General features: G+C 36.4%; 10 protein-coding genes across 17 annotated transcripts; 7 read left to right on the top strand and 3 right to left on the bottom strand.

Annotated features, from left to right (window-relative positions):
- Positions 1-5,279: 5,279 nt before the first annotated feature.
- Positions 5,280-11,736, bottom strand: LOC133861692 (WAT1-related protein At5g07050-like). Its single transcript, XM_062297487.1, has 7 exons — positions 11,352-11,736; positions 9,651-9,713; positions 9,434-9,550; positions 8,319-8,559; positions 5,877-6,035; positions 5,633-5,784; positions 5,280-5,540 (listed from the first exon to the last, which is right to left on the bottom strand). Exons 1-7 carry the CDS (start codon positions 11,591-11,593, stop codon positions 5,417-5,419), a joined length of 1,098 nt encoding a protein of 365 aa, XP_062153471.1. The 5' UTR covers positions 11,594-11,736; the 3' UTR covers positions 5,280-5,416.
- A 14,902-nt stretch (positions 11,737-26,638) lies between these two features.
- On the bottom strand, positions 26,639-30,227 carry LOC133861691 (WAT1-related protein At5g07050-like). 2 transcript variants are annotated; one of them, XM_062297484.1, is made up of 4 exons: positions 29,907-30,227; positions 28,353-28,415; positions 28,136-28,252; positions 26,639-26,998 (listed from the first exon to the last, which is right to left on the bottom strand). In XM_062297484.1, the coding sequence occupies exons 1-4, from the start codon at positions 30,146-30,148 to the stop codon at positions 26,749-26,751; spliced, it is 672 nt and encodes a 223-aa protein (XP_062153468.1). In that variant the 5' UTR covers positions 30,149-30,227; the 3' UTR covers positions 26,639-26,748. The 2 variants fall into 2 exon arrangements, with proteins under 2 accessions (XP_062153468.1, XP_062153469.1); XM_062297485.1 differs by lacking the exon at positions 28,353-28,415.
- A 7,624-nt stretch (positions 30,228-37,851) lies between these two features.
- On the top strand, positions 37,852-38,835 carry LOC133860361 (uncharacterized). The gene has a single exon (XM_062295985.1). It carries the CDS (start codon positions 37,852-37,854, stop codon positions 38,833-38,835), a length of 984 nt encoding a protein of 327 aa, XP_062151969.1.
- A 2,005-nt stretch (positions 38,836-40,840) lies between these two features.
- LOC133860164 (uncharacterized) lies at positions 40,841-41,840 on the top strand. The gene is made up of 2 exons (XM_062295825.1): positions 40,841-41,448; positions 41,604-41,840. Exons 1-2 carry the CDS (start codon positions 40,868-40,870, stop codon positions 41,611-41,613), a joined length of 591 nt encoding a protein of 196 aa, XP_062151809.1. The 5' UTR covers positions 40,841-40,867; the 3' UTR covers positions 41,614-41,840.
- Positions 41,841-60,903: 19,063 nt separating this feature from the next.
- On the top strand, positions 60,904-64,353 carry LOC133859210 (putative disease resistance RPP13-like protein 1). Of its 6 annotated transcripts, none has more exons than XM_062294537.1 (4): positions 60,904-63,154; positions 63,421-63,547; positions 63,672-63,797; positions 63,957-64,353. In XM_062294537.1, exon 1 carries the CDS (start codon positions 60,969-60,971, stop codon positions 63,033-63,035), a length of 2,067 nt encoding a protein of 688 aa, XP_062150521.1. In that variant the 5' UTR covers positions 60,904-60,968; the 3' UTR covers positions 63,036-63,154; positions 63,421-63,547; positions 63,672-63,797; positions 63,957-64,353. The 6 variants fall into 6 exon arrangements, with proteins under 6 accessions (XP_062150521.1, XP_062150520.1, XP_062150518.1 ...); XM_062294536.1 differs by having other exon boundaries at positions 63,946-64,353; XM_062294534.1 differs by having other exon boundaries at positions 63,672-63,819.
- Positions 64,354-85,566: 21,213 nt separating this feature from the next.
- On the top strand, positions 85,567-95,202 carry LOC133862050 (RCC1 domain-containing protein RUG3, mitochondrial). The gene is made up of 6 exons (XM_062297899.1): positions 85,567-86,217; positions 87,502-87,641; positions 88,737-88,931; positions 91,194-91,322; positions 91,422-91,577; positions 94,872-95,202. Exons 1-6 carry the CDS (start codon positions 85,682-85,684, stop codon positions 95,063-95,065), a joined length of 1,350 nt encoding a protein of 449 aa, XP_062153883.1. The 5' UTR covers positions 85,567-85,681; the 3' UTR covers positions 95,066-95,202.
- A 3,371-nt stretch (positions 95,203-98,573) lies between these two features.
- On the bottom strand, positions 98,574-100,044 carry LOC133861269 (probable inactive leucine-rich repeat receptor kinase XIAO). The gene has a single exon (XM_062297015.1). It carries the CDS (start codon positions 99,942-99,944, stop codon positions 98,700-98,702), a length of 1,245 nt encoding a protein of 414 aa, XP_062152999.1. The 5' UTR covers positions 99,945-100,044; the 3' UTR covers positions 98,574-98,699.
- A 14,173-nt stretch (positions 100,045-114,217) lies between these two features.
- LOC133861561 (extensin-like) lies at positions 114,218-117,326 on the top strand. 2 transcript variants are annotated; one of them, XM_062297346.1, is made up of 4 exons: positions 114,218-114,480; positions 114,884-115,222; positions 115,262-115,672; positions 117,089-117,321. In XM_062297346.1, the coding sequence occupies exons 1-4, from the start codon at positions 114,279-114,281 to the stop codon at positions 117,118-117,120; spliced, it is 984 nt and encodes a 327-aa protein (XP_062153330.1). In that variant the 5' UTR covers positions 114,218-114,278; the 3' UTR covers positions 117,121-117,321. The 2 variants fall into 2 exon arrangements, with proteins under 2 accessions (XP_062153330.1, XP_062153329.1); XM_062297345.1 differs by having other exon boundaries at positions 114,884-115,672; positions 117,089-117,326.
- Positions 117,327-129,856: 12,530 nt separating this feature from the next.
- On the top strand, positions 129,857-131,116 carry LOC133860778 (36.4 kDa proline-rich protein-like). The gene has a single exon (XM_062296393.1). The coding sequence runs from the start codon at positions 129,923-129,925 to the stop codon at positions 130,910-130,912; it is 990 nt and encodes a 329-aa protein (XP_062152377.1). The 5' UTR covers positions 129,857-129,922; the 3' UTR covers positions 130,913-131,116.
- Positions 131,117-135,200: 4,084 nt separating this feature from the next.
- Positions 135,201-136,474, top strand: LOC133861687 (36.4 kDa proline-rich protein-like). Its single transcript, XM_062297480.1, has one exon. The coding sequence runs from the start codon at positions 135,248-135,250 to the stop codon at positions 136,202-136,204; it is 957 nt and encodes a 318-aa protein (XP_062153464.1). The 5' UTR covers positions 135,201-135,247; the 3' UTR covers positions 136,205-136,474.
- The last annotated feature ends 7,705 nt before the right edge of the window (positions 136,475-144,179 follow it).

The following is a 144,179-nucleotide window of genomic DNA, read 5'->3' as shown; positions in this document are numbered from 1 at the left end:
TTTGGGAGAAATCAACGAGAAAAACACAACATGTCATGATAAATCAATAAAAATGCAAAGATGTGTGTATGGCAAAGAAAGAGACGCAAGTCTTAAACCTGTAGAGATCCCGTCCGGACATGTCACTTAACCATCTGAACGGCTATTGCTAAGACAGCGTACAGCAAGACTGCACTCGTCCGGACGTAAGAATAGGTCCGTCCGAACACTTCACACTAAAAATCTGAAACCGGAGAAAAATTTGCAGAAAAATATTTTTCTCTAAAGTTAGCTTCAGAACACGCATGTATAATCAACTGATAACACAGTCAAATAGCATTGCAAAAATATGCAAAGATATAAATGAGAGTTAAGTATTCAATAAGCACAAATTTTCCTACAGATAGAAATTTTAAATTGATTACTCAACTCATGCAATGCGTGTGTGTGTGAAGACTTTTCCCAAAATGTATGAATTTAACTGATATGACAAAAAGCAACTAGATTTTCTAGACAAGAGAGAAAAGCAATGAAAGATCAGTAAAAAATCAAACCTCATTAATTATTAGGGCCTAGCCAACCTAATCTAATACACTTCCCCTAAGATGCAGCACTTAATTGTTTTACTTGTACCATGAAGGACAATGTAAAATTTTATTTGCACCATGAAGGACAAGCCTTATTTCAACACAGAAGTAGTGAATATAAGCATATAGCACAGAAAACTAAAGAGTTACTGCTTGATTCTAGTTGGTGCTGCAACCTAGAGAGAATGCTAAAAATTTTAGGCTCTAGGTTCAACTAGCATGTGGTCAATTTGACCATCTTAATCAAAAACATCTCTCTCATTAGAATTTCTAAAAGCAAGAAGTTAGAGACGAAAATGATGTATCTTATGGGAGTCTTGGATAGTGCACATTTTCATCGCATGAGGAAATTAACTTTCTATCATTAAGATGCAACATGAAAACTTAGCAGATATCATGCATAAACTCTCAATTATATATAAGCATATTTAATCAATGCACAATGAACTGAGATATCAGGCAAAAACACATGCAATATCTGAAAAACTATCAAAATAAAATTCCGCATCTTCTCCCTCAATTTTTTTTTTTTTGTTGAAAAATGAGACAGAAAAACAACAAAGACATGCTTATGGAAAAGGAAATAACATCTATTCCCAGCATGTAAGTTAAAGCCAAACCTGTCCTCATGGAGAGAGGTTTAGAAATACCAAAACAGAAAAGCAACTGTCCGACGTGCTTTAACTGTCATCCCCAAAAAATATTTGCAGATGTTTCTCAAGATAACAAGAGAAACTATGGGGGATAAAATAAATGGTTCCTCAAACAGAATGCAAAGCATGAATAAGATATGACATGAAAAACAATGCAGTGCAAACATACCTGACATGCACTAGGATTTAGGAACCAAAATCCTAGGCATAGTGAGACTTCACCTTTACTAGGTGAGTCCACTCCCCTTCAAGGGGTGAATGGTCTCATCATTCTTGACCCATACCTGTTTGACCTGTGGCGGTAGCTTGTAGGTCTTGTCTATGTTGTTCATTCTCCTTAGCATACCTTGCATCAGAATCAGAAACCTTTCTTAGTCATGGTAGCTAATAGGCTTCTGTGGCTTTCTCTTGTAGCACCTTGATTTGTTCTTCTTTGGTTTGCCACTGGAGCCTGATGTGCTGTCGGAGGTAGAATGCCTAATGTAGCTCTTGCTGGAAGCTCCCTTTGAACCTTCGACTTTTGAGCCTGGAGATGTGGACATTTGGATCGGATGTGACCGGTGATCCCGCAGTGATGACAGGTGGGCAAGCTTTTTTAGTGTTTGAATGCTTCTTGACATTCTCTGCAGAATTATAGTTAGCATTCTTACAAATAATATTGTCTTTACCTTTTATATGTCTCCTATGCGGAGGGACATATTTTGATGAGGAATAATCTTCAACTTCACTTTTCCTTAGAGCATCCTGCTTAATCCAAGGCCTGTGGGATTTCAACAAATAACAATTTGGTCTAATATAACCAATTTTCCCACAATTATGACAAGTAGGAACAAACTTACCTCGTGTTCTTGATTCCTTGGATTTTGGCATCACATGATTATTTAAGCAAGAATTTTCTAAACAAGCTGTATCTACTACCACATGCATAATATCTAATTCAGAATCAGAAGCATGTGAAGTAGAAGTACTCATATCATCAACAATTAAAGCAGGCTTGTTAGAAATATCTGAATGAATACAGAGCATGCTTTTCAAATTATCACTTGAGAATGTTTTCAAGAGATCTTCAGATTCTTTTAATTTATTCTCAAGTGTATCAATAATGTCAAATAGCATGGTATTCTCAGATTTCAAAGAGTCAATCAAAGCATGTGATTCAGATAATTGAACAATCAAAGACTCTTTTTCTTGCTTCACATTTTTAAGCTCTTTATGAGAAACTTTAAAATGTTGAGCATTCTTCAATTTATTAAAAACCTTAAAGAGCTTAATATCAGAATCCTCATTAGATAACTAAGAAGAATTTATGATAAAATGTGTAATAAAAAAATAGAAGTTACAAAGAGATAAGGATCACACTCAGGAAATAAATCCTTAACAGAGTGTACCTGCTCTGATACCAATTGAAAATTATTGGACTTCTAATTTTAACAAGTGTGTGTGAACAGTGTGCAACAAAATATTAAATGCGGAAATTAAAGGAGACAAATATTTTGTTAACGAAGTGGAAACTCAATTAAGAAAAAAATCACTCCGAGGCAGCCAAACCCAGGATATACACTATTCAGAAGATAAAGCTGGTTACAAAGTAGTAGCACTCACATACCCCTGATGTAGTGGTCGTACCTTGAACTCTAACGTGTAACCCAACACGAACGCCTCTCAACCAGGTCTCCTACCTGAAGGAGTCTTCAATGGAATCCTTTACCTTAGGGCCAACCCCTAAGATAGACTTCACAGCTGATCAAATCACACACTACAAAAGCTAGAGAGCTAACAGATCTTCAATATCTCCCTACACACCCTCCTCTAAGCTATAAGGAATTCACCACCGAATTCTGTGTCAAATGCATGCCTAGAACCCCTTATTTATAGGCTTTAGAAGCCCTAATTCGAGTAAAAAATGGAGTCTCTGGCACGCACATCCGGACAGTAGCCTTGGGCATCTGGACGGGCAACTATTTCGTGTCCGAAAAGCAATTCTGAAAAATTCTTGAATTTTGACAGGGTCGTCCGGACGGGGCCTGTCAAGACGATTCTATTTTCCGTATGGACCATCAAATTGCAGCATTTTTCGTTAGCTTTTTTCCAATGACGCTGATTTCCTCCAAATCCGATATTTGACCAAAAAGTTATGATCAAAATACTCGAGGGTGTCCGAACGGCTTGACCAAGCGTCCAGATGGTCAACTGCAACCGCCTTTTCAAAATAGCACTGAAAGCTTTCATAAAAAGGCCGCGTCCGGACGGTGTTGCCCTAACGTCCGGACGGTTGCATTTCAGTTGCATGTAATTACCATAATAAGGCTTTGAGCGTCTGGACCCTGAAGGCTGATGTCCGGACGGTTGAACTGGTGCATACAATTTCCTTATATGATGCTTGATTGTCCGCACCAAGAAGACTAACGTCCGGACGGTTGAACTTTGTATGCACGACTTGCCTTATGGAGGACATCGTCCGAACGGGATCACACGTTGTCCGAACGGTTGCAGCCGTCTTCCCATAACTGTGTCGTGAAGCAGAAACCCTAATGCTTATCAAACAATGAATGGCATCCGGACAGTATAGCCACGTCATTCGGACAAATTCACTGGAACACTAGGATCTTCTCGAACTCTGAAGAGCATTTGGACGATTTGCCATTACATCCGGACAGATGTAAACTTGAACTGTTCAAAGCTTTTAGACATTGATAGGCGTCAGGACGGAAAGTTCTCGTCGTCCGGACGGATGTTGCTGACTGATGAGCGTCCTAAAGGAATACCACGTCATCTAGACGAATGCAAGGGAACTGAACTAACTGATTTGAATTCTGCACAGAGTCTTCTTGAAGCTCATAACTGAAGTGTAGACTCTGAATAAAATAACATCTCTGTGAAAGCAGCAATATTACATAGAAGTGATTTTGTCCAACAGAATGCAGTCAACACAAAAACTAACAATCTAAAGAAGAGAATGTCTCAAAACAGAGCACACCTAAGAAGCCCACATCAAACAATTTAAGGGACATGGGTAATGCAAATACAGAGAGAGAGAGAGAGAGAGAGAGAGAGAGAGAGAGAGAGAAGGGGGGGATACCGAAGCAAGTGACCATAGCTTGCATTGTATGGTAAGTTTATGACCCTTAGGTTATATTAGGTTTTTTTTTTTTTTTTTTTTTCAATATAATTTCAAAATCATACCTCACTATATGAGACAATGACTCTCTGTGGGTAATCTAAATCCCAATTACTTTATGAGACAATGAACCTCTGTGGGTAATAATCGAGAATTGAGTAACAAGTGAAATCTTAATTATTTAAGCTTGCATATAGTAATAACCGTATTATTTGCGTATATATATATATATAGTAATCCAAAACCCTCATTACCTCATATGCGGATAGCAAATAATAATCGCAATAACCAAGCGAATGTGAATAGTAATAGCATGATGCAAATGCGGATGCGGATATTGCTAATAACCACATTCGCATTTTCACCACTAAGTAAGGGGCCATGGTAGCTGAAGCTTAGATTAATGGTAACCATAAATTATTTTCTTTAAATTTTCAAACTAATACTCACTAAAATAAAAGAGAAAAAGCCCAGTTTCACACTTTTGTATGTCTTTGTATCACTCGCATGATTCTGTTTGTAGATAAGAGATTTAAAAATAGTATTATAGCCTTATAGGGATAAATTATGATGAGACACTGCTCCATTAAGATTGATGGAGCCTCGCTCATTTCCGTATGTAATAGTAAAATTATTCAAAATCAAAAACATTCAAATAAATTTTAAAAAATATACATGGGCATCTTTTAAATTTGGTTGAATTATAGAGGGAAATGATTTAATTTTTTTTACTTGACTTTGGATAGTGGATAACAATGCATAAATGAAAAGAATTATAGTACCAGAAAAAAGAACTTAAAAATTATTACTTTCGCATGGTTCTTTCTCGAATAAGAAATCTATATATATTGAATACTTCAAATTGTTAGATAGTTTCACTAATATAGTTGAAAATGGTTTAGCCCCATTAATATTCAAAGGAAACCATTAATTCTATCATAATTTCTCTCTTGGACAAACAAATCTTTAATTAATGCATCGTTTTGTCCACAGATTCTAATGATATTTTGCTCTTAGGCAAATTAATTAAAATTAAGTAATTGCATTGCCTTGAACATATACAAAATTACTTAATTTTCTTATTTGATTTCAATACTTTCCTCTACACATACGGTTTGCTCCGACAGCTTATCCTGCTTCTCTTTTTCCTTTCCCCATAGAGTTGCGTACAAACCAAGAATTATCAATGTAGCCCCGATAACACTGGAAGAAAAGCAGGAAAAATATAAGAAATATTAATTCCAAATTTGTACATTTCTCATTTTTTTTTCTAGACAAAAGTAATCCACATTTACCTTCCCAAGTATAAAGCATCTCCTAAAATGAATAGGCCCATAATGGCTACATTTATAGTGGCCAATGGTCTAAACGCTGTAATGAAAACTGGTCCTTTTTTTATTATTGCCAACATTTGAAGATAAATTGTAATTCCATATATCACAACTCCCTGTACGAAATCATAAAATTAGGTTTTCATGGATGGCTGATCAGTATAAAAAGGAAAAGAAAAGAAAGAAGGGATGGGATTCATAAGCTCACACTATAGATTGGTGCAAGAAGGGTGATGTTCCATGACAATCTCCATGATGAAGCTTCATGATCCAAAATTGCTGCCATAATAGCGGAGAGAAAGGTGCCCGATAAGCACGTCAATGATGTGAGAGTTATTGGTGCTGGATACATCTTGATTGTAGCCGTCTGCAATAGTCATCAATTTTGTTCCTTTTTGAGTGGACAAGACCAAAATATTTAGTTCTGATACTTCAACTCATACATCTATATAATTATCTTATTCTATTTAATTTACACGAGTTTATTTTATTCTATCTCTTCATTTCAACCAAAATTTATGTTTTAACGAGTATATATGGTTTGATAGCTATTCTTAAAGTCTTTTAAACTTTAAAAAATAGTTTCATAAAGTAAGCAATATTGACCGTTTGATTGTAATTAAAAATAATACTTTAATAGAAACAAGATTATATTGTAAGATTTTGAAAGAAAATTAACATACTAACAAAAAAAGAATCATAAAACACTTCCGGGCATTATTGCTCAAGTGCTTTAATTGAAGAACCAAAGTTCAACGTATGTGAATTTGTTGAATTTTACAACCCAATAATATGTTTGTATGGAATGTGATGGATGGATTTTTTTAGCTTATCTTAACATTAAAGTACGTTGTGAATGGTTGAGAGTTACGTTGCAGGCTTATTTATAGACACTACAAGAGTCGTTGATGATGATATACCATCAGTGTTGACTATATAATGGTAAATTATTAGTGATGATAGTCCAAAGTCAACATTGATAACATTATTATTATTATTTTTTTTTAATTTTTTAGGCATTAGCGTCAACCTAATTCGACACTGATGATATACCATCAACGGTGACTTTCGGGCCGATGCTGATGATACACCACTAGTAGTGATAATTGGTTTTTGTTGAAACCCTTTAGCGTTGACCCAAAAATATTAATGTCGCTGCTATTGGGTTATCATCGGCTGATGATAATTATTAGCATCGACATGTCGACGCTATTGATCAACAGTGTCAACCCAAAAATATTATTAGCAGTCGCCACGATTGTGTCATCATCAGTTGATGATATATAATTAGCATCGACTATGGGAAATTTAGCGGCGACAAAATGTGGCCGCTAATGAGCAAGTTTTTTGTAGTGGTCGAGAAGGCCAAGACCCATATCCACAATACCAACATTACTTCCTTCTATCAAGGGAGACAACGTTTAATGAAATTCAATAGAGACAACCTTTCATCTTTAGTAGTTATCTATATTTTTAATTACCCAACTTTTTAATCTAATAAAATATCTTTTAAAATAATATACAATATAATATATAACATATGTGACATGTTGGCCACTTCAAGTCTCCTTATTGGAGGTGTGTTCTAATATTCTCTCATTTCTCTGAGTTGTCTCCCATGACACATCTTTAAAATTATTTGGGTAACTAAAATAAAACATGGTCATAATTTTTTTTTTTTTTTTTTAAAAAAAAAAAAAACTACTCAAGCTTTAGTTTCATGTAAAGAGAGATACAATACATCAATCATAGCGGTTATGTTTTCATATCAACATTTCCTTCCATGAAATAACAATGTATTAATCTATCTTAACAATATGGGTGATGCATTAGCTAGGTGTACGTCATGCATTATGAGTTTCTTCAAAACCCTTTCAATAGTGGCTTTATGAGACAAATCTAGTATATTTTCAAACCTGTCTCATTGAATCTCTATGCCTAGGACATAAGAGGCTTCACCTAAGTCATTCATTTCAAAGTTTCGAAAAATAAATTGTTGAGTCATGTAGTAGACCCAAATCATTAGTTGCAAGTAAAACATCATCAACTATAAAACTAGGAAAATATAAACTCACTCCCACTATTTTTGGTATATTCAATTATGCACAATGTTCTCCATAAAATTAAGTAATAACATTATGAAATTTTAAATAACATTGATGAAATGATTGTTTTAGTCCATATATAGATTTAGTTAACTTGCAAACTAGATAGTCACCTTTATCAAAATAAAACCCGTCAGGTTATTTCATGTACATCTCTTCTTCAAGAGTCTCATTTAGAAAAGCTTTTTTCACATCCATCCGATGTTTTAAATTAATCAAAATAAGCTACTAATGCTACGATTATTTTAACGTGCTTTCCTTAACATTATTTTATTCAGAAAAATGCTTTATTTTTTTTTTTTATTTCCTCTCTCATTTCTCATATACCATTTAAATATTCTTTCAAATAAATGTTATGAGAAAGAGAGAGGAAAGAGAAGCTTTGGCTAGTGCTCTTACGAGCGATAACTCAAACGTATACTAGCATTCTTCAACCAATTGAGAGGATTCATGCAACCTTGGGATTCAATGGTTCTTAATTTCTATTTGTTGATTGTATATAGATAAGCAGTCTAGCTATTTTTTGAATATCAAATCTAAATCACCTGTAATATGTAGAATGCTGACAGTGAAAGGTATGAAGCGCCAAGCATGACGGAGCCCTTTATTGAATCCCTATCTAAGAATAGTTTTGAGGAGGAGACATGTTGATGCGAGCTTCGAGTATGTAGAGAAATCACGGCAATCCCCCTGTATAGGGTCATGAGTGTTGCACCAGCAAAGGCAACAACGGTTCCCAATATCTTGGCTTGAGAACCACGCCTAGAAATCTCTAGTTTCTCCATCCTGAATATGCCAAGTCAAATTAGTTGCCTCAAGAATCATTTGAATGCATAAACAAGACAAGACATGTTATCTGGATAGGGTTGAAGGGCCTCAAGATGGTCATGCCCCATTTTGCCCTTTGCTGGCTGGTCTATAGTTTGTTCCGTTTTCGGAACTTTGCCAACTTTAACCGGACCTCTTTCTCTGGCGGTCTCTGTTCGTTTCATGGGCCGGGAGATTTATTTAACTAATTCCCAGGAGATTTTTATTTTCTTGAAATTTTCTTATTTTTGCCCTTCCCGATATTGAATAGAATAAAAAGAAAAGAAATCAACAAGACATGTCATCATTAAAGGGTAAAAGTATGATTTCAAATTTTTCATATATGGATGTGAAAATTACAAAATGAAAAAGGAAAAGAGAAATGCAACATTGTCTTCCAAATGCACACTCTCTAACGTGGCAATGAAATCACATTTGGATTTTGAATGGATCATTATTGAATTTTGAATCTAATGATAATTTTTATTGTCACATAAAAAGTGTGTACTTGAGAGTGCATATAGCATTTCTCACCGGTGTTTAACAAAAGATAAAGCAAAGAAACTTTTGGATTTATAGATCAATCTTTCATTAACAAGTTGTATCTCTAATATTGTACGTGTGTATTGTTTTATTATCTTTTTAAAGGAGGCAGTTTGTCTTGATGTGAGTATAATTGACCTTTACCTTTTGAAAAGGAAGGTAAACATTTCTTTCCTTCTTTTACTCTCAACATGACATCTATATATGTTTTGTGTTTTTCTTTTAATTGTTTATGATCGAATTATATCCCTTTTTCAAGAAAGAAAGGCTCGGGCCTCCAATAAAAAACGAAGGAAAAGAATCCTCATACCTGCATAATAATGCTAAGATAAAGGTCATTGTTGGAGTCAAGTTGCCTAATGCAGATGCAATAGCTGGGGTAGTCTTTTCCAGTCCAGCGTAGAGCAGTGTCCTCCCTAGCACAGCTCTATATTCGAAGGTGAGAAAAAGTAGGAATTAACCACAAGTGATTATATTACAAAGCGCACAGCAGCCATGACATTGTCATTTGCAGACAGTTTACTCACCCCAACAGACCCAAAAAGAAGACGTCTCTTAAGATTGGTACGCTAATTTTGCTGTCATTCTTCCTGCAAGGGAATATTAATGATTGATTAATTATCACTAAGAACTCACACCCAGATTTATTTATTTGTTTCTTTATCGATACTCACACTGTATTGGCAAACGGAGAAGTCAATTTACAATAATAAAGTATTGTAAATTACTCTTTTGAGGCGTAAATAACGTGAACAAATGTCATTTTGGCAAGAAAAAAAAAAAAAAAAAAAAAAAAAGAAGAAGAAGAAGAAGAAGAGGAAGAGAGTAAATTTACAATAATAAAGCATAAGAAATAGTGGGTATTAATTGGTTCAACTAGTAATATTTTTTATTGTTGAATCCCCGAAAAGGATATTAAAGGAAGGAAGAAGGCTATATCGATCGTTTAAATACAATCAGGTCATTATTTAAAATTTTTAAATGATATGACTACAAGTTTATCAATTGACAATATATATTATTAAATTTGTAAAACTTTATTTAGACCATAAAATTGTTCATCTCTATTTCAAATAAAATAAAGAGGATCTTGGTCCATCTTAGTTGAGTAATTAATAGGTTCAATGGACGCCTTCCAATAAACCAAAAAAAAAAAAAAAAGAGTATTACTTACTAAGAATTACAAAACGTTAAAATGGAATGATCGGCCACCAATTCCAACAAATGTTTGGCCGGCCAACCAAACAGAACAACTGGGAGTTGCTGAACACCCCAAGCGATGGTCGGCCACCACCGGAATAAACATTTTTGTTTTTTTGGTTTAATTTGCAACCATAAAAGAATAGTTATTTCATTGTTAGGTCTAACTCCACATGCAGCAAGGCAGGCGCTAGCCTGCTAGCCATTAAGGCATGCGCGCTTGTTCTTTTAGTTTTTTGAATTCTATATATGCATGCTCGAGTCCAACTCCTCATCTGGACATTCTGATTCAATTATCCAATTTCTTTTTTCTCATTCCCCTTCTGGTAAGAGCGGTGTTAAAGCATTTTCAAAATTAATACGTACGTATATATATTTATTTTGTGTCTTGGGAATGTTTTAAAATGAATGTGTTAAAGTGCATTAAATAAAGATAGTTCCACATAAGAAAAAGAGAAATTGTAGTTGGCATTTATAAGGCCCAACACACTTTAAGCATTTAAAGTAATGCTTGGATGTATAACTATCACTTAAGCAGTTATGGACGCAGGGTTGGATTAGCAGTTATCAACATAATACAGAAGTAACTGCTGTCCAAGTTATCAATAAAATACAAAAGTAACTATTATCCTGCTATTAATAAAAAAGATGACAAAATTTCTTTTCTTTTCTTTTTTCTTGAATGTTTTTTCTGATATCTTTTGTATTTAAAATTATAAGTTTATGTCTGTCTCTTGATATAATAGAAAAATCTGAAAATGTTCTGATTTAATTTTCGTTTGTGCAAAACGCAATTAAACAAACAGAGGATTCTGGGCTCCATTGTATCCTGAAAAAATATTTATTGTAACCCTTTGCATACCTTTTTGGTGAGGACAAATAATTTCTTAAGGAAAGATAACACGCCTTAGGAACATTTCGGTTTTCTACTTTCGTTTACACTTTCTAACAAGCACGCAGAAGAAGTTACAATTGAATCGTCTAAAAGAATACCAAAACAGAAGAGGGAAAGAGAAGGGTTTATTCACCTTTCAAACAGAAACGCGAGAAGAGCAGTAGCCAAAGTTCCAAAAGCATGTCCATAGACAACAAGCACATAACGACTCATGCCTTTTTCTAGAGCGATCTTGGAGATTATACTGTATCCTGCAAAGCAAAAATTAGAGAATATGCAATAAATATATGGTTTCAGCTCTTCATACACCTTTTCTCTCTTAACCCTTCCTGTTTCTCCTCTCACACTCTCTTCCTGCTCTTCCATTTGCATCATTTCACACCAAAATGGCTTTACACTCTCTTCCTGCTCTTCCTGCTATATCATTTCCTGCTTATGAGCTCATCTACTTCATGTTAATGCCGTTTCCACTTTAAAATGACAAGTGCCTCGTGACTAGATTCAGAGAACCTTGTTTCTGTCTTGGCCAATTATTGAATGAAAGATAAGCTAGCTCCACCTTTTAGTCAAGCTCGATATTGGTAGTGGTTCTATTACTATATATTTAATATCACTTCCAATTAATTAATAGTGTTTAATATGACATTATATTCTATCACGCCACTATGTTGATGATGCTTATATATTTATGTTTTTCTTTAGTGAAAAGGACAATCACTATATATCGTATAACCTGGCCTTAGATGACAATAATAATCCAAAAAATAATGTTGTTTCCAACAAAAAGGCTTCACTGCATCTTGATCGAACATATTCAAGTTTAATGGGGCATAATATGTTGTCCACTTAGTGCTCATCCAATCAACCTATTGCTTACTACTTTGTTGTAATACCCCAAATTTTAAGACAGGATGCTAAAATATAATTTAAAACCCGTAGTGATCAATTCACACTTTTAATTGCTCGATCGACCACTTTTGCCAATCGATCGACTTATTGCTCTACCATCGCTCGATCGACCTGTCGATTGATAATCGCTTGAACGACATTATTCTGATAATTGCATATTTATGCGCCACCTGTTCTTATTTGATAATAGACAAACCTAAATATTTGATAAATTAGTTGGGATAATAATCTCCAATATTTATTATATGAGAATATTTGATAGAATAATATTATTGATATATAATATTATTGAGAAATATTTATTGTACATAATATTATTTTGTATAAGAATATTATCAGTGTAATAATGTTATTTAAAAATTAACATTAATTATGAAAAGAACTGTGTTCAAAACGGGTTTAAAATTATGAATAATGATTCAATGCCACCCAAATATACAATTTTTTACCACCTTGCCTATGTGGCAAGGTGGTCCCCCACTATTTTTTGAGTTTTTTTATTTTTTAAAAATAAATTAAGATGGGGGACCACCTTGCAACATAGATAAGTTGGTGAAAAGTTGTATATTTAGGTGGTAGTGAATCATTACTCTAAAATTATACCCTAGTAAGTTATTAAATGAGAAAGACCTTATATAAAAATACTCATAATTAATAATAATTAGTTTTATTAAAAAGTAATTCTAGTTAATTTAATTAGATGAAAGTTAACTATGAATTAATCAGATATTTTTAAATATTAACCCAGATTAATCTAACTAAGGTAAAATTTAATCATGATTTAATCCGATATTTTACTTTTAACTCAAATTAATTAACTGACATAAAAACTAACCATAGTTTATTACACTTTTCATAAATTAAACGCACTTCTTCTTCGAATTCGCCCCTCTCTCAGTTAGATTTACTGAGTTTTCCTTCTTTTTCATTTCTCTCTTCTTCTTCTTTTCTTTTTCGTTTCTCTTTTCTTCTTGTTCCTTCTTTCCCTGTTTCCGTCCGTGTCTCCGAAAGGGGACGATCATGGGAGAAAGGGGAAGTTGTGGTGAGAGATTAGAGATGAGTTTGAGAGAGAAGAGTGAAGTTAAGAGAGAAAATCTGAAGAGGAGAGAGACCCGGTTCCCTTTTCTTCTTCCTTTCTTCTTTCTTCTCTTCTTTTCTGAGACAGAGAGCCCGAGAGAGAGAGAATCAGAGAGAGACATAGAGAGAGACAGAAGAGGCGCCGATCGTGAGAGAGAGAGAGACCGGAGCTGAGAGTGAAGCCGGGAGAAGACCACCGGAGGTCCGATTTCCGGTGGTCGTTGCTCGAGAAACCGACGGAGAGAGGAGAGGACCCGACGAACCCAGACCCGCTTTCCGGCGAGCAGAGGCGCGACTTCCTGTGGATCGTTGGCCAGTTGAGCTGGGGGTGATTTCCGGCGATTCTGGCCGGAAATACGGCGATTTCCAGGGGCAATTTTCCAGTGAAATTTCCGGTGAAGCCCAGAGATGTTTTCCGATGAATTCCTCCAACCTTAAACAGAAATTCCTGATGATTTCTTGTGCTTTTCTATTGGGTCATTGTTAAGATGATTGTGTATTTTAGATTGTTAATTTTGGAGTATCCTTGTGTTGTTGTTCGGTTGTTCTTCACTGATTTTGAATGGGTTTGTTAAAGCTTTGTAACAGATTTATTATCTGTTACTGTTCTACTGCAGAATTATGGAAATGGAAATGGATTTAGGAAGAGAGATGAATGGACGAATGAAGAGAAAAGTGTATTGATAAGGCAGAATTCGAGATCGCCACTCTCCAATGTTCAAAGAACAACCAAATACTCAACAAACTACCTCAACGTTCTCTAAGCTGGCCTTATATAATGGCCTACACCGACTTATACTACAACGCATAAAACAAGCATAAAACGCAAATGATAAAGAGGCCTCTAAAACGACATTGTCTAAGCACCGTTTGAAATCACCCAGTACTGCCCAGCTTCTAAGCAACACCTCTCTATACCACCAATAGCTGCCACGTATAAAGGAAATGGTGCTGCCACGTGTATAGGAGATGGCCCACTTGTCTTGTAAGAATCCACCTGTTACAAGACCCCCCTCTTTAGAACACCTTGCCCACAAGGTGTGCAATTGGATGAAGGATGCCCCTTTACAAGGGAAGACAAGACTATTGAAACACAAAAGCAGCCTTTTCATCTGATAAGCTAGCTGAATGCGTGCATCAAAATCAGCCAAGTCAAGCCTCTGATGTGAAGATTTGTCAGCTATTTCCTCAAGACTCGTCCTTCTGCAACACTCGCAACAAGATACCTTGAAGGTTAAACCCCACATACTGTCCAATCTATAAAGCAAAGTCTCTTTCACAACTAACTTCCCATCTCTTTCCACTTGCTTTTCTTTCCCATTTCCTCTTCCTCTTTCTCGTAGCCCTCTTTCTCCTCCTGGATCAAAAACCCAGCAGCCGCACCCAAGGGAGAAAACACCTTTAACCATGGCTCTAGATTCTGGAAAATGCAATTCCACCTTACCTGATTGTGACATTTCATCAAACCAAAATTCAATCACTGCCTGGTGTAATGGCGGCAACTGCCATCTTGTCCTAATGACCCCCCAATAAGATTCCCAAACCATATCACTCCTTAATTCCAACCCTTGTTCCAGCAATCCAGCAAACACCTTCTCATCATCTTGATAAGGCCAAACACTATCTTGGAAATTCTTCAAAGATGTGATGGGCATACCTTCTTGCAACTTTAATTTTTCAGCCTTTTGGGTAACTGTCACGGGTTCTTCATCTTGATAAAGCTCATCCTTGCCTTGAAATTTCTGCACCATGACATATTTGGGAACGATCCACCCCAATCTCTTTGTTTGAGGCATTTCGTCGAACAGTTGGCGGGTAACTTCAATTTCTTGTTGTTGCTTCCATTTTTTAAAAAATCTTGGTTGATCCGGATCTGCACCATTAAATTGAGGAACAAGGAACACTTCAATGACTTGATTCAGTGGCAGAGCTTGAGCGTGTAGCAGCTTGTGTCTAAATTTCCACCACCGGTACCTTAAGCTACACAAGAGTCGATGGGTAGCTTTCCATACCACGGTTTCAGCCCCTGCTAAATTTAGCTTCCCATGATTAAAATGTCTGAAAATGAGCCAACCCACTATGATCTCTACTTCCAACCCATATAGCATTTGCTGGATTGATTCAACATCAAACCCAATTGATTCCACATCAGGAAGCCACCAACCCTTCCACCCCATGTAGCAATATCTCATTGTTCCTCGTGCAACAACAGGCACCAAGAAAGATGCATAGCCCCCATTCGGTGTAGAATCTCCATTGAAGATGGTTACCAGACTGGACACAGCAAACTCTCTAATCTCTTGAGCCAGTTGTTGAATATGAGCCGCAAGAACTGCAGTGTCATACTTGTAAGGCGGCACCTCAGCTTCATTTGTACCCTTCAGCAATTCTTGAAGCTGTGCTATGATATCTGACAGTTGCCCGCTCCTCAAAACAACCGAGCCCGTCAAACCCAGAAACTGGCACTTGTCTCTGAAACCCGTACACCCAACCTTCAACATAATGCCTCTTTCCCAACCCTTAAGATATCTCCAACGCCATCTATGTTTAATGAAAATAACATGTACATCATCCTCATAATTTAAACAACTACTCTCTCGTAGAGATGATTCAGCTCCTTCTATATTTCCAGTATCTAACTTCTTTTCAAACTCACTAGCTTCAGAAAAAATCGCAATTTTTGAGTAATCCTTGGTTGCAAGTGACTCTGATGAAGGAACTATTTCATCCACTGCTCCTTGCCCACAACTGGTATCAAAAGGGTCCAGTCCAGTTTCATTATCCAGCAACATGTGCTCAGCCCAGCATAATGGTCCATTTGTAAAAGTTTCTTTAAGATGCATTATTTCTGCAACTGCCACGTAGTAGCCTATCTTCACACATGGCAGCTTCCAGGTTCTTCCATTCTCAATATTCGGATGCCACTTGTCTTTATCTTTATCTTTATCTTCTAGCTCAATATCGGGATTCCTCTTTCTTTTGTTTTCTTCTTGCTCCTGTTTTCCTTCTAGCTCATTCTCATTCCGCCTTTTGTAATGAAGCTTCTCCGCACATCTTTCACAAGTTACCAATTTCCCAAGGTCTTGTTTGTTTTCTCCAGCTTCAGAATAAGAAAAATTTACCTCATAACTTGTTAAGCCATCTTTGAAGAAGTCTTTGTCTAGCTCAAAACGGTACCGTGCATCTTCTTCTTCTTCCCCATGCTTCCACCTCCATCTATGCTTCTGGACCACCAATTCCAACTCTCCCAGCCTTTCATCAAACACGTGCTGCTCATTGATATCACCCTCTACCAGAATTGGAAATGGCTTCCCTAAGAGAGATTCTGATTCTTTCGGTTGAGGAATTTCATCGAGCAGGTGATAAGCATCTCCAACCGCATTTATGGCTTCTCCACCTTTCTTCTCCTCTTCTCCTTTCTCGTGGTAGGTAGTTGCAACCGGATCTGTTTCAGATTCGGGAATTGTTGTGTGTGTTGTGCCTTCAATTGGATCTGATTCTTGAATCAACGTGTGGTGTTCTTCGTCTAACTTGTCGATTGCATCACCTTTTTGTTCATCTGATTCTTGTTCAGCTTCAGGTACACGAATGATTCCATGATCTCCAAATCGAATGTGAATGAGTCGCACAAATTTCTCCCAATCAGCATCCATCGTAAAAACTCCACTTCTCTCCATTGTTTCCAACCAAGTTAAAGCCTCACCCTCCATGTGATATGAGGCCATCATATATTTGTGAAGATCGTTGGGAGTATTATAGTAGATGAAATTTTGCTGAAGCTGGAACATCCAAACCGAAAGGTTTTTTCCATCAAAATGGTGAAGATCCATGGATCCAAGGCTTCAAACAAGATCAAAACAATTTCCTCGTAGATCTAGGGCTCTGATACCAATTGTAACAGATTTATTATCTGTTACTGTTCTACTGCAGAATTATGGAAATGGAAATGGATTTAGGAAGAGAGATGAATGGACGAATGAAGAGAAAAGTGTATTGATAAGGCAGAATTCGAGATCGCCACTCTCCAATGTTCAAAGAACAACCAAATACTCAACAAACTACCTCAACGTTCTCTAAGCTGGCCTTATATAATGGCCTACACCGACTTATACTACAACGCATAAAACAAGCATAAAACGCAAATGATAAAGAGGCCTCTAAAACGACATTGTCTAAGCACCGTTTGAAATCACCCAGTACTGCCCAGCTTCTAAGCAACACCTCTCTATACCACCAATAGCTGCCACGTATAAAGGAAATGGTGCTGCCACGTGTATAGGAGATGGCCCACTTGTCTTGTAAGAATCCACCTGTTACAAGCTTGATCTCTAACCCCTGTTTTGGCCGATTATAGTTGTAAGTGTGAGTGTATATTGATTTTGATTTACTGTAGTTCTCATCTTTTCCAGCTGAATTAGTATGTCCCCTGTTTTGGCTATGTGTTGGTATTTTGGGGTGTTGACAGTTTTACGGTGCTCTAGCCGAATGGGTGGCTGTTCTTGAAATCTTGATGTGTGTATGCCTCTGCTGTTGACCGGATTGATTTTGGGTGATATTTTGAGGTTTAGGGGTATCTCTCTGTTTCGATGATGGTTTGGCCAGATCAGTTTTGGAGGTTTTCTATTTTCAGTTGAAATTGGTTTATCAGCATGAGTATTGTTTAATGTAGGCTTCTTTAGTGTTTAATTTTCCAGATTCTGAGACGTGGCCAAGCAATAGCATGGTTGATGATTTTTAGCTAAATCTAGGGGTTTATGATGGTTAAACATGCTAAGTTTTTAATATAATGAGTTTTAATGGTTAGACATGCTTCTTTGGGACTGTGTATAACTAATACTTGTGGATAAATAGTATTTTCAAAGGTTGGATCTTAAAAAGAATTGCAATATGGTTTTCAAAATAATCAATTAAGATTGTTATATAGTTGAAAGGTAGATTTGTATTTTAGAGTATTGTTCTATTAGTAGATAAGGAAATAATTAGGAGTTATTAGAAGATTTTGGTAAAATATTTGTAAAAATGATAAATCACCCTATAATGATGTGAAATTGACTTATTTAATGTGTAGAAGAGAGAACTGATAAAGATATCTTTTATATATATATATATATATTGCAGATGATGAGTTATGAGAACTGCACTAAAGGACTGTAAGTATTTCTATACTTACTGAGGACGAAGCTGGTAGAATGTTTCCATAATATTGTGTCTACTGTTTTATTTACTTGTTTGCGCATGTGACTTTGCATATTTTATTATTTTAATAATCTGTTTAATAACAAGCTGTAGATCTAGATCCACAGTGGTACATGACGATTCACTGATTGCCTAGGTGCAGTGAATATGGAAGTACCGAAAAAGTCTAGGTCACCAGGGAAGACCTAGGTTTCCGGGAGCCTAGGCTCCCAAAGAATATAATTAAAAGTTAAAGTGAGGAAACCCAGGCTTCAAATAAGACTCTAACCGTGCCTAGGCCAACAGACGAGTGGAAAAAGGGTAATACCTAAAACTTTGCATTTAAAACTGTCATATTATTATTTTATGGTTACGTTTATATTCGATATATGACTATGATTAGCTACCATTAATCACATATTGCGTATATATATGATTATAAAGTCATATCTGCATTATGTTGCATTTATTAAATAAATCAATATTCATTATATTATTAAAAACAGCACTCACTTAGGTTATTTTGTGTTTTTGTTTCTATATATATATTCGCGGAGGTTTAATAGATGAAGATTAGAACTCAAGAGGTTTAAAAGCTAAAGATACATATATTGTATTTTGTTTGTAGTCTTCTGTGTTTACAACATTTTGTGTTGATAAGATTGCTAAAATTTTCATGTATTCTTTTGTGTCACTATTGACACATGTTTCTTTGTATTTGTTCTAAGTATCTTCTTCATGATTGTCTAGGAGTATTTCAGTTAAAAGCTCTGTCGTGTTATTTAATCCAAGTCTGTTGGATATATTATATTCCGCTGTCAAATTTTAACTCTGATGATATCATAATGTCACGTGAAAATTTAAAATTTTCACTTACGCCTTTTTGTAAAAGGCGGGGCGTCACATTTGTTTTCCAATAAGTTGTGTTTCACCAATTCACCGATGATTGGGTGAGACCGCTTGCGGAGCGCTCCGATAGCATGCAATCGATAATGAAGACAGATATATAGAAAGTGTACAGTGAGGGATCTGTATAAGTATGTAGTCAGTCTTTGCCTAACCCCAAAACTCCAATTAACCATACCTTCATACACTTAGCTTCTGAAAAATAAATAATGACTTCTAAATTAATAATTGTATGTTCGTGTAAAACAAAATATTTTAATTGTAGAAAATAAAAAATACAAGATATTTGTTGATGAAATGTGGCAGCCAAACTCAGGATATCCATTATACCGAAGACAAAGTTAGTTACAAGACACTTATACTCACATATCTCTAATACAGTAGTCATACCTTTAACTTTGACATGAAGCCCATTGTAAACGTTTTCCAACCAAGTCTCCTACTTGAAGGGGTCTTCAATAGAATCATTTATCTTAAGGCCAACCCCTAAGATAAGCTTTACTTGAAACAAAGAGCACACACCGGCAACGATTAGAGAGCTAGCAGATCTTCAATTCTCTCTAAACACTCTTTTTAAGCACTATGGAATTCTATACTGAATTCTTACAAATTACAAGCCTAGAGCCATCTATTTATAGACTTTAGAAAACCTAATCCTAGACAAATTCGGACTCTGACTATGGAGCGTCCAGACGGTAACTTACCCACGTCTAGACGGTTTTCTGCAACAGCCTTTTCAAAATAGCGTAATTCTTCTCAAAACAGAACCATGTCCGGATGGCTTAGCCGAGCGTCCAGACGGTCTTCACTGTCACTCATTTCCGCGTCCGTAAAGGAAACCTGAAATATTCTGGAATGTTAGATAGAATCCGGACGTGTTACCACGTTGTCCGGACGTCTGGCAGAAACTTTTCAAATAATGTCGACTAAAATCTAACTCCATGTCGAACTCGGAGTAGCATGACCTAGTGTTCATATGTTGTTGCTTGGTCATCCGGACGGCTGCAACGCTGAAGCTTCTAGATACTGAGGGATGTCCGAACACTTTCAAAGGCCCGTCCGGATGGTTGCACAGGAATCGGTTGTTCTAATTTGAAAACTGCATGGAATCTTTATGGACATCTTCTAGAACCTTGTGACCAACACATGGCATGAAATGAGACACTGTCCATATAACATGAAGACTCTGAATAAAATTGATAATCCTGTTAAAAAGCAACCATTACATACAGTGTTTTTGTCAACTAGAATGTTACTAGTATAAATACTAACAAACTCCCACTGTAGCCATTCTGGGACAAAAAATACTTGACCAGTTTGAAAATATATTCCTAGTCCAAAAACAAAAAATACTTCCCATTTTTATCTCAAAAGAACAAAGGGTAAACAGAGTATAAGAGAAAAACCATAACCAAAAACCAAAATAAAACAAGAGAATAGAACAAGGTTAGGTCTTCAACAAGAAATCAGCACACACATGTATCTAAACCTGTGAAAACAGTCATATAGCTGGTAAAAAATACGCATACATATAGAAAAGAGTTAAGTAATCAATGACCATAAATTTTTCGCAGGTAGAGATATTTCAATAGTCAACTTAACTCATGCAATGCATGTGTGTGTGAAGGCTTTCTCAATAAGGTATAATCTTCGTTGATATGATTTAAAGCAACTGAATTTTCTAAAAAGAGAATTTTCATAGTTAGATCAGTCAAAAGTCAAACCTTGTCTTATTAGGGCCTATCCACCTTCATCTGATACTCTCCCTCTAAGAAGCAGCAATATGTTGAATTTTTAATTGCACCATGAATGACAAGATATATAGCTGAATCAGCACAGAAGCAATGAATTTATTCATATAATCATTAAACTCAGAAGTATAACTGTTTGTTTCTTGTTGATACTGCAACCTAGAGAGGAAGCCAGAATTTTTTGGGCTAGGTTCAACTAATGAGTAGGTCAATTTGACAATCTTAACACGTAAAAAAAATCTCTCTAAAAGAATTTCCAAAACCAGAAAATCAGAGATAAAAAAAATTAAAAAAAAAAAAAAAAAAAAAGATGTACCTTAGGGGAGCCTTAGATAGTGTACATTTTCATCGCATGAGAAAAGCAACTATCTAGTAATGATGCAGCAGGAAAACTTAGCACATATCATACTTAGAACTTAATCATTTGAATGCATATTCTATCAAAGCACAGAGAACTATTAAAACAGATAAATATACATGAAATAGCTGAAACCTTTAAAAGAAACCTTGCATCAAATCTCTTTTTTTCTTTTTTTTCTTTTTTTTTTAATAAAAAAAAAAAAAAAATCATGCATCTTACAGAAAAGACTAAATGAACAGAAGAGTTTGATCCGAGTATGAATTAGGGACATGCCTAGGACATGTCACAAACACAAATGGTTTTTTTGAGAGATTCAAAACTGCTTCCATCAATAGGTTTTGTGAGGATGTCAACCAATTGATTTTCTGTAAGAATAAAAACAAGAGCTACTTCCCTGGATTCCACAAGATCTCGAATGAAATGATGCCGGATGTCGATGTGATTGGCACGAGAGTGCTAAACCGGATTCTTAGAAATATTTATAACATTGGTATTGTCACAGTAGATGACCATAGTGTCTTGAGTGAAGCCATAATCACTAAGCAGTTTCTTCATCCGAAGTAACTGGGTACAACAACTTCCAGCAGCAATGTACTCAGCCTCACCAGTTGAGAGGGAAATCGAAGATTGTTTCCGACTCATCCAAGCCACCAGATTAGTACCAATATAAAAACATCATCTAAAGGTGCTTTTCCTATTGTTAGCATTTTCAGCCTAATCTGCATCAGAGTAACCTGCAAGTACAAGATTTGTTTCTCTAGAAAAACAAATACGATAGTTAACTGTATCATTTACATACATGATGATGTGCTTGACTACGGTGAGATGAGATTCCTTAGGATTAGCTTAGTATCGAGCACAAACTCCGACATTGAAAATGAAAGAACTTCCCAGCTTCAGCCAATACAAAACCCAATTTTCAAACCAACATCTAGAGAAGAGAATGTCTCAAAACAGAGCACATCTAGGAAGCCCACATCAAACAATTTAAGAGACATGAGTAATGCAAATAGAGAGAGAGAGAGAGAGAGAGAGAAAGAGGGGGGATGCCAAAGCAAGTGACCATAGCTTGCATTGTATGGTAAGTTTAGGACCCTTAGATTATATAAGGTTTTTTTTTTTTTTTTTTTTTTTTTTTTTTTTTTTTTTTTTTCAATATAATTTCAAAGTCATACCTCACTACATGAGACAATGACCCTTTATGGGTAATTCAAATTTCGATTACTTTATCAGACAATGAACCTCTGTGGCTGATAATCCTGAATTGAGTAACAAGTAAAATCTTAATTTATTTAAGCTTGCATATAGTAATAACCATATTATTTGCACATATATATTTATATAGTAATTCTGACGCCGGAACAGAATAGCGATTATTCTGTAGGCTAATCAACAGGCAATTTGTAAGGAAGAAAACAGGAAATTCACCCCAAAACTGAGAGAAAACTCTGAATTTTGATAAATTATCGATAACAATAAGCTGCTGAAAAACGCCCACAAGCCGGGCTTAAATAGCTGAAAATTAGGTCTTTAGAAGAATTTTGCCAAAAATAGCAAAATCCTGAAAAGCCTAATAAATCTCCTAAGACTTGAAATAAATACAAATAAGCATATTATGGAAATACTTTGTACCAAAGAATATCTCCAAATTAATGGAAAATACTTGGTGCCAAAGAATGACCATATTTTAGGGAAAAATAATAATAACTATAATACATCTTGACGACAACGTAAAAATAAATATGAGAATTCTTTAAAAGATGAATCAAGAGATTTGTCGATAGTCTCCTCTTTCCTTCTTGGTATTTCTTTTGATGGATGTTGACAACTTGGTAAAGAATATCTTCTAAATCACAATTTGCCAAAGGTCTCTTCTTTCTTTCTTGAGTAGTTGACCCTTCCCTTTTTTGCTTAAATCAAACCAATCACATCGCCACATCATAGATTAATTAATTCTATAGTTGCGTCCGATTTCCTCCTGCATCAAATCCAAAACTCTCATTACCTCATATGCAGATAGCAGATAATAATCGCAATAACCAAGCGGATACGGATTGTAATAGCATGATGCGAATGCAAATATTGCTAATAACCACGTCTGCATTTTCACCACTAAGTAAGGGGCCATGGTAGTTGAAGCTTAGATTAACGGTAACCATAAATTATTTTATTTAAATTTTCACACTCATACTCATACCCTTTTGTATGTCTTTGTATCACTCGCATGATTCTGTTAGTAGATAAGAGATTTAAAAATAGTATTATAGCCTTATAGGGATAAATTATGACGAGACACAGCTCCATTAATATTGATGGAGCCTCGCTCATTTCCTTATGTAATTGTAATATAAGTGAAAATGGTTTAGCCCCCATTAATATTTAAAGGAAATCATTCTATAATAATTTCTCTCTTGGACAAATAAATCTCTAATGCATTGTTTTGTTCACAGATTCTAATGATATATTGCTCTTAGCTAGGCAAATTAATTAAAATGAAGTAATTGCACTGCCCTGAACATATACAAATTTAATTTTCTTGTCTTATTTCAATACTTTCCTCTACACGTACAGTTTCCTCCGAGAGCTTATCCTGCTTCTCTTTTTCCTTACCCCATAGAGTTGCATATATACAAACCAAGAATTATCAATATAGCCCCGATAACACTAGAAGAAAAGCAGGAAAAATATAAGAAATATTAACTCCAAATTTGTACATTTCTCATTTTTTTTTTCTAGACAAAAGTAATCCACATTCACCTTCCCAAGTATAAAGCATCTCCTAAAATGAATAGGCCCATAATGGCTACATTTACAGTGGCCAATGGTCTAAACGCTGTCATGAAAACTGGTCCTTTTTTTTCTTATTGCCAACGTTTGAAGATAAACTGTAATTCCAAATATCACAACTCCCTGTACGAAATCATAAAATTAGGTTTTCATGGATGGCTGATCAGTATAAAAAGGAAAAGAAAAGAAAGAAGGGATGGGATTCATAAGCTCACACTATAGATTGGTGCAACAAGGGTGATTTACGTTCCATGACAATCTCCATGATGAAGCTTTATGATCCAAAATTGCTGTCATAATAGTGGAGAGAAAGGTGCCCGATAAGCACGTCAATGATATGTGAGATTTATTGGTGCGGGATACATCTTGATTGTAGCCGTCTGCAATAGCCATCAATTTTGTTCCTTTTTGAGTGGACAAGATTGACCAAAATCTTTAGATCCGATACCTAATTAAACTCATACATCTATATATCTACCTTATTCTATTTTGCACTAATTAATTTTATTCTATCTCTTCATTCAACCAAAATTTATGTTTTAACGAGTATATATGGTTTTATAGCTATTTTTAAAGTGTTTTAAACTTTACAAAAATAGTTTCATAAAGTAAGCAATACTTACCATTTGATTGTAATTAAAAATAATACTTTAATAGAAACAAGGATATATTGTAAGATTTTGGAAAGAGCAAAAATTAATTACATATGAACATAAAAAGAATCATAAAACACTTGCTTCTGACCATTATTGCTCTAAGTGCTTTTATTGAAGAACCAAAGTTCAACGTATGTAAATTTGTTCAATCTTACAACCATTAACATTAAAGTTGTGAATGGTTGAGAGTCGCGGGCTTATTTATAGACACTACAAGAGTCGCCGCCGATGATTTATCTAAAGTATCAAAGATGACAAGCCAGAGTTGACGCTAATAACATTATTATTTTTTATTATTATTTTTTAGGCATTAGCGTCAACCTAAGTCGACACTAATGTTACACCAGTAGCAGGGACAATTGGTTTTCTAAAGCCTTTAGCATTGACCCAAAAATATTATTAATGTCCCCGCTGTTGTGTTATCATCAGCTAATGATAATTAGCGTCGACATGTCGACTCTGTTGATCAACAGTGACAACTCAAAAATATTATTAGTAGTCGCCACTATTGAGTCATCATCAGCTGATGATAATTAGGTCAGCTATGGAAATTTTAGCGGCGACAAAATGTCACCTCTAATGAGCAATTTTTTTGTAGTGAGAAGGTCAAGACCCATATCCACAATTATAACGTTACTTCCTTCCATCAAGGGAGACAACGTTTAATGAAATTCAAGGGAAACAACCTTTGATCTTTAGTAGTAATCTATATTTTTAATTTCCCAACCTTTTAATTTAATAAAATATCTTTTAGAATAATATACTATATAATACATAACATATGTGACATGGTGGCCACTTCAAGTCTCCTCATTGGAGATGTGTTCTAATATTCTCTCACTTGTCTGAGTTGTCTCCCATGACACATCGATCTTTAGAACTATTTGGGTAGCTAAAACTAAACATGGTCATAATTTTTTTTTTCTTTGAATAAAAAAAAAAAAACACTACTCAAGCTTTAGTTTCATGTAGAGAGATACAATGCATGAATCATGGCGGTTATGTTTTCAGATCAACATTTCCTTCCATGTAATATACAATGTATTAATCTATCTTAACAATATAGATGATGCATTAGGTGTACATTCATGCATTTTTAGTTTCTCCAAAACCCTTTTAATATAGGCCTTATGAGACAAATCTAGAATATTTTCAAACCTGTCTCTGTGAATCTCTATGCCTAGGACATAAGAGGCTTCACCTAAGTCATTCATTTCAAAGTTATGGAAAATAAATTGTTTAGTATCATGTAGTAGACCCAAATTATTAGTTGCAAGTAAAACATCATCAACTATAAGACTAAGAAAACAAACTCACTCCCACTATTTTTGCTATATATATATATATATATGCAATTATGCACAATGTACTCTATAAAATGAAGTAATAACATTATGAAATTTTAAATACCATTGATGAAATGATTGTTTTAGTCCATATATATATAGGTTTATTTAACTTGCAAACAAGATAGTCACCTTGATCAAAATAAAACCCGTCGGGTTATTTCGTGACATCTCTTCTTCAAGAGTCTCATTCAGAAAAACTTTTTTCACATTCATCTTATGCTCTAAAGCAAAATAATTAGCTACCAATGTTGTGATTATTAATTTAAAGGTGCTTCACTTAACATAATTATTTTATTCAAAAAAATGCTTTATTTTTTCTTTCTTTCTTCTCTCCTTTCTCCTCTAACATTTAAAAATTCTTTCAAATATATGTTAAGAAAAAGAGATCGAGAGGAAAGAGAAGCTGCTGCTAGTACTCTTATGAGCAATAACTGAAACACTAGCATTCTTTCACTGATTGAGAGGATTCATGCAACCTTGGGAGTCGATGGTTCTTAATTTCTGTTCGTTGATTGTATATATAAACATAAGCAGTCTAGCTATTTTTTGAATATCTAGTCTAAATCACCTGTAATATGTAGAATGCTGACAGTGAAAGGAATGCAACGCCAAGCATGAGGGAGCCCTTTATTGAATCCCTATCTAGGAATAGTTTTGAGGAGGTGACATGTTGATGCGAGCTTCTAGTATGTAGAGAAATCACGGCAATCCCCCTGTATAGGGTCATGAGTATTGCACCACCAAAGGCAACTACAGTTCCTAATATCTTGGCTTGAGAACCACGCCTAGAAATCTCTAGTTTCTCCATCCTGCATATGCCAAGTCAAATTTAGTTGCCTCAAGAATCATTTGAATGTATAAACAAGACAAGACATGTCATCCGGATAAGGTTGAAGGGCCTCAAGATGGTCATGCCCCTTCCCTCCCTTTGCTGGCCGTTCCGTAGTTTGTTCCATTCTCGGAACTTTGTCTACTTTAACCTCTTTCTTTGGTGGTCTCTGTTCGTTTGATGGGCCAAGTGATTTATTTAACTAATTCCCAAGTACTGTTTTAATGATGGCTGTGTTGCCTTTGTTTTTTATTTTCTTGTAATTTTCTTCTTTTCGCCCTTGCCGACATTCAATAGAATAAAAAAGAAAAGAAAAGAAAAGAAAACGACAAGACATGTCATCATTTTTGAAGGGTAAAAGTATGGTTTCAAATTTTTCGTATATGGACAGGAAAATTACAAAATGAAAAAGGAAAAAAAGAACTGCTACATTGTCTTCCAAATGCACACTCTCTAACGTGGCATTGACATCACAATTGAATTTTGGATGAATTACTATTAAGTTTTGAACCCAATGATAATTTTCATTGTCACGTAGAGAATGTGTACTTGGGAGTGCATATAGCATTTCTCACCTGTGCTTATCAAAAGATAAAGCAAAGAAACTTTTGGATTTATAAATCAATCTTTCATCAACAAGTTGTATCTCTAATATTGCATGTACGTGTGTATTGTTTTATTATCTTTTTAAAGGAGGCAGTTTGTCTTGATGTGAGTATAATTGACCTTTCCTTTTGAAAAGGAAGGTAAACATTTCTTTCCTTCTTCTACTCTCAACATTACATCTATAAATGTTTTGTGTTTTTCTTTTGAGAAATATTAGAGTTCCTTATACTATTCTTTTGGGTTCTTTTTATGTTGACATGACATCCTGTTTTATTATTATTATTTTTTTAATAAAGACATGAGAAAGAGAGAAAAAAAAATCAAGCTGTAGTTTTTTTTTTTTCCTAATTAAAAACAGGATGTCATGTCAGCATAGAATTGAAGGACCCAAAAAGAACACTAGAATAAGCTCTAACATTTCTCTTTTTTTTTTAATTATTTGTGATCGAACTATATCCCTTTTTCAAGAAAGAAAGGCTCGGGCCTCCAATAAAAAACGAAGGACTCATACCTGCATAATAATGCTAAGATAAAGGTCATTGTTGGAGTCAAGTTGCCTAATGCAGATGCAATAGCTGGTGTAGTCTTTTCCAGTCCAGCGTAGAGCAGTGTCCTCCCTAGCACAGCTCTATATTCGAAGGTGAGAAAAAGTAGGATTTAACCACAAGGGATTATATTACAAAGCGCGCAGCAGCCATGACATTGTCATTTGCAGACAGTTTACTCACCCCAACACACCCAAAAAGAAGACATTTCTTAAGATTGGTACGCTAATTTTGCTGTCATTTTTCCTGCAAGCGAATATTAATGGTTGATTAATTATCACTAAGAACTCACACCCAGATTTATTTATTTGTTTCTTTATCGATACTTACTGTATTGACAAACGGAGAAGTAAATTTACAGTAATAAAGTATTGTAAATTACTCTTTTGGGGAGTAAATAACGTGAACAAATGTCATTTTGGCCACAAAAAAAAACTACAACAACAAGAGGAAGAGAGTAAGTTTCCAATAATAAAGCATAAGAAAATAGTGGGTATTAATATATTGGCTCAACTAGTAATATCTTTTATTGTTGAATCCCCGAAAAGGATATTAAAGGTATGAAGAAAGCTATATGGATCGTTTAAATATAATCAGGCCATTTAAAATTTTAAATGATATGACAACATGTTTATCAATTGCCAATATATATTATTAAATTTGTAAAACATTATTTATACCATAAAATGGTTCATCTCCATTTCAAATAAAATAAGGAGGATCTTGGCCCATCTTCTTAGTTGGGTAATGACCAATGGGTCCAAGGGACAGCCTCCAATAAACCTAAACAAAAATGAATATTACTTGCTATGAATACAAAAAGTTAAAATGGAATGATCGGCCACCGATTCTAAAAAATGTTCAGCCGGCCAACTATAAACAACAACCGGGAGTTGCTGAACACCCCAAGCGATCGTCAGCTGCCATCGGAATAAACCTTTTTTTTTTTTTGGTTAATTTGCAACCAGAAAAGAATAGTTATTTCATTGTTAGGTCTACTCCACATGCAGTAAGGTAGGCGCTAGCCTACTAGCCTTTAAGGCATGCGCGCTTGTTCTTTTAGTTTTTTGATTCTATATATGCTCGACCCAACTTCTAAACTGGACATTGTGATTCAATTACACAATGAGAAAAGTCTTTCTCTTTTCTGCTTTCCTTTCTGGTAAGAGCGCGCAGAAGAAGTTGTTATAAATATTTATAGATCGTTTTTTCTATGATGTGGCTAGCTAAATGGACCAAGTGACATAGTTTCTTTCATTTGAGTTTTAGGTGAGAGGTTCGAAACTCCTCCTTTTCAAAGTGAAAGTTTTATTCAGTTGCTATTATCTATATATGTAACTGTTTGCAACTGAGAATTTGAAAAGATATAACTTTTTAATAAGTGTCATTCAAAATCTATAAATGGATATATTTTCGCACGAATTTTATATAATTATTTTTCTCACTCTCTCAAGTCAAATACACAACTTTGTAAAGAAATTCTAAATAACAAGCTTCAAAATTTGTTATCTGCAGTTGGTGACTTTGTTGTATCCTGGAGGTGAATTGCTTGTAACCCGATAACAAACTCTTTCGAATGGGAGCAATTATTACCTTAAAGATAGTGTTCATACACGTCTCAAAGTCGCATTGATTTTTCTGATTATTGTTTCCGCTTAATTTTTCTCAACAGAAGTTACAATTGAATCGTCTAAAAGAATGCCAAAACAGAAGAGGGAAAGAGAAGGGTTTATTCACCTTTCAAACATAAACGCGAGAAGAGCAGTAGCCAAAGTTCCAAAAGCATGTCCATAGACAACAAGCACATAACGACTCATGCCTTTGTCTAGAGCGACCTTGGAGATTATATTGTATCCTGCAAAGCAAAAATTAGAGAATATGCAATAAATATATGGTTTCAGCTCTCCATACACCTCTTCTCTCTTAACCCTTCCTCTTTCTCCTCTCACACTCTCTTCCTGCTCTTCCATTTTCATCATTTCACACCAAAATGGCTTTACACTCTCTCCCTGCTCTTCCTGCTATATCATTCCCTGCTTATAAGCTCCATCTATTTCATGTAAATGCCGTTTCCAGAAAAGGTGATTCACATAACCTAGCTACCTCAATTAACTTTAAAATGACAAGTACTGCCTTGTGACTAGATTCAGTGGGAGAACCATGTTTCTGTCTTGGCCAATTATTGAATGAAAGCATAAGCTCCACCTTTTAGTCAAGCTCTTAGTATTGGTTCCATTACTATATATTTAATATCACTTCCAATTAATTAATAGTGTTTAATATGACATTATATTCGATCTATCATGAGAATATGTTGATGAAGCTTCTATATTTATGTTTTTCTTTAGTAAAAAGAACAATCACTATATATCGTATAACCTGGTTTTAGACGACAATAATAATCTAAAAAATAATGTTGTTTCCAACAAAAAGACTTTATATACCACATCTGGCATATATCCATTTCCACTGGGCGAGTGGCTTATATCTAGAACATATTCAAGTTTAATGGGGCATAATATGTTGCCCACTTAGGGCTTACGTACTATTAGAGTATGAGTTAAAGTCTAGACCAAAATCATCCAATCAACCTATTGCTAACTGCTTTGTCTTCCAATAAGTTGTGTTTCACCAATTCACCGATGATTGGGTGAGACCGCATGCAGAACGCTCCGATTAGCATGTAATTGATAATGAAAACAGATATATAGAAAGTGTGCAGTAAGGGATCTTTAGAAGTACGTAGTCAGTCTTTGCCTAACCCCAAGACTCCAATTAACCATGTGACTTGATTGTGTACAACTTGTACACAACCTGTTGTGCAAGGATCAGCTCCCTACCTTCATACACTTAGCCTCATTTAATTTGCGCGTGAAATTAAAATATTAGGGAAACCTTACTCCAAAAATGTACGCAAACCAACTTTATTAAAAGCTTACTTAAATAGTTAAATGTTTGGGGAAAATAGATTTTACCCCCCCTGAGTTTCAACCATTGGTAGAAGAGACCATTGGTCAAATTTTTTTTTCGTCTTTTGACGGAAAGCCAGTTGATCACTTGCGTCATTCAGACCTGAACTCTCCAAAATGTCTTTGAAAATTTTTAATATTTAATTTTTTTTTTTTTTAAAAAAAAGGAAAAACAAAAAATATGGTTTTGGGAGGGGGGGGTCAATTGAGCCACCCCTATGGGCATTTGAGGGTGGTTTAGCACCCCCATTGACCACAACCACCCCCATTTGGCCACATGGGATGGCATGCTGGCTGAATGGGGGTGGCTTGGCCAAATGGTGGTAGCTCTTTGAGGATGGTTTCAGCAACCCTAGTCTTTTTTCTTCTGTATTTTTACACATACACTTTACCCCTTGAGGACATTTTGGAGACTTCATCCCCAAAAGACCTACGTGCGTCACTTGTGTGTCATTTTTGTCAGGGAAGACAAAAAACGCTAACAGATGGGAAAACTTGTAAAGAGTATTTTCCCCATAAAGAAAATTATGAAGTTTACAATACGAAAATTTGCACAAGACAAGCCCAGTTCAATTTGGGATTATACATTTGAAACTCACGATTGAGCGGGGATAGTATGCATGCTCAACTTGCCAAATCAGAAGGGGTTAATCTGCAGTGTACTAGTTGAGCAGGGTGGTTTGGCTGACCCTTTTGGTTGAATGGGAGAAGACATTTTCAATAAAGCTCAATCCATTTGGGGTTAATTTGCGGAGCTATAGTTGAGCGGAGTGGTTTTCTCGCTCTTTCTGGTTGAATGAATTAAGAAGGATATTCAACACCTTTAAGTTGAACAAGGTAGGAAGTTCGACACAGGCTAAGGGAAAAACTAGTTTAGTAATTGTATTTATGTTTATATGTTTCATGTTCATGGAACATTGAAATCATAAAAGTCTATCTCATTTTTATTCATTCAGTAAAGAGGGATTTTCTTGCATTAACAAAAAGAGGAAAAATTTAAAGGACTCCCATACACATACAGCATAATTAATTGCATTTGCTTAATGAACGTGAACTCACAAGTTCCATCTGTAGATTGTTAAAATTTATAACTGTAGAGGATACAGACCCAAGAGAACCTGACAGTTTGGACTACTATCCTTAGAAATTGAAGATGACATAGTATTTTGAAACCCAAACGAAGTTTGATAGAGGTTTGATCAAGTTTGAATTGTAATAATATCTTTTGTATATGTTTAATTTAAAAAGTATGAAACAATGTAATAGTAGAATGTAAGCATAAATAAAGTTGTAAAGTTTTGTGAATAAATGTAAAAGAAGTTTTTAGTTATAGCTCTCGTATGGTTCTTATAGTTATAATTCCACCGTTATTCTTAAAGTTAAGTCATAGTACTAATACCTAATAAAAATAAAATAAATAAATAAATTTTTTTTAAAAAAAAAAAAGAAAAAAAAGAAGAAGAAGTTAAAAAAAATTGGGTGTAACACCTCTGCCTTCCCCTTTGGTGTCTATCCTTGTAGAATGGAGAATGGAAATTGTTAGAACAGTTTTCGGTACGGTATGAACGACATGTTCTTTGATATTTTTCACGCTCTTCAAGAATACTGAAAAACAACTAAAACTAAGAAACTCTTTAGAGGGTCTTACTCCGATGCCTAAATTAGCTTCTGAGAGAAAAGTATGCTCAATACATAAAATAATCAGTCTGTAGTTTATACTTGGGGTATGGGCCTATTTGTAGGCAAAAATGTGGAGTCAAACCTGAATTATGTTTTCTACTCCCACTTAACCTTGGAGTTTAATTTGGTCTCGGACTTTTATCCCAATTCAACTTGGAGTTGGACTATTAACCAAATTCTCCAAGGACTAATCCTTATTGGACCCGGACCGGAACTACTACTACCTCAATTCAACTTAGAGTATGATTATTTTCAATGACAGAAACCAACCCCTCAAGACTCGGCGAGAGGTTTGACACAATTTCAACGAAGATAATTAAGTATTTATGGAATCTTCATCTAACATCTTTAATGGTTAAAATATTTAATTATTATATAATTAAGCTCAAAATCTAAATAGTTTAGCATTTTCTGAAAGAAAAAAAAAAAAGAAAAAAAAGAAGAATTATCAAGGATAATGGTAGTAATTGAATTAGAACAATCAAAATCATGAAGTTAAAATAGTGAAATAATGGGAATGTTAGAAATTAATCTATTTCATCATTTTTAATCAATTTCTGGAGATAATGCACGGAAGTTAAGAGTGGCTACCTATGAAGTAGTAATCAAGTATATAATAAAGTGAATATTAATATATAAACCGAAAGATTAAAATCAACTTTTTGTTCTTCATATTTTATTGAAACTTCAAAATTCTTATTTATTATTTAGAATGATAAATTATGTATCGATGTTGTTTAATCATGAACAGATATTTATTAATAGAATTTGTTGATGCATGTGATCTCTTTTGAGTAGGCATCTTGAAAGTGACTTGTATTTTATGAATATAATATTTATGTAGTATCATGTATGGAAATTAATGGAATATATATATATGCATAAAGGTAAGATTTTATCCCCAAATTCTAAATTACACTCAAAATCTCCAAAGTCATATCAACAAAAAAGTCACGCCACCATGACTTTCTAATTCCACGTAGACTTCCGTTAACTACATTTGCTGAAGCATGTATAATAAAATAACAAGACACAAACAATCAATTATGAAAGATTTTACTATAATTTTTAAATTTCAGTGATCAAAACAGAATTTGGGTATTTTTCAGAAGCAAAAGCAATGAGGAGGTACGTTCCTTAAAAACAATATATGCCTAAAGTTCACAAATCATCAAGTTCAAAACTAGTGAATCAAATAATCTAGTAGATCTTGGCAAAAACTTTTGTGTATAACCTTAAACGATGATAATAATCTAAAAAAGAATGTTCTTTCCAACAAACAGACTTCACTACATCTTGCATATGAGTAATGATTCATTGCCACCCTTATGTGAGAGGGTGTTGTGCCAATGTTGTGTGGGTGTTGTGCAACAATCAAATCCCATATATATATATGAGAAATGATCCCTACACTCATTTCTCACAACAGCCCCATAACAAGCTGACGTGGCTGGTGTAAAAAAATAATAAAATATTACCAGCCACGTCAGCTTGTTGTGGGACTGTTGTGAGAAATAAGTGTAGGGATCATTTCTCTATATATATATATATAGAGAGAGAGAGAGAGAGAGTGCAATGAGGGATCTAAATAGGTAGTTAGTCTCTACTTAACTCGGTCCAAGGAAATTGTTGTCTCAGTAAAAAAAATGAGCACCGACTTAGAAGATTGGCATTGGTCGAACACCGATAGGCAAACTAGTACTGGCCGGCGATTCAAAAGGCGAAATTTGATAATCTATACTAGAAACTGATTCGAGCCGAAATGATTGTCATTAATTGGTCAAATTCAATTCTGTAAAGGAAATTAAATGCGCAGAAATCGCTGGCTCCGGCGTAAGTTTACGCTCTGACGTACACCAAGAGAGGCTGAGACGGGCCCAGAGATTGTGACATGTAATATTCCTATCCTTGGATATAAAGCTACATCATTATTTGATTCTGGGGCTACTTATTCCTTTATTTTGAGTGCTTATGCACGATCGTGTCAAGTGTTAGTAGTTCCCCTAGATATCGGGTCGGTAGTGGTCACACCACTAAGAAAAACTGTAGTCTGTATGTGAATTGTATGAGTTACCCAAGTGCAGAAGTGCCCTACATGTACCTACTTGTTAGTACCCAAATGGAAATGAAAGAAGATAGCCATGGATCGAGTTCGTAGTGGAATTATAGGGTGCACCATCCGAAGATCGAAGATGTTTGCAGCCTGAATAATCGAATGATGCTGTGAAGGCAATTAGCTAGTTCCTATATAAATGACCTTCCTAAGCCACCAAGAAATAAAACTTATTGTCTTTCCCACCTAGGCGTTCAACTGCTTAAAGAAACAGTCCATGAAGCTCAGGCATCCATCGCAAATGTGGAAGTTCAAATTTGTTTTACTGCCTTCTGTTTTTGTTTTTATATTTTTATATATTTTTTTTTTTTGTCTTGTTTTTTTTTTTTTTTTTTTTTTTTTTTAATCTTTTTTATTCTAAAAGACATGTATTAAAATATTATTGGTGCTCAGCTCACATGACATATTAACGGATTCCATCCAATTTGCTAATGGAAAACGCATCCATGGCCACTACAAAAAACAGTGCATTTAGTGGCGTGTCTACAGTAAGCTACTGTTTGACACTTCACTAATTAGTGGCGTGTTAAATTTTAACACCTCACTAAAATAATTAGTGGTGTGTTAAAAATAAACGCCACTAAATTAGTGGCATGTTGGCTTTAGCATGCCACAATATTGTGGCGTGCCAGTCAGACACGCCACAATATTGTGGAGTGTCAGTCAGACACGCCGCAAAATTGTGGCGTGTCTGAATAACACGCCACTAATTTTCATAGAACCGCGCAAAAACGCGCGGTTCTCCCTGTTTCTGCACGAAACCTCTCTTCCTCTCACTCTACTCTCTCTCTCTCTCTCTCTCTCTCTGTCTCCCTCTCGTCTGAGCTATCGCCGGCCGCCGCATCCCACCGCCGATCAGGTATGCATCTCCTCTGTCCCTCTCTCCCTCTCAATATCTCTCTTTAGCTCTCTCTCTCTCACTCTCTCTCTCTCTCTCTCATTTCTAGCTCTCCGCCCAGCCAGACGCCGGCCACCACCGACGCCGCCCATTCCCGGCCGCCGCATCCCACCGCCGACCAGGTATGCATCTCCTCTGTCTCTCTCTCCCTCTCAATATCTCTCTTTAGCTCTCTCTCTCTTTAGCTCTCTCTCTCTCACTCTCTCTCTCTCTCTCATTTCTAGCTCTCTGCCCAGCCAGACGCTGGCCACCACCGACGCCGCCCATTCCCGGCCGCCCAAGATCACCCCTGCCCAAGGTTAGTATTTTTCGTTTTGGTGATTATGTGTTTAATGTTGCGTAATTGATTTTTTTTTTTGAATGTTTTGTTTTCCCTTCAATTATTATTTAGTCGTTTTGTTATTTTTCATAGACTAACGAATATTGAATCATTAGCATCGGAGTTCATATTCATTTTATATGATGTCTCTTTCACTGTTATTTCTAAAGACATATAAAATTTGTTACAAATTATACATAGATAAGATTAATCATATGTTCACATATACAAAAACATATTATAAACACTTTAAATTATTTACTTCAAAATTAAATGACTCGATCTTCATAAGTTTCAAAGTATATATAAATACTCTAAGCCAAATTATAAACATCAAAAACATATTTCAAGGGTGGACTTATAATCTTCACATTGTATGTTAAAAAAAAAAAAAAGAAAAAAAAAAAAAAAAAAGAAAAAAAAAAAAAAAAAAAGAAAAAGAAAAAAAGAAAGCTCACTTCCATAATGTTTTATATGGTGGCTTGGGACTATAAAACAGCTAAAATGTTGTTGCAAGTGCATGATGCTATAAAACAGCTATGACATTGTAGCTAAGGAAAGAGTAGAGAAAGAGTGGTATAGACTACAGACCAATGAAACATTTTAAAACAGAACAAGACTTTTCTTGAGAAACAATAAAACATTAGAGTTCACCATTCCATAAGAGATATTGTCGTTTATGAAGCCCAAACTCTGACCATGCCAACCATTTATGTCCTTTCCGGACACCAAATTTGAAGAAATGGTTGAAATATATATATATGGTTTAGTAATTTTAGAAGTCTTTTATGTGTAATTTTTGTGTCCCTTAAAAAATGATATGATTTTTAAAAAATATTGTTTGATCAAGAATAACAACCGTTATTCCTCCATTTTTTCAAGGATTAAGATTTTCTACAACTTATTGTACTCAAGTTTTTCAAATCTTGACTTGGAATTCGTTGGTTGAAATTTTGTGATATTAGGTTATAACCAACTATCTGTTTTAACAACTCAGCAGTTATAATATGCTAAAATTTTAACATTTAAAGAAACCTAGTTAATTAATAGAGAATAGAATATTACTAACTTTAAAAATTAACATCTTAGCTCCCATAGTTGATAGTACCACCACTTGTGAAATTAGAAACTTCATCAGTATTTGTCATCAATATAGATGGAAAAAATGTCATGTGCTCCACACGCGACTTCTTTTGCATATTTTTTCTAAAGTGCCCCTTCTTTTTAATAAGAAAAGAAATTAAAAAAATAAAAAAATAAATACAAAATTGTTGTTGGAAAGTATATGTGCTTTCACACCACGTTAGGTGAAACTACACTCAAAATGATGGTCGTCCCTTCAATTATTTCCCCCCGATCATGCCAATAAAACTCGTAAGACACTGTCTTCATCTTTATTTTTCCATTGTATGAAGCTTTAGCCTTAAAATAAAATAATATATCCAATAGAATAATCACTGCTCTAAATTATTAGAAGAAAACATCTTAGTGTTCTTAAAACCTTACAACATTCTCAAGTCTATCTTTATATTATCACAAACGAACTGTTCCCTATCCTTTTTTTTATCTTCCATCATAATTTAAAATCTAAAAGCTGTCTGCAGTTGATCATGTTTAATATTAATGATGAAAAAAATAATGACCTTCCTAATATGTTACTTGCTTTATTTTGTTACTATTTTGTATTGTACGTAGAGAAGAAAATGGACAAGACTTGGATGACAAAGTCTAGGGGTACAAGGGAATATAAAGATGGGTCTAGATCGTTTGTTGACTTCACAGTTAGTAACTGTAGAATCCCCAATGGAAATATACATTGCCCTTGTAAGTCGTGTCGAAATAACCAGCGTCATCCGCCCTGCGTCGTACTTGCCCACTTGACAGGGGGTAAGGGAATGCTGACTACATACACTACATGGTTTTGGCACGGTGAGAAGCATGTTCGGGGTCCTATTGCAGGTTCTTACTCGAATCGCCCGGCCGTAGATGCGACTAGTGGAAGCACAGAACATAGTGGTGACATGCACTCAATGTTGCGTGATGCATTCGGCATGCACGAAGTTAGAGAAGACAATTGTGAGCCTGAGGTCGTGGTTCAGGGAGGTGAAGAAATTGGGGGGAATGAAGAATCAGCTGAAGGGAACACTCAGAAGTATTACGACAAGCTTAAAAAGTCGGAGAAGCCACTTCATGGGGGTACTAAACATAGCAAGCTGAGTGTTATTGTACATTTGTACAACTTGAAGTATGTTGGCGGAATTAGCAACAAGATTTTCTCGGATTTACTTGATTTCATCATCCAGTTGCTGCCTGCATGTGATGACACTTTGCCAGCTAATACATATGAGGCGAAAAAGTTTCTTAGTGACATGGGGCTTGGTTATGAGAAGATTCCTGCATGTCGTAATAATTGTATGTTATTCTGGAAGGACAATCAAGAATTAGAATCATGCATCATCTGTGGAGAATCTAAGTGGAAGGATGAAATTCATTTGGATGAGGATGGTCAACCCATATCGTCGAGAAAGAAACGTCCGGTGAAAGTATTGCGGTGGTTTCCACTCATCCCTCGGCTACAGAGGCTTTTTATGTCGGAACATACAGCGCCCCACATGAGATGGCATGTAGAAGGCCGCACTAAAGACGGGGTGCTGAGGCATCCGGCTGACGGTGAAGCATGGAAATAATTCGATCTCTTACATCCAGAATTTTCGGCCGACAATAGGAACGTTAGGCTTGGTCTAACCTCAGATGGATTTAATCCATTTGGGAACATGAGTACTTCCTATAGCACTTGGCCAGTAATGCTTGTTCCATACAACTTGCCTCCTTGGATGTACATGAAACAAACATCATTCATATTATCCCTGATTATCCCGGGCCCAAGTTCACCTGGAATGGATATAGATGTCTACCTTCAACCATTGATTGAGGAGTTACAAGAACTATGGAATGTTGGGATACGCACATTTGATGCCTCGAAGAAAAATAATTTTGTGATGCGAGCGCAATTGATGTGGACAATAAATGACTTCCCGGCATACGCAGATTTGTCTGGATGGCCTAACAAAGGTGAATATGCATGTCCTTGCTGTATGCATTCAACACGGTCTAAATGGTTAAAACACGGTAAAAAATAATGTTTTATGGGGCACAGACGATACTTGCCCAAGGATCATCCGTGGAGGCGAAACAAAAAAATATTTGATGGAACCCGAGAATTAGAATGTGCCCCTCAGGTGCAAAGTGGAGATGAAATTCTGGGAACGTTAGAGGGTATGGTATTTGGGGATGAGAACGCGGGCATGGCAAACAAGGATAGAAAGAAAAAAAGGAAGAAGCGGAAGAAGGGAGAAACATCGACTGCAAATGTAGTTTGGAAGAAGAAAAGTATTTTTTTTAGGTTGCCGTACTGGAAAGATAATTTATTGCGGCACAACCTTGATGTTATGCACATAGAGAAAAATGTAATGGACAACATACTTGGCACAATTCTTGACATCTCAGGGAAGACAAAGGACGACATTGCAGCCCGCAGAGACTTGATGGAAATGGGTTTGAGACATAAACTTCATCCGTTCACGGCCGATAATGGTATAACCTATATGCCTGCAGCATGCCACACAATGTCTAAGGATGATAAAACACATTTTTTGAAAGTGATTCGAAATGTGAGGATGCCCGACAGATATGCCTCTAACGTTTCTCGTTGTGTAAGACTTAAAGAATGTACAATATCGGGCTTAAAGAGTCATGACAGCCATGTACTGAAGCAACAACTTCTCCCTATTGCATTGCGCGGATCACTGCAAAATAACGTGGTTAGACCAGATGTCTGTATTCTTCAGGGGCTTATGCTCTACAAACTTAACACAAGAGGATATGGACCGACTAGAGCGTGACGTTTGTGTCACTTTGTGCAAGATGGAACAGATATTCCCCCCTGGTTTTTTTACTAGCATGGTTCACGTAGTCGTGCATCTTGTCTGTGAATGCCGACTCGGGGGACCCGTACAATATAGGTGGATGTATCCGGCAGAGAGGTAAAATTTGTGCATGATTAATAATTATTTTAATTTTTACTATATTAGGATACAAAAACTTGTCCACACTTCTTCAATGATGTTCCTACGTAGGAGCCTTGGGGGGTTCAAATATAATGTACGCAATAAAGCAGCTCCTGAGGGCTGCATTGTGGAAGGCTACATAGCGACCGAGTTGATGACATTTTGCTTGAGGTATCTAGATAATGCACCAACATTTCACAACAAAATCCAAAGAAATCCTGATGGTTCAAAGGGGGCGGGAACACGGGTCATCCTCGACCGTATCACATTGACACAGATTCACCGATATATTACGAAGAACTCTGACGAGTTCCTTCAGCTCCGGGCGTAAGTTGTGTTACATAAATATGTATGTTCAATTATGTTACAGCCTTGGGGTGAATAATAATGCGACTAATTGACAATTGTAGGATGCACATGGATACGCTTAGGCGATCACATAATAGGGGGCGAACTACGGATGATCAGTTAGAAGCCCAACATCATGAACAATTTTGCGATTGGTACCGTGAATATGTACGAATTATCATCATGTTTAACTATTAAATGTTGAACTTGTACATCATATAATTAACCAAACTAACTTTGTGCGTTTACATTGTATGTAATATACTTATAGGTCGATCGAGTGAACGATCGAGGTAGGAAGGAAATGGGTGACAAATTAGTGATGCATTGTAGAGGGCCGAAAGAGACAGCAATAAGATATAACAGATATGTTGTAAATGGCAAACTGTTTCGCACTCGAGCACATGATGCAGGAAAGAGGACTCAGAATAGCGGTGTGTGTGTGCCGACCGTTGATGGCGAAATGTACTACGGGAAGTTAACAGAAATAATTGAGGTCGAGTACTACGACAGGACCAAGTACGTCTTGTTCAAATGTGATTGGGCGGACACCACGAGGGACATAGGGTACAAGGTGAATGAGTATGGGCTAGTGTTTGTCAATTTCAAAAAACTTGTCCACACGGGAAAGCTTATCACTGATGAGCCGTACGTGTTAACTACACAAGTTGACCAAGTTTTTTACGTTGAAGATGAACGGGACCCAGGTTGGGCTTGCGCTGTAAGAACTAAACCTAGGAACGTATACGATGTTGGTGGTGAAGGGCATGATGATGCATGTGCTAACTACCACGAGTGCGAGCCGCTCCTATTGACCAGTAATAATGACCATAATCTGGAAGATGACTTCGATCACATCCGACCCGACGTAGATCCGATCCCAGTGTATGTGTTAAAAAAAAAAAAAAAAAAAAAATCTATTTGAAATTTGAAATTATTTATTTCTACATTGATTGGTGATTGTTAAATATGTGACTCATTTAAATACTGTGGTGCATATAGTTGATATATAATGTATAAATACGTGATGTATTTTGCAGGGTACAATGAGTTATAGAATCCCAAGTGTTATGAAGCGAAATAGGAGCCAAGGATCGAGATCTAGCGACCCTGCGCACACACAGAGCGACCCTACGCACACAGAGGCAGGGTACAGACCAGTGTTCGCAGATGATCACTCAGGATATCAGTACAACATGCCGGATAATACATTTGACCATCTGCCTCATATGCAGTAGACAGTGAGCCAGTTAGAGGCATGTTCCCTTGGTCACGTGGCGCGGCTATTTGACTACAGTTTATCAGGTTCTCATGATACCGAGACACATCTTCCAGACTATAGTGAGACACAAGCTCAGGAGGGCCTGCATGATGCACAGCCCGCGGAGGGCCTGCATGATGCACAGCCCGCGGAGGGCTTGCATGATGCACAGCCCGAGGATGAGCTTGCTACACAAGTGCTGGGCGCGTATCAGGTCCGGACGATAAGTAAGTACATATTTTTATAAATTTAAAGGATATATACGTATTTATTGTTTTGTATTTTATATTCATTTCGAAATAATTAATATCGATATCTATTACTGTTATAGGTACTAATCCGGATGGCAGCACTTCCTTTGAAGTTATGACCATTACAGACCCGCATAAGGCATGGGAGATCCCCGCGGGGAAGAGGGTCGTGATGGATTATAATCAAGGCTGGCAACCCGTAGGATTTAGCGCCAACAAATTTAGACGGCAAACCGGGAAGCTAATAAGGAGCGGGAACTATGTGCATTTACGGGACGATTGGGGGCATGTACCGGCTCGTACAAAGGAGGATATATGGGAAGCCCTGATGGTAAGTGGGCTTTTTTACATACCGCTAAACCTTTTTTTTTTTTCTTTTTTTTATTTATTTATCAATTTTCAACTTGTGTAGGTGGACTTTTACATCCCGCCAAGTTGTGATTTACGAAAAGTAAAACGAGATGCATTTCGGGATATGGGTGTAAAGCTTAAGAATTGGAGACACAGTACAAAAATGAACCTAGGCATTCAACGGGGCAATACTCCTGAGACGATACGAGCAAGAGTAGGGGCAAGAAAACTCTCCAACTACCACCCCGAGGACTTGGATGCGTTAATGAATAACTGGTGTGACGAGGAGTATCAGGTTAGTCATGAATTATATTACTATTTTGTGTAGTTTAATTAATTTCATTTAGTTGTGTTAGTGTTTACATAATAAGAATGTTAATTGTGTAGGAGTATGCTGACCATATGAAGCAATTATGAGCATTGCAAAATACTCCTCATTGCACGGGGACCAAAAGTTATGCGAGGTTGTCACACGAAGAAGTATGTGCACCAATTTATCACGTACTAAACATTGTATATATAAACATGTGTTATAATGTTTTATTCTTTTGGCAGACTATCAAGGATGGCATTCCTCCTACACGAGCACAATCGTACATAAAATCTCACACGAGGAAGGATGGAAGCTATCCAAATGATATAGTAAAAGAGAGATGTGTATGCTATTCACCTTTCATATATTGTTTTACTTATATGTGTGATTAATTATTTACGATGCACATTAGTTTGACACACCAACATTTAATACGACATGCAGGAGAGGATGGCGATGCTAATGCCAACCGACTCTGCCGAATCGTCAAGCATAACACAAGGAACAACACGCTGGAGACATGACGATGCGTACGACCAGGCGCTCGGCAATAAGCCGGAGTACGCCGGCAGAGTTCGGCAGGTTGGGCCAAATGTTTGGCCTGTGCCGGGGTCCATACGCTCATACCATACACCATCACAGCCACGTTCACAAAATCAAGGGCAAGCCGTCTTTTCGCAAGAAATGTTTGCTTCTGAGATGGAGAGAGTACTCAAGGCTGAGCGGGCACGACAAGCTTCTGAGATCGAGAGAGTACTTGAGGCTGAGCGGGCACGACATAAGTTACAAATGGATGAGGTGTTGGCAGCACAATCTCAAATTATGTCCCGTTTTAGCCAAATGGAGTCATTGTGGCGCCAGTCAGCATCCATGCCCGGAGTCTCTCATGATAATGCAGTGCCAGACAAAAATTCTACACATCGTATGAATGTATCATCTGTTGATAGCAGATCAGGTAATAATTAATGGATTTCTTTTTCGTGGTATGATTACGTCTGTTTAAATTTACTTTGTTGAATGCTTAGGACTTGATATGATTTGATCATATTGTTTGTTAACTATATTTGTTTTATCATTCGCAGATCCTACGGAAAATGCTATGCAGTTACCCGATCATGAAAATCTTGCTGACGATTGATATTGGGTAACATTTAAGTTTATTTTAGTTAGCAAATATGTACTTGCTTTTTTTGGAATGATTTTTTTGTAGTTTAGGGTGAACATTACAAATGTCTTCATAGTTTAGGGTGGATGATTGCAATTAATCTTATATTATTCTATTTAACCTATTAAAAATATGATAGTCTTAGACCCTCATATTCTCTCTTTGTGGTAATGATCCTCTAACATACTTATATTGTAGGTTAATGTCAGTTTGTTTGTACTTAATGTTAGTTTGTTTCCTTAAGAAATAGGTTTTTATCTCTCTGAGCTTCATTTCTGTTATGGTCTTGACCTGAAAACCCTTCCTTATTGCATTGACTACATTATGATGATTAAGGGCAAGTTTCTATATGTTTGGTTGTCTTAGTTTAAGGACCATAAGTTGATGATCAAGAGCTTCTCCTTTTCCTAGTGGTTCAGAAGTTCCTATAGCACAATCCGACTCTGTTATCTACACATCTTCATATTTACACATCTTCATATATAAGTAGTTGATTTTCACTTTAGCAGATGTTTCTCTACACTGATTACTATTTATAATGAATATACAATGAAATATTATCAGCGTTATAAACTGTGAGCTACACCAGTACCATATACAACTTCATCTAAGATACAAAGATACTAATGTAGTAAGAGTTTGTACAGAAGCACTGGCATATATATATATATCTATATATACCCCTAATATAAAGATATATATTGATCTTAGGAAAACAAATAAGTCCCAAAGACGAGCAAATTGTAAACAGTAATAGTTGCAAGTAATATAACTTAATTAATGACTCGGCTCACAAAAATATGAGTTTGCATAACATGAACCCAAAAAAATAGGACAGTTACTTGTTTTGCCATCTTGGGCATATTTTCATGTCTAAATGTTATGAAAAGATCTCTATGTATCTGAAATAGACACCACAACATGTTAACATTCTTCTTAAATAGAAGCGAATAAAGATGCAGATGTAAGACTTATAGAACATAAGCAACAGCCAGGAGGCAAATATTTGTAAATCAATAAAAACAGGCTTTAGGAGTGTTCAGCCAGAGGTCTTCTCATGGTAAAGTCATGAGATCCCGCCGAATTGTACTGATGAATGTTATCAACATAAGACCGTTCTTTGGAGGCAAATGGTAGATATTCTCCTTCAAAAGCGGAATTCTTGGGGTTCAACCCCATTAATAAGTTCCCCAAAGAGTTGAAAATTTTGAGAAAGGCTTCCCAACATGAGATCGAGGTATTACAAAATAAGCACTCCACTCAGTCTCATATATCAACCTTCAGAACCTCCCAACATATTTGATATTTGCATGATTTTGATAAAAAGTCGGATGCTCATCAAACTCTCAGCCCTTTTAAAGTAAACATCTACCCTGCTTGAGATGTATTAACTGTTAAGTTGACTTGCAGGCCTTCAGATATATTACTATTTATAAATTGTCTTTGTGTTGTTTGGTAGAGAAGTTTGGATGAAAACCATAGCTTGGAGATTTAGTTTAGACAAGCACACCATGTCAGAGATGTTATTCAGTATTCACTTTATGCTACACTTGGTGCAGAGAAAATTTAAAGGGAAAACTTAAATTTTATTTTTATTAAACGAAAATGATCCACAATTTTCTTCTCTATTTTATTAAACGAAATATTAATAGGATATTGTGTTGCAGGTTCTTTTGTACTGGAAGGAGTAGATGTAACTGGATATCGAGGTCATGTGCTGAATTATTTTTTGGTAGTTTAAATTTATTGTATTTTTTGGGAATTTAAATTTATTGTATCTGAATCGACTTGTTTGTTGGCATTGTTTTGTTCTTGCAGGCGCTATCTGTCATACAGCTTAACACCTGTTGCTGGAGAACTTTTGTAATTACTTTTTGGTATCAATCTAGGACAAAGATTGATTGTATATTTTGTTTGTTGTAAGTTTTAGTTTGATTGTAATGAATCTATGACATATATATATTAGTGAAACTTTTGGAATGATTTATTTGTACTTGTAATTATTGATAAAAGTTTAAATTGTTGCAATTGTGTTGATCATGCATTGATAGAATTGTAGTAGATCGATACAAAATTTCGATACAGAATTTCGGATTTGGATTGCAGAATTTGGATTGTAGTGTATGTTTAAGCAGGGTTTTTAGATTTGGATTACTGAATTTACAATTTTCTTTTTTTAAAAAAAATACTTTAATTAGTGGCGTGTCTGACACGCCATATATAGTGGCGTGTCTATCTGACACGCCACAAATTTGTGGCGTGTCATTTAATGACACGCCACAAAGTCAGAAATACTGACTAAATGATTAGTGGCCTTCTAAAAAGGCCACTAATCACACGCCACTAATGTTTAGTGGCGTTTTAGGGTGACTGAAAGGCCACTAAAAGCCAGTCACAAACCACTTCAATTTTTGTAGTGGGCCCTATTAGTTTCTTTTTTTTAATCACTTTTTAAACTTCATGGAGCAATTTGCAACCCAGTGAAACCATATAGACTAATCTTAATTACGGTTTTCATGTTTTCTCTATTGGTTCAATGAAGAAAAAAGTAAAAGCAATAAAAATAAATAAATATATATATTTATAGATAAAATAAATATATTTTCAAAATAGGGATAATGAGATTTTGAGAGAAGAGAATTTTTATGATATAACCCGAATTAACTAGTACAATGATATAATCTACTATTAGCTTCATTTCAAGGCTGGATCATTGCTTAAGTGAAGTAGACAGTTGCCTAAAGCCCCTAGTAAAATAAGGCCCTAAATAGCAATAACCAAGATTAGTGTAAGATGGGACGAATTGGAACTATTAGTTTAAGGATTTTAGTGTAAATAAATGGAGTTATTCACGAATAGCTTTCATTAGATTCTATAAACTCAGACGCGCGGTTTGTTTATTAAGTGGAAACTTGACAAGCTAAACTCATATAAATTGAGTTCGGCTCGACTTGTATAAGTTCATATAAATCTATATAACTTCAGTAATTACTTTCTATAGTATTATTCTGAAATTCATAATGAAACTACCTTTAAATATTTAGATAGATGAAAGAGAATTTTCTTCCCAATGTGATATATATAGGTTTAATCTTTGTGATTTTGAATGTTGATATAAATATGTGTGTGTGTATATAGATGTTATAATTTATATTATAAATAGTCAATTTCAAGATTATATATATATCTATTTATTACAAATACAAATTTAGGGAAGTTAACTTTAATAGGTTTTTAAAAATAAATTAATTTACTAGAGAGGATCGAGCTCTAGTTAATGGAGTCAATTGAAGAACTCTTCAGAAGGGTCTAGTAGAGAGGCGTTCAATTATAGATACTTGTTAGAGTTCAAGGTATGACTACTGCAAATGTATTGTGAGTACGACTGTCTTGTAACTAGCTATTTCTTCTGTTAGTTGATTTCCTATATTTGGTTGCCCCAAAGTGATTTTTTTCTTTGATACAAAGAGTTTCCACTTCATAACCAAATACACTACAAAAAACTTTGATTTTAGCCACGTGACTACAGTACCCGGTACTGTACGCCACTAATCTATGACAAAGATTGATTATATATTTTGTTTGTTGAAACTTTTGTTTTGATTGTTATGAATCTATGACATGTTTATTGAAACTTTTGGAATGATTTTCTGGTAGTTGTGATCGATTATTGATTATTGATAAAAATGCAAATTGTTGGGATTGTGTTGATCATAGATTGATGGAAATGTAATAGAATAGGGTTGCAGAATTCGAATTACAGAATTTTTGTATTTAAAAAAAAAAAAAAAAAGAATTGTCTTAATTAGTGGCATGTCACTAGTTGACACGCCACTAATTTGTGGCGTGTCAATCAATAACATGCCACTATATCAGAAATACTGACACCCTGTTTAGTGGCCTTGTAGAAAGGCCACTACTCACATGTCACTATTGTTTAGTAGCCTTTCAGGCATCCTAAAAGACTACTAAAAGTTAGTCACAAATCACTTTAATTTTTGTAGTGTATTCCTAATCTTATGCTAGCAGCAGTTGATCAAGCAGGAAAAAGGTCCTTAAGAATAGGAAAAGTTTGGGCTCCATGTTTCCTATGGACAGCAGTAATAAGTCTTGAAATCTGAAAGTCTAGTGCTGTTGTATCCTTAGAGAGGGGCTATCTTTTGCAGCCTTGAGCCTCCTTGATATCAGGAGATTGCAAACTGTGGCTGTCCTAGAATTCATTGTCTTTGAGATTTGGTTTATCTGAATTGAGTTTGTTGGTAGGGTTGGCGTGAGATTCAATACAGCCCCACAATCTGGACGGATTGGAATAGATGTTGAAATTGGCCCGAAGAAGAGCAAAGCGAGCAAAGGTGAGATGCTTAGTAAGAATGTCAGCCAACTGATCCTTGGTAGAGAGAATTTGACAATGAGACTTTTGAGAGCCACATGATCCCAAACAAAATGATAATCGATTTCAATGTGTTTGGTGCAAGCATGGAAGACCGGGTTAGAGGACAAGTAGGTGGCACCAATATTGTCACAAAAAAGAATGGGAGCAAAACTCAGCAAAGGGTAAGACGACACCAAGTTCTTTGAGCAAGGATTGAAGCCAGATAAGTTCGACAGTGGCATTAGCAAGGGCTTTGTACTCAGCTTCAGTGCTGGAATGAGAAACAGTAAGCTACTTCTTTGAGTGCCAAGAGGGGAGATTAGGCCCAAGAAAAGTGCAATAACTAAAAGTGGACTTTCTGTCATCGAGGCAGCCTGCCCAGTTAGCATCAGAAAAGGCAATAAGTTGGAAGGAGCGGCAAGGCCGGATGAGGAGGTCGTGTGTAATGGAGTGTTTCAAGTACCAAAGGACGCACTTCACAGCAATCCAATGAACATCCTGGGGATCTTGCATAACATAAGAGCATTTGTTGACAGTGAAGGCAATGTCAGGACGAGTTAGGGCCAGATACAAAAGGGCTTCAACAACCCTGTGATATAATGTAGCATCTATTAAGGTAATGCCAGCATATTTGCTGAGAGATGTGAAGGTTGTCATAGGAGAGGTGAGGGGCTTGGCTAAGGGCATGTTGGTTTTGTGTATAATAGGCATTTTGAATATGGTTCTTTTGTTTATTTGTTACTCTATGTGGATGACATGCTTATTACTGCTAAAAACTTGTTTGAGATTAAGAGAATGAAATGTCTTTCAAGTGATGAGTTTGAAATGAAGGATTTGAGTGGTGCATAGAAAATCCTTGGGTTAGTGAGTACTTGGTATGACGCACATTTCAGACTCTTAGCAGTGTTAGCAGCACAAAGTGAAGAGGTGGCATGGAGTGTTTCATGTCGCATGTACCTTACTCTAATGTAGTTGGCAGCTACACTTGTCTATATATTTCATAAGCGGTCAGTGTTGTTAGTCCTTGCAAGGTTTGCTAGCAGGCACTGAAATGGATTCTCCATTATGTAAAGGGCGCTACAATCTTTAGTTTAATATTTGACATGGGTAGTGGTATCGGTTCCAGTGTCATTTTGTGTGTTGATTCAGATTGTACTAGTCAATCTTTGGTGATCCTTAAAATTATTTTGTCACAACGCACTTCAAAGACGTGAATGTGGTAGATAATTTTTTAAAAAATAAATTAATTAATTAAAGAAGAAGCTCCCATGAAGCTAGCTTTTACTTTACCACTTGCTACTATAGCTTTCACTTGAAAGATATGGAACTGATTTCATTTTCTCTTCTTTCTTTCTTCCTCCCAAATATTACCAAACTAAATACTACTTTAAATTATTATAACAATTTCATTTGTTTCTATTATTCGCAATCTCTTTATGTTGCGTGTTATAGAAACTTTTTCTTTCATATAAAGTTTGAACTTTATTTCTAATTGTATTATTTCATTAGTATGACACTCCAAGAGAAAAATATTGGCACTAGCATTGCTCGTGATTTTTTGTTTATTTTTGGATTTTTTGCCATGTGTCAAGCTAAGTTGGTATTTTGTATGTGCAGAGACGCTTTATTGGATCTAACATAGTTATCTACATGCTTGATACTATTCTGGTTGAAAAATCTAATGCCATGTTGACATAACGATCTATTTGATAACAATATAAATTGCATGGATCAATTTTACAATTACATAACGATAGGGACTAATTTAGTTTTTTCTTTTCTTTTTTTTTCTTTTTCATGTCAAAAGTATAAGTAGATTTTTCTAGTGATAGCTAGGAAATATCTGTGTGAACTGTGGTGAAATTAGACGAGGTGATCTGGGGAGGCCATGATCCCCTTCCCAAAGATCCAAAAACCAAATGACAAAAATGGATTAAAGATATTTTTGGTATTTTATTGATAATGGCCATACTTTAAAATTTCATCATAGTCTAATATATATATATATATATATATATATATATATATATATATATATATATATATATATATATATATATATATATATATATATATATATATATATGTCGGTCTCCTATGAGCATCCCCAACAAGGTCTTTATTATAAAATTTTTTCTAAAATTTGGAGAATATCTTAAAAAACCCGCTTCAACAAACTCTCTATCATTTCTATATTTTGTCTCTTGTCAGAATTCCACTCCAAATCTGGCGCAGATGTTCTATGCGCAATTGAATTTTATTTTTATCATTTTCACGTTCTAGAAGGTATTTTGAACCCTTTTTTAGAGCCCTTTTAAGCCCTAAAAACGGTTCAAATGTTTTTTTTGAACCGTTTTGACAACCGGTCAACACATCTAGTATTAAAGACTCGGATTGAACCGTTTTGAACCAAAACGACTCTAACTAGCTGTAGTCGTTTTAAGGATTCAAAACGGCTCTAAATAAATAAATTATATATATATATATATATATATATATATATATATATATATATATATATATATATATATATATATATATCATTTTTTTGGAGTCGTTTTATGGACCCTTAAAACGACTCTAAATTGAAAAAAAAAAAAAAAAATTATTTTTTTAGTAATACTTCTTATAGCAAGAATAAAATAAAAGCACAGCAACTATAGAAAATACGGAACATTTTTATACTAAAAAAAAAAAAACACGGTTATCAACATAATAGGAATTTTCATTTTTGATGATTCTATAGAACAAGTCTTCTGGGTTTCATTAGTCTATCTGAACACAGAAAAAATTAACATTCTATGCATCTATTCCTCTCCAAAAACTCCAAAGTTTTAGGAAATTTCATTTCTTTTTCCTCAGTTTTGGTGAGCCATTCAATAACCATAAAACAGAGAAACCTTACCCAAAAACAAATTGAACCCCAGTTTCACATTCAAAGATACCTTATTTTTCATTCATAGAAGAACTAATCCACAATAGAAACATGAAAATAAAATTCTTTCTTCCAATTACATCTCATAAACACTAATACCCACAATCTAAAACTTCCCCTATGAAGCAAGACCAATAAAAACAAGAACACCCACAAACCAAAAATACAAAATCCACATAAAAAAAATCCAATCTTTATGTATTGATTAAAAATTATCTAGAAAGAACGCAACCAATCCGGAGATTCCTCCCTCGAGCTACTCATTTTAGCCTTTCATTCCAAACTCTATGAATCAAATATTTTCCATACAATCAATCAATCAAAACGAAAACATATTGTTTCTAAACTACAATAACTACAATAGCAGATTTTAAAGTACTTTTTTTTTTTTTTCATTTTTACTAAAGCAACAAAATTAAAAAAAAAAATACAAATAAAAAAATAAGCTAGCTTTAGCTAGCAAGAGACAGTAGTCATGGGTCTCTTAACTGGGTCTCAAGAGACGGTGGTCAGAGAGAGAGAGAGAGAGAGAGAGAGAGGAAGAAGACCGGAGAAGAATAAGAAGAAAGAAGAAAGAAATGGCTGAAGAGAAAGGAAGATGCTAGAGAGTGATGGAGAGATGAGAGTGATGGAGATCAGAGAGAGAGAGAGTAAAGAAAGAGAGAGATCTGGGTGTTTCTAGAGATTAAGAGAAATGTAAGTGAAGGAGATATTTTATGGGTGTCACGTGAAAGAAAAAAAAAATTGAAACTCAAAAACCTGAAATTTTTTTGGGTGTAGCACGCGCAGGACACGAAACCCTCAAAATGTTAGAGTCGTTTTTATCACAAAACGGCTCCAATCATTTTTATTTTTATTTTTAATTAGTTTTTTATTAAAAAAATTTATATATATATATATATAAGCATATAGTATACTAGCTAATTAAAATGAGTAATTGGTGCACAACAGTTGTGCAAGAGTCATTTTCTGCTAATTAAATATAATATTACATATTAATTATAATATGTTGATAATAGTATTTATATAGTAAGTTAAACTTTTTTTTTTTTTTTTATTTTGACATGTCCACACAAGAAAGAGGAGGGGGAATTCGAACTAGTGAGCTCCACTTCATGAAGCATGGTCCTCAGCCGATTGAGCTACCATTTGAAGACTATAGTAAGTTAAACTAACATATTAACTAGTAATTAATACTAATTCGTATATAACATATATTGTATAGTTAGTATATATATATATATATATATATATATATATATATATATATATATATATATATATATATATATATAATATAAACACGCATATATCACATTACTCATAGTTAATTAATAACAGTTATATACATATTTACATTATACTTTTATTATAGTTACTTAGTTATATATAATATTTTAGATTTACTACTTGCTCACATCATAGTTACTTAATTAGCTAGGATCGATCGGACGTTAGAGCGAACATTCATCGTGCCAAGTTTGATTGATCAAACATTCGTATCACAATAGATCGAACCGATGCACTAGGATGAGTTAGATATTCGATCAAACATTCAATTGTGTCAAGTTTGATCAATCATTTGATCGTATCACGATCGATAAGACTAATGCACTAGGATCGATCAGAGTATACACCAGGATCGATTGGATGATTCTATCGATCCTATGATCGTTAATTAGACTAATGCATTAGGATCGATCGGAGTAATACATCAAAATCAATTGGATGATTCTATCGATCCTTTGATCCTATCATGATCGATCGATCAGACCAATACTTAGGATCAATCGCACGTTAGATCGAATTTTTACTGTGTTAAGTTTGATTGATCGAACTCTATAATGATCGATCAGAATAATGTACTATGATTGATTGGATATTCAATCAATTAGAGTAATACACTTGAATCGATCGGATCTTCTATCGCTTCTATGATCCTGTTATGATCGGCTCTAATTCAAGATCAACTATTTAATTAAGTTAAACTCATAAATGAGACAGTCTTGAAATCTCAAAGCTCGCCTCGTCTCGATTACAACCCTAAATACAACTTATATAGTGTAGTGTTATATATATATATAAGTGTTATATATATTAATTGGAGTCGTTTTAACAAAAATGGATCTAGTTTGAAACTTTTTTTTTTTGGTTAAAATGGCTCTAATTGAAACCGTTTTAACTAAAACGGCTCAAACTAGAGGCGTTTTAACAAAAAGGGCTCTAATTAGAGTCTTTTTTCTCAAAACGACTCAAAATAATTGGAGCCATTTCAACAAAAACAGCTCTAATTAGAGCCATTTTTGCTAAAACAAGTCTAATTTGAGCCGTTTTAGTTAAAACGCCTCTAATTTGAGCCGTTTTAGTTAAAACGGCTCCAATTAGAGCATTTTTTTCTCAAAATGGCTCAAAATTAATTGGAGCTATTTTAACAAAAACAGCTCTAATTAGAGCCTTGAATTCGATTCATAGATGATACATCAATTATGACTAAAGACAGAAATAGTACCTCCGTCCAACTTTCGTTAAAAAATTAACGAAAGTCCATGTCACATGCCTTAAAAATTCGATATGCATAATTAAAAATAACAAAAATAAAAACTAAAAATAACAAAAAATTATAAAACTTTAAAAAAAAAAATGAAAAAGTTAAAGAGAAAAAAAAAAAAAAAAAAAAAAAAAAAAAAAAAAAAAGAAAAAGAAGAAGAAGAAGAAGAAGAAGAAAGAAGAGTGGCTGGAGCTACCCCATGGCCTTTGGAGTTGGTCAACCACTCCACACCAATCGAACCCTTCTCCTCTTTAAAAATTTTTAGTTCTACGCACCTTGCAAAATAACAAAAAATTATAAAACTTTAAAAAAAAATTTTTAAAAAAATGAAAAGAAAGAGGGGTGGTAACTACCCATGACCTTTGGAGTTCGTGAACCACTCCATACCGACCGGACCCTTCTCCTCTTTAAAAATTTTTAGTTCCGCGCACCTTGCAAGGTTGCAGATAATGAAGGGCGAAAGAGGAGTGATCGTTGTACTCCTTGAGCACAACTTGTGCACTCACAGTAGGCACAAAGAAGTGAGATTCAGTGCTGGGTCCCACTTTCTTGTATTTGCTGTGAGTGCACAAGTTGTGCAGCACAAGTATTTCTATTATTTTTCTTTATTGAATCACGTAGTGTGGGGGCCACCACAATTGGCCGCATTCAATCCACCTACGGATAGAATTCAAGGCTACGAAGGAAATTAGAAACAAAAAAAGAATTGAACATATATAAAGTGGAGTGATGGTCCTACAGGAGTAATTGAAATTTGTTTGATATTGTAATTATGAGAGAGAAATATAATGTGTAAGTGGACCAACTGGTCATGAACGTACCTCCTACAGCATCTTCTTGCGTTCAATATGATTCCTCAAATATCTAAATTCTAAAGTCCTCTCTCTTGTGCTTTCTCCTAGAATCACAAGAGGAGAGTGGGTGGAGTCCCTAGCCGGTCCCTGCTAGGTAGGAGTCTGATAGTTAGTCTGGTCTGGTCACGAGTCCAGTTTGTCTGGCTTCTCTAGTTCAAACCTTAGATGGAGGAGTTAGTGGAGAAGCTAGGTGGTAGCATGAGACTGCTGGAGGGTGAAAGGATGAGCATTGAGATCACAGAAGATGAGACTGCAGACCTGAGACTGGCAAATGGGCGTTGCCTGATTGGCCGCTTCATGTCTGATAGAAGGATTCAGAAGGAGGCGTTTAGGGCGTTTATGGCTCAGCTGTGGAAAACGGCTGGAAAAGTGGTCTTTAAGGAGTTATAGGAAAACATTTGGCTTTTTGAGTTCTCCTCAGAAGCTGACAAAAGGAGAGTACTGGAGGTCTGTCCTTGGCTGTTTGACAGAAGTGTCCTGATCCTTAAAGAAGTGGAGGAAAGTATTCCGCCCGCCCAAATGGATTTCTCAAAGTCACCGTTTTGGATTCAAGTACACGATATTCCCCTAATATGCATGAACAAACATGTGGGGCTCAAGATTGGAGAATCCATTGGAAGAGTGGAGGAAGTGGACGTTACAGGGGAAGGGATAGGTTGGGGGAGGTGCCTTCGAATCCGGGTTCAGGTTGACATCACCAAGCCCCTCGAAAGAGGTCGAGCCCTCGAGCTTAATGGAAAGATGGTGTGGGCAAATTTTAGATATGAAAAACTCCCACACTTCTGCTTCAACTGTGGACGCATTTTCCACAAACACTCGCAGTGTAGCGAAAACAAGAACCCCAAGCAGGGAACAGAGCCCTCCCCAAAGCAATGGGGCACTTGGCTCCGGGCAGAAGACATGCGCTTCTCTCAAGGACACTCGAGGTATGGATGGAGGCGGGGGGGAAGTCCAACTGACACAAGGGTAACCAACCGGAGGGAAGGGGCTGCCGGAGGCAACCCAGGGACACAGTCTCAGTTAGAGGAAGGAAGGGAAGCCACCTCAGATTTCCAAGGTATGGACACTAACAAGGGAAGGTGTGCTGACAGCCTCGAGGAAAGAAATGAGAGGAAAATCCTGCAGACCATACTGGGAAGAGAGATTGGGGATTCCAAGACTGTGGAGATAGGACAGAAGCAGGGTCAAAACCGGCGATGTGACTTCATGGAATTAATGCTCTCTGAGGTTCAGGTGGCTAAGGATGATTATCCATCGGTCGCAGAGGGGGACATTGACAAGGCAACTGAGGAAAATCAGGGGGAAGATCACATGGTAGGTCCAGAGCAGGATGGGCTGGATACTGGGCTGGGCGGACAGGTTTTGGATGTTCCATCCCATGTCATTGGGCCCGAATCACTGGCTGAGCCCCAGATGGACTGCCCATCTCTTTCTTCGGAAGAAAACAAAAATGAGAGGAACCTGCCAGGAGAAGGTTCCATCCGTAAGTGGAGACACAGGGCTCGAACTCCTGCCACGGCCCTGGAACCGCAGAAGGCGGGCAAGAGAAATTTTGAAGAGGCAGTGTTAACCGTTGGAGCTGACTTCACAGAGCAGGGGAAGAAGGGGAGGGTAGATGCAGAGGAGGCACTGAACATGGCTTGGGCGGAGGCTGGACACCAGCCCCGCCGGCCGCAATGATTCTCCTAAGTTGGAACTGCCGGGGACTTGGGCACCCCCGGAAAGTTCGGGATCTCCACCAAATGGTGAGGGAGAGACGGCCCACTTTTGTTTTTCTTATGGAAACTATCTGTTCCAAACAGCACATGGATAACATTAGAAGAAGGCTTGGTTTCGATAGCTTTTTTGTGATTGATTCGGTTGGCAAGAGTGAGGGTCTAGCTTTTTTGTGGAATTCGGACTCCAACTTAGAAGTGTATAATTACTCCAGAAGACATATCAACATTATTGTTAAGGACAGGGAGAATAACCCTTCATGGAAGCTCACGGGTTTCTATGGCAATCCTGATATAGCTAGAAGAGCTGAGTCGTGGGAGCTTTTGCAATTCTTGAACACCTGCCATCCGATACCTTGGTTATGCGCGGGTAATTTCAACGAAATTGTAGAACAGGTGGAAAAGGAAGGCTACAACATTCGCAGGGAATCCCAGATGAAAGGGTTTCGGGAAGTCATCGAGTCTTGTCGCTTAGGCAACTTGGGATATCTGGGATCTATGTATACATGGTCCAACAGGAAGGCAGACGGATCCTTCACCAGGGAAAGATTAGATCGTGCTATGGCTAATCCGGAGTGGTGCACTTTATTCCCATATTTTTCTGTCTTGACCATGGCGGCGAGAACATCTGATCACAGCCCTATCCTGGTCAGCTTTTCTCCTCGTCAGTTGGACAGGCAGGGCCAGGGTCCGGTACGAAGGGGCTTTAAATTTGAAGCTAGTTGGACGAGCGACGTGGAATGCGGGGAGGTTATAAGCGCAGCCTGGAGCAATGACAACACTGAGGGAATCCCCTCAGAAGGGATCCAGAGGAGACTGGGTGCTTGTCAAAGAGCTTTGCTAAGCTGGAGCGGGCAGAAATTTGGTAAGGTGGAGGATGATATCAAGAGGAAATCCGAACAATTGGCAGCCCTCCAACGAATTGAGTCCCCTGTCTTGGGTGCTCAGATCAGATCACTCCAGAAAGAGATTGAGGATCTACTTGATTTTCAGGAGCTGAAATGGAAGCAGAGGGCAAAACAGCACTGGCTTCGGTCAGGGGACCGGAACACAGCCTTTTTCCACTCTTGGGTTCAGCATAGGAGGAAAACCAACTCCATTAGGAGTGTGGCTGACGAGCAGGGCAGAATATGGAGGAAGAACAAAGACATTGGCAGGGTGTTTCTTAGTTATTTTGAGGGGCTCTTCACTTCCCAAAGTACTGGTTTGGTGGAGGACTGTACTAATCTGATTGGAACCTGGGTTACCAATGATATGAATAACTGGCTCCTCCACAGTTTCTCTGAGGAGGAAGTTCAGAAAGCGCTCTTCCAGATGCATCCCCTCAAGTCCCCAGGCCCGGACGGCTCTACCAGAAAAATTGGTCTACGGTGGGCAGAGACGTGTGCAAAGCTGTTTTGTTTTACCTCGGGGAGGGACAGCTTGATGAAGAGATTAACATGACCAACATTGTTCTTATCCCTAAGGTAAGCTCACCCTCTAAACTATCGGACTATAGGCCAATCAGTTTATGCAATGTTTTGTACAAATTAATCTCTAAAGTTTTAGCTAACCGGTTGAAGCTTATCCTCCCTAACATTATTTCCCCCGAGCAAAGTGCATTTGTCTCAGGCCGTTTGATCTCTGACAATATCTTAGTGGCTTTTGAGACCCTCCACACTATGGCTACTAGACTTTCGGGGAAGGAGGGGCATATGGCTCTTAAACTCGACATGAGCAAAGCCTATGACAAATTGGAGTGGGACTTCCTGGAGGCTATGCTCCGGAAGCTTGGATTTGCGGACCGTTGGGTCAACCTTCTGATGATGTGTGTCCGGACTGTAAGCTACTCCATCCTAATCAACGGCAGGCCCTGTGGGAGGATCGTTCCCTCGAGGGGTCTGAGACAAGGCGACCCTCTATCGCCCTATCTCTTTATCCTTTGCGCCGAGGCTCTTAGCTCCCTAATTCGAAATTCGGAAAGAGAAGGAGGAATTACAGGTGTTCCCATTTCCAGGGGTGGAACTCGAATACACCACCTTTTTTTCACCGATGACAGCCTATTGTTCTGTAAAGCTAACACTAGCGAGTGGGGACATATTGAAGAAATTCTGGATCGCTATGAAAGGGCCTCAGGGCAGAAGATCAATTGGGAGAAAACAGCTATCTATTTCAGCAAAAATACTCCTCCAGGGGCCAAAGAGGAGATTCTGTCAAGGGTAAGTGCTAGTCAAGTGCAAAGCTTTGAGCGGTATTTAGGACTCCCGGCTTTAATCGGTCGGTCGAGGATATCTTCCTTCAATCATATCAAAGGAAGGATATGGGCTAAACTGAACGGTTGGAAGGAAAAATTCCTCACGCAAGCAGGGAAGGAGGTCTTGCTAAAGGCAGTAATTCAAGCGATTCCAACATACACTATGAGTGTGTTCAGCCTTCCTAAAACCCTAACCAAAGAGATCAACTCCATTATGGGGAAATTCTGGTGGAGTTTTAAGGAGAATTTTAACAAAATAGCATGGATGTCATGGAAGAGAATGGGTCGAAGCAAGGACACTGGGGGCCTAGGCTACAGAGACCTTGAATGTTTCAATAGGGCCATGCTTGCAAAGCAATGTTGGAGGCTGCTGAACTGGCCGGACTCCTTGGCTGCTCGTGTTCTGAAGGAGAAATATTACCCGGGTGTGCCTTTTTTGGATTCCAATCTAGGGAAGAAGCCCTCCTATGCCTGGAGGAGCATTTGGCAAGCAAAAGCCCTCCTTCAAGAGGGCCTCATATGGAGGGTGGGGAATGGCTGGAGGATTGACTTGTGGAAGGACAAATGAATCCCTATTTCCCCTCACAAAATTCTCGATCCCGTGCGGATCATTTCTAGGGATGCTAAGGTTGCTGATATCATCAACCAGGAAGTCAATTGGTGGGACATTCCCCTAATTAAACAAATTTTCCCGGAGGAAACTGTGGAACAGATTTGCAGTATCCCTATCAACCCCCGGTCCCAGGAGGATAAATTAATTTGGGTAGGGACCAAGAATGGCAACTTCTCGGTTCGTAGTGCCTACCATCTAGAAGTGGAGAGAAGGAGGAGGGGAAATTGGAGCACTTCCTCAATACAATCTGCTATCCCTATTTGGAGACGTTTATGGAATCTAAAGCTACCCCGTTACATCCTAATTTTCTTATGGAGAGCATGCAACAACATTCTTCCAACAAAAATTAACCTTCACAGGAGAAAGATTGTTACTGACCAGCTCTGTCCGATGTGCAGCTCCGACGCAGAATCCAATGGGCATGTTCTCTGGAGGTGCGATTCTGCCAAAGCGGTGTGGGGTTGTTGCAGGGGTCCCATTCAAAAGACCTCGGTGGAGGCGGAGGAGTTCTTCGACATTTTCGCCTCTCTTTGTGATAGACTGGAGGACAAGGATTTGGAATTGTTCGCCTCGATCGCTTACAAAGTCTGGGCCCGGCGCAATAGGGTGGTCTTTGGGGGTTTAGTTTTGCCCCCTCCCATCCTGATCAAAGAAGCCACTGACATTATTGAAGATTTCAGGAAGTCCCGAGAAGTCTATTCGGCTGCAGGGCCTGGGGGGCAGGTCTCGCATGCCAGATGGTTGAGACTGGCGGCAAACAGCATCAAACTCAACTGGGATGCCGCGCTGGATAACCGGAAGAAAATCATGGGCATGGGTATTATCGCAAGGGATCACAGTGGGGAGGTGAAGGCGGCCATGTGCGACGTTATCCCCTATATCAGAGACCCATCTGTGGCAGAAGCCTTAGCGGCATGCCGAGCCGTGCAATTCGCCCACAACATGGGAGCCCAATTGGTGGAGTTGGAGGGCGATGCCCGTGAGGTCATTTTGGCTTTGGGGAGTACTGCGGAGACCGATTCCACTGTCGGGAACTTGGTCCTTGAAGCTAGGCGGATGCTTGAGAATTTCCCCTCTTGGAGAGTCTCTCATGTGAGGCGAGATGGGAATAGGGCTGCACATGTACTGGCAAAATTTGCTATCTCTCAGCAGTCCCAACATGTGTGGTTTAATTTGTGCCCCAGTTGGTTGTTGAGCGTTGTAATTGCGGACTTATCTTAATGGAATATTCTGTTCCCCTCAAAATATGATTCCTCAAATCTTTCCTTGGCTCCGTTTAATAAAAAATTTATTATAATACAATTTTTTTTTACTTTTTTATATAAATTTTTTTTACTTTATATCACATCAATCATTTTTTATTCACACTCAAATTTTTTTATTGTAGTCAATTTTTTTATTTAAATAATAATAAAAAAATTATTGATGTGATATAAAAAATAAAAAAAAAAGTAAAAATATTTTGAGTTAATATTTTTAAAAAATGTAAAAATGAAAAGAAGGGGGAGGGGAGAGAGTTATTAAAGGCGCCAAGGAAAGATTTGAGGAATCATATTGAAAGCAAGAAGATGCTGTAGGAGGTACGTTCATGATCAGTTGGTCCACTTACACATTATATTTCTCTCTCATAATTACAATATCAAACAAATTTCAATTACTCCTGTAGGACCATCACTCCACTTTATATATGTTCAATTCTTTGGTGGAAAAGCAAAACACAGCTTGCAGTCTTCATTTTGCTCTGCTCTTTGCAATCACCTTCCTTAGTTTACTTTGATTTGCAAACAAGAAAACATGGAGGTTGCACTTGAAGTTGCAGGCATAGTTCTCTCTCCCTTCCTCCAAGTCTTATTTGAAAGAATGATCTCTCGCAGTTTCCATGACTCCTTGTGGGGGCAAAAACTCACCGACAAACTCCTAAGAAAGTTGAAGATCGCGCTGTTGACTGTGACTGCAGTGCTCGAAGACGCGGAGGACAGGCAATTTACGGAGACAAGTGTTAAAGAGTGGCTCGACGAGCTGAAAGATACTGTGTATACTTCAGAAGACATTTTGGACGAGATTGCTACACAAGACTTGCGACGCAAGTTGGATTCTGAATTTGGAATCAATATTCTTAGTAAGGTACGTAACCCCATCTCTACTTCTCCTTTTGACGTCAATAAGATAGTAGAGGAGATAAATGATGTAATTGACAGATTAGAAGACCTTGCAAAAGAAATAGGTGTTTTAGGTCTGAGAGCAGGTGTTGGGGGGCAACCATTAGAAAGAGTGCCCACGACATCTTTGATCGAAGAATCTAGCATTTGTGGTAGAGATGTTGAAAAGGAGGATATAATTAAGTCACTGCTCTCTGACTCTGATGATGCGAGTGGCAGTGACATAGGTGTGATTGCCATAGTGGGCATGGGGGGAATTGGCAAAACCACCCTTGCTCAGCTTGTATATAATGACAACAAGGTGAATGAGCATTTTGACCTTAAAGCATGGGTTTATGTTTCAGATACATTTGACGTGGTCATGGTGATGAAAACAGTTCTAGAGGAAGTAGGTTCGCTTGCTAATGCTGATAGTAAGAATCTAAATCAGCTTCAAATTAAACTCAAGGAGACGTTGAAAGGAAAGAAGTTCTTACTTGTTTTAGACGATGTTTGGAATAAGAATTATGCCAAATGGGAGGTCTTAAGTAATGCTCTGAAATATGGGGTACAAAAAAGTAGGATCATCGTAACAACACGTGATCAGGAGGTTTCATCAGTAATGCTCGCTAGTGCAACTTTTCTTATAAGGGAGTTGCCCATAGAAGATTGTTGGTCGCTATTTGTAAAATATGCATTCCACAATGGTAACTCTAATCAACGTCTGCAGCGAGAAGTATTACGGAGAAGAATTGTTGAAAAGTGCAAAGGCCTACCTTTGGCAATCAAGGCAATTGGGTCTCTCTTGCGGCCTAAGTTAGATGTTGAGGAATGGTATAAAGTATCGAGAAGTGAATTATGGAATTTGCCAATTGAGGAAACATGCATCATTCCTGCTCTAAGATTAAGTTATAAATATCTTTCACCAAATTTAAAACGATGTTTTGCATACTGCTCCATATTCCCAAAAGGTTATGCTTTTGAAAGAAACAAATTAGTCTTATTATGGATGGCAGAAGGTTTCTTGCCGGAACACAAAAATAAAACAATGGAAGAAGTTGGTGACGATTACTTCCATGCTCTTGTATCGAGATCATTATTCCAACAATCAAGTGGCAATAAATATATAATGCATGACCTTGTTAGCAATTTGGCAAAATTTATATCTAGACAATTTGCTTTAAGCCTTGATGATGACTGTTCTTATGAAATTGGATCCAAGACTCGCCATTTATCGTATTCTCGTAAAAAAATTATTAGTAGGAAGCTTGAGATGTTTGGTGGTCAAAAGAAGTCTGAGATCTTTCCTGAAGCAAAGAGGTTGCGCACTGTCCGAGAATTAAGTTCCATTTGGGACGGTAAGTTCTACATGTCTCTAGCCGAATTTCCATTGCCAAAGACAAGATGTTTACGGGTGCTCATTTTATCTAAGCAAGAGGAGGTAACTAAGTTGCCATATTTAACTGGTAATCTTATACATCTACGATATTTGGATCTTTCTTACACTCCGATTAAAAGTTTACCTGGTTCCATATGTAAGTTGTGCAACTTACAAACACTGAATTTATCACATTGTTGGGATCTTACTGCCTTGCCAAGAGATATGCATAAACTCGTTAATTTGCGTCATCTTGATATTTCTGGAACTTATGCTATGAAAGAGAAGCCAAAACATCTGGATAGACTAAAATGTCTCCGGACATTAACTATATATGAGAAATGATGTGGATACGAAATCTCCAAAGAGCTCCATTTGCGCGTCTCTCTCCAAAAATCAGTAAGACGACTGGAACAGCCCTGCACTAGAAGACTGAAGACTCCATTTACGCATCTCTCTCCAAGGTCTCTCTCTCTCTCTCTCTCTCTCTCTCTGACCTGTTATCAGTTTGATTTTGTAAGCTTTCTGGTTCTATGGAAGCTTAAATTTCAGCAAATTGTTCAAAAGTCCTCGAATTTATAATGTACAGAATAGAAGAAAAAAAAAAATGTGTTTTATATTCTGTTAACATGTATTCAACATTATGCAAAGTATGTCTTTTTTCAACGTTATTTTGAATGATTATTTTGTTGTAATAAATTCCTTACCAATCTTTTTGTCTTCATTGCAGGTTGTGGAGGTTTCAACTTCCAAAACTGGGAAGCATGGACCTGCTAAGTGCCACTTTGTTGTAATTGACATTTTCACTTCCAAGAAGCTTGAGGATATATATTGTTCCCTCGTCCCCCAACTGTAATGTGAGAGCTCTATTATTTCTTTGTATATTTATTCGATCAGATCTATGGTATATACTGCTGTAGGGTACGTTGCATGAATTTGTGGTGCTTCCGAGATATTAACATGTAAATTATTGTATTACAGGTTCCCCATGTCAACAGCAGATTGATATATCTGAGGATGGATTTGTATGCTCAAGCTTTCCCGTTGATTACTTTCTTGGATTTAAGTGAACTTAAAAGAAATGTAATATTTCGTTAAATGCTTCAGGTGATTCTGCTGACTGAGAATGGTAATACTAAGGATAGATGACTTAAAACTTTTATTAGATTCCTGCCGACAAAAAAGCTCTTCTATCTAGGCAATTGTTAGGCAGTTTACTGATGGATTATTAATTCTTATATTATTCATTTGAAAGTTATTATGCAGATCAAGGATGGATTAACAAGAGGGAAAATATCTGGTTGTTTCAGTGATGTCTGCTATGGGAGAGGAGCAGATCTGTGCTCTCAAGGACATTGGCCCCAAGTAGTTTTCCTCCATGTGTGGGGAAAACTTCAAGACTTGGAACTTTAAATTAGCAGATAATACTTCAAGACAGTGATCTTATGTGAGTTTGGGAACATTCTTGTGGCAAGACTTTGCCATTACCAATTAGCTTTTTATAAGCAATATTTTTCTTCTGTTTGATTTTTTTGTTTTTTTGAAAAACTCTGTTTGATTAGTACTGAACCATTTACGGGTTCATGGTGTTGAGAAGTTATATCCGCCAACAAATACTGTATTGTATTTACACTTATTGGCATCTCGATCATGTTGTTTCAAACTTGCAATTTAAAGTTATTCAGGTTCAAATGTTTCAGTTTCCTACAGAAAATATTAGTGATATTAGTTATGCCCCTGCACTTAGACACTCCAAGGCAGGGGATGCTGCCACATGTGCTCACCGTGTCACCAAGTTAGAATCCAAGAAAAGAGACACGGCCACTTGTACTCCAGCCCCATATGCTACACTAGTACAGCAGCACACCAGTAATCACGCAATCACAGATTGTGATACATCAATCTGTGATTGCACAGCTGGTTCACTATCAAGACAGGAAAGGAAAGATCACAATGAGGCATTCAAAGCTACAGCTCACGATTGCAGCGCAGGGCATAGCTGTCCTCATTCAGAAAAGGAAGATCAAGATGGTATAGATGCTCATATGCAGATAAGGAAAACTACAGCAGCAAGTCTTGGCAGTCACGGCAAAAATAGAACCTTTGATCCTTAAGGAAACAATCAAAATTACCTTGTATAATCTGTGTGATTGACTATCCATATTTTCTGTGATTTGCTTATTGTATTTTCCTTATTCAGTGGGCACTCACTTTGTATATAAGGCCCTATGTGCACTGTAAATAATCATTGAGAAATACAAGCCAAGAAAAATTTTTGGTTTACAACGGAAAATGCAGGAATGGGAAAACAAATTTGGTGTTCTATCTACTTGGCCGAATCTGTGTTTGAGAGAAATTAATCTTTTTAGTTGCTTTTCTGTTTGCTTAAACTTTGATCGAATGGGTTCTAGTTTTGATTTTATTGGGTGTTTTGGTGCTTGAAGGAGTGGATCATGGATTATGGGTTTGAGAAATTTTTTTATTTTGGTTGTTCTTGTCATTGCCGATTTGGTGAAGGGGTGGATTTGGTTGGGTTTGTTTTTCGCCGAATTGGTTGGAAGAGATTTTTTTTGGGTGGTTTGTGTGCGAAAATGGTGGCGGGAGCAAAGGAGAAATAATATTGAAAATATAAAATTAGAATATAATAAAAACAATTGATAAAAATAATATTTAAAAGAAAGTATAGAATAGAATAAAAAATCTGTTGAAATTGTATATATATATAAAAAAAAAGTAATAATTAAAATAGAGAATTATGCTTTTTGATTATGCATTTTAGATACTGGATATGCTCTTATGAGTGCATAAGTGGACAGTTGGCGGAGCAATGCAACAGGGTATTTTGGAGTTTTCCAGAATATATCTGTATAATTAAGGTTTTCTCATAAGTATATTATGATGTAAATCTAGATCATATGCTGAAATAGGACCGTACTCCTGTACACGTAGACACATTGTCAAATCACGTAAATCTGTATCTTGATTTTCCCTTGCTCTCTCTCTCTCTCTTCGATTCTATATTATTCATTATTATTATCTACGATAAAAACTGAAAAGGAGAAGTGATACTAGTACAATCCAAAGAAGTCTAATACTCTTTGCTTAATTGATAGAGTCGCCAAACTATTACCATAATATTTCTATGAGATTTCTCCTAATGTTCTCTCATAATATTATCCTAATATTTTCAATAATCATAATGATTGCATATTATTGCAATCTCTTTATTTTAGGCATTATTATATAATATTATTTTCCTGGAATTAGCTGCATTATTATCTATAAAATGATGTAGATGTCGTATGAAAAATCAATTAATGAAAGTTTATTCACAAACTACGTGTTTGTCTAGAGGTTGATGTTCTATCTAACAACCTAATTTATTCTGTTACAAACATAATAGTTAGGTTCGTAACAACTTGGTACCAGAGCCAATAATCGCTTCACTATCTTCCATCATCTTCTAGTTTCGATCAAAAGCTTGATCGTTTCGAGGCAAAGCTTGATTTAGAGAAGCGCAAGGTAAGGAAGCTAATTGCTGCCATGAATTCACGTTTGGATCAACTAATTTTGGAGCAACCAATAATGTCATCTCCACACCCACCACAGTTGAAAACACCAACCCATTCAACAACTTCACCCCACCATAACACGATCGCTCCATCACCACAAAAATCAAGTTTCCCACTCCAATCACCACTAGAAAAACACTTTATTATTCCCCAAATACCACACTGTTGGGGAATAATCGGTCTTGAAGCCATGTGGCCCCCAAGTCAAGTTGGAGTTTCAACCCATATGCTCGACCCGGTCCAACCCAGCCTGGTCACCTCGGCTCGACCCGGTCCGACTCGGTCCAATCACTTCGGACCAACCCAATCTGATTCATGTGGGTCAGCTTGGTCCAAACCTACCAAAACACCTCGGTCGGGGTACCTCGGATGTTTGTCGATCTTCAGTATGGATAAATCAACTCAATGCTTGAAACACTTCGGACTATGGCATGACCCGATAGATGGGACACCTCGGACCTCAAGACTCCGCAGGATGCGGAATACTCTGAGATCTCCTAGTCTGTATGGAGCCAACATGTCTCGGATGTTCCCACCTCGGAGTTTTGGTCAGTACGAGCATTGTAAGGTTATCTCCTCATCTTCTGCAAAATGAGTATTTGTTAACTGTTAGTATTCTATGTCCAAGATTTGTGGAACTCCTGTTGAAGTATCTAATCCCAAGATTTGAGGAACAGATCAATATCCCAAGATTAAAGGGATACAGATCCCTATCAACGTGAAGTTTATTTGAAAGAGGAAGAGTCCTATCCGACCTACACTCAATTCAAACTCTATGAAGATAAGGTTAAAATATGCATGATCTAGTGCTAAGACTCCTATTCCATATATACTTCAAGGACTCCTGTAAGTCTATAAATAAGGTCATCATACCAAGTATTAAAATATATTCTGTAAGCTCTGAAATTCTAGAGTTTTCCCTGAAAAGCATAAAGTGTATACTGACTTAGTCATCGGAGTGGGTGTAGTCGGTGCCCTCGACTAGTCGTTTGTTATTTTTTACAGATCATCAAGGAAGATAGGAGCAGAGAAGAGTTCGATAATCGAATCACAAGGTGACACGTCACCATACCGAAAATTGTACCAACACACACAAATCACAACCTTTCACACTGCTCTTTCCACGCACAACCTTTAACCCCCAAACATATTTTCCATCAAAGCCCATAATCCATAGGCAGCTCCACCAAAAGGCATCGTCATAGGTGGCCACTTTTGCATGAAAGCTTTGGCTCATGAACCACAAGCCACCAATCGTAACCCAACAACTCGAATCGACTCTGCTCGACCCAGGCGGAGAAGCCATGGATGTGGTCGATCCCAGAACACCCCCACGAGCCTAGATTAACCCTTCTCACTGCCCCCGTGTACAAACTTTTGAGCGGCCTAAAAGAAAGCACTTGAAATGTTTGGATCCATTCACAGGGAAGGAGTTAAAGGATCTGGGAAAAGGCATTATTACCTACACTAGCATTCCTGAGCTCTCTACCATGGATGAAGAGCTTCCGCCACATGCACTCAATACTCTCGTGGATAGTAAGAAGGTGTTTCAACACATTAAGATTCAATTTTCCACTTTTTCCCTTGAGGACAAAGGGCAACTCAAAGAGCTCGGATGTCAATATTGTCAATACAACAGAAGGTTCAAGGAATGCGCGACAAGGCATAGAAAAGTAAAAGATTTGCAAAACTGATCGAAGGCAAGAAATGCAATTTGAATATGCCACAACACTGCTACGTGGAAGACTTGGAATATAATTTAGTTATTGTGACCTTGAAAGACAAGAAACGTAAAGTTTTACTTAAATGGTGTTTGTCATGTTTTAGTGGGATAAAGGTTGATAAAGAAAAAGGAAAGGAGCATTCTCCACGGTCTCCCTTTTAATTTTTCTTAAATTTAGGGAATCATATTACTTTTTACTTCCCTAAAAAAATACATTCCACAATAGGTCCCCTTTATCTTTCCCTATAACATTATAATATTGTTTTTTGCTTTTACTTTTTGTTTTTTTAGAGAGAGAGAGGACAAGCAAGAAAGAGAAGGGCTCAGGGCTGGGTGCTGTGCAAATTTGGCAATGTGGTGGTGGTGTGGTGGCCAACGTCCATTGGGTGGGTCGCAGTTGAAGAGGTAGATCGGGCGTTTGAGAGAGAAAGATGAAATGGAGAAATAAGGGGAGCTTGGGTGGTGGTCAATGAGATTTTGATGGAAAAACAGAGTAGCTATTGAATTCTTGGGTGGGGGAAGAGGTAGTAGCGCGTGGGAGGTGCAATAGCCATGGGTAAAGAGAGGTGGTAGTTCATCTTCCTGGTTTGGCCGATAATGGAGGGGCGAGATATTGAGTTTTATTTTGTTTCTAGAGGTTCATAACCGAATGGATATTCTGATTGGCAATGAAAGTTGCAAAATGTTTGGTTGCTTTGAATTGATGGCAGCCTAGTAGAAGAAATTAGAGGTGTTGTTGATGGGGTTTGTGTTTAAGTAGTTGTAGAAGGGGATGTGTGTTGCATAAGGGGGTGCATGTGAGAGGACAGAGAGTTCCCTTTTATGATTATAATAAGAGTAATGCTATACATCATCCCCTTGTCCTCCTTTTGTCCCCCTAAAATTGATGTGGCTCTTAAAATCACCATTGGATCAAAATCAAATAGTGATCTATCATAAATTCAATGGTGATTTTAAGAGCCACATCAATTTTTGGGGGATAAAAGGAGTACAAGAGGATGATGTGTAGCATTACTCTTGTAATAAACCACTGGGAATGTTACAATTCTACCCAATACTGGGTAGAACTGTAGCATTTCAAATGAATAGGGAAGCTATAGGGAAGCTGTTGTTGGTATATTTTTTTATTTTTTTTTGGTAATTTTTCCTATATTTAGGGAATGGAAACAACTATAGGATAACTGTTGGAAATGCACTTAGTAATCGACGAATTGTGGTGATATTTTTTTCAATATTTATTACTTTGGGAAAGGACTTTAAGAGCAAGATTTTTGTCTGTCCCAGAGGACAATGACATTTTCAAGGTGGGAGGAATGTTATAGTCTTATGAAGTCTAATGTAAATCACACTCTGGGCTGGGTTTTTAATCCCAGCCCATGTGCCTACTCCTTTGCATTGGGATTTGGTTTTATCCTCTAGCCCAACCTCTTCCTTATGGATCTTTATGCATTTATTCTCTAGCACAAATAAAAATATGTACCTAGTTAATTTACATTAGCTTGGTGAGGGACCCAAAGGGAAAAATAAAACTACCTTAATGTTGAGCAAATTTTAATTAACTCACAAGTGCACGAATCGTTTGCAATAAAGGGTTTTGCAAGTGCAAGGTCGATCTCATAGAGAATTGAATTCTTGGAAACAATTTTATATCTAAATTAATTAAATCTTAACCTAGTTCCAAAAAATGTTTGATTTTGGTGAAAAAAAGAAACATAAATAAAATAAAATAAAACAAAAGAAAATGTACTAAGGTTTTGGAATTTACACTCACTGAATCATAACAACATACTCCATGTTCATCAATATTAATCCGAAATTCTCAAAATTAAAATCCTAGGTATGGTTTACTATGCTTCAAATATTTAATCAAAATCATCACATGCATCCATTCTTTACACAAATCACAAAAGCAATCCAATTTAAATCAAATCATCAAGTGTATCTGTAAATCACAACAAGATATCCAATTTAAATCAAAACATCAATTGTATCTGTAAAATAAATCGCAAGGGATATCCAATTGTTTTATAAATAAAAACCAAGCAATCAATTATGTGAAATTATCTCAAATCATCAAATGTATCCTTGAATCACAAAAGATATCAAAGAATCATTCCACACATTGAAAAGAAATAAAACATTGAAAAAATTAAACCTAATAAAATAGGATAATAAAGATTTACATGGAAGTATTGTTGTTCTTTATCGATGAGGCTTTATCCTCAACCTTAATTGAGAAATTAGCTACATATGATTATCAAAATAAAACCTACGTTATACACCTAAAGAAAAACTAAACTAAAAGGGAGAAAATATGTGAAATTTGTTTTTGGTCTTCCCGCACCTCTTTTTACAAGAAAAAAACATGATATATATATATATATATATATATATATATATATAGACTAAATTCTAGGGCATTCGGCTGCTGCTAGTCTGAAGAGAACGTGTATATAAGTTGCTGCCAGTTAAGGAAAGGATCGCATGGCAGCTGACGCATGGCTCTGAAGAAAACTTGGTGCTCTATTAATCCTCTAGAACACGTGTTGATGCTGCCAAGCCTTGGAGAAAATTGTGTCTTGTGTGCTGCCCTTCACGTGTACGTCTTTTGCAAGAAAGGAAAAGTATCAAAACTTCCAAGTAGGTGCTGCTCCTCTCCTTGGAAAGATTCACATCTTTCCCTCAATTGCTTCCAATATTGTGCTGACTTGTTATGGATAAAAATATGTGCTTGATTCGGTGCTGTTGTTTAACAGTCAGTGCAGGACTTGGAGAAAAGTTAAAGTGAGGCTGCTCCTGTTTTTTGAGGAAAACGTGTCGATTTCAAATCTCCGAGGATTCCTTATTTCACGTAAAATAAATGAAGGGTCCTTTAATGAATTGCAGCAAGTGAAAGATAATTCCGCTTCTTTGTAATTTTATATGAAAGTCGCTATTTTTTTTCAAAGACTTGCAAAATACTTAAAACATCAAAACTACTCAAAACAATAAAAAATAACAAAGTTAAAGATTTAACAAATACAAATTAAAGGGTCCACATATGCAATATTTGACACTCATCACTTAATGACCCAGTTTTCTCTCTAATTGTTACCAGGTTCATATTTAATTACATTTAATTCTATTAAAGAAATGTAATTGCACTATAGTATTTTTCTTTTCCTTTTTTATTAATACAATTAATCACTTAGACATTCTTAATATTAACATTTGATTCCTACTTATCCAATCTTATCCACTTTTGTTCCCTTATAAATACAGTCTCCCCCTACATCTTCCATGCACCATTTCCTTCATATGCAACGTATTCACCTCATTTCTTGAGAGATAGAATTTCTAGAGAAAAAAAAAAAAAAAAAAAAAAAAAAAAAAAAAAAAAAAAAAATGGGAGTTTTGAGGTTATTTCGCCTCATTGAGGTAAGCTTTGGTCCTAAGTTTGTTTCATGTTACCATTGTCATGTCCTTATGATTTAATATGTTCTGCCATGATGCGTTATAAATTGTTCATTTTTAAGGACATTGATTTTCAAAAAAAAGTTTTAAAATTACTCTGGGATTTCAATGTGTTGTTATGTGTTAACATGTTGTTATTACATTGTTTAAAATCCTAATTTAAGGTTTATTATGCTTTGGGTAGTAGATCTAAAGTTTTTCATGCATTCTGGTACTATCAAACGTTCTACAACCCCTGAACGAACGTTCAATACCCATGGAACAAACGATTGATGCTATATGCCGAATGTTCGAAGGTGCCTAGAATAACTGAATTAAGGTTTTAATTATAGTTTAAGGAATTATGTGTTTATGTTAGATTTTTAAGTAGGTCATTTACTATGTTAAGGTGTGTTTCGTAGTTGCGAGAATCCAAGATGTCCAAATTTATGGATGAGCAAATGAGGTAACTAAATACTTACAAAACTGGTCTTGTTTTATTATGATATATGACAACGAACTTAGCATACCTTATTTCCTTTAATTATATGTCATAAGTCTGCTAAATTTCCATAACATGCTTACAATTGTTTCCAGACAAGTATTACTTCCTCTTTTTTTGAGTAAATGAACTATATTACTTGCATCGTATGACATTATATACTAGTACGTGCGGTAGAACGGCCATGGGCTTACTATACGAGCCTAACCTTATGGTCACAGAGGTTAGTTTGATGTTATGATGGAAAATGAATCAATAGTTGTTTTTGTGATCGGCGCACCATTTACGAATAAGGATCACAGTTACGGCTTCACTAGTAGTGTGAGCCACCCGAGGTCAGACTCGGTCGAGCTGCTAGTATATGAAGGTATGCATACATATCCGAGGCACCAGTGTTGTATTACAAGTCCCTCGAGACACCGCCAACTTTGCCAGAAAAATGGTTAATATCCTGGGCATACCAAACGGAATAAAGCTATGACTAATTTTTATATATGTACATCATCTTTCCCCCGCACTAAAATATTAGGATTTGTCGCTGGCATTATGCCTAACAATTCTTCAAACTAAACTACTTTTACTTGGCATAATAACGGATGCAATATACCTCAATTTGCGAAAACTTATGTTTATGGCTCCAGAGATTATTTATGTCACTTAAGGCTTATTACATAAGCAGTTTCGTAATGATTTATTTCTTAAGTCTCAGACTTACGCAATATTTTCATTTACTCGTTAAACACCTCAGTGTTTGCGATTTAACAGGTTACCAGTATATAAGACCGGAAAATTCATTAGGATAAAGACGCCAAGCGAATGGCTCTTAGTAGCAGGTTTGGTTGTTTTGAGTCTAGAAATGATATTAAAAAACTCTGAGTCTATAATTGATGATACTTATATTGATGACAAATTATATAAGAAATCTCATAATCATGATTTTTTGTTTTCCGCACTATTTCACTCTGATAAGTTGTTATGGGTAATTCCACCAAACAGTTACAAGTTAATTGATCTGGAGGAACCGCCAATAACTCTCCAAGTTACGTTAAAATAATTACCTAATTTTGGGGGTGTTACAATTTTGGTCAAAAAGATTTGACGTAAGCAAATAATCAATGCATTAGGAAGTAAAATTTGGTCAAATGTTAGTGTTGCAAAGGAGAAGGATCTTCAGCAATTTTTGTTTACTTTTTTTTCCTCAAATTATTAGTAATTTTGATAGTACATGTAACGACCCACTCCAAACAACACAATATTTCCGCTTTTGGTTCTCTCAAATTAGACTTCCAAGAGATTATCCATCCTGGTACTACTCTCGCATAAGCACGAATTGCGGAATTCTTATAAGTTAATGGTCATTACGGTTTTAAAATGCGTTATGTCAAGAAGGATGCGAATATACATATAAGAACATCTTCATTCCTATACCTAGGCGATGTGGGACGTCACAAACACTCCTATCTTGGAACCTAGTGTCCTTGTTGGCGACCCTCATAGGATCATCACATTCTTGGTGTCCCAGCGAATGCCCACTGGAGACCTTCAGGGGCTTGTGTATGCTCCTCCCATTTCAAGCTGGTCAATGAATCTGATACCAATTGTAATAACCCACCCCAATGACATAATAGTCTAAGGTGACCCACCAGACCCACAAGTCATACCCATACATTTTTTTTTTTTTTTTTAAAGAAAAAATCATGGCATTTTGGAAATTTCACATCCCTCCATTAGGATTTAATATAAAATCGTAACGGATGGGGGACATTGCAAAAAAATTAAATGTTCGATACACTAAATTGTGAGATTTTGAACTTTAGGGGCAACATTGCAAAATGGGTGACAATTCAGGGGGGTAAGTGAAGTTTTTCCAATTTTTTTTGTTCTAAAGGAAATGTACTGCAATATTATTAGTGCTGATATAACTTATTAATGGATTCCGTCCAATTGCTAATGGAAAACGCCTCCAATGACGTGTATATATATATATTCCTTTATTTGTTCAATGAAGAATATAACAATAAAAATAAAAATATTTTAAATAGGGATGATGGGATTATAGGAGAAGAGACTTTTTATCATATAACCCCATTTAGCTGGTATGATCTATTATTAACTTCATTAAAACGTATTTTTAGGTGGAAAAATGTTAGATTTATAATCTTTTTTTACAATTTATCGATATGTATTAATAAATTATAAAATAATTGTAGGTGCCATATTACTCTTTTGGTTGTATTAGATACTTGGGTCCTTAGTATTTGAAGTATTTGAATAATGCTACACTTATTAGGGTTGCACAGATGGGGCGGTTATAACCGCCATGTAACCGCTAAGCGTATAACCACTTTTGAATGAGGTTATTAATAACCACTAACCGCCTCTGCCAAGGCAATTAGCGGTTTTAGGAGTAGGCGGAGGCTATTAGTAATCGCTAACCGTCTACCCTTATATATAACAACTATCAACAGTGCACAACGTTGTTTTGGTATTTTTAATACCAAAACGACGCCGTTTCATTACAAGGAAAAGGATAAACCTAGAAAACCTAATACGATCTCTCATTCTCTCTTTTGAAATCTACTGCCTGCGCCATTCTCTTTCTCTCTCGACTTCTCCTCTCGTGACCTCATCTTTCTCTCAACCTCAATCTCTCAATCTCTCAAGTCTCAATCGCACAACCTCTAAGTGGAGACTGCTACACCCGTGTAGTGACTAGCTGTGTAAGTATCTCGTTTCTCTCTTGTCTTTGTGTAGTGCATTAGTCTCTCTTTCACTCACCCCTGGCCTTTCTCAGTCTCTCGTCTATTTGTCGTCTCAGACTCTCTCAACTTCAGCCTCCAACAGTCTCTCGTATGTTGGACTTTTGGGTGGCTTTTTTGGCTGTGAGTGGTGTGATTGGGAGCAAGGTGGTTGGGCCACCATCGTGGTGCTGTGGACCTCAGCCTAACTCCGGCAAGCTCTATACCGGTTTGGTCTCTGAGCTTCCTTTATTTCCAAGCAAAGGGAAAAACGTTTTGGTAGATAATATCTTCCCTTGATTTCAGTTGTACCGTAGTTTTTAGGGTTTGAATTTCGATGGTCAATTGTGGTTTGAAATCGGGGTGTTCCTGTTGTGTTGATTTGGGGATTTCAATTGTTTGGGTCTTGAATGATGGTGTTGAAGTTCCGATATACCGGTTGGGTATTTTGGATTAATTTTATGGTGTAGGCCCGAATGATTTAGTTTTGGTTGATTGTAGATTGTGGTTGGTGGCTCGTGGTTTTTCATATTGTTTCACAAGCACTGGGACTACCTTTGTTTTTTTTAAGGGATAATTACCTTTTCCTCCCATGAACTACTGCCATGTATCAATATGCCCCGACAAACTATCACTTCGACTAAAATAAAGCATTCAACTACCATGTTTACATATTTTTCCCCTTCCACCAACCAGCGGTGTTATTTTGGACAGTCAACGCGTCATGTTGCTATTTTACCCTCATCTTTGTTGTCAGTTCATGGGGGCATATTGGAAAAGTATGGTAGTTCATAAGGGGAAAATGATGGTCGTTACGGCACTTGATGCGCACATGGTGCGTTGACCGTCCAAAATAACACCACTGACTGACAGAATGGGGGAAAACATGTAAACATGGTAGTTGAATACTCTATTTTTGTCGAAGTGATAATTCGTGGGGGCATATTAACACAAGGTAGTAATTCATGGGGGGAAAAGGTAATTACCGCTTTTTTTTTTTTTTTTGAAAACATATTAAATAAGTCATCACAGTGGCACGACTAATTGTCGCTCAGCCAACATGTGGTACACATCCCATAATATATACCTAATATTCAGAGTCGACATCTATGCAGCGGATAACACTTATAAACATAAACTGGATAGTGGAAACATAAACTGTTAATTACACAAAAAAGCCAAAAATAAGTTTATCTGTTTAAGGCTTTTAGACATAACATTATCTACACAACCAAAAGGATGGCTCAATAAATACATGTGTTACGTAAGACATGAGCCATATGCAAAATAACTACAAAAGGGACCATTCAAGTCTGACTCATCTACGACCCTAGCAAAGTGCCTCAGTCGCAATATCCCAAGTAGTTTGTTACGGGGTCATCATCTACAGCCACTGTACTTGCAACCAAAGGAACATCATCTATATAGTTGTGGAGTTAGCTACATCTGTACAGGTGAAAATATGAGTTCATCGCCTCAGTAGTATAAAATTAAGGTCTCAGTAGTATAATACTCACTGGTTTTTCACAATACAATTAGGGGTGTGCAGATCGGCCGCCTACAGCCCACCGGCCGCCTATCGACAGTCACCCCACCGCCACTGATAACTGGTGGCCAGTAGGCGATACGTAATCTCCCTTCCAAAGTCGGTTTGGTCGGTAGGTGAAACCATTTTTTTTGAATTCAATTTTCGAGTGACCCGAACCGACAATGGTTTTATTTTATTTTATTTTTAAAAAAAAAACAAGGTGGTTTTGCTACCCTATGTATTCATTACTTCTAAGAAAACCATAACCTAAGTTAATAACCTAACCTGAAATACAATTGACCGTTTAGAGAATACAAAGCCATTCTCTCTTGTTGTTGTTGTTCTAAGAATAGACACGAAGTCCATTCTCTGTCTCTCTCTGTCTTTCTTGCCGTTGCAGACGCCATTCACTTGAACTCCAAAACTCACATTCTCATAGTAAGCATACATATGTTTTATTCAAATATTTATTTACTTGTTTATTGATTGTGCACAAATTTTAAGTCGTTGGTTGGCGTGCATTTTGAAATGTGCTGTAATGTATTGTGAAGTGTCTTGTCATTGCTTTTCATTATGAAACGAACTGAATTATGAAGTGTGTTGTACTGCATCATACACTCCACAAAGCAATTTGTTTATTTATTGTTTTATTCAAATATTTGTTTATTTGTTTATTGTGTGTTAATTGATTGTATACATATTTTGATATTTTGAGTAATTGATTGTGTTAATTGTTGTGCAAATTATAATACTTTTAAGTGCACGAATCGTTTGTAATATAGCGTTTTGCAAGTGCGAGGTAGATCCCACAAGGAATTGTGTTGCGAAAAATCTCTATTCAAACTAATCCTATTTTAACCTTGTTCCAAATTTAGGGTTTTTAAACAAAATAAAACATAAACTTAACAAATCAAAAGATAGGATTCTAAGGTTTTGGAATCCATGCCCACCAAATCACACCTATATATTCTCATGCTCATTAACACATATTTGAAGTTCTCACATACAAATCTTAGGTATGCTCTACTTTGCTTCAAAAATCGTTTAAATCATTCAATGAATCTGTTTTTTGCACAAATCTCAAAAGATACCCAGTGTTCACCAAATCATCTATTGTACCCATTCAAAGAACAAATCACAATAGATACTTGACTTTTTACCAAATCATCAAATGTACCCGTTGAACGAAACACAATGAATACCCAACATTTTGATAAATAAAACTCAAGTAATCAATTAAGTGAAACAACCTCAAATCATCACTTGTACCCATTCAAAGGACCAATCACAATGGATAGCCTCTTTCCATTTGAAATCAAATCATCCATTGTACCCATTCAAAGAACAAATCACAAGAGATACCCAAAAATCATCTCAAAAATCGAATAGAAGTAGAATAATTAGAAATCAAAAACCCATAAAATCAAATAGCATAAACTAGCATGAAAACATTGTTTCTCTTCAATGGTGAGCCTTCATTCTCAACCATAGATGAAAGTTTAGCTATACATGACTAAAGAAAGCATAAATAAACAACAATAATCAATTAAAAATCAAAGGAACTTACAAAATATGGAAGTTCTAGGTGAAAATCACCCAAGAACCCTAAAAACAAGAGAAAGCAGCGCCTAGGGCACTCTCCAAGCGGCCTCTCTCGAAAAAATGGGAAGAGATGGTATTTATAGAGCTAGCTAGGGTTTCTGAGCGTCCAGGTCAACAAAAGTGCCCTCGAACGCAACAAGGGGCACTCGAGCGCAGTTGGGCTTTCGGCAGTGGTCTCTGCGGTGTACTGCGCTCGCTGTGTGAAGGGCAGGCGTGCTCGAGCGCCAGGGGAGTGCGCTTGAGCGCCTTCGTTCAGAGTCTGATTCTTTTGCCCATTTTCTACGCACTTTTACTTGAAATTCCCAATTTTCTTTCAATGACCTACAAAAATACAAAAACTCCAAAACTATCTAAAACATTAGAAAATAACAAGGTTAAAGGTTTAACTAATGTAAATTAAGGGATCCAAATATACACTTTTTGGCACTCATCAACACACTCCACAAAGCAATTTGTTTATTCATTGTTTTCTTCAAATATTTGTTTATTTGTTTATTGGGTGTTAATTGATTGTGTACATATTTTGATATTTTGAGTAATTGACTAGAGTGTATTTTGAAGTGTGAACCTACTCTTGTTTTGGAGCATAATAAGAGCATCCTCAATAGCCTCTTTAAATTTTCTCTAAATTTTAGCTAAAGAATCTACTTTTTTTAGTTTAATTATCACTTTTAAAAAGTTTCATACATCAAACTCTCTAAACATTTCTCTATTTTAACTAGATATTTTTTTCATTGGTTTTGGGATCGATCCCTTGCAAAAATTGAAGTAAGGCCAATTCTCAACCCCTGCATCACCACGCACCAATCACTCAGCCCCTTCATCACGTAGACATTTTCCCTATTTGCAAATGTAGTTCGTCTTAATGACGCCATTGAAGATGGAGGCAAGCGTATGGAGAGGAAAAGGAAAATGAAAGGAAAAAGAAAAAGAAAAGGAAAGGAAAAGGGGCGCAAGGAAGAGATGGAAGAGGCGGGAAAATGAAAGAAAATGATTAAAAAATAAATAGAGAAAGGATTTTGGGAGTCAAATATAGAAAGGGTTTCTGACATTCACCATTTTAAAGAAATTTTGAAGAGTTTGATGCATGGGATTTTTTGAAAACTTTCACCAAAATTTGGTGAAATTTTTGAAGTGAAGAGTCCATTGAGGATGCTTTAGTCTTTGGGCAGTACAGTTATTGACTAGATTTTTTATGCATGTAAAAAAATTAGCGCAAAAAAATTAAAAATCGTTTCACGCATGGTCACGGTACAGTTATTGACTAATTGAGAATTTAGCAGTACTTCACAGGTTTAATTATATAATCGGCGTTTTTTTTTAAAACATATTATTCTTTCTTTACTTTTTTTTTTTCTCTTTTGTTTTTTTTTTTTATTAATCCCTCCTGCAAGTCACCCAGTACACAACAGCTTTTTTCTTTTTTTACTCTTTCTTCTTCTTCATTACTTTCTCCGTCTTCTTCTTCTTCTTTTTTTACTTCTTCTTCTTTTTTTCTTTTTCTTTTTTTTTTCTTTTCTTTTTTATTGAACTCTACTGCAAGTCACCTAGTATACAACGACTTTAAACTATTTGTCGCTAGTACTTTAAGTTCTACATTATCTTTAAATTCATGCTAGTTTTGATCCACCAACATGATTTTTTTTTTTTTTTTTTTTTTGCAATTACACCAATTTTTCTTTATTTTTTATTTTTAAGATAACAGCCTTGGCGTCACTTCTTTTGAGAGCTCAGCAGTAATATATATAGTATTGTGCATGGGATGTGTTTATTGCACAACCCATTTACACAACTCCTACACAACCCAAGACACATTGGTGGGACCCATGAAGATTGTGTAGGAGTTGTGTAAGTGGGTAGTGCGAGAATCATTTTTCATTGTGCATTGTGCATTATACAGTAAAGCAAAATGTGTGTCAATGTTAAAGCCTGAGAAAGCAAACGTTAAAAGCCAAGAAAACAAATGTCTCACCGGTCAATCAGTATGCGTGTGTCAGTACATTCACAAGGACTAGCTGACTAGCCACTAGGGCATGGCAGTACATAGGTGGAAAAACAAATGGGTAATTGAATGGTACACACCACAAACTCTCTTTCTCGAAGACTCAAATGGTCCCTGAGTAAGTGATGGAAAAAACAGAGTTACAACTCTTATGTATCGGCAAAAATGGGTAAGTGATATAGAGAACATATCAGCTCGCATGTTCGGTGAAATCAGAGTAACTGACTCTTTTTGTCTGAAGCTTACCTACCATCTTTAAAACTCTCTTTCTCTCTGAGTCTGAAGCTTATCCCTTTTTTTTTTTTTTTTTTTTTTTTCCTCTAGCTAGCCCAGCTTGTATGATTGGCGAAAAAAAACTCTCTTTCTTTCGATGTTTGAAGCTTATATTTCTCTTTCTAACCGACTACCGACCGTTACCATCACCGATGCGCCAGTAACGATAACGGTAACAGATGAAATATATGTTGTTGGAAAGAAGTCGGTAAAATTACCAACTTCACCAACAACATTGGGATGGTAGGCGAAAGCCCTTCTACTGCTATCGATTCCCCCGATACCCACCCCTAATTATATAATACATATAAATAAATCATGTGACTTAGACATTCTCATATACAGACTTTTTGTTCTTTTGGGGAAATGCAAGCTTACGAGAGTATTTAAAAAGGGTTGACACTATGTCTCGACCTTATGTGCATATGAGTCATCCATACTTTTGGGGAATCCTGATATACGCACACTCCCAAACATGTTATTACGAGTAAATATTGGACGTAATATCTTAACTATGTACACATGCATTTCATCCGTACCTTTTGTGAATACGTGCATATGTACATTTCAAAACCTTACATCACTATGAATCTCATATCATTATAACTTAGCTGCACATGCGTATAGGATATTCTAGCCTTTGGGGAATTCCAATATACATGCACTTCAAATCTACAATATCACAACCAATTCATTCAATGTCACACTATGGTCAAACGTGAATACACAACGCTCCGAACCTTTGGGGAACACATGTATTACTCGATCTGCATGTTTACATGGCATTTCGGACCTTTGAGGAATTCATGTAATATATACATTCCAAATACATGTCATCTCATAGAATGCAATACAAACTAGTCGAATATCAATAGACATATGTTCCCCGTCCCATACCAGGAAACATTAGCATACTAATACGTCTAGTACAAACAATCATGTCCAATCAAATCATACATTACTATGTTATGCATGCTCTTTGTTTCGTTTCTTGTTTCTTTGCTTGAAAGGCTACAACCCCAGGACTTATTTTTTATGCCAAGAGTTACAACTTTCTGGACTTACACTTGTCACACCCAAAAGACTTTAACCCCAAGGGTTCGTTCTGAATTTAGGAGCTACTATTCACTGGTGCCAAGAGCTACAACTCTATGACTTGTTTCTGATGCCAAGAGCTACAACTTTTTGGACTTACACTTGATCCACCCATGAGGCTCCAACTCCAATGGCTCGTTCTAAATCCAGGAGCTACAACTCACTGGTGTCAGGAGCTACAATTTTCTAGACTTACACTTGATCCACTCATAAGGCTCCAACCCCAAGGGCTCGTTTTAAATCCAAGAGCTACAACTCACTTGTATCAAGAGCTAAAACTCTTTGACTTGTTTCTGAGGCCAGGAGCTACAATTCTTTGAACCCACTTTCCACCCATGAGGCTCCAATCTCAGGGCTCGTTTCCTTGCATGTAAGGCTACAACCCCATGACTTATTTTTGATGCCAGGAACTACAACTTTCTAGACTTACACTTGATCCACCCATGAGGCTCCAACCCCAAGGGCTCGATCTGTGTACATGATTTCGTTATGCTAGTGCTCCAACACTATATGTGCTTTGTGTTCATGCTTTATCACATGCAAATCAACACAACTCGTGTTCTTTTCACAACTCAATACTAAACATGCTGAAATATTCAATCAGCATCATGTTCTTTCTTTCAACAAATCATGAAATCTATACTTTACACATGGCTCAACAACATACTATAATTCATGTAACAATATCAATTCATATTCATATCTCAAATTCACAACTCAATCTCAAGGCATTTCTCAATATCCTTTCATATTTATATCTCAAATTCACATCTCAATCTTAAGGCATTTCTCAATATCATTTTAATATCATATCTCACATTCATAACTCTATCTCAAACATTTCTCAATATTTTCTAAGTATTGAAATCGTTCATAAGCACGTAATCATTAAAATAACATTGGCTCAAGGTTCAATAAATCATAACAATTCTTATATAAAATTCCATAAGGTTTCTCAAGTGAGTAAAATATTCACACCTTTGGCTGCGCGGGTATTTAGCTCAACTTATGGACTCCTGGACAATAACTTGCAATGTATCACAAAATTCACCCAAATGCAACCTGGAACTTGAGGAACGTTTAGGAAGCTTCAAAACGTGCAAATCCTAAAAAATATTGAAGATTAAACTCAAATATCTCAAGCTTTAACCTAAAATGTCAAAAGATAAGAGTTTATGAGATTACCTCAAACCAATCAGTCGAAACGTAGATCGGGCTTCGTAGATCACGTTTCCGAGGTTAGATTTGAGGTTGAGGGCTTGGATTTTCGTGTAGAAAAGTGAAGAAACCAAAATAAATGAGTCAAAAAGACTCATTCTCGCATTTATCTCGAGTGCCGTCCGGACGGGCTAAGTGAGTGTCCGGACACGCGCATTTTGAATTGCATTTTGTAACATGCGCCCTCAAGGGCTTCCGAACGGAGTGCGAACGTGAACTCTCGAACTTGAGCGTTCGGATGGACTGCGGACGAGAACTCTTTGCCAAATGCGTTCCTAGAGTTTCTTGGATTTTCTAAGTGTTTTCTTGACATTTTACTAACCCTAATCATTTATTTAATCTAATTTATATTTTAATTACCCAATTAATATCTTCGATATTACAAGCACCCCACACATTTGTCGATGAAGAGCACTCCCAAAGGATGTGATAGGTCGTTTCACTCGCCATCTCACAAAAAATACAAAGGGGATCCAGATCAATACCTCGCTTTTGTAGATTTGCTTTTGTAGGAAAGGATATCTTTACAGGCCCTCCATAAAAATATTTTGTACCTTCAAACCCCATAATAGCTTCCTGAAGTTGCTCAGTTCATAGCATGTAGAAACCCCCCTTTTATGTCGTTCAATGCCTTCTTTCTCCATGTGATAAGCACTCCTGACAATGAAATCGCCTGTGGTGGTGCCCCACCAATACAATATATCTGGTTGACGATATCTACTGAACAAAATTTGGGAGATCATCTTGGCCTCCTCCGTAGATACTTTTTAATAGCGGCACATTCCAACCTTAAGTATCTGGATCTATGAGTTCAAAAACCTTTTCATGTTCTAAAAAGGATTGCCTCGGAGATTGAATAGCATAAGTCACAGGAGTTGACAACCATTTATCACCCCAAATGTTAACATTTTTCCCACTCCCAATTCTCCACTTGAGCCCCATCTTTCAACAACTCCCGAACAAAAGTAATACTTCTCCACGTGAAAGATTTTTTTTACATAGGGGCACCTCCAGAAGGGACCCATGCAGGTAGTATTTTGCCTTCATGATTTGTGCCACCAAACTGTGGGGATTTTGTAGTAGCCTCCAACACTGTTTAGCTAAAAGAGCTTTGTTAAAACTCTGTAATTCCTGAAAACCCATGCCACCTTGAGTCTTTGAAGCTCCCATTTTCTCCCAACTCATCCAGTGTATCTTTGACTTTTGTTCTTGTTTTCCCCACCAAAACCTTTGCATCATCGCGTTGATTTCCTTACACAGTACCTTGGGGAGAAGGAAAACGCTCATGCTATAAGTTGAGATAGCTTGAATAACTGCTTTTAAGAGGATCTCCTTACCTGCTTGGACAGGAACTTCGATTTCCAATCATTCAACCTCTTCCAAACTCAATCTTTGATACTTGCAAACTCTCGGACTAAGGACTTACCAATCAGAGCTGGGAATCCTAAATATTTATCATACCTCTAGGTAGCTGGAACTTCTAATAATTGAAGTATACATTCCCTAGCCTCAGGACTATAAACGTTTTTTCTTTATTCAATCTTTGTCTTAAAGCCTTTTCTTATCTTTCTAGCGGCTTAGACATTCGGTGCCAGCCTCTTGAGGTAGCCTTGCAAAACAATAGGCTATCATCTGCAAAGAATAAGTGATTCAACCTAGGCCCCTTTGGGGAAGTAGGGACCTTAGTTAGACAACCCGTTATTTCCCCTCTATGAAGAAGCAAATTTTGAGCTTACTTGTTCATTTTTGATAACCTGTTATCCCTGGAAGACTTGTTTCCTCTGGTAGAGCAATTATTCCCCACAGGTTGCCCATTAAGAAGAATGCAATTATCTTGATACATTACATGATCAACTGCACCCATCTTAGATCAAACCCCATCCAGATCATTATGGCCTCCAAGAAAACTCACTCTACCCTGTCATAAGCCTTACTCATTCTAATTTCAAAGCCATCTTAGATCAAACCCCATCCGGATCATTATGGCCTCCAAGAAAACCCACTCTACCCTGTCATAAGCCTTACTCATTCTAATTTCAAAGCCACAAAACCCTTTTTTCCCCACATTCTCGTTTGCATGGAATGTAATGTTTCATATGCCGCTAACATATTGTTAGAGATAAGTCTTCCAGGGATAAAAGCAGTTTGATTATGTGAAACAACATGTGGGAGAACTTGCTTTAATTGATTCGCCAACACCTTAGAAATAATCTTGTAAAACAAATTATAAACACCAATAATTGCCTAATTTTCTTGATAAAAACCCGCCGCAAATCCATCAGGGCCTGGTGCTTTGAGAGGGGCAATATGACATAGGGCACTACTAACTTCTTCTGTAGTAAAAGGTTGAGTTAAGTGGTTGTTCATCTCTCTTGTAACTGTGCTAGTCAAACCCTGAAGGCACTCATCTATCCCCCCTGGTGAATCAGATGTAAACAACTTCTAGAAGTATGCTAGAAAAGGCCTTCCCCATTGTATCCAGGGAGGAGCGGACAATGCCCTCCACATCCCTTATCTCATTAATTTGATTTGTCCTTCTTCGTTGCCTTGCACAAGCATGAAAATATTTGAAATTTTTATCCCCATGTTTAAGCCAATTTTCCTTAGCTCGTTGACTCCATTCTAGCTCATCTATCTCCAACAGCTCGTTAATCTCTTGTTGAAGACTATATATTGATTTTCCCCATATCTATTTGTTCCTCCTCACCTTGAAGCACTACAAGTTGATTTATTTTTTGTCGAAGAAGGATCTTCGTCTGGCCAGAATTTTCCTTCGCCCACTTTGAAAGTGCTTGCTGATTAATTTTGATTTTTTCAATTCTTTTAAGACCACCCAAGGGTCCTGATATCGGTTCTTGATTCGCCATACATTCTTAATCACCTCTTTATAACCCGTTTGTCTCGACCAACCGGCTTCATGTCTGAATGTTTTTGTTTGTGATAGGATCGGATTGAAAAGTTTCAAAATATTTTTTGTTGCGACTGATGTAAATATTCAATTATTATTATTATTATTTTATTTTGACATGTCCACACAAAAGGAGGAGAGGAATTCGAATTAGTGACATTCGCTTCATAAGGCGTGGTCTTCATCCAATTGAGCTACTCATCGAGAACAAATATCCGATTATTTGAAAAAGAAAAATAAAAAAGCAAGTTAATAATGACCATGCATGATATCTATTTCATAAAAGGATTTCATTTTAAAAAAATTCATAAGATCTCCGTGCGTATCGCCGGAATGTGAGTGTGTAAAAGCGTCAAGGTCAGATACAGAAAAGAAAAAAACCGGTAAATTTGAAACTAATGTCCGTTGTTCTTCGACGCCGCAGTAGAACCCTCGGCCGCCACCTTTACTCCTCAAAGTCTTCTTCCTCATCCACCAGAGTGCCCTTTTTGTACAGACCTGAATCCGATGACAACGACGCTGTAACCCTCCAGCTCCTCTCATGGGGCAGAGGCGCCTCGGGCCAGCTCGGCGGCGGCATCGAAGAGAATCGGCTCTACCCAACCCCGGTGGCCAACCTCGTCGTCCCCCAATCCTCCTTCGCTCTCTCCCCAACCCAAGGGCGCCTCCTGGGCCATACTCCTAGACCATTTCTTGATGACAAAGAAGGGCCCGTTGTGGAGGTGGGTGTTTCTTGTGGCCTCTTCCACTCGTCGTTGCTCGTCGATGGCAAGCTCTGGATTTGGGGTAAAGGTGATGGCGGCCGCCTCGGTTTCGGCCACGAGAATCCGGCGTTTTTGCCCACTTTGAACCCTCATTTGGATTCCGTCCGCTCCGTTGCCCTCGGAGGGATGCATACGGTTGCGCTCTCCTCCGTCGGAGAGGTCTTTACTTGGTCTGTTCTAGTTCTACGTTTAACTCTTCTAAAGAACACCCTATTTGCTCGGAATTGCTGTTTTCGATTTTGATTATGATTTTACTGATTTGCAATTTGCATTTAACATTACTTCTGTGATATGTAAGTAAAATGTGGTGACTACTCCTCACCTGGAATGTTCATCTTTACTAATTGAAAATGGGTACATCTACCCAATATTACTAGAAGGAATTGGAATCTTGGGTAACCTGTTTGATTTTTCGAATTAGTTTGGAACTTTGCTGACTTTTTGATGGGTATATCTGGCTGATTGATTCATTGATATTATACGGAATGGCTGCATCATGGATTACAATTGTAATTGGATAGGAATTAACAAAGATGGTCGGCTAATACAAGGATGTATTGCGAATCATCAATGTTGAATAGGAGATAACTTTGGGTTCTAGGTCACTTGTTCATTATAAGTCAAAATGAAATGATATGAAAGAAACTCAATGATCAGAATCTCCATGTTTGTTTATCTGAGAGAGAAAACACTTTATAGTCTTATTTTATGTAAAATTGCTTGCATTAGTACATAGGAGAGATGAATTGAGGTTGAAGACATTGATGAAGTACCTGTGTGGGTGACATGAGTGCAGTAAGTATCTGTATGTGTAGGAAACTATGTTGTAACATACGCTATTATGACTTTTTTTTGTCCTTGTTCACTGATAAAAGTGGGAATACAATTAATACAGGGACTAGTCCTACAAGTTTATACTTAAAGTGTATACGACATTAAGAATTTCTTTTAGGTCCTCATGTGCACATGCTACCTTTTTGTCCTATTTGATCTTCTGAGGGTCTTGTGGAAAAATTCAAAATGTAGCAGGCATGCAAGATGTATTAAAACATTTATTTAGTTGTGAATAAATACTTGTTAAAAAGCTTTTGGTTTGTGAAAATTAAAGAGAACATACAATATCTAATATAGTTATTAAAGAAGTAAATTGTATTGTTTTATGATTAATAGATTTTAAGTCTCAACTATATATGAATCTTTAGTTTGTTTGGGAAAGAAAAAGGAATGATTTCAATTTCATGTTTCGTATTCAAGGACCTTCAAATGCTGTGTTTTATTGCTTTAGTTGTGTGTGCTCCTTATAGGTCTGACAGCACCTGCGACTGCTTGACATGATATTGTTCTTGTACTCCAATAATTTGTGTGCTCTTTAACTGTATTGTTATCACTTTCTTGACCTAAACATGTCTTTTGATCTGCACAATTGATGGGTCTAATTAAAATGAAGTTTGCAGGGGTTATGGTGGTTTTGGTGCACTTGGACATTCTGTTTATCATAGAGAATTGCTCCCTAGATTGGTGGAAGGCTCTTGGAGTGGGAAAATACGTCATATTGCAACTAGTGGGACACATACTGCAGCTATCATGGAATCAGGTTTTTTGAAAATTCTTTTTATTTTCTGTTATTAACTAGTGGATTTGTATGTTTTTATTGAAATTAATTTAGTTTTTTGAGGTTTTGGTTTGATATTAGGGGGAATTAAATCTGGTTTTTATTGCTGAGAACTTAGCTGTATAACTATGTATTGAGTCCATTGAAATCTAGTTGGATAAGAATGAATTACAGCACTAAGTCAATTAATTCTGTTGATTTCTATTATTTATCTGGAACTTATGTATGTGTCAGTTTAGTTGTATATTATAATGCCTCACAATTATTTATTGCAAGTTGTAGTATCATTGTTGTCATTCAATTGCTCGACTTGGTTGCACTTTACTGTACAAGTCTTGTCTATTAATTTCTTGTCTGAACGATCGTGCCCTCAAGTAATGCATTTTAGGTCTCCTAAACTGATTTGGATTATCATTTTAATTTATTTATTGAGTTTAATGTGGAATGCTCTTTCAGTTAATTGAACAATTGGAATTTGGATTGATGAAAAAGGTTCCTTCAAATATGTCATATATGTTTCAATAGAAGAGAAAATAAAAATTCAGAGATGATGCTTTGAATATGGATTATAAATTCCCTTTGTGCTATCTTTTTGTTATATGAACTGGAAATAACAAATTTAGAAGAGGAAAACCTAGGGAGATGTCCGCTTTATTCATGCCTTTACCTGCAAAAAAGATGTTTAGGCTATACATGCATGCTAGAAGAAGAGAAAGGGAGAATAAAACAAATTATAATTGTATGACAATTGAAATTGATATTACAATAGATGTAAAATTTTTTGAGGATGACAATCAAAATAAATATGAGGAAGAAAACAACAAACTAGAAGATGGTGAGGACTAAAAATGATCAAGAAGATGGGTGTTACAAGTTCATGAAGTGATGACTAAAAAGTTATATGAAGAAGAATGAAGCTTCTCAGAGGTGTAACTAGTTCTGACTGGCATGCTATTCATTAAGCATACACTTTTCTGGCGCAGATGCATTAATTTTAACTTAGAAGAGGTTTTGGTAGGTTTTCCTATTATATATTTAGCTTTTCATAGATCTATTTAATATTTTCATTGTATTTAGGGGAAATTTATACTTGGGGTAGAGATGAAGGTGATGGCAGATTGGGTCTTGGTCCTGAACGGGGCCCAAACGAAGGAGGCGGACTCAGTATTCCTTCCAAAGTAAAAGAATTACCTATGCCTGTGATTGCTGTTTCCTGTGGGGGTTTTTTCACAATGGTGCTGACAGAGCAGAGACAACTTTGGAATTGGGGAGGTAAGAAATTATCAGTCCTTTTTTTAGCATATTTTGACCTTTTCTATTATAGTTATTTATCCCCCCAATCCCCCTCCCTCCCTTTTCGTTGTAAAAGTACTGAAATAGAAGAATGAAAAGGAGTGATCTCATGCCCTGATCATAGTCATGGCTAGACACGAACTACAAAATTTTATGCCAGCCTTAAATTTTCATCCTTTTGACTTGTTTTTTGACAATTCTATTATTTTTTTGTATTCTATTTTTGTCAAAAACGAGAAAAAGTAACGAGGTAACTGAAAAGGAGTAGAATCATTCCCCTTTTGTAGAAATGGCTAGATTAGAACTGCAAAACATTATTCGAGCCTTAATAAGTCGTGAAAAATTATAGGAAATGATGGGCTATGATTGTTAAAGTTTATGAAAACAATTTTCTGTTTTCGAAAACAAAAAAAGCACTTTTCTCAAAACTTTTAACAAACGATCCACTTTTCAAAACACAAAACACTTTTCAAAAAATAAAAAACTAGACTTTTAAGAAAACTTTTCACACCTACCACCTAAGTGACTTCTCTTGTATACTTCCTCTTTACACAGGGGTGCCACATAACCACTCCTCCTCCTTTAAGGTGGATATAAGAAGTTAGGCTTTTTTAATTTTTTTCTTCTTTTTATTTTTTATTTTTTTTTATTGTTATTATTATAAAAATGTGTTTTGAAAATAGAAGACACTTCTCAAAAATTTTACCAAACAATTTTTTCTTTTGTGGACCCCACAAAAAATACTTTTCAAATGTAGACCGCACTGAAAGACACTTCTCAATTTTTGTCACATCAAAAACTTTTTCAAATAAAAAATCCAAAAATAGTTTTCAAAACCTTTAACAAACATAGCCCATGGTAGGTTGCTTAAGGAAATATGGCAAATTTGAATTGAGTATGGAAAACTTCAGTTGTTGGTGAATGAGAGAAAATTTAAGTTGGTAATTTAGTAGCTGATGCAAACCAGATGGTAATTATGTATTAAAATATCTGAATAAGCTAACAGAATGTTAGCTTAAAGGCACAAAAACTTTTATAAAGAATAGCAGATAGTTGTTTCCCAGGAGTCAGACTTCTGAACTTAACAGAGCCTTCTTACAGCATTGGTGTTTACTCATCTCATTCTGCCGCCATGTAGTTCTATCAACACTCTAGTACCGTGTATTGAGTGAAACTTATAGAAGCTGTCTTTTTTAATCACCTCTATCTTTTTTTCTTTTTTCCTTTTACCATTGTGTTTTACTATTATCATGTTTTATTCCAATGATGCCACCTCTACTTATTTGAAGCATTTACTTATATTATTCTCAATCTTCAGTATTGCCTTAGATACTTGGTTGTCTTGAATGAGTTATATTGATTGATGTATTGATGTCATGTGGTTGGGATAGGGCTTGAGTCTAGTGGAGGTTTTTTTTTGTTCTCGTAAATGCAGTGAACTCACAAAGTGCAACTTTTTCTCAGAATATATTAATTTTCTAGGTATAACTTGTGATTTTTAGTCTTTGAATTTATTAACTTGCACAGATTGTAATATTTGTTTTTTGAAAATTGATGAAGTTGAGTGCTACAATAGGGTGGAATTAGTCTTTTTTTGTAAGCAAGAAGAACTTTATTAAAGAAAGCGTAAGGTGCCCCTAAGTACACATGAAGTATACATAGGAACAACCAACGTTAACTTGCAAAAATCCACAACACCAAGGCCCCAGAACACGAAAGAACCAAAAACAAGTTACAAAAGAACCCAACGAAAAACAAGACTACCCACTACCTGTCAAGGCACAACAAACCTACAACATGTGTGCCTTGCCTTCCCTACGCCTAGAGGGATAGTTCGCGTCACCATAATTGATGGAGCTATGCAAATTCAGAAGCTCCCTTTTTCCTTTAGACTTCTGGTGCGCAAAAAACTGGAACTCCTCTTCCATGGCATCTCGAATAGCCATAGCCTCCTACAATAACCCACCAACCTACAATAGGGTGGAATTAGTCAAACAAACAAGGTATCTGTGAATTTTGTTGACTATTGGGACTTTTTATTTTTTTCATGTATTCATTTTTTCTAGGCTATCATTACATGTCAAATAAATAGAAAAGTGCATGCCCTAAAGTGGGTGGGGGGGAGAAGAAGAAGAAGAAAGAAAGAGAAAAGTTAAATTGTATGAATAAGACTGCCTGACATTATATTTTCATTTCCATGAGCAACAATCATTGAGAAATGAGATTTTTTGGTTCTGTCAGCAAACTCCAACTATGAGCTTGGAAGAGGCGACAGGGTTGGTGGTTGGAAACCAAAACCAATTCCTAGCCTTGAAGATATTCGCGTGATTCAGATAGCTAGTGGTGGATATCACTCTCTTGCACTAACTGGTAAAGTGATTGCAAAATCTCATGATTGCTTTAGAAAATTTATGTCTGTGAGAGTTTATATACAGTTGTCAGTGACATATTGTTGATGTATAATCTCAGATGACGGTAAAGTGCTTTCTTGGGGCCATGGTGGCCATGGTCAGTTGGGTCATTCTTCTATCCAAAATCAAAAAGTGCCTCTGTTGATTGAGGCTTTATCCAACGAGCATGTTGTCTATATTGCTTGTGGAGGTTCATCTTCAGCAGCTATTACTGGTAAGACAACTCTTGACTTCTTTGATAGCATATTCACTTACTTCCATGCATACAAGCCAAGTATGCATGGAATATATATAAAGGACACCTCCAAAGAAAGAGGAGAAAGAAGAATTAAATTAATATTCAAGTTCTATATTAAGTCAATCACTATATCTAAAGAGAACTGTGAGAACCAATGAAATCAGGCTCTAAGGAAACCCATTTTGTCTCTCCTATGGATTTCTCTTTGCCATCAAAAGACCTCTTTCCAGCAATGCCTAGGTTTTTCTAGTTGATGCTTAGGAAAACTAATTGTAATGCCTAGGTTTGTCTCGTTCTGCTTTTGTATTTTATTTTTTTATTTTCAGCTTCCAGCAATTCTGTATAAGTTCCAACCAATACTAGATTTGGTTGTTCATATATCTTTAGTTTCTCTTTATTTCATATTCGTATCCTATCCTTTTCATATACCATTGAAAACCCTGTTCTCCCTAATATTCTCGGGTCTTTTCCCACCAAAATCCTACCTGCTTGTCTTAAACCCTAAAATAAGTTGCTGTCCAGATTCTTCTACATCAGATTTGCTATCAAATCTTCTGTCCTACGTCATGACCCCAACAGAGATCCGTAGACATTGTGCATTGGGCAGGTTGGACTGGTTGAGCTTTTCTTGCACAGTCCTAGCAAACAACTAGAGAAGATGAACATAATAAATCAATCACATAGGAGACACTATTTATGTGATTCGACAATAAAGTGGGACCAAAAATGACCAAGAATCTCAGCCAACCTTACCTCAATCAACCTAATTGAATTGGCATTGTGCATTACCAAAATCCCAAACCCAACTCAAAAAGTGAAAATCCAAATCTGTCTTCCCCCTTCCCATCCCAATCACTTCAAATTAGACTCATATATAGGTCGTGTAAAGAAGAAGAGGGTTGGTTGCTATCTTTGCAGATGAACTTGGATTTATTAGGACGTTCAGAGTGTAACATTTCGGTCCTACATTGGGAAAATGAAAAGTAGCCCACATAGAGTGAAGGCTTTATAAAAATAATCATGAGTGGTAAGTTCTACATTGCTTAGTTATTAGGTGAAACTGGGCTTTATAATGGATTCTAGGAAAGTTTCAAATTGACTAGTTATTTTAGGGTGATAGCATAGATGTGGCTAGTGCTTTTTCCTGAGTCGTTACAAATGGTATTAGAAACACCTAGTAATGCTAGGCCATGTGGTACTGGAGTATCGCATGACGTAACCCTGATGAGGACGCCAGGAGTTTAAGGGGTGGAGTTAGTAACACTCCAGTTGTAACACCCCGGTCTCATATTGGGAGGAGATAAATAACTCACATAGAGTGAGTGGTTTATAAGAGATAGATGAGTGCTGAGTCCCACATTGCCTAGTTGTTAGGTAAAACTGAGCTTTATAAGTGATTATAAGGAAAGCTTCAAATCGACTAGTCCTTTTGGGGTGATAGCGTAGATCTGGCTAACGCTTTTTCCTGGTTCGTTACAAATGGTATTAGAGCCATCTAGTAACGGCAGGCCATGTGGTATTGGAGTACTGCATGACGTGACCCTGATGAGGACATCAGGAGTTTAAGGAGGGGAGTTTGTAACACCCCGGTCCCATATTTGGAGGAGATAAATAACTCACATAGAGTGAGTGGTTTATAGATGAATGTTGAGTCCCACATTGCCTAGTTACTAGGTGAAACTGGACTTTAAAAGTGATTTTAGAGAAAGTTTTAAATCGACTAGTCTTTTTGAGGTGATAGGACAGATCTGACTAGCGTTTTTCCCTGGTTTATTACTCCAGTCCCACATTGGAAAAATGAAGAGTAGCTCACGTAGAGTAGGTAATTTATAAAGATGATCATGAGTTCTAAGTTCCACATTGCCCAGTTACTACGGAAAACTGAACTTTGTAATGGATAATAGGAAAACACCAAATTAACTAGGTCTTTTAAGGTGATATTGCAGATGTGGCTAGCGTTTTTTCTTGAGTTGTTATACAGGGTTTCTCCCAATTGTTTTGGACCAAAGAATTGAGCATAATCCCTAGACACATGAATCCTGATCAATGTTGTAGGTTGGTGTCTAATGTTAAGATAACTTGAAAGTAAAATAAAATCAACATATAAGAAACTTAAATGAGGGATAAAAAAATAATCTAATGGAAAAAGAGAAAGCAGACCAACAATTAAAAGAAGTAAAAAGCTGGTTGAGAGGGCTTAACAGACGACTTCTTTTCTTTTCTTTTCTTTTCTTTTTTCTTTTTTTTTTTTTTCAAAAAAAAAATTGAAATTAGGTTAAAGATATCATCCTTCATAACTTAACAAATAATGGCAGTTTATCGTAAGGGAGGTGAGTGGATTTTAAAAACCAATTGGGTCAGAACAGAATGATGCCAAAACCACAAGAGAAGTGAGTGAAAAAAGAGAATAATTATTTTTGGACTTCTTTAACACTTGTTAGATTTTGTCATTTATATAAACCGTTAAATAATACTCTAATTGTAAATGTTCAAAAATTTGTAATATTAGTGTATCAAAAGTCTAAACGCTAACAGATATTTTGGCAATCTTTAACATGGAGTAAAATAAATAAAATATAATATTTTTTTACAAAAAAAAGAAAATAAAGTATTAAACAAAGTTTCTTTTGTGACACAGACAAAAGAGGCATGTATATGTACTTTTGAAGCTTTGACAATTTGCAGTTATGTCTATTAACATGTAATGTTATTGTTTTGGTGCATTGTTATATTACATGTGTATACATATATAAAGAATAACATAGTCATTGACTGTTACAGTCACGCACCTACATTTTAGAGTGAAAAATGTTATACACACTCTCACACTCTCAAGTGTACAATCTCTGACGTGGCTATAAAAATGACCATTAGATTTTGGATGGATCACTATTGAATTTTAGATCTAATGGTGATTTTGTCAAGGAGTGTAGGAGTGGGAGCGTGTATATCAACTCTTTTAGAGATTTGTTGTCCTGGCATGCCTGTCTATCACTGTCCTCTTTCAGTGTCCATGCTCCATATATTGAGACCCCATAATTTAGGTAGAATTAGTAAATGCTGCAATATTAGTTGATAGATTGCCTATAAAATTATTCATAAGCTCTCATGGATAATCACAATGGGCAAGACTAAGTCCAACCCGTTTAGGGCCTCTTTTTTTTCCTTCTCATTTTGAATTTTGGTCAGAAAATTGTAGTTTCTAATTGCAGGGTTAAGGGTTTTTGTAGTATAATGGAATAAGTGCAGTGGCATTGTTTGTTTGAACAGATAAAGGGAAGTTGTATATGTGGGGAAATGCCAAAGATTCTCAATTAGGAGTTCCTGGGCTGCCAGAGGTACAGACATGTCCTATCGAAGTTAATTTTCTAATAGAGGATGATGGCTTGGGATCCCACAATGTGATATCTGTTGCAGTAGGTGCATCACATGCCATGTGTTTGGTTATGAGGTCAGCTTGTTAAAACCTGGTCTCATGAACCTTCACAAACAGAGCAGCATGAGAGGAGAATTTTGATAATGATGTTTCTTTTCTTGCTATTCCTGTCGAAGCTTTAGTAACTATTTATTTCTGTGCCAACAAGTGCCATGATAACCCACATATCAAGTTTCTTCCTTAAATAATTTTATTTTTAGAAATATTTCTCGGGAAAAAAAAAAAAAAAAAGAATCCTCTTTGGTCTTATTTGAAAATTGAGTAATGATATCATTTTTTTTTTTTTTTTTTTTTCGAAAAATGTAGTATATTTCTCTAATTTTTTTTAAAGGAATATGTATTCCTTTTTGTAAGGAAATAGTTATTCTAATGAGAATAACTATTCTAAGGAATAAATCTCTACTACACAAATATGAATAGTCATTCCATTTCAGAGGCCTATTCCGTAAACCAAACAAGACTTAACTAAATTCTCTCAATTTCATCTTCTCCAAGTATGGTATTTTACTAGTCATATAACAATTTTACTCTTTCAAATTAAATGTAATTTATCTTAAATAGATGACATAATTGTCCGAATTTGTTGTTCGCTTTCCTCTGAGATAGTGAAAGGCCCATTGGCTCACACGGTGCGCCCTTTATTACTTCTTTTTTTTCTTCTAAGCAAGCATGCATTAATTAAAGAGAGAAGTACACAAGAAGGGGTAGGAAATCCAAAACAAAAATCCCAAAATAGACAATACTTCAAAAAAACATTAAAAAAACTAAGGATGGTACCGAATAAATGGTTAGGTTCAATTATTTCTTCGCGTGTAGGCTAAGAAAGAGGTTGTCTTAAATGGTAATGTAGAAGGTAAAAGCAACCTTATCGTGGTTGCAAGGAACTTTGAAGGTCACAGCAGAAATGAAAGCATTGAAGTTGATTGGACCAAACCCACTTGAGGAAAACTCTACTTCCATGTCCAATAAAAGAAGTTGATTGCGATTAACGCTTAGAGGACATCCTATGTATATGTCAATCTCCATAGTCAAAAAGCCAAAATAAGTGGTGGCGTGTGTAGCCCATGCATGCCGCCAGGTAGGGCCACGCATGGTGAGAGGCAGCTTTGGGAGAGGGTAAAGAGGTCGGCGAAGGTGATGGCTGGGGGCAATGCATGAATGAAGGTTGAAGCGGGTGGTAATAAATTTGGCTTTCAGAACACAAACCCAAAAATAACAGAGAAAAAAGAAAGGGAAGGGATAAGGAGAGCTTGGGAGGTGGTGGGAGGAGAGCGAAGGAGTTTGAGCTTCCGTCCTCCTCGGATGATACTTGCAAAGGGAGGAATGTCTAGTAAGGACGGGAGAGCTCTTAGAAAAGGGGAAAATGAGAGCTTCCCTCTTTAAAAGTTAGAGAGAGAAATGTTTATACATACTATCACTTACTCATGCTCTTCGTTTTTCATGAGTTCCTTCCTTGCTAAAGTGAATATTGGATAATAAATGTGTATTTATATAAAGGTTAGTTTTGATTGAAAAATTGACTACATAAAACTGACCCTTGTTGGAACATGTTATTTCTTCTGAACCCACTTGGTAGTACAAATCGTTCTCTTTAATACCAGAATTAATTCAGATATCCTTGTGGTTGGCGTAAATTACAAGTCGCTCTCTAGAGTCAAATTCCGTTAAAATTTTTGGCATATTCAGTTAGGCACCACGTCAATGCGAATAAGATAACGACACATGTCAATCATAATAAAAAAATATATATATAGATATATTTAAAATATAAATAAATAAAAACTTAAAAAATTATTTTTCAAAATAATTATAAGAGAAAAAGGGTTGGACAACCACCCCTTTGGGAATGGCCTAGGCACCTCCAGCCAATGGGGGTGGCACATGGCCACTCCTAGAGGTGGCTGGGGCCTAAATTCCTTTGGGGTGGCCCGCAGGCTACCCCGGCCACCGCGTTTTTGGACATGTTATGGATTTTGTTGACATTGAAGGTTGTGCACTTGTATCTATTATCAAAAGATTTAGAAAGAAAAACATTGGACAGACTCACAGACAACAAAATGAGCTAGTGAGTGAAACTAGTTTGGTTTAAACTTGAACAATTTTATGAATGATACCATTTTTTGTGTAAAGGTGAACAACGGCTTATATTTGCCTTATTTCTCCAGTTTTTTTTTTTTTTTTTTTTTTTTTTTTTTGTGCGAACTCGAGCAATGTAAAATTAACCTAAGCTGAGCCCAGCCAAAGATGGTTCAGCTCAATTCGAGCTCGAGCTAGTACATTTGTTTGTCGAGCTGATCTCAAACAATAGATGCTAGACTCGGCTCAAATCAGTTAAAACCCTAATTCTAAATTGTAAGAAAGAAAATTGTGTCAGACTCCCATATTGGGCGGGTACATTTGAATTCAAGATTGGTTATGGAGATATATGGTAAAATCTCCCTCATCCAGTGAGATGGATCGATCCAAAGGTACTTGTAGCAGCAAATACAATGCAGTCAAAAATAGGGTCCCCTACTCCTAATTGTTTCGAGGTAGTGGTGGTGGTGGTTTCTTAGGTACTACGTAGTACCCTTGTATAGTCTACACTCTATGGTCCACAACTTCACCATCCCTAATGCCCTTCACCCAATTAAGCCCCACGCCTCTTGTCTCCACACCATATATATATATATATACACTTAATATCACCTTAACACATTAGATCCGCCCTAAATGAAAGAGACATAAGGAGCAAATTAGAAATGACTATTAATTTTTAAGCCTAATTTTAGTTAGTAGACTCATATATATAACTTCCATACAATTGGATGATGGACAATAATGAATTTTAATTTTTATTACAAGTGTTGATTCAATGGCTGGGTTTTAATACTATATCATCAAGTTGTATAAACGTATGTTAAATAACATTACTCAACTTTTCACTGAATCAATGTTTACCAAATGTACCCATTTTGTCCCACAAAAAGATAAAAATACCCTTATAAACTGATTTGTAGAATTTTTTTTTTTTTTTTTTTTTTTGGTTATTTCTAATTTGCTCCTTATTAGAAATTGCTTCAATCATAGCAATTAAGGCAATATTTATATTTAGTAGTTCAAAGAATTGCTTCAATTAGAGCATAACGCGATATTACAAATTAGCTTGTTAATTTGAGAAGTGTCATTTTTAAAGAAAAGTGTTTGGTGCATAACATTTGCACAACAAAATTTATATTGATGAGACTCATGAACGTGAAACTTACGTGTGTGTGTGTATGAGTCTCACCCGTACGTCTTATTTTATTGTGTAAATATTATACACAAAAGTGTTGTTTTCCTCTTTCAAAACGGTTAGATGGGCTACGCATTGATACATGTCAAACAAAAAACAAAGAAAGGACGCATGTCTGGTGGACCACCTGCTGCGGGCGTGACAAACATCAAATTATTCATTCCCTCACACTCCTCACCACACTATCATTTAATATTTCCCTCCACCAAAAATCAAAAATTAATAAAAATCAAAATAAAAATAAAAAATCAAACAAAATACGTATATGAAATATGTATCACCCCTCTTCTTCTTCATGTTAAAAATATTAAGATATTACATAACACTCACTTACCATAACAAAATCCAATCTTTTTTTTCTTTTTCTTTTTTTCATAAATATTGATAATCACCCTTTGGAGCTGCCATTGTTGAACACCGAGCACTGCCACGCCGGCCTCGAGATCCTTGAACCGGCACTGGCGGGGCACGCCGTCAGACCCACCGACGGCGGGACCATGCAGTTATACGACAGGCACAGCGACGCCGTGTCGGGCAATGCCGCCCCGGGTTCCAAACTGACCCCGCTTATATAATTGTGCTGCAAATACAACGTCTTGGTGCTGCCACGAGACACGCTCTCCAAATACTCCACCGGCACACTGCCGGTGAGACGGTTGTTATTCAAGAACAAATTCTCCACCCCGACCAGAACCGTCGATAACTCTCCGCTTAACTTGTTATGACTCAAGTCCACGAGCGAACCCTCGCCGTACGACGGTCTGGTCGGGCCCACGGGGAGGACCCCACCGGACAAATTGTTCCGTTGCAGTAGTAGAGGGGAGAGGGTCGGCGTGAAGAGTGGGGCCGGGATGGGCCCACTGAACTGGTTCATGCTCAGATCCAGGTACACTAACTCGGAGAGCGATGCCAAGCCGTTGAGTGGGCCCCGCATCTCGTTCTGCGAAACGGACAGGTAACGGAGGGATAACGGCAGTAACGGCAGCAGCCCGTTGAATCTGTTCCTCCTCAGGTCCAAGTGTAACAGCTGACTCGAGACGGGCGGTAACTCGCCGGATAGGGAATTGGACGCCAAAATGAGGACCTTGAGACCGGGCAACTGGGTGAGACGCGGCGGGATTGACCCGGTGAGTTGGTTGTAGCTCAGGTCGAGGGTGTGCAGGTTTGTTAGAGCAGCGAGAGAAGTGGGTACGGGACCGGTGAGGCGGTTGTTGGTTAAGGAGATGACTCGGAGGGTGGTGAGCCGGGCGAGTTGGGAGGGGATGGGACCGGTGACGAGGCCGGGGAAGAGGAAGAGTTGGGTCAACTGGGTGAGTTGGGAAAGGGAGGGGGAGAGGGAGCCGGCGAGTCCGAGGGAGCCGGAGAGGCCGGTGCCGAGAGAGAGAGCGGTGACTCGGAGAGAGGAAGAAATAAGAGAGCAGGTGAGGCCGGAAAAGGAAGAGCAGGGATCGGGTGAGGCGAAGTCCCAGGTGGAGAAGAATGCGGAGGCTGCAGAGATGTCAGTGAGGGAGGCTTTGATGGTTTTGAGCGCATTGAGATCTTGGGCGCTTAACTTTGGATGTTGTTGATGGGATGGAGAGGCAAGAAGTAGGAAGATGAGGAGGAAGAACAGAGAGAAGATTGGTTTGTCCATATGATATGAGCAAAAGGATCAGACTTCGGAGTAGTAGTGTTCTTAGACAGTGATCATGTGGTTACCTAGGAATCTTGGATATTTGAGATTCGCTTCGATGTAAGGGGGAGAGAGAGAGAGAGAGAGAGAGAGAGAGAAGTAGTATATATATATATATATATATATATATATCATTTTTGGTTAAAGTGGTTCAAAGGGTACAACAAATAAAAATGCTGATGAATTTGAGTCATAAGCAGGATTTTCTTGGTGGACAACCAGAAAAAGGACGTGACGCTACTGAATAATGAGCAACAGTAATCATATGATGCAAGCCCACTGCTTTTTTTTTTTTTTTAAACAAATTACAATTGAATTAAGATTTAATATTATTTATCATTAATTTAATCATAAGTTTAAAAAGCCATTCCAATTTTATACGACATGTATAGCAAACGAGTAGTGCTACTCATTCATTTATCATACTCTTTTTATATTCGTTGATGTTACATATTTTAATGTTTCGTTTGTTTCGGTGTAAAATGATTTCTGGAAAATGATTTCTGTATTTTTCGGTGTTTGGTAGGGGCGAAAATAATAGTCAACCAGAAAATGATTTCTGTTTGACAAAAAATACTTAGTAAATTTCGGAAAATGATTTACGCTTTTTAAAAACGTAAATCGTTTTCCGAAAATGCCAGACACGGTCAATCTATTTTAAACGGCACAGTCGACCTTCACGTTCAAGCAGCCGACCACCATTGAAATATTGCCGGTATCGGAATCCGACAACATCCAGTTAATGTCGCCGGAATCTGGCGACGGAATCCGGCCACCTTCGCCGGAATCCGGTCAACCAGATTTCGGCAACCAATCTGACCGGAATCCGACCATCTGACCGGATCTGGCCAGAAAGGCCGGATTCCGGCCATCTGGCCGGAGAGGCCGGATGGGATCCGGCCTTGGCCAGAGAGGGCGGTTCCCGGCCGGCAAGCCGAACGGATCTGGCCAGATCCGGCCACCCTACTGGGATCCAGCCTCTCTGGCCAGATCCGGCCAGAAGGCCGGAATCCAGCCTCTCTGGCCGGAATCCGACTATCCCAGATTCCGACGAAACTGTCCGGATTCCGGCCTTTATCTCGAATTCTGGCTATATTAACCGGAATCAGGTAAAAATGGTCAGAATCTTGTCGGTCAGTGACCCAATCTCGTCATCGATGATTTTTATATTATTTTATATTAATATTTATATGTTTTGAATAAAAATTAATTTTTATAGGTTAATATGATTGAATGAAAATATGAAAAATATTTGTGATTTTCTGTACGCGCCAAACACCGAAAAATGCTTTCGGCGAAAAATATTTTCCAGAAAAATGACTTCTCTTAAACCATTTTACGACGGAAACCATTTTATGTTGAAACAAACGGAGCATAAGTGACATTTTTTTTTTTAAGTAGCTGATATAAAGAGTCATTTAAAATACATTACATTAAATTATAAAATAATATAATAAATAAGTGTTAAGAATAAGATTAGTAATAGAAAAATAATGTAGTGCCTCTTTTTCCATCGAAGTGGGCAAATTTGTTGTGCAAACTCTAACTTAGCCCAAACTCTGTGCTCGTGTCATAAGTATGGCAGACACTACGAGACCTGGCCAACTAAAAACACTCATTTTGGGAGGGTTAGGCTAGGACAGAATCATCTCTATTTCAAGTGAAAGGAAAGAAGTCATTTTATCATTAGAGTTTTATTTATGTGCATTTAACGGTGTATATGATGTTATATCATTTAAAATTTTTAAATGACATAACAATTTATCTATCACGTGGCTTTGTGTACGCCCTTAGATGGTAAAAAAAATAAATAAATTTGACCTTAAAATAGCTCCTCGAGGATGGAAATATGACTAGCCGGTATCAATTATAAGATAGTATTATTTTTGAGTAATGCTATAAAAAAGATCCGTGTCTCCCTAATGTCCTTATAAAATTTATGTGTCTTTTAAAATTACTATTAAATCAAAATCTAATAGTAATCTATAGGAAGACATCAAAAAAATATAAGTCTTTCTTCTAGCGTTACTTATATATATATATATATATATATATATATATATATATATATATATATATATATAATTTTCCATCCAACTTAACAGTTGGACAGAATTGGCAAACTGTCACTGAAACTTCAAAATTAGGTTCGGGTTGCATTGAATTAAAATTTAGAGATGGTAATTAAGTGACACACATATGATAGCTAGCTTTAAGAGGGGAAGTGTAATTTTCCAAAAATTAAATAATAAAGAAAAAATTGAAGAAGAAGAAGATAAAGGAAGTGACATAAGCAAAGTAAAAGGTGAGTGGTGGGAGGCAAGGGATGAGGAGAGCTATGAAGATTGGATTATATACCCGACCACTTTATTAATTTTTTTGTCAAAATTATTAGCAATTTAATTAGCTAAGGCAATATATATAAGACAGAGCGTACATATATGAGACCTATTTGTCTAAAAAAGTAGCCGGATAATTCAAAATTTATTCGAAGAGACAACCCCATATGAATTTTCTCATAATGTGTTACGCTAGTGGTATGGACAATCGTGGCACAGTCTGTAAAATATAATGAATTATTTTGCTCTTGTGTGATTTGAGCTCTTCTATTACACAATATTCATTAAGTTCAGTGATATAATACTTCTAGCCATTTCAATAAGAGAAATGTTATTTTTCATTCTTCAAGTAATTTCTCAGCATACTCAATTGATGTACGTAGCATATTTAATCCATCTTTAGACCAGTCTTAATTAAAAGAAAATAAAAATAAAAATTAAAGGATTGATTGAGCATGCTATATTTGTTGAGTATGTTAAAAGAATGTAAAATAACATTTCTCATTTAATAATGTACCTGTTTAGTTTTTTGTTTTTTTTTTTTTTTTTTTTTTTTAATCTTTTTGAAATAATGTATATGTTTAATTAATTGGGTTCATAACTTAAAATATGGGAACTTGCTGCTATGCTTCTTTTTGTTTTAACGTTGAATGCCAGCAACATGTGTTTCCTATTTAAGGGTTTCATAATACTATAAAATGACAGATTTAGCTTTATAGATTTTTTTATTTTTAAAAAAAAAAAAAGAAATTCTTTTACAATTAAATGTAGAAAGGAAAGCATTTATTTAACTGGCGCTCCTTATTAATTCCCCCTATCTCTATCTCTTTCTATTTTTATTTGTTTAGACGCAATATATTAAATAATAGAAGGAATCATTTATTCATCACATGAAATTTGTGCACACAATTTAATCCAAAATCGAATAAGCGGTGCTGAAATTCATTGAAGATTAATAGATAAATAAATAAATGCAAGAAATGGTATCATGTATTAATCGTCACTTGCAAAGCTCTCATAATAGTGGATCCACATATATGCATATCACATATCTGTGAGAGCAGGGCCTGATCTACCTCTGGGATAGATAATGACTTTTATACCCTTTATGTGGTTAGATGGTTTAATTTTTTACTCTACTACTTTTTATATATATTTATGTATTTAGGGATAACTTCACGTAAAGATACCGAAATATCGGCCGTTTTGATTTAAAGATACTGAACTTTCAAACGTCTCAAACTAGGGTATTCAAGTTTTCAAACGTATCAATAAAAGGTAATCCGTTAGAATTTACCGTTAAATCTTAACAATTCTTGTTCATTTTCTTTCCTAGAAAAAAAAAAAAAAGAAGGGGTATTTTGGGAGTTTTGGCAAGATTTAACAGTAAATCTTAACGGAGTACTTATAATTAAGACGTTTGAAAAATTGGATACCATAGTTTGAAACGTTTGAAAGTTTAGTACTCCTAAATCAAAACGGCAGATACTTTGGTACCTTTATGTGAAGTTATCGCATGCATTTATTTATTTTGTATAGGTTTAGATCCCTACACTAAAAATCATGATTATGTCCTGTTTGTGAGAAAAATGTTTAATATAATAGTTGCATAGCTTGTAAAGATGACTTCTTGGTATTCATTTATTTATTTATTTTCTTGAGGATGCCAAGCCAACCTTTTATTTTTTTATTTGTTTTTCCAAAATTTTATTCCAACTTGTCCCATCAAGCTTCCTCTTTATCATGGGCTCTAAAGTTTTCATGGCATCATAAATATAATAAGCACTAATTAATATGATAACCTACCGATTGATCGGTTCCATTAAATAGTACATTGCTTGTGATGGGCATAAGATATAAAGCATCTATTAAGAAGAATGGAGCATTCAAACTTAAAGTAGAATATTGATTGGAAAGATAAAAGATTCACAAATAGCTCCATTAATTAGTGCAAGATTGTCAGAAGTAAATTAATGTGCACATAACTCCAAATCATCATCTTCTCTAACAGAAGGTTCACAGTTTAATACTATCTGCATGTAGATGGTGTCAGTGTTAGAGTGGGTGTCACAATCTCCTGGTCGTCTAAACTTCAATTTTAAATTTAAAAACAAAATTGAAAAGCCAATGTTCCCAAAAATATAAAAACAAAATTGAAGGAGTTTTCGTATTACTTCTATACTGCTTTATGTAGTCATTTTATTGGCTTGTGCTTGAGATTTAGAGAGTCGGGTTGTTTATGGTTCTTTTGGAATCATTTATGTGGATCCATTTCATATATAATGTTAGTTTTTCAACATTGTTTCTCTCGTTTAGGTTTATCGTGGACAATTTTCGATATGACTTACGAATCCAACACGAACCCAACACAAAATTAAAGGATTATGATTGAGGAATCTGATCCGTTTAATTAAATGAATCGGATTATGTTTGACCTATATAGTCTTATATGCATAATTTGATACAACCTGAACCAAACATACGACATAATGCCTAGGATTGACAATTTTTGACACGACCTATGAATCTGACACGAAGACGATACGAAATTACAAGGTTTAGGTTTACGCTTGTCGGGTTTGGGTCATAAACGGGTCAACCCGTTTATTGCACGGATATAAACATGTCAAACAGGTCAACTCGTGGGTTGCCCCGCCAACCCGTTCATAACACGTTTATGACGCTCCAACCTGTTTATGAGCTGTTTTTTTAAAAGAAGTTTACAACAAATAGGTTGACCCGTTTCAACCTGATTAGCTAAGTGTGTCCGGTTCGGATTGACTTAAACGGGTTAGCGGGTTGACCCGAACCTGACACGATAACCCAAATTGTCAAGCCTAAATTAATACCTGCCAATTTTTGACATGACCTGTGAACCCGACACAAATTCAATACAAAATCAAATGGTTAGAGTTTGAGGAATTTGATCTATTTAATTAAATAAGTCAAGTTAAAGTTGACATATATAATTTTATACACATTCTCCGACACGAAAACACGAATTGTCCCCTATTAACAACTCCACCATTCTAGAATTTTTTGTTCCCTTATAATTAACCCTGTTCTCCTTTTAATGTCATGAATTACCAAAAAAAATAAAAAAAAAATAAATAAATCTCAGTGCAGCTAGCCCACATGTCTGGGATGTTTTTTCCACTAGAAACTGAGGCACATGGGATTAGGGTGGGCACAAGAACCACAAGCTAGCTATGGGAATATATATATATAAAGAATTTTGTTAACATACAAATACCAAGCCAAGGATTGCATTTGGATGGACGCACGAGGATAGGTGGAAATTTCGTGACGTTCCCGCGGAAAAGATTCGGCTGTATTTGGTGATTCTGTAGGAGCAACGCATATTATATGAAAGATAAAACAGTAAAAAGAGGGCATTTCGTCCGTATCTGTGTTTTGTGGGATCACCCTCTTCTGTCCCTTTCTAATAATGATTAATATTAGACTGTGTGGACGTTGACACTCCGTCACAAATCTTTTATTTATTTATTTTTTTTTTTTTTAAAAAAAAAGTTGTATTAACCGTTGGTGTGATAGATGAGTTTGAAATGTGGCATTGTTAAGTATTCACAGAGATGGCTTCCTAACCCAACGAACTTTTCTTGTACATTCCCCAAGTCGAGGACTAAATGATGTCCCTCTGATCAATGAAGTTTTTTTTTGTTGAAAATGAGGTGGCAGAAATCCGTCAGATTCCTATTAGCTCTTTCAATGGTATGGATCAACAAATATGAAAGTGTACAGGGGACGAAGACTTCACAGTACTGAGGACTGGATATCATTTAGACAGGATTCTAGTATCTAATAACATATGATAATGCTCTTATACAAACCAGCAATGTCCTGTTTGGAAAAGAATTTGGAAGATGACGGTTCCAAATATAGTGAAAGTTTTCATGTAAAGGGCCTGCAAGAATGCTTTGCCCACAAAAGTCAATTTGATTAAGAGAAAAGTGGTAGATGATCCATTATGTCCTATTTGTGGGGTAGTTGTGGAAACCACGGGGCACGTCCTATGGCGTTGTCCATTAACCAGAGATGCATGGAGTATGTGTGGGAGTATACTACAAAAAAGTAGTATAGAGAATGACGAATTTATTCATATTGTGAAAGAGTTGCGAGATTAGTTGGATGAAGAAGAGTTTTCTGCTTTAGCAGTAGTAGCTAGAAATTTTATGGCTTATGAGAAACATTGTAATTTTTGGAGGTATTTTTAGTCATCCTAATCATATTGTTAGCAAAGCTTTGGAATCCATAGAAGAATTCTATAGCAAAGCTTAGGAGCTCTCTTGGTTCTTGATCTTCAAGAGAAGTAACATTCTTAACCTAACTTGTTTCTTAAGTTGTTCTTATGTTGTTTAGTTAGTTTTTCTTATGTTGTTTAGTTAGTTTTCATAACTTAGCTTAGGGGTGTACAGCGGTTTGGTAAGCGGTTAAATCAGCTAAGTTGGTTCGGTTAACCGACTTGGTCGGTTAAGTCTGTTAATTCGCCGACATTTAACCGACAAGCAATATTTTCAAAATTTTCAGTTAATTCGGTTAAGGCGTCGGTTAACAATCGGTTAAGGCGGTCGGTTAATCGGTTTAGGTTAACATTAAGCCTTAAAATGGGCCTTCTGGCCCTTCTTAATTTGGGCTTCATTTTTTAATGGGTCAAAATAATTTTAAGGCCCTTATTTTTTAGTATTTGCCAGCAGCCCAACAGGCCCACTAGCTCAGCACCACCACTGGTCTACCATAAGCCAATGCCAATGGCCCATTCAAAATTTCAAATGAAAATCAAAGATTCAAAATATCGAAAAAAACTGGAAAAGTGGAAAACATAACATAAAAACATGGAACCACAACTTGGCCGTAGCAAATCAGGAAAAAAAAAAAAAAAATTGTGAGTGCAATTGTGCTTTGTGCAAATTACAAAATGACTAAATGAGTCAAATGACACTCAGTGCTGAGTGCAAACCACAGTCCACAAATCCACAATCATACATTTATAATAAATTACAAAATTACTGATTACTCAACTTTTTTCTTCAATAATACATTAATACTTGAATAAAAATAAAAATAACTTAATGTTCAGCTACTAGCTAGTTGCAGCCTACAGGGAAAAAAAAATTAAAAAACAAGAAAAAAAAAGTAGGAAAACATATGTTCTAAAGACTAAAAGCAGCATGAAAAAATAGTAGTATCTGTATTATCCTAAAAAATGCAGGAAAAAAAAAATTAAAATGCATGAAACATTGAAACTGATGAAAGACAATCTAAAAGAATTTGCTTAGAAATCCTTTGAATATTCTGGTAAATTAGAATATCAAATTCAGGATTCATCATAGCACACATCAAACAAAAATAATATCTTCTATCTCTATCTCAATACCAACTCACAATAATAAGTATAAACTTATTAAGTTTCCACCAACAGGCAACAACTCCAGAATTCCAAACATTAACAGTTCCAAAAGCTCCATAATTTCAAACAAAAGTTACAAAACCATAATTTAATAGTAACAAGCTAAAAATTACAGTTCCAAGTCTCCAACAAAAACTCCAAAAGAGAACTAGAGAAATAAAAACTTCCTCCAATAGACATGTGATGACTTTCAAATTGCTTCCTTGATCCTTCAAGAATCAAACAAATCAAAAAACATATATCATAAATATAGTGATCAATAAAAAAGAGTAAAAGACCATTAGACCACAAACAAGTAAGTGTTAAGAAAATAATAAGATGAAAAAACATACCACTTACTTTCAACGTGACAAAGTACATCCTTCAAGCCTCATTGTCAAATGTGATGGATTCAGACATAATTTCTACCACAAGGAAATTTTGAAAGAATTAGTAAAAATTAATTCAATCGAATAATTGGAACAATGAACAAATATGATTAACAAATATTACTTGACTCAAGCTTGTAGCTATCTTCATCTTTAAAAGTAGGAAGATGTAACTCATCATGCTCACTGACCCAAGAAGATCTCAACCAATTCTGAGTACATATAAGAGCCTCCACTGTTTTCGGAGCTAAAGAACTCCGAAAATGATCTATGACGCGACCTCCAATGCTAAATGCTGACTCGGAAGCAACAGTGATAATCGGAATTGCCAAGACATCTCATGCAACCTCAGCTAGAACCGGAAACTTTAATGAATTTGTCTTCCACCACATCAAAGCATCAAAAGTTTTACATGGTGGCTCAACATCTTCCGCGAAATATCTTTCTATCTCTGTCCGACACAATGCCAAATTTTTGGATGCCCGAAATGAATGGAAGTCCATTAAAGCATCTTTCTTACTTCTAGTACTAGTAGAAGTACCCGCACCCACTGAGGCTGAATTTTCGCAACTTTACTCTTCATTTGACTTGTCCCCATTTCCTCTAACATTCTTAGCATAGTGATTATACAACTGCTCCAATGTATTCTTCAATTTGGTGATAATCATCTCTGCATTTTTTTCACCTACATTACTTTTGAACCAAAATTCTAAAAAGATCATCTTGTAACGTGGATCAAGCACAGAAGCGACAAACAACAAGGGGTTAATTTTCTCAAAGTCTCCCAAATACTTGTCATATTTCATTTTCATCCTGATCGCCATGGACCTCAACAAATCATCATCACTCTCGCAATACTCCATCAAAGTATTATAAACATTTTGGAGTATATTGAAATAATTGTTAGAAGTCGAGTATAAGGAACCCGGTATCTCAATTGTCACCTCATAAAACACTTGCAGAAATTTAGCAAAGTTTCTAACATTTTTCCAATCTTTTTCAAGCGGAACCCCCAACCCCCTTCTCCCTCCATCATCTTCACACAATTAGTTCCCAAAACTCAAATCTTCATCTAACATTAGTTCAAATGCCCTTTCATACTTCTCTGCCACATCCAACATCATATAAGTAGAGTTCCATCGAGTTGGAACATCAAGAACTAATGAAGCATGATGCCCAATTGTCTTCATTTCCGCACAAGACTTGAAGATGGCCAATCTTTGAGAGGATCTCTTTACATATTTCACCATATTTCGGATCCTTACAATTAAATCATCTACATCTTTTAATCCCTCGTGCACAATTAGATTGATAATATGTTCACAACACCTTACATGAATAAACTCATGGCAACAAATAACTTCGTTATTGGTCATAGTTCACTTTTTAAAACAATCAACTGCAGTATCATTTGCACTTACATTGTCAAGTGATATTGTCAATAACCTTGGAATCCCCCATTCCTCCAAACATTGCTCCAATTCTTTCGCAATCATTAACCCCCCTTGTGATCCGACACTTAGCGAAATGCCAATATTCTTTTATGATATTTCCAACTAGGATCAATGAAATGTCCAGTGATGTACATATAATTCATATTTTGAATCGAAATCTATGTGTCAGTGGTCAAACAAACCCTTTGACCAGTTTTCAAAAACTTTGTCTTCATTGTTTCCTTAGTCCGCATATACAACTTGACACAATCCATCATCAATGTAAAGCAAGAAGGAAGCCTAAATCAAGGCTCAAGAACCTTGAACCTCGTCCACCACGACCAGCACTTCTAATCCCTTGTGTATCCGTCTCCAACTCATCAGAATCACTTTCAACATCAACGCTTTCGTCAATACCTATTGAACTATCAATAGGAGTAGATGATTAACAAGATACAGCTACTGATAATGTAGGTGTAGGTGTAGGTGTAGGTGTACCAGTACCAATAACCATATGTGTAAGTGTAGGTGCATCCATCTGGATTATGAAAATAATAATGATCAAACTTTTCATATTAGGACAACATCATCACAACATCAATGATTAGTGATTCAAGACCAAGGAATTTAACAAGAATATAAACGGGCACTGATCAAAGTTTTTTAAATAGTTTCATTGTTTTGTTTTTATTGCCTACCATGAAAAGCTCAAAAACATTCCAAAGATTGTCCTCCTCTTCAAAGAGAGGACCTTAGGCATAAAAACAAAATAACCCATGCTATCAAAACCAAACCCCAACTCGGCCAAAACAGAAAGCCGATAAGGAAAAACTTCCAAAATCAACAAAACTTCTCAAAACAAGAGTAAGCCAAAAAACCAGATAATCAAAAACCAACATTTAGTAAAAAATAGTGCAACCGACGAACACCAACATTTAAACTCCAATAGGCCAAACCATAGAAAAAGGAAAAGGCAAGCTCAAGCTCTTCACCCAATTTCGTTAGAGCTCCAAAATCAAAATTGAATAATTATTTAAGATGCTACACATATATTACAATTCAGGTGCCATCTCATAGCATACAAATTTGAAGAAAAAGAACCAACTGTTAATCTCATCTCATCTTCACTGCAACTTTATAATCAATAAGGGAATAGGTAAAATAATAAGAAATAGGACATGAAAATGAGTTAATTTGATGAATAAAAGGTGAAGAAAAATAAGATAGGGGAAGAAACCAGCAAGCTTATAAACTTCAGCATGTTCTAAAGAATATTACAATGAAATTTTTTTTTGAACAGAAAGAAGCAACAAAAAGGAACAAATAAAACCTCAGATACAGAGTTAAGAAATAATATACCTGAGGAGTCTGAGGAGATCAGATTGCTGGGGTTCTAGCTTCTTGTTCAGTTGCTAACATGCTCTACAATGGCTAACTGGCTGTTTCAAAAAAAATGATACATTAAAATTATTAATGCCACATGAAGGCCTAACTCCTGAGGCTAGGACTAAGAGGAGAGAGAGAGAGAGAGAGAGAGAGGGCTACCAGACAGTTTCCCAAGGGGAGGGGATGGCAGCGGTCTGCGGCTTGTGTCGAGTCTTCCATCGAGTCTTCAGGCTTCAAGGAGATGATGACAGTCGGCATTGGCACTAGGGCAGGTCACAAGTGGGGTCGTGAGAAGGTGCTGCGGTAGCGAAGAAAATGGAATGGAGAGGGGATCCGGGGACCGGGATAGGTCAAGGTCACGAAAGCGATGAATATATAGTCCTCATAAAACGGTGTCGTTTCATGTGTAACGAAACGACGTCGTTTTGATTTTTTCTTTATTTTTTTTTTTAAAAATATGAATTGAAACGACGTCGTTTCGTTATCACTAAAACGACATCATTTCAATTTAGGCGGTTCGGTTAAATGGCCAGCTAATTGTCGGTTTGAGCCGGTTCGATAATTCGGTTAACTGTTTAATCGGCCGCCTACCAAACCGACCAGTTTTCAGTTAAAAGATTCTCTACCGACTACCGAACCGAATTTTGTCTGTAGGCGGTCGATGTTGGTTCGGTTGTGGTTCGGTAGGCAGTAATTGGTTAATCTGCACACCCCTAACCTAGCTTATGGTTTTGGTGTATCTACTTATTTTTTGGTTTCAATAACTAGATTAGTGTTTTGATGATGTTTGACGTACTAAGTTCTGCATGGAGGCATTATTAAGGCTTAGGACTCTGTTAGAAACCATATCAATATCGCAGGACTTGCTTAGAACTAGTTTTGTGGCTTTGAGGTTTGGATTTTGGATTCTGCCAAAGTACTGAACGTTCAACTTTCACTGGACGAACAAACGATGTCAAAGCCGAACGTTCGGCACTCTTGGCCGAACAATTGACTGACCGGTATAAAGCCTATTTTGAGCTGTTTAGGACTTGAAACCGGCTTTAGTTCAGGTTTAAGGTTGATGATAGTTTTTCTCAGATTTCAATGTTGTGGAGCCTTAAGGAGACTTTTTGAAGGAGCCGTGCAATACAAGTGAGTAAAACTCACATGGATACTTGTTATTATTTTTTTGGGGTAATTACCTTTTCCCCCCATGAACTACCGGCCTATATCATTTTGCCCTCATGAACTACCACCTCGACCAAAAAAGAGTATCAAACTACCATCTTTACATACTTTGCCCCCTTCCGTCAGTCTAATTCATGCAAAGACTTAAATGCCCTAACTCAATTTCAAAAATTACCTAAATATCCTCATTTTAAACAAAAAAAGAAACTGAAGGAAAAGGGCCGCCACCCCCTGAGGTGGCCGGATGGCCTGCGAGCCACCCCCAGAGGTGGCTCCGGCCACCTCTGGGGTGGCTCGTGGCCACCCCAAGTTCTGGGGAGGCCGTGCAGCCACCCCTTAGGCTGGGGTGGCTTGTAGGCCACCCGGCCACCTCAGGGGTGGCGGTTCAGTTTTTTTTTTTTTTTTTTAATATATTAATTTTAATATTTTTTATTAATTACTGTAGGGGCACTTTGGTCTTTAAATCAAACTTAACGGTAAAAAATGACATATTCTATCCAAGTTAACGGAATTCTCTGACGGAAGGGGGCAAAGCAGTAAAGATGGTAGTTTGATGCTCTTTTTTGGTCGAAGTGGTAGTTCGTGGGGGCATCGCGCATTTTTTTGTAGTTCATGGGGGGAAGGTAATTACCCCTATTTTTTTTTTTTGTGTATTAAAACATGCATGTTTACAATTCACATGAAATATCATTTTGATTACTATGAACTCTATTTTGTGAAAATGTGTGACTAATGGTAAGATAATGAAATTATGATACTATGAAAGCATGCATGTAAAATCGGTGAACACTAAATTGCATTGTATGACATGGTACACTGTTTTGTGAGAAAAAGCTGTCATGGGCTTACTATTATATGGGTTGTTCTTTATGGTTAAATGTTTATAATGTGTTATGATGGACCTTGGATCTAATAGTTGTTTTGTGACAGGCACATTATGCTTGAATGGTGGTCACGGTTACGACTTTGCTATTAGCGTGAGCCACCCGAGGCCGGACTCAATCGGGCTTCTAATATATGACAGTAACGTGCACATATTTGGAGCATCACTGTTGTATTACAAGTCCTTCATGACAGCAACAACCCTGCCGAGAAGGGGTTAATATTCTAGATAGACCATCTGAAATTGAACTATGACATGACTCTTTTTATAAGCATATATTATATCTATATTGCATACATCATCATCTTGTATAATAAAATAATACTTGAATGCATGTGATTAAAACTTAAAACGAGTTCACCATATAATACATGTGTATCATGCGTATTATTACTCACTAAGTCGTGGACTTACGCTTGTATCTTTCCAGCACTTATGAAACTGTATTGTTTTATAGAAAATGTTTGTTAAGTGCTCAGGATCATTTTTGAGGAGTTAGATTTCATATGGCTGGCGTGAAAGTCGAGAGACTACCTTAACTATTTGATCTTTGTTACTTTTTTTTTTTTTTTTTCCTAAACAAATGGGGAAAGAGGTTACAAAGATCGATCTTTGTTAATTGAAGTGGATCAAAGAAAAGAAAAGAAAAGAAAAAAAAAGCCTCCTTATTGTTCCGTTCATTAGGGCTGTTTAATTTTCTTGGTGACGTTATGGATCAGAGTATGAGCTGTTTAACATTAAATACTTGGTCTCTTCTTTTGTTCTGAAATATTAATAATTAAGCTTCATATTTATTTAACAATTTAGGACCATCAAAGATTCACATACACCTAAATAAAGCCGATTTCTGTAAATGAACTCTTCATACTTATCAGTGCTACTATTCTATGTAGCATGCATCCACAAGGCTCCTTATTTTCCCATTTTGGAGATTTGATTGTTGATTATAATAAATGGAGGAATTTCGTGAAGCCCATATGTTGCGGTTGTTGTATAAATTGATGAGATAATTAAGCTAGCTTATTATATAATTAATTAATATTCCTGCTTTGAGAGGCCTCTTTGAGTGGAAAACAAGTAAAGTGCTGCAGGAAACTCCATTTTTCTCATCCTCCAAGCAAGAATATATTCTAAACAAAATTCAAGGAGAAAAAATAGAAATTCATTTGTAAACCTCTCTACTGTCTCACACCTTTATCCTATTTTGCATATTTAATCTTTGCAAATCTGCTGCAATGTGACCCTCTAAAGCAGTGACAAAGGAATCATCTTTAGCTTCTCTAGCTTCATGATTTCACTTTTTAGCATTCTTCTTTTCCTATTTAGCGGCCTATATCAATCGCCAAGTATTTTCTTTTACAGAGGGTGGAGTTGTATTTGTTTTGGGTTGGATTTGAATTGGCTTTATTTTCATGCAATGGCTTACCTGAGTCTTAGCATTTTGATGCTGTGCATCTCCATCTACGACACCTCCCTCTTCACTCTATGCGGTAAACTTTTTTTCTTTCGTTTCTTTTATAATCAGAGTATATGGGTCTCCGTGCCGACTAGGTTTTCGAGATGGGAAGTGCTAGTACAAAAATGCCATTGTCAAGCAAAATTTCCGGATGATTTCCGGAAATTTTGCTTCACTGAAGTATTACCCTTTGGAGGTACCATGCAAAGCATCTCTTTTACACGGGTCGGGTAAAGCTCGGGTTTTTGTCCACGAACATATTCTAAAGAATTGTTTGCACTCAAAAGTAATTAAACTTAGACCTGATGCTTCACGAGACAACAGATTGAGCCAAGTGACTTACCACTCGAGCCAACCATTTAAATGTCTATTACCCTCTAAACTACTGGCATTTGAAATGTCTTCTATCTACATGTTTATGATTTGTTATTTTGCAGAGGCAAGAAGCTATGGACAAATGATGAAATTCTCAGATGCTCAACTGTACGACATAAGCTCTCCCTTCTCCCTAGCACCCTTTGAATCAGTATCACCAGCCTCCTTGCCTGGAAATACTCCTCCATTCTCTGTAAGTGCTCCACAACCACCTTCCACAACCACACAATCTCCTATAAGCTATGCACTACCACCCGGCCCACCACCGCCAATGCCCGATTTTCCTTTCCAAAGCCCACCGAGCTTACCCGGTAGCATGCCAAGCCCGCCTACGCATTCCCCAGACATCCCAAATGCGCCAGAATACGAGGGCAGCCCGCCTAGTAGCTTCCCCAGCCCACCTCATGATGGGCCAAGCCCACTGAGCATGCCGAGCCCACCTGCATATTCCCTGGACGTCCCAAATCCGCCAGAATACGAGGGCAGCCCGCCTAGTGGCATCCCCAGCCCACCCAAGAATCTTCCTCCAAGCCCACCAATCTTTCTACCCCCTGTAGTTTACCCACCACCATCAGGACCACCACCCCCAGGCCACAAGCTGAAGCCAGAAAATCCTGCGTGGTGTGTTGCTAAGCCAACAGTGCCTGATCCAATCATTCAAGAAGCCATGGACTATGCCTGCGGGACCGGTGCGGACTGCAAGTCCATCCAGCCCAATGGGTCATGCTACCGACCCAACGCTTTGTTGGTCCATGCTTCTTACGCTTTCAACAGCTACTGGCAGAGCACTAAGGAGGGCGGCGGCACTTGTGATTTTGGAGGGACTGCCATGCTTGTCTCAGTGGATCCAAGTAAGTCCCATCATCATACATTCATGGCCGGGCCCGCTTATCGGCCCACCCAATTAGGCTGCCGCCTAAGACTTAATAATATAATTAAGTTTTATTTGTTAAAAAAAATAAAAATAAATAGAATCCGATATTTAGAATAAAGTAAATTTCATTTTGAGCAAATTAAATTATACATAAAAAAAAAAAAAAAAAAAAAAAAAAAAAAAAAAAAATTATTAGAAATTTAACACAAAATATGTCATTAGTTGAAACTAAGTGTCTTACAATAGAGATGACTTCTACGTGTTTGGAAACGAAAAGAGCAGGAAGTAATAAAAATATACACTAAAAATTAAAATAAATATTTAAAAATAAAAAGGACCCACTTAAAACCTTAAAATCTTTGAAGCCGGCGCCGCACACATTGAATACAGAATGGGAAGTAAAAAATAAGAAAGCTAGGCTAGGTAAACAAAGTCAAGATTGTGGGGGCATTCACCACCGACAAACGCAATTTTAGGATGCATTATGCATAGCATGTGGGACGAAGATTAGTTTGTTTTTTTATCTTCTGTAACTGGCCGGATACAATAAATCTGATTTGTCAGTTTCTCATTTTCGTGAATATCTGTCTAAGCAACTTGAGGATCCTATGGCCTGTCATACTCGATCGTGTAAATTGTCACCAAATGTCCTGGTTCTTGTACAGAGTGGTGATGAGATCAAATTTCATGTGGATGGAGTATATACAGCTTGCTCTCTTTTGGATAACCCTAATTAGAATCATGCTCTATAGTTAGATGCAGCTCAAAGTGTCAATTCGTGTTCGTGGGTCTGGTTCAGATCGTGTTAAGACATGTGTATAAGATTATATATATATATATATATATATATATATATATATATATATATATATATATATATATATGTTAACCCTAACCCAACCCTTTTAATTAAAGGTTCAAACTCCTCGTCCCTAGCTAATTAACTCTCTAATTTTGTATTAGATTCGTGCCTGGTTCGCGAGTCATATAAAAAATTATCTGTCATTATGTCGTATGTTAAGTTCGAGTCATGTTGAAGCATGGGTCGTATAAGACTAGCTACATAGGTCAATCCTAACTCGACCCTTTTAATTAAACGAGTTAAACTCCTCAACTCTAATCTTTTAATTTCGTGTTATATTTGCGGGTCGTGTAAAAAATTGTAAGCCTTAGATGCAGCCATTAAATACCACACAGTAATACTAGAAGTGGCTTTTTTTCTTTTTTAATTGATCGACACGAAAGTTACTTAAAACAGATCACCACGTCAGCTAGAGTGAAAAGTATGCGTTACTCCTGCCGATAATATAGTACTCTTCCCCCATCCACTCCCTCATGGTGTGTTTTCATGTAATTGCATGTTCATGCTAATAATTCATTTATTTTTTGGCAGGTTTCGATGAATGCCATTTCGTCTACAACTGATGGAGGAAATTAAGAGTGGGGACATTACTTGATTTTAGAGACAAAATCTTTTTGTCTTTCAAGAATTTTGCAAAGAGGCTACTAGACTTTGGTTTCGATGGGTTCCATTAATTTGTATGACTAGGAATTCGGCACTATATTTCTTGCAATATATATATATATATATAAAAGTTGTCTTCTTGTTCTCATTATTTTAGTGCATGGAATATACCCTTTCCATGTCCCTTTGAAAATCTTGATCACTACCTTTTTTTCCCTCTTCTGTATGTATGTATGTATGTCGGTGACACTGCGAATCTTTCTTTCCTCAAATTATTGTACCTTGTATTGGTTGGTGCACTCCAACTTCTAGGTTTTAATGGGGAAAATCGGAAATAAAAACAAAACAAATTAATCAAATGAATATAGAAATTTTATATGATTCGGCAGGGAAGACATGGAGATATTAATCAACGGTAGATATTTTCCACAAATCCTATACCCAAACAGCTCTTAGAATCTTTTAGGGAAAAATATAAAAAAAGTTCCGTCACGGTTAATGGATATTATAGGAATATAATAAATAAATAAAAAGTGATCTTTTTAGCACACTTTGATTGTTTGATGGGTCACTTTAGCACCTTTAAAAATTCATGGAGCTATTTTAAAATCGATTGTTAGTTGAAGATGTTTTTTTTTTTTTATATTTTTGCCAATCTTTTAATTTTAATCCTGAAAAAGAGTAGAAAAGAAAATATAGACTATATATCTTTATTTTCTCGAAACATATAGGCCCCGTTTGATTTGCAGAATAGACCTCTGGAATGGAATGGAATAATTATTTTTTAGTTTGGTATGGGTCTTTTCCATGGAATAGATATTCCCATTGGAATAGCTATTTCCTTACGAAGAGGAATACATATTCCTCTAAAAAATGAGATGAATAATTATTCATTGGGGTAAAGATTACATTTTTCAAGAAAAAAAAAACTCATTTTTTATTTTTTTTTCAAATCTTTTGTTTAAAAAAAAAACTAAACTCCAAAGTGGCTGGCCGACCACTCAAGCCACTGTGGAGGGCCAGGGATGGTCGCACCACCCCCAAAGCAACTGGGGCCGGCACCCCCAGTTCTCGTCGGGGGGTGGCCGACCACCCCCGATAGGCTTCGGGGATGGTCGCAGCCACCCACCAGTTTATTTTATTTTATTTTTGTTTGATTTTTTTAAAAAAACAAATAATAATAATAACATAATGTAGGGTTTTTTTAGTAATTTTTTTTGAATTCCGATTAAAATGTGTGAATTATTACCAAACAAAAAAATAGAAATATTCATTCCATTCTATCACATTCTATTCCCAGGATTAGCTATTCATTTTCCTAATAGAATGGTCATTTCGCAAACCAAACGAGGCCATAGTTATCAGCGACGGTATTGTTTTTGATAAAAAAATAAAAAAAAAAAAAAAAAAGAAGAAGAAGAAGAAAAGAAAAAAAGAAAAAAGCGATATATATATATAGTGACCAAATCATATGCTTAATTTAGCTCAATGGAACTTTTGATATGTTTAGTTTTATAGTTGGATTTGAATGCTCACACGAATGATCATCCCAATACCTCCGGTGGCGGGGGAGATGAACTGTGAGAAATAGTGTGTTCAAGAATATTGAGAAATTCAAATTCAAAAAATAATTTACAATATTAAAACTGAAAAATCAATTTATAAGAATTAAAGAAGATTTTCCTAACGCAAATATGATAATATTGTAACAACTGCAATATACTAACATTTAACATTCAATTTTCGTTAATAAGAAATGTGGATTAATTAAAAAGGTAGAAATCGTAACAAATATGGTAAGGTGAAATGAGTAACCCATGTGGAAATTTCGAGAAGAGGGAGGTATATACTTCTATAAAATTCTAAAGAGAGGTAGGGGAGTTGTAAAATTCAGGCAGAGGTCATGTTTTTTTATGGAACCCCACAGCTAATAACATAAACTTATTTATAATATTAGCTTGTTTCGGATAGGAGAGATCACACAACTTCAATTGGGGATGGAGGCAAACCACAAGTAGTGTTTACTGATCTTCGGTACTCAAAATAATTGCTACGAACCCTTACTTATAAGAGCATTCATAGTAGCATAATCAAATTTTACTAGTTAAAATAGTCAAAAATCATTTTTTTTTATTTGGGATAAATACCCCATTGGTACCTGAGTTTTACGTGTTTTTAAATTTAGTACCTCAGTTTTGTTTAGTATCATAGGTGGTACCTGAATTAAGGGTAAAAACCCATTTGGTACCTCTGTTAGATTTTCCGTCCAAATTTTAACGCCTCGCCACGTGTCAACCGCTGAGGTTGACACGTGGCACTACATAAAAAAAAATTAAAAATTAAAAATTAAAATATTTAGAAAATGATTAAAAATAATAAAATTTTAAAAAAAAATTAAAAAAAGAAAAAAGAAGAGGGGTGGCTGAGCCACCCCCTTGGCCACCATGGGGGTGGCCGGCCATCCCCATTTTGGCCAAGGAGGTGGCCCAGCCACCCCCTTGGCCGGTCTGGCCGGTCTGGGGTGGCCGAACCACCCCATAGGGGGTGGTTCGGCCACCCCACAGTTGAAAAAAAAAAAAAAAAAAAAAAAAAAAAAAAAAAAATTTGAAGGGTTTTGGCCCTAGGGGGTGGCCGAACCACTCCCTAGGGCCACGGGGGTGGTTCGGCCACCCCCAGACCGGCCGGACTGGGGGTGGCCGAACCACCCCCGTGGCCCTAGGGGGTGGTTCGGCCACCCCCAAGGGCCAACCCTCAATTTTTTTTTGAAGGGTTTTGGCCCTAGGGGGTGGTTCGGCCACCCCCAAGGGCAAACCCTCAATTTTTTTTTTGATGGGTTTTGGCCCTAGCGGGTGGCCGAACCACCCCCTAGGGCCACGGGGGTGGTTCGGCCACCCCCTAGGGCCAAAACCCTTCAAAAAATTTTTTTTTTTTTTTTTTTTTCAACTGTGGGGTTGCCGAACCACCCCCTATGGGGTGGTTCGGCCACCCCAGACCGGTCAGACCGGCCAAGGGGGTGGCTGGGCCACCTCCTTGGCCAAAATGGGGTGGCCGGCCACCCCCATGGTGGCCAAGGGGGGTGGCTCAGCCACCCCTCTTCTTTTTTCTTTTTTTAATTTTTTTTTTTTAAAATTTTATTATTTTTAATCATTTTCTAAAGATTTTAATTTTTAATTTTTAATTTTTTTTTTATGTAGTGCCACGTGTCAACCTCAGCGGTTGACACGTGGCGAGGCGTTAAAATTTGGACGGAAAATCTAACAGAGGTACCAAATGGGTTTTTACCCTTAATTCAGGTACCACCTATAATACTAAACAAAACTGAGGTACTAAATTTAAAAACACGTAAAACTCAGGTACCAATGGGGTATTTATCCCTTTTTATTTTAACAATTCACTTTTTTCAAGCACCCCGAGCAACCTCACCATTTTAGCTATCTACTATTACTATTTCATTTAAATAATCTTTTTCATAAGTGATGTTGTGTGTGATACATGAGAGAGAAATAAAAAATAAAAAAAAAAAAAAAAGAAAAAGAAAAAAGAGAGAGACAATTTTAATAGTTTTTTATTGTTTTGATGAGTGAACAGCTAGTGCTCACTATTGTTAATGAGTATTGTTCACTCATAAAAAATAAAAAAAAATAGACTCATTTTGGACCATTTCAACAAATTGCTTCGTCAAAATAGTGAGTACAAAAAATGCTCTAACACTTTCTTTGATATTGAAGGAATGAGTAATGTCAGAAGTCTCCCTTGTATTCTTCCAAAAATGACATGACTTTTAAAATTATTATTTGATCAAAATTTAATAGTGATTTATCAAAAATTATATAATAATTTTAAAAGTCATATTATTTTTTAAAGAATAGAAAAATAATACAAGATAAACTCCAATCATTACTCCGACAGAATACTAGATAACATAGAATTGAAACAGTAACTAACACAGGACATAGGACTTAAAATACTATCTTATGTAGGACTAGGGCTCTACTAAACGACAAAGACAATAAAAGATATAAAAGGTAAATAACAACTAATAGACAATAAATAAAGATCTATTGCAATACAAATCCTTGTTTGGAGTAGACTTGTAGAACACGACTCCTTGCTTCTCATGGACCTACGTGGCACCGGTTCTCCATCAAATACATATAATAATTAGAGATATATTACCTGTACAATAATGTTAATTTGTCCAGTATTTTTATTTTTATTATTTTTAAAAATAATGATTAGCACATCAACATAATTGTGCAATTATTGTATAAGAGTTGTGCAAATAACATATCTTTAATAAACCTGTTAGAGGAATCAAATACACAAAAGTCCTAACAGATTTGTGCAAATACATATACAAATTATATATTATATAATATACTAAACGGGTAACCGCAACCGGCCTAGGCAATTATCCAGCTATCAAGTTATGGTTATGCGGTTATCGGTTATTAACGGTTAATAACCGTTCTGCTTGTACACCCCTACAATCTACACACATCTATAATATTACCCATAACTTACACTTAACTCTTTACATTAGCTTTTATTACTAATTAATTGTTGCCTTTGATTATGCTGATTGGCACCCATCTTCATCTTCTCCTGTAAATAACATTTATAAGTGAAATGGTGAGTTCACAGCATAGTAAGTAAACATTAATCCTAAAGTAGGGTGTGAAGTGAGCCTTGAAACTTTGTTATAAAAATGCCTTTCATTTTTTGTTTGCAATTAGTATTTTCAAAAAAAAATAACTTACTCTTTTCGTCCCTTTCACAAAAACCTTGGTTTCGGAAAACAATATTTTTATTTTCAAAGGAAATAATGTTAACATACACTTTGTCATAATTTCTATATAAAAATATTCATTCTTTTTTTCCGTGGTAAATCTATAAACATTAAGTATTTTATTTGTTGCATGGTAACTTTAAACATTCTAAAACAACATATACTATTGTGTTCCGTTTATAAACACTTATGATGTATTTTGGGTATACTGTCACATGTGGCACTCATGTTTAGATAGTGTATTCGTTAGGCAATAGTACAATGTAAACCTTAAAAAATATAGATGTTTATGTTAGTTCTATTATATTATATATTCAGAGATAATGTTGTTGATAATTTAAAGAAGATAAAAATTCAGGTAATATTTTATATGTGAGATTTAGATCTCTAATTTTATGGGAGGTATGTGGAAGAGCCTAGTCTTTGCCCTTGATTCATATAGGGTGACTATCGGGTCGCTACATGACCAATGTTCTAATTTATCTCATGTAATAAACAATTTCTTTATGAAAAGAAAATGTCACACAAATAAATTAGGTTTTAGGGCACTACTCCTAACATGTTTGCCACCTCCTTGAACCCACAGGGTAGTCACCCCCCTCCCCCCAAGAAAAAAAAAACCCTATGGGGTTTGTTGCAACCCCTAACATTTTTAAGGAGTGACCGACTTAACCCAACAACATGAGGGGTAGTTAAAAACTTATATTAGGGGTGTAAGTCCAGATTGGTTAAAATTGGCGGGGAAACCGGCTCCTGGTAACCGGAAAACAGAGAAACCGGTTATTAATTTCCAAGACACCCGATTATAACCGAGTAACCGGCTCCGAGTGTGTGTGTATATATATATATATATTACATGGGCTTTTTCTTTAGGTTAGGTAGCTTCAATCATTATTTTTTGTATTCCTCCTCAGAATGGCGTTGTACTCTCTCCGTCTCTGCCAAACCCTAACCTCCATCTCTACTTTTCACTCACTTAAGCACCTTCGCCTGATTTCTTAATTCTTCCTTCCAGAATCTTTGCTCAATGCATTTATTTCTTCATTTCTTCTTAATCTTTTTCTTCAGCCGAATCAGTTGACAGATCTGCAGCCTGCCGATCAGTTCGTTTGCTGATTTATGGGGTAATCTTGGTGGGTTTTTTTTTTTTTTTGTAGATCTGTTCTATTTGCTGTGTTTTTTTTTTTTTTTTGTAGATCTGTTCTTTTTTGTTAGGTTTTTTGGTAGATCTGTTCTATATATAGCTGGATTTTTGTAGATCTATTGATTTGTAGTGTTGTTTCCTGTTATTTTGTTTCTATTATGTTGTACGTTTTTAATTTGTGGTTTGGGTTTTAGACTCCCTATTCTTGTAACTTCTCGAAGAGTTGATTTTTTTTTTGTTGTTTTTTTTCTTTCTTTCACTATCCGGTCCGGATAACCGATTTCACCTGGGGTAACTGGTAACCCCATCATCGCCAATAGATACATGACCTGAGCACTTTATAAGTCATAGATACTCCTGCTTTCTCAAGGCATCTTTTAAGAGTGAGTAAAACCCATGAATTTTTATATGATATCAAAGCAAGTCCCCTGGACAATTGATGGGTCTTTCCTCTCGATGTTGAACACGTGTTTGGCCAAAAGTTGCCACACGTGAGAGGGCGTGTTAAAAGTACTGTCTCACATCGCTAAGAGATACATGACTTGGGCACTTTATAAGTCATAGACACCCCTCCTCTCTCAATGTGTCTTTTGAGAATGTATAAGGCCCATGGACTTTTACATATATGACACTTGTAATCATTTTGGATACTACTTGCTCTCTTTTGGACAACCCTTTTGGTTCTTCAGCTGCAGGAGTGTCAATTCGTATTCGTGTGTCTGATTCAGATCGTATCGAGACATGTGTACGTACAAGATTAAATAGGTCAACCATAACCAGACTCATTTAATTAAAAGATTCAAACTCCCTCAATCCTAACTCTCTAATTTTGTATTAGATTTATATTGGATTTACGGGTCATGTAAAAAATTGTCTATCATTATGTCGCATATCAAGTTTAAGTCGTATTGAAACATTGTTATAAGACTATATATAGGTCAACCCTAACTTAACCCATTTAAATACCTCACAGTAATGCTGATCTTCATATTCAATTGTCATACTCATTTATACATAAATGTATGAGTTGCTTGTTTTTCTTTTTTCTTTTTAATTGACCGACATGGAAGCTAGTTCAAACTCACCACGTCAGCCGGTGTGTCGAGTGTACGTTACTCCTACCAACAATATACTCTCCCCCCACCCACTAGCTCCCTCATTGTATGTTTTCGTGTAATTGCATGTTCATGCTAATAATTCATACTTTGGCAGGTTTCGATGAATGCCATTTCGTCTACAATTGATGGAGGATAAAGCGGGGACATTACTTGATTTTATAGACAAAATCCTTTTGTCTTTCAAGAATTTTGCAAAGAGGCTACTAGACTTTGGTTTAGATGGGTTCCATTAATTTGCATGACTAGGAATTAATTCGGCAGTATATTTCTTGCAATATATATATAAAAGTTGTCTTCTTGTTCTCATTATTTTAGTGCATGGAATATAACCTTTCCAGTTTCCATGTCCCTTCGAAAATCTTGATCACCACCTTTTTTTTCCTCTTCTGTATGTATGTCAGTGCTCTGCTAATCTTTCTTTCCTCAAATTATTGTACCTTGTCTTGGTTGGTGCAATCCAACTTCTAGGTTTTAATGGGGAAAATGGGAAATAAAAATAAAAAATAAAAAAATAAAAAAAAAAAAAATTAATCAAATGAATATAGAAATTTTATATGATTCGACAGGGAAGACAAGGGAGATATTCAACGGTAGCTATTTTCCACAAATCCCATACCCAAACAGTTCTTAGAATCTTTTAGGGAAAAATATAAAAAAAGTCCCGTCAAGGGTATTATAGGAACATAATAAAAAAGTGATCTTTTTGGCACACTTTGATTGTTTGATGAGTCACTTTAACACCTTTGAAAATTCACATGACTATTTTAAAATGAGGAGGCTTTTTTATATTTTTGCCAATCTTTTTTAATTTTAATTCTGAAAAAGAGTAGAAAAGAAAATATAGACTATATACCTCCGGTGGCGGCGGAGAATGAACTGTGAGAAAGAGTGTGATCAAGAATATTGAGAAATTCAAACTCAAAAAATGGTTTACAAAAATTAAAGAAGATTTTTCTAACACAAATATTTAGCAATCCACTTTTTTCAAGCACCCACTCTTTTCTCAATTTTAGCAATCTACTTTTTTTCAAGCACCCCTAACAGCCTCACCATTTTAGCTATTCACTATTATTATTTTATTTAAATAATATTTTCTAAAAGAGAGGTTAATTTGTATGTGATGCATGAGAGAGAAATAAAAAAATAATTAAAAAAAAATATAAAGGAAGAGAGAAATTTTTTATTAGTTTTTTATTGTTTTGATGAGTGAACAGCTCTCACTATTATTGGTGAGTACCGTTCACCCATCAATTTTTTTTTTAACAAATTAGGTCACTAAAATAGTCTTTTAGATATTTTTGGTAAGTCTACTAAAAATGTCATAACCCTTCCTTTGGTACTGACGGAATAAGTAATGCTAGAAATTTCTCTTGTGTCCCTCCAAAAATAACGTAACTTTTAAAATTATCTTTCGGTCAAAATTCAATAGTAATTTTAAAAACTACATTATTTTTTTAGGAATGCAAAAATAATACAAGAGAAACACTTAACATTACCCCCCCCCCCCCCCCCCCCACATAATACTAGATAACATAGAATTGAAACAGTAACTAACATAGGACTTAAAATACTAACTCATGTAGGACTGCGACTCTACTAAATAACAAAGACAATAAAAGATATAGAAGGTAAATAACAATTATAAATAAAGATCTATTGCAATACAACTCTTTGTTGGAGTAGACTTGTAGAACACAGACTCCCTGCTTCTCTTGGACCTACGTGGCACCGGTTCTCCATCAAATACATATAATAAAAAGATATATGTTAGCTGTGCAATAATTTTGTATAATAATATTAATTTGTCTAGTATTTTTTTTTTTTAAAAAAAATGATGGACACATCAGCATAGTTGTACAATTATTATATAGGAGTTGTGCAAATGACATATTTCTAATAAACCTGTTAGAGTAATCAAATACACAAAAGTCGTAGCAGATTTGTGCAAATACATATACAAATTATATATTATATAATATACTAAACCGGTTACCGTTTACCCGATTGTTAACCAATTTGTTTTTTAAATCTCTATAACCGGTAACTGCAGCCGGCCTAAGCGATTATCTGGTTATCACGTTATGGTTATGTGAATATACGGTTATGCGGTTAGCGATTATTAACAGTTAATAATCGCTCCGTTTGTACACCCCTACAATTTACACATATCTATAACATTACCCATAACTTACACTTAACTCTTTACATTAACTTGTATTACTAATTAATTGTTGCCTTTGATTATGCTGATTGGCACCCTTATTCATGAGCTTCTTCCGTAAATAATATTTACAAGTGGAATGGTGAGTTCACAGCTTAGTAAGTAAACATTAATCCTAAAATAGGGTGTGAAGTGAGCCTGGAAACTTTGTTATAAAAATGCCTTTCATTTTTTGTTTGCAAATAGTATTTTCAAAAAAATAACTTACTCTTTTCCACCTTGGTTTCGGAAAACAATATTTTTATTTCCAAAGGAAACAATGTTAACATACACTTGTCTAATTTCTATATAAAAATATTAATTCTTTCTTTCATGGTAAATCTATAAACATTAAGTATTTTATTTGTTGCATGGTAACTTTAAACATTCTAAAATAACATATACAATTGCATGTGTTCTGTTTATAAACACTTATGGTGTATTTTGGATATAGTACTGTCACATGTGACACTCATGTTTAAATAGCGTATTCGTTAGGCAATAGTGCAATGTAAACCTTAAAAATGTAGATGTTTATGTTAGTTGTATTGTGTTACGTATTCAGAGATAATGTTGTTGATGATGTAAAGAAGATAAAAATTCAGGTAATATTTTATCTGCGAGATTTGGATCTCTAATTTCATAAGAGATATGTGGAAGAGCCTAGTCTTTGCCCTTGATTCTTATAGGGTGAATATCGGGTCGCTACATGAACACTTTATAGGGTGGTTCGACTACCCTGAAGTACTTTTTTTAAAAAAATACTTTTTGTTTTTTCATTATTTTGTTACTTAGATGGCTAAATTCAGATCTATTGTTCATTTTGAATATATGAATGGTCTGATTTTTATTTTTATTTTGAATTGCAAGAAACTTCAGTCCAAACCCTGGCCTAATCTTAAAATAGGACCTTTATAGTTACTATAAGGGTTGGGATGTTGGTTAATTACCTGATAGTAGAAGATAAGATAAAATAAATAAATAAATAAATAAACTAAATTAAATAAATGAGAGTAATTGACCTTGTTGGGTTGAGATCAATCTATTTCTTCAAGTGAAGTCAATCGTCAGGGATTTTGGCCCCCCAGATGATTTTTTTATGGTAAAAATTTTAATTCAACTCTTTGAAAGAAATGGATTTGAGGAGGAGAAGGGTTAGCCAACCAATCAGTATGATAGTTAAGGAAGCCAAGAAAAAGACACTATGAAATAATAAGAGTACTGTGACTGCCTAATATTTTAAGGGTTGGCCTACTCGATCAATACGATGAACTTGAATATACATATGGAGATAGTGGCTGCTCACATCTTTTGTTTTGTTGTAATTTTGGCACCGTCGATCAATCTAGTAAGTGTCCGTTACTAGCTAGGGTTGATTTGTCAATTTATAGAACTTGTATTTTAGGTATAATTAAGATGTGATTTTGGGTCTTTCTAGTGGATAGGGATCCACCCTAATTAGTTGCTCAAATTATTAAAAAATTGGACAGCTAGTGCTTTAGATCCCTATTCTAAGAAGAAATGTAAGATGAGCGGGGCTAAAAACTACATTTTATCCCACAATTGTTACGTGACAGTTCTAATCAACCTTTGAATTAATCATTGTTAAAAAAAAAAAAAAAAAAAGGTTATATACCACATTTTTAACCCATAAATATTCCACAATGATGATGTACGTATGTGGTAGTTTCAAACAATTATTGGATTTCTTTTTTTTTTTTTAAGAGGACGGATCTAGGGTTAGTTGGAACTGCTACATTAGAATATTGAGATAATTGTGAGATAAAAATTTAGGTTTTTTTTTTTTTTTTTTTTTAAATAAATTCAAAGATTGGTTGAAACCACTAACATTGACATTGTGAGATAATTATTCACAAATGTGATATGACTTTTAAAATCACCATTGAATTTGAAATAAATTATTATTAGATTTTGATTAAATTAATGGTGCTTATTTTTTAAAAAAGTTACTCGTAAGAGTCTTGCAAATAGCATTAATCTAGAAAGATCAATCTTAGAGCATCTACTGTAGTCCTTCTAGGGTCCTTCTGTACTCTTTTTTTAAATTAAAAAAAAAAAAACCAAAAAAAAAAAACTGTAGCTTGAAACCGGTACTTCTCTCTATTCCTCTTTTCTCTTTCTAAAAAAATGTGACAAATCAGCATAAAAAGACACAAAATGAATCACATTAGATGCTCTACCATTTCTCATCTAGAAACGCATGTACTCTTGGAAATAAATTGCTTCTAAATCATATATAGTACTTGCCATAGGTGTGACCCACATCTATCGCAGAGCCAATGCTGGCTCATCTACTAGGCAAGTTAGGTGGTCGCCTAAGGCCCAAAAAAAAAAGCCTAATCATAATCTGAATTTTTTTATTTTTTATTTAGTGGAATAAGGCCCCAAAGACAAGTTTGTTTGAAAAGAAAAGAAAAAAAAAATGCCAAATCATAATCTGAAACAGTTTTGAAAAAATAAAAGAAGCAAGATCTCTTCTTTGGAGACTCTTTAACTTCAATAGAAAATAAATAGTTATAGGCCCAAAAATACAACAATTAATATCAACAAAAATACAGTGTATTTTCTCTCCTATTAGGAGACTCTAGAACTCTCACATAGAATAAAAAAGAAATAAATTCTTTAAAAGCCTCGTTTAAAATTCACGTCTTAGGCCCAAAAATATATCGAGCCAACTCTCGATAGAGCTGAGGTGTTGAGTCGGCGGCCGAGTAGGGCATTTAGTGAAAAGTTGCTATCTCCTTACCCGATCGATGAAATCTAGGGTGGTTTGTCCTCATCACACGAGTTGTTTTATGTATACAAGAATTGAAAGAGAAATTGTATGTGTTTTTTGGTGAGTGAAAGTGAAAGTGTCACCTGTGGCTTTCCGCGGGACTGTACAGTCGGCTACATGATTAAACGTGCTATGCTACAAACCGCGTTTTCTTGATTCCTTTATTTTGAGAAGTTCGAAATTTCTTACATAATATATTGTCGTACCCCATCCAACTTATTAGCAATCCACACTACCCAAAAAAAAAAAAAACACAACTTTTAGCCGCATGAATGAGGGTCATATATATATATATATATGCCGACATGTTCAATGTAGAACGTCACCCTATGGTGACGAGGAAAATCTAACACTTCTCCATGTGGGAACCTGTCTACTTTACCATGTCCGGAAATGCAGACAGGGAACAAGGACTACGTCGCTGAAAATTTTCTGGATGTGACCTTCATCTCCACGTGGCACTTCAGCGACATGGCACAAATTCAATTACTGTAGCCGCATTGTGAATTGCCTATTTTTGTAGTGCCAAAAGAAATAAAAGGTCCTCAGGCCTCAAGTCAATTCAACTATCACCATGAAGACCCCCCATTATGTTCTTACCATGACAATTGATTGCTCTCTCTCTCTCTCTCTCTCTCTCTCTATAAGAAGGCTAAAACCATGATATAGAGGCTCATTCATTCACTCACTCATTCACTCAGTACTCGTTGAGAGATGGGGAACCATGCTCTCTCTAATCTCTTACCTCTCCTACTAAACTTGGCCACTTTCCTCACTACTTCTATTGCTTTACCCTACTGCCCTCCTCCACAATACCCACCCCATCATCCCAAGCCACCAAAACATCCACCCCACGTTGTTCCGCCTCATCCGCCTCATATTCCTGTCAAACCACCCCATCCACCTCATGTTAAGCCACCCTATCCACCCTTTGTGCCCAAACCACCAATTGTGAAGCCTCCCATTGTCTACCCACCACCTTATGTGCCCAAGCCACCAACTCCTACACCAGTGGTGCCTAAACCACCAACACCTACACCAGTGCCGGTGGAACCAAAGCCGCCTACACCAGTGCCGGTGGAGCCAAAGCCACCAACACCAGTGCCCGTGGAGCCAAAGCCGCCTACACCAGTGCCCGTGGAGCCAAAGCCGCCTACACCAGTGCCAGTGGAGCCAAAGCCGCCTACACCAGTGCCCGTGGAGCCAAAGCCGCCTACACCAGTGCCCGTGGAGCCAAAGCCGCCTACACCAGTGCCAGTGGAGCCAAAGCCGCCTACACCAGTGCCAGTGGAGCCAAAGCCGCCTACACCAGTGCCCGTGGAGCCAAAGCCGCCTACACCAGTGCCAGTGGAGCCAAAGCCGCCTACACCAGTGCCCGTGGAGCCAAAGCCGCCTACACCAGTGCCTGTGGAGCCAAAGCCAAAGCCAAGTCCACCGGCAGAACAAACATGCTCCATTGACACACTAAAGCTAGGCGCATGTGTGGACTTGTTGGGAGGCCTTGTTCACATAGGGATTGGAAGTAGCGCAAAGGACACGTGTTGTCCAGTGCTGCAAGGACTAGCAGACTTGGATGCCGCGGTGTGCCTTTGCACCACCATCAAGGCTAAGCTTCTGAATATCAATATCATCATCCCGATTGCTCTTCAGGTCCTCGTTGATTGTGGCAAGACTCCACCTGAAGGGTTCAAATGTCCTGCCTAGAAAACTACTCCATCCGCTTTCCTCTTTTGTAAGTTACTGCATGCACTTATTTTGGTATTTCTTTTTCTTTTTCTCTGCATCAATCTAAAATAATTTGGTGATTTCGTATAAGTTAAAAAAGTTGAGAATAATGTAATGGTAATAGTGTTGTTTAAAGGACCTATGTCACTTTGCAACAAAATAACAAGTGAGATGTTTCCTTTACATCGTTGTATATACATCATCAAATCCATATAATTCAAGAATTTCGAATTAACAACTTTTTAATTTCGTTTACTTACACAGAGTACGTACGTTTCTGCAGCTGTACGTGAGTTCTCGTGAAGAGGGGTGTTACAAAAACACCACTTACACACTCAATACACACCCACCCTCTCTATGGGGTGGGACCCACATGTGTGAGTCCCACCCCACGTGAGAGGGTGGGTGTGTATGGAGTGTGTAAGTGATGTTTTTTTAGTTTTTCCCTCTCGTGAATATGAGTGTGTTTGTGAGTTTAGTTTTATAGATTTGTATGTACAAGAGCGTCTTTGTGAATATGTGTAGTTTTATGTGTGTGTACGCATGCACATAATTTGTGTAAGTGCATAATAAATTTATATACATACATATAAGCTCAAGATTATATTATTTAGGGTTAAATACCCTATCGGTATCTGATTTTTAATCTTTTTTTAAATTTAGTACCTGAGTTTTCTTTTGTTAATTCATAGGTGATACCTGAGTTAGGGGTAAAAATCCGTTTGGTACCTCTGTTACATTTTCCATCCAAATTTTAATGGTCCGCCACGTGTCAACCACAGCTGTTGACACGTGGCACTATATAAAAAAAATTAAAAAAAAAATCTTTAAAATTTAATTGAAAAAAATTGAAAAAAAAAAAAAAAAAAAAAAAAAAAAAAAAAAAAAGAGGGGTAGCTCTGGGGTGGCCAAACCACCAAAAAAAAAAAAATGATAGGTTTTGGCTCTTGGGAGTGGCATACGCTCAAATTTTTTTGATGGGTTTTGGCCACCCCCGTAGCTCATGGGGTGGTTTGGACACCCCATGGGCAAACCCTCAAATTGGTATGGGGGTGGCGGAACAACCTCCTTGGCCCTGAACCACCCCCAATGGCCAAAACCCATCAATTTTATTTTTTATTTTTTATTTTTTTTTTCTGCCATGTGGTGGTTGATTTAGATGACGAGTCTGCCAAGGGCGTACAGTATGTGCTCGAAATTCGTCAACTTTTCTTTATTAGCTTTCTTGGCTTTGCTAAATCTATGGACAAATCTAAAATTGATTGAATGAATTGAGAAATGGGTATCCGAGCGAAATAACTTGTAAATCATATTTTAGTTCCCAATTTAATGGTCTATAATCTGTATGTATAATACCATATGGAGTTCAAAGAATGAAAAACTGAGTGGTCGTGGATGTTTACATTGTTTAGCTTAGATTATTAGGTTAGGGTCAAACGGGTCGTGTATGCGACCCATTATGCTAAACGGGTTTCACGGGTCGTGTCGGGTGACCCGTGAAATTTTCGTGTTCGTGTCATGTCTGGGTCTAACTTAAACGGGTCGTGGGTCTACACAGGTTGTAAACGGGTCGTGTTGGGTACCTGTTTTGCCAGCCCTAGGTTGGACGCATTTTTGCTCAGCCCTACCAAGGAACCCGAAGCCGGTTCTCAGTTATTGGCCAATAACCGGTAACCGACTCCGGGATTACACCCTTAACTTATATAGGGTGGTTCCACTACCCATGAACCTTTTTTTTTAATACTTTTTGTTTTTTTATTATTTTGTAACTTAGGTGGCTAAATTCAGATTGTTCATTTTGAATATATGAATGGTCTGATTTTTTTAAAAAAATTGTGAGAAACTTCAGTCCAAACCCTAATCTTAAAAGAGGACCTTTATAGTAACTATAAGGGTTGGGATGTCGGTTACCTGATAGTCAAAGATAAGATAAAAATAAAAAATAAAAAATAAATAAATGAGAGTACGTAATTGACCTTGTTGGGTTGAGATCAATCTATTTCTTCAAGTGAAGTCAATCGTCAGGGATTTTGCCCACGTACCCAGATGATTTTTTATAGGAAAAATTTTAATTCAAGTACTCTTTGAAAGAAATGGATTTGAGGAGAAGAAGGGTTAGCCTACCAATCAGCTGTATGATAGTTAAGGAAGCCAAGAAAAAGACACTATGAAATAAGAGTGTGCATGCCTAATATTTTAAGGGTTAGCCTACTCAATACGATGAACTTGAATATATTGAGATAGTGGCTACTCACATCTTTTGTTTTGTTGTACTTTGGCACCATCGATCAATCTATTCGGTGACTAGCTTGGGTGTTGATTTGTCAATTTATAGAACTTGTAATTTGTGTATAATTAAGATGTGATTTTGGGTCTTTCTTGTGGATAGGGATCCACACTAATTAGTTGCTCAAATTTTAAAAAAATTGGGCAGCTAGTTGCTTTGGATCCCTATTCTAAGAAGAAATGTAAGTTGAGTTAGGCTAGAAATTATATTTTATCCCACAATGTTAACGTGACAGTTCTAACTAACATTTAAATTAATCATTATTAAAAGAAAAATGATAAAGAATAATGATAAATACCACATTTTTAACCCATAAATATTACACAATGATGATGTGGCAATTCCAAACAACTATTAGATTTTTATTTTTATTTTAACGATGACGGATCCAAAGGTTAGTTGGAACTGCCACATTAGCATAGTGAAATAATTGTAGGAAAAAAAATGTAATTTCTAACATTACTCTTGTTTTTTTTTAAAAAAAAAATAAATTCGTAGATTGGTTGAAACTACTATATTGACATTGTGAGATAATTATCCTCAAATGTGACATGACTTTTAAAAATCACCATTGAATTTAAGATGAATTACTATTAGATTTTGATTAAATTAATGGTGATTAATTATTTTAGAAGTTACTCATAAGAGTCTTGCATATAGCATTAATCTAGAAATGCATGTAGGGGTGTAAGATGAATCCAACTGCTCGTGAACTCGGCTCGGCTCAGTTCGGTTCAGTTAAACTCGATTTAGTCTCGGTTCGAATAATAAATGAGACGTTCATAAACACAATAATATGTTCGAATAATAAATGTGACGTTCATAAACACAATAATATGTTCGAATATTAAACGAGACATACTCGTATAAACTTGGCTCGGCTCAGATAAACTTGTATAGCTTCATTTTTACAATTATTTTTTCATATTATTTTTATTTTACAATAAAGAACATCGTAAGTAATATGATAAATATAACTTGAATTATTGTTGTGAGTTTAATCAGTTTTATAGATTTGTATGTACATGAATGTGTCGGTGAGTATGTGTGGTTATATGTGTATGTGTATATGCACGCACGTAATTTGTGTATGTGCATAATGAATTTATATACGTACATATAAACTCGAGATTATATTATTCAAGATTCAAGTTAATTTATTTAATTAACTCAAATAATAAAATTTTAACAATATTTAACTAATTAATTATTAGTATGTATTTACAGAAAATTAAACAATCATGATATTTCCTTTATAAAAAAAAATGAATTAGTTAATTGAGTACCTCGTGATAAGATTGAACTTGACTCATGTTCAAAATAAAATTAAACGAATCAAACTTAAACATTTAATATCCAACTCGATCCGACGGCTCTAAATGCAAGTGCTACGTACACACAATTGTTTTGGAAATTAATGCTTCTAAATAATATATAGTACTTGCCATAGGTGTGGCCGACATCTAACGTAGAGGTGAGAGCGTTGAGTCGGCCGAGTAGAGCATTCAGCGAAAGGTTGCTGTCTCCTTCCCCGATCGATCAAATCCAGGGTGGTTTGTCGTCACACGAGTTTTTTAATATATAGAAGAAAGAGAAATTATATTTATATATGTGAGTGAAAGTGAAAGCGAAAGTGTCACATGTGGCTTTCTGCGGCCATGCATGATGACCCCAATCACGGGCTCTACAGTCCGCTACGTGATAAAACATCCTCTGCTACAAACCGCGTTTTCTTGATTCCTTTATCTTTAAATGTTTGAAATTTCTTGCATAATATGTTGTCGTACCCAACCCAACTTGATTAGCAAATCCAAAAGAAATAAAAGGCCTTCGAGTCAATTCAATTATCGCCACAAAGACCCCCATTATGTTCTCACCATGACAATTGCATGGACATGTTAAAAAAGAAAAAGAAAAAAGAAAACATGACAATTGACTGTTCTCTCTATCTCTATAAGAAGACTAAAACTATGATATGAAGGCTCATTCATTCCCTCACTCATTCACTCAATCTTACTCGTTGAGAGATGGGGAACCATGCTCTCTCTAATCTCTTACTTCTCCTACTAAACTTGGCCACTTTCCTCACTACTTCTCTTGCTTTGCCCTACTGCCCTCCTCCACAACACCCACCCCTTCATCCCAACCCACCAAAACATCCCCCCTACGTTGTTCCACCCCATCCACCACATGGTCCTGTCAAACCCCCCCATCCACCATATGTTCCTGTCAATCCCCCCCATCCACCACATGTTCCTGTCAAACCACCACATGTTCCTGTCAAACCACCCCATCCGCCTCATGTTCCACCTTATGTGCCCAAACCACCAATTGTGAAGCCTCCTATTGTATACCCACCACCTTATGTCCCTAAACCACCAATTGTGAAGCCTCCTATTGTATACCCACCACCTTATGTCCCTAAACCACCAATTGTTAAGCCTCCTATTGTATATCCACCACCTTATGTGCCTAAACCGCCGGTTGTGACACCTCCCATTGTCTACCCGCCACCTTATGTGCCTAAACCGCCTGTTGTGACACCTCCCATTGTCTACCCGCCACCTTATGTGCCCAAGCCACCAACACCTACACCAGTGGTGCCTAAACCACCAACACCTACACCAGTACCGGTGGTGCCGAACCCGCCTACACCCGAAACGCCATGCCCTCCTCCGCCACCTAAGGTACCGGTTGTGCCAGCACCAAGTCCACCGGCAGGACAAACATGCTCCATTGACACACTAAAGCTAGGCGCATGTGTGGACTTGTTGGGGGGCCTTGTTCACGTAGGGATTGGAAGTAGCGCAAAGGACACGTGCTGTCCAGTGCTGCAAGGACTGGTGGACTTGGATGCCGCGGTGTGCCTTTGCACCACCATCAAGGTTAAGCTTCTGAATATCAATATCATCCTCCCGATTGCTCTTCAGGTCCTCGTTGATTGTGGCAAGACTCCACCTGAAGGGTTCACATGCCCCGCCTAGAAAACTACTCCGATCCATCCGCTTTACTCTTTTTTAAGTTATTGCATGCACTTGTCTTCGTATTACTTTCTCTTTTTTTTCTGCATCGATCTGTGATTCCGTATAAGTGAAAAAAGTTGAGAATAATGTAATGGTAATAGTGTTGTTTGCAGGACGTATGTCACTCTGTAACAAAAAATAACAAGGGAGATGTTTCCTTCATCTCGTTGTATATCACCAAATCCCATATACTTCGAGAATTTCGAGTTAAGAACTTTTTAATTTCGTTTACCTACACAGAGTACGTATACGTACGTTCCTGCATCTGTACGTGGCTTCCCGTGACTCCATCTGTTCCAAGTCTTTTGGCCGCATTTGGAATTTACAATTATGATATTGCAGCACGTGATCTCCTGATTAATTTTGGCAGGGAAATTTCCTTTATATTCTTTTGTCTTTTTTTATATTCTATTTTTGGAACGAAAGTGTTAGATAAGCCTAGCTGTTCAATTTGACCCGATTAAGTTGGTTGATTCGGATCGGTTCAAATGATAAATAATAACTAAATAATCAATCTATTTGAATATTAAACAAGACATACTTATATAAATTTGACTTAATTTAAATAAAGTTCATAAACACGGCTCGTATGAATTTGACTCAAATCAGTAACTCATTGGTGTGTGTATATTTATTAATGGATGTACATAAATAGAAGAGGTTACTTTTCTTTTCTAAGGTTATTTTGTAAGTTATGCCTAACGTACATGACTCATGTATGCACATGTGGACGGCCTCAATTATGGGTATGTTTGGCAAGCTATGTACCAAAGTGGCCATTATTATTCACATTTTTATTTTATTTTTTTACATTTTTCAATAACAATTCACATCAAAATATTCTCACTTTTTTTACTTTTTATATCACATCAATAATTTTTTTATTACTATTCAAATAAAAAAATTCACTATAATAGAAAACTGTTTCACTTTTCTATACAATTTTTTTTTACTTTATATCACATCATCACTTTTTATTAATTTTAAAATTAACAACACTGCTCTATTCTTTACACGCACTTGCCAAACATACCCTATGACACAAGGTTAATACGGGAACAAATAAATTCTAAGGGTGAAGAGTGAAGATGCAACACATGGCTGGGGTAGAGAGTTTTAACTTTTATGACACTTTAGAGGCTATAAGCATAGCTGTCAACATTCATGAATAATGACAGCACTCAAACTCAATGCCCAGAGTCTTTTCAAAAAAAAAAACTCAATGCCCAGAGTCCTTCACATGTTACGTTTCTGTTTTTTCTCTGCCCAAGAACCATCTCAGCCGTTAAACACTCTCAATATATCTCCATCGTCCAACCCTATTAACCGTAGTACCCTACGATAATCTTCCAACTAATTCCAAGGCATTCTCAGCCCTTCTATCAGTGTTGGTTCCTTGTCTACGTACCATAACCTCTTTCATTTTCACATACAACAAAGACCTATGTTGCCTTTTTGGTCAAGATACAGTAACAGATTAATTACTCCTTTTCACCGTCGATGGCCGCCTCTTGTGGTTTGTGGCAGTGCGAGGAACATGGAGCAGTGGGGTGAGTTGCAGATGTGTTGTCGTGTGAGAAGAGAAACGGGTGTAAAAGGGAGAGCAACCGGTGGCAGCAGGAAGTGGCTACTGCCACCGGCTCACTGGGAGCAATCGGTGGTGAGGTAGCTTCTGTTTATTGTACTTTTTTTTTTAGTTAAAATTTTACAAAATTTCAATCGAGCCCGATTAGAGGTTCATGTTGTTAACATTGGCTGGAACTTGGTTAGGCTCTTAACTAGCCACTTGGTTAGGCTCTTAACTAGCCGAATTCGAACATACTTTCAAAACTTGGCTTAAGCCGAGTTCGAGTTCGAGTTCTCAAGTTATGTATTTGAGTCGAATTCGGCAGTCCCAAGCTTGGCTCAACTTGAACACAGCCTTATTATCCGCTGATGTGGCATTGTCAATTCACCATTAAATTTTGTTTTTCTTTTTAATTAAAATTGATCTAAAGATAGATTGACAATACAACATGTTCCATACTAAAATCCCATAGCTTCGCTCAATCGATTGAGTCATAAGCTTGGTCGATTGAGTACTAGGGCTTCAAATAAAAATGCACTAAACTATTTTCATTGGCCGAGGGATCAACCAACCCTCTCAGATTTTAGTATGGGACATGCTAGCTGTATCACCTCAGGTGATCGAGCTTTGACCGAGGTCTTCCACACATGAATATTGTACTTGTTTTCAATCGCATTTCTATCCCAACTCAAGCCTAAACCTAATGCTTACAACAAAATATGTTTTCACACTAAAATTACCAATACAAAAAATCCAGCAAACTCCACCTTTGAAAATTCTCTAAAAAACCAAAAATCAATTACAACTCAAAAATAATGAAATACAAATCAACCATGACAAACCTTTGAAGTAGGATCTGTTGAAGTTCATTCATTGAAAGAAAACTTGTCTCTCCTGAAACATGAACACACTCATCAAATGTATAAAGAACAAGAAATATAAAAATAGACAAATCTGGATTATTAAATCTGAACAATGAAAACATAGCATATCTGACTAATAAATTCACATATATAGATATAACAAAGATATCCAATATCAATCAAATAACCAAATATGTAGATACCTCTATCTCATACTAACAACAAATATATCCATCTCAAAAGTACATTGATGGAAATCAAAAATATATCAGACAATAAAGGAATCAACCTCTATGTCACTCCTCCCTTTGACTAAATATTCTCCCCAAAACTACTCCATATTTCTGTCACGAAGTGACAGAAAAAGCCAGCCAAACATTTTTTTTTTTTTTAAAAAAAAAAAAAAATTACACAATCACAAACAGACACTGCATAGGACACAACCAAACATGTCTAACTCTAAAATGAGGTAACATAAAAGCAATGCCAACTTGTGTGCAAATATGCGACCAAGAGATATGTCTAACTCAAATATCCAGTGTCGAGTAATGCAATTTCGAAGCACACATGTCTCCCTCTAACTTGTAATGCCTCTAAATTTAGGTTAATTAATTTTTTATTAATTTGAAGTGTTACTAGTAATTCTTCTAAACCAATAAACTTGTAACTGACTAGTGATAGTACCCTAAACGTTAACTTATCAGAGGGAAAAGTTGTCATGTTAAGGCCAACTTCAGGGACCAATGGTACAATTATCCCTTATTTAAAATAGTAACCTAAAGTTTTTCGGGCTATTCAGGCATTGTAACGACATAATCTATCTCTAAAAACTTGAAATTATGAAAGCTAAGGCTAAAAAGAATATATTGAGCAATTTCTGAAAAAACACTTTACGGTCTCCAAAAACTCTATTGCGAGCCATTTAGGATCTAAATGACATAATTTGAAGCTAAAAACTTGAAATTACGAAAGCTAAGGATAAAAGGAATATGCCGAGTGATTTCCAAAAAAATGCTTCAAAGCTTCTAAAAACACAATTCATGAGCCTTTCTCATTAAAAACCTCATTTTCTCCCTCTATAAATTGAGAGCTTCTCTCTCTAGAATTTTGGAAGAATGAAGAAATGAAGTGAAGGTGTGATTTTTCAAATGGTGAAGCATCCTATTTATAGAAAAAGTTGGACCATAGGGATGCAACACGTGTCCCTTCCTTTGTGTGCCAAAAGGCTGCCACATGGCCTAGCTAGGGTTGGCTAGTAGCAGCCTCAACTAGGGCTAATATGGCATAGCCTTGAGCTGCCACATGTCATCCTCCTATTGGTTGTCAGCCCAGCCACCTTCTCAGTCTGTTATTGACTCCTAAGTGGACTCTGATTGACCTAAAATGTTAAGGCCAGATAGAAGACTCCAAGATAGTTGTTTGACATAAAGCGTTTGGACTTTGTTTGATCCTATTTTCACATGTTCAAAGTTTCAGGTTGCAAAGTCACTTTGCTTCAAAAGCGACATTGAGATCCTCTCTTTGTCCATTGCGACAAACAGGGGGAGAATGTAGCAGTTTGGGATACCTACTAGGTAGTGCCCATTTTGTGGGGGAGTTTACTAATGTGCACCAGTTTTGTAGTTTCTATTTCTTTTGATGTATTCCTTTGCATCTCTTGTATCTATTGACATTAGACTTTGGTATGTATTGTGATACATTGATTTATGGTTGTATTAACACTTTAACTTATGGTAATTAATGTGAATGAAATTTTGATTTCTGTTAGTGTCAATTTTGATATTGTAAAATCATGTATTGGGATGTTTGGTTTATATTGATATTTGTCAAATGTGATGTAATACCAAATCTCAATGTGCGTAACGAGTTTGTTATGATTTTAGAGAACATGTACAATGGCATGTTCCATCAATCAAAGTCTAGAAGTAGTTTGTTAGGCAAGGGTTGTAAATTGTTGTTAACTTGTAATTATTGTTTTTTTGGAGTTTTAGTTTTGTCACTGAATGGCCAAAAAGGAAAACTGCCAGGTCTTAAAAATTGGCCTTATTCAATGATCAAAGTTTGGGTTGTAAAAATTTTCTACACCTAAGATATTTGGTGTAAAAAGTTAAGTCTTTTTTATGTAAATTGCAAATTGTTACTTGGACCATCACCTTGTGTCGTTATGGAATTCGTGAGTAATTACTTCAAGGTTCAATCCAAGAGCTCTGTTACCATATACGTTACCTAGTTATGCTTACATTGGCTGTTCCATTGAACTCTTGAGAGCTTCGTTACCAAAGCCATCACCTAGATGTACTTACACTAATACTTCCAAAGAGCTCCGTTACCAGGAGCGTCACCTGTTTGTGTTTACGCCGATGGGTTGTTCATAAGTGAAAAATAAATAGACCTCTATTTTACAGTGTGTCTGTGAACAATGTGTAACAAAATATCATAAGCCTGAAATTTAAATGAGACAGATATTTTATTAACGAAATAGAAACTCAATTAAGAGAAAAAAACATTCCGGGGCAGCCAGACCCAGGAATTCTACTATTCAGAAGACAAAGCTAATAACAAGACAGTAACACTCACATATCCATATGCAGCTATCGTATCTTGTACTCTGATACTTAACCCAAAGTGAACGCCTCCCAACCAAGTCACCTACTTGAAGGGGTCTTCAATGGCATTTACCTTAAGGCTCCTCCCTGAGATAGACTTCAATACGAGCAAGTCACACACGGGACAACCCTTAGAGAGCTAGCAGATCTTCACAATTTCTACCTAAACACCCTCTTTAAGTACAAAAAAAAAAAAAATCAATACTGAGTTATGTAAATATTGCATGCCTAGAGGCCTCAATTTATAGGCTTAGAAGACCTAAAACGAGTCTATCTCTGATTTCTCTAGGCCACTTCCGGACGGAAGCAAAGAGCATTCGAACGGTCAACTATACAGTCGTCTTTTCATAATGCGGCCGCGTCCAGACGGTGTTGCTTTAGAGTTCAAACAGTTGCAAATTGTATGCACATAATTTCCTTATCAAGGACTGCGTCCGGACAATGTTGCCCTGGAGTCCGGACTGTTGCAAATTGTCTGCACGTAATTTCCTTATCAAGGACTGCGTCCGGACGGTGTTACCCTGTAGTCCGAACAGATAGAGGCTGTCTTCCCAATCTGCGTCTGCAAAGGAAAACTGAAATCTTCTCAAACTCTGAAGAGCGTTCGGACGTGTTGCTGTGAGGTTCGGATGGATGCACACTGGAGCTGTTCAGAAGCTTCTCGACACTGATGGGCGTCTGGATGCATAACTGGGCCGTCCGAAAGGAAACATAGGATCTGACTTTTTCTGAGTTGGAATCTGCACAGAATCTTCCTGGAACACTGAAACAGCCTTTTTGAAGCTTATGACACTAAAACTTGTCATAATAAGGCTCTTTCTGTATTAGAGACATAAACTCTAAATACTGTGAAGATTCTGAAATATAAGGCATTCCTGTTAAAATAGCAAAATTACATAATAGTAATTTTGTCAACAAAATGTAGCCAACAAAACTAACAAACTCCCCATTTGGCCATTCTGGGACAAAAATACTTTACTAGTTAAAAAAAAAATTCCTGATCCAAAAATAAAAATACTCCCCATTTTTGTCTCAAAAGGACAAAGGGTAAATATAGTATAGAAAAACCACAGTCAAAGAGTTCTAAAATCCAAAAATAATAGGGATAATAGAGAAGTGTCTACAAGTAGCCCAAATAATCAAAAGTTTGTAAAACAACTGATAGAGAGAGGAAAAAAAAATCATCCATGTACCAAATCCTGTTGATCCACTAAAAGCAAGTAACGGAGAGAAAGTTGTACAATAAGTTGGATTTGTGCTACTTCGGCTTCTAGCTCTTGAAGCCGGGTACCATAGACTAAAAAATGTTCAGTTCCTTAATTTTGCAAAGCCTGAAACTGGTTATCCGCAAATTGACATGCTCTAATCAACTGGTTTGCAAGATAAATAAGAAGATTCACCACTGAGCTTCTAACTGATGTAGATCTGTAGAAAGGTGCTATGGAAGGCTCTAATGAGCCGATGAGGAAAAGCTCATCTAAATCCTGAGACCTTTGGAAATTGAACATACGACTTCAACAATAGTCTGTTTTCCAAATGATCCATCTATCGAATGTTGTGCTAGAAGCTGCTGGCTGACATATTCCTAAAAAGATTTAAGTACAAATATTTCTAAAAATACCACTACCAAGAAAGATTAGATCATGTTAGTTCCAAAATCAATGTGGTATTATGAAAGCTATCAATTGGATGCAAAAATTACACAAGCAAATATAGCAAACCAAAAGACCCAGATATATCCAATATTAATCAAACACACAGACAGAATAGGATTTTCATGCACAATATCTCGAGAAAATATTCCAATTAACAAATATTTCAATATTCTAAAAAGCGCAAAAACATAAAAGAACAAAGGAAGACACAAAGAACATCATGGAATGAGAAGAGATGTGCAGAGAATACCAAAATCTCGGGAGAAATTCACGGGAAAAACACACAACATAACATGATAAATCAATAAAAATGCAGTGATGTGTGGCTAGCTGAGAAAGAAAGCGGCAGAAAATACCTGTAAGGATCCCGTCAAGACGTGTTACCAACTCGTCCGGACGGTCCACTACCAGATTAGCAATCGGCAGGGCCACTTGCGTCCGGACTATAAGCCAAGTCCATCCGGACGCTTCACACTGAAAAACTGAAAAACAGAGAAAATTTTGCAGAAAAATATTTTCCCTAGAGTTGGCTTCAAAACACGCATGTATAATCAACTGATAAAGCAATCAAATAGCATTTCAAAAATATGCAAAGATATAATTGAGAGTTAAATATTCAATTAAGCACAAATTTCCCTGGAGATAGAAAATTTTAAATAGATTACTTAACTCATGTAATGCGTGTGTATGTGAAAGTTTTCTCAATAAGGCATTATGTTTGCTTATATGATTTACAACAACTGAATTTTCTAAACAAGAGTGAAATTCAATGTTAGATCAGTCAAAAGTCAAACATTATCTTTCTAGGGCCTAGTCACCCTCATCTGATACACTCCTCCTAAGAAGCAGCACTTTTCTTTTACTTAGTCCATTAGTGACCATCTATTCCCGCAATGAATTGGTCACTGACTATTTCTATAAGGACAAGTTCAAAAACATTTTTAAGCACATTCAGCAGTGGATCTTTTGAATCCAGATTTTCTGATTTTTTTAATGCTTTATTTATTGCTTCTGCTGCAACCTAAAAAGAATGCCAAAATTTATGGGTTCTAGGTTCAACTAGCAAGTTGGTCAATTTGACCATCTTAGCAAAAAAAAAAAAAAATTCTTTCTCATCAGAATTTTCAGAAGCTAAAAATTAGAGAGTAAAAAAAATGTACCTTAGGGGAGCTTTAGATAGTGCATAATTTTTTCATCGCATGAGAAAAGTAACTATCTAATATTAAGATGCACAGGGAAACTTAG

Source organism: Alnus glutinosa, chromosome 2, assembly GCF_958979055.1.
Source record: "Alnus glutinosa chromosome 2, dhAlnGlut1.1, whole genome shotgun sequence".
Lineage (NCBI taxonomy): Eukaryota > Viridiplantae > Streptophyta > Magnoliopsida > Fagales > Betulaceae > Alnus > Alnus glutinosa.
The sequence above is the reverse complement of the archived record's forward strand: the minus strand, read 5'-3'. Positions and strand labels throughout refer to the sequence as shown.

Coding starts and splice junctions, on each gene's coding strand:
- LOC133861692 (XM_062297487.1), bottom strand. CDS start 11,593: ATGATGCAAATGGAAGAGCAGGAAGAGAGTGTGAGAGGAGAAACAGGA. Junction 9,551..9,650: donor TTCTTTTTGGGTCTGTTGGG/GTGAGTAAACTG, acceptor CTTCGAATATAG/AGCTGTGCTAGGGAGGACAC. Junction 6,036..8,318: donor CAGCATTCTACATATTACAG/GTGATTTAGATT, acceptor TGACTATTGCAG/ACGGCTACAATCAAGATGTA.
- LOC133861691 (XM_062297484.1), bottom strand. CDS start 30,148: ATGATGAAAATGGAAGAGCAGGAAGAGAGTGTGAGAGGAGAAAGAGGA. Junction 28,416..29,906: donor CTCGCGTTTATGTTTGAAAG/GTGAATAAACCC, acceptor ATTCGCTTGCAG/GAAAAATGACAGCAAAATTA. Junction 26,999..28,135: donor ATCTTAGCATTATTATGCAG/GTATGAGTCCTT, acceptor TGGCATATGCAG/GATGGAGAAACTAGAGATTT.
- LOC133860361 (XM_062295985.1), top strand. CDS start 37,852: ATGGACAAGACTTGGATGACAAAGTCTAGGGGTACAAGGGAATATAAA.
- LOC133860164 (XM_062295825.1), top strand. CDS start 40,868: ATGGGTGACAAATTAGTGATGCATTGTAGAGGGCCGAAAGAGACAGCA.
- LOC133859210 (XM_062294539.1), top strand. CDS start 60,969: ATGGAGGTTGCACTTGAAGTTGCAGGCATAGTTCTCTCTCCCTTCCTC.
- LOC133862050 (XM_062297899.1), top strand. CDS start 85,682: ATGTCCGTTGTTCTTCGACGCCGCAGTAGAACCCTCGGCCGCCACCTT. Junction 87,642..88,736: donor TGCAGCTATCATGGAATCAG/GTTTTTTGAAAA, acceptor CATTGTATTTAG/GGGAAATTTATACTTGGGGT. Junction 88,932..91,193: donor ACAACTTTGGAATTGGGGAG/GTAAGAAATTAT, acceptor TGGTTCTGTCAG/CAAACTCCAACTATGAGCTT.
- LOC133861269 (XM_062297015.1), bottom strand. CDS start 99,944: ATGGACAAACCAATCTTCTCTCTGTTCTTCCTCCTCATCTTCCTACTT.
- LOC133861561 (XM_062297345.1), top strand. CDS start 114,279: ATGATTTCACTTTTTAGCATTCTTCTTTTCCTATTTAGCGGCCTATAT. Junction 114,481..114,883: donor CTCCCTCTTCACTCTATGCG/GTAAACTTTTTT, acceptor GTTATTTTGCAG/AGGCAAGAAGCTATGGACAA. Junction 115,673..117,088: donor GCTTGTCTCAGTGGATCCAA/GTAAGTCCCATC, acceptor ATTTTTTGGCAG/GTTTCGATGAATGCCATTTC.
- LOC133860778 (XM_062296393.1), top strand. CDS start 129,923: ATGGGGAACCATGCTCTCTCTAATCTCTTACCTCTCCTACTAAACTTG.
- LOC133861687 (XM_062297480.1), top strand. CDS start 135,248: ATGGGGAACCATGCTCTCTCTAATCTCTTACTTCTCCTACTAAACTTG.